Source organism: Taudactylus pleione, unplaced genomic scaffold (genome assembly GCF_031769625.1).
Source record: "Taudactylus pleione unplaced genomic scaffold, aTauple2 ptg000178l, whole genome shotgun sequence".
In the NCBI taxonomy this organism is placed as follows: Eukaryota; Metazoa; Chordata; class Amphibia; order Anura; family Myobatrachidae; genus Taudactylus; species Taudactylus pleione.
This window is the reverse complement of record NW_028284580.1, coordinates 6,190,042-6,306,251: the sequence shown is the minus strand read 5'-3', so window position 1 is coordinate 6,306,251 and position 116,210 is coordinate 6,190,042. Positions and strand designations below refer to the sequence as shown.

At 46.3% G+C, this 116,210-nt stretch overlaps 1 protein-coding gene and 1 long non-coding RNA gene across 3 annotated transcripts; both read right to left on the bottom strand.

Moving 5' to 3' along the window:
* Nucleotides 1-57,378: 57,378 nt before the first annotated feature.
* On the bottom strand, nucleotides 57,379-96,121 carry LOC148520038 (kinesin-like protein KIF19). Of its 2 annotated transcripts, XR_015878880.1 has the most exons (9): nucleotides 95,607-96,121; nucleotides 95,147-95,227; nucleotides 93,222-93,333; nucleotides 92,216-92,303; nucleotides 90,891-91,016; nucleotides 88,316-88,495; nucleotides 78,497-78,734; nucleotides 60,710-60,759; nucleotides 57,379-57,522 (listed from the first exon to the last, which is right to left on the bottom strand). XR_015878880.1 is itself a non-coding variant. In XM_088475800.1 (8 exons), the coding sequence occupies exons 4-8, from the start codon at nucleotides 92,264-92,266 to the stop codon at nucleotides 57,381-57,383; spliced, it is 549 nt and encodes a 182-aa protein (XP_088331926.1). In that variant the 5' UTR covers nucleotides 92,267-92,303; nucleotides 93,222-93,333; nucleotides 95,147-95,227; nucleotides 95,607-96,121; the 3' UTR covers nucleotides 57,379-57,380. The 2 variants fall into 2 exon arrangements, 1 of the variants encoding a protein (XP_088331926.1); XM_088475800.1 differs by lacking the exon at nucleotides 78,497-78,734.
* Nucleotides 96,122-108,284: 12,163 nt separating this feature from the next.
* LOC148520037 (uncharacterized) lies at nucleotides 108,285-115,658 on the bottom strand. Its single transcript, XR_015878879.1, has 3 exons — nucleotides 115,575-115,658; nucleotides 109,535-109,576; nucleotides 108,285-109,443 (listed from the first exon to the last, which is right to left on the bottom strand). It is a non-coding gene; the product is annotated as an uncharacterized LOC148520037 (long non-coding RNA).
* Nucleotides 115,659-116,210: the final 552 nt, after the last annotated feature.

Below are 116,210 nucleotides of genomic sequence, written 5' to 3'. Positions count from 1 at the left end.
TTGTGGTGGGGCAATTGATGGGAAGCATGTGCGCATTGTCCCACAAGCTAATAGTGGCTCGCTCTACTATAATTATAAAGGTTATTTTAGCCTTGTGTTGATGGCCATTGTCAACGCCAACTACGAATTTATTTTTATAGATGTGGGTAAAAATGGCCATGCATCAGATGGTGGATCATTTAAGGACACTGAATTTTACCATCGTATGATCTCTGCAGCCCTCAATTTACCGCCTGTTTCACATTGCAAGCATCAATTGAACTTTGTGTTCGTAGCTGATGCGGCCTTTGCCTTACAGGAGAATGTAATGAAACCCTATCCCCAAAGGGGTTTAACCAAAGAGCGGCGTATCTTTAATTATTGCCTTTCAAGGGCTAGGCGTACTGTGGAAAATTCGTTTGGCATCATGTGCAGCAGGTTTAGAATTTTCTATACACCTATTAATCTGGAAATTACAAACATTGAATGGGTAGTAATGGCCTGCTGTGCTCTACACAACTTGTTACGGCGTAAAGCAACATTGCAAACACACTTACCCACCTCTGTTTTGGAGCGGCCCAAACAAACGGTGAACAATGAACTCTTGCCATCAGTATCCCAATCCCTCAGGTTGCGTCAGGGCGTGCAAAAGCAATAAGGGAGGAATACCTCCATTTCTTCAATGGTGTGGGTGCCGTGGAATGGCAAGATAATTACATCTAATTGTATATTTTACCCATACTTAATATTTTGAAAATGACAATAAAAGTTTTTACAAACACTGACTTTTTGGATACTTATTTGAATTAAATTTACTAAAATGTCATTAGATTATGTACCAAAATGTTCTTAAAGTAGCTTATGCTTTTAGATAAATTCATTTGTAATTATTCTGTTTTTTTAGGAAAATATTACAAAGTGTTTTTTTTTTTTAAAGTGTTTTTTTTTTAGTGTTTTTTTTTTTATAAGATTTTTTGGGGGTTTTCGAACAACATCTGGATATAATATGGGTATAAAGCAATGATTAGGTGGGAAAATTGTGGGCCTGATTCAGATACGGTCGCTCTGAATCAGGGTTTTGTTGTTTTTTTTAAATGGAGTGGCCTCCTGGCCGCTAGCATAGCTGTGGGTGACCACCCACAACTATTGCGAGCGGCCAGGATGATGGTCGCCATGGTCAAGACCATGGTGACCATCCGGCTTGCAACGAGACCCTTGTGGTAGGGTCTCGGCCATCGCAAGCCCCAGAGATCTTTCGGCATTAGCAGAGCCGGAAGTTCACAAGTGATGTCAGTGGGGCCGCCCCCAGACGGAAGGCGTTCCGGCCGGAACGCTTCCATTTGGGCTTCCACCCCCCCGGCCCGCCCACCAAAGGGGCCATGCTGTCACTCAACATCGACAGCACGACCCCTTTGGTGCGAGACCCGGAGCAACGGATTGCCCGTCGCTAGCCAGGTCTCGCGCATGCGCATGACGGAGCCAGCTCCGTGGTGCGCATGCCCAGTGGTCAACCATCGACCCGGTTGCGAGCGCTCAGTGCTTGCGACCGGGTCAGAATCAGGCCCTGAATTCACAAATTATTCAGGTTCAGTATACATAGGATGAATGGTACAAATATTCAATTCACATACATTGGTTAATGAAAATCACACCCACAACCAAACATTTATTCTACATGAATGCACCATCAAGAAAGAAAAACACAAGACCAGAGTTTTGAAGTTTAACATTTTTATAAGTATAAAAAAAAAAAAAAAACTGGACCGGATTCATTGAATATTACCAGGCCAATGAGTGCCTCCTCAGTAGGGACTACTCCAAAAATGAGAAGCTTCAGGCACTGAAATAAGTGTAATATACAGTCGGGAGCTAAACAGTGATGTCAACATAAGTAGGGTGAAGAACAAGAAATAGGGTTCAAAAACAGTGTCCATGGGAGCACAAGAAGTATGCAGAAATCAAAACGTTCGGAAAACAGGTGCAAATGAAGTACATTTGCCAAAGTTAAGGCACTATGTACATGCTCAAATTCAGCCTTGACAAAGAACCAAAGAAAAAGAAGTGTCAAATTTTTGAATCACTTAAAAAAACCGAACATTAAAAAATAACTAATAATTAAAATACACTTCATCATCGGCCTCCAGCGTGGCATGTGCACTCATCCATGATGAGCGCACTTCACTGCTGGATGTGGTGGGAATGGGAACTGGTGTCTGTGGGGCGCCCGACGCATGATAGGTGAGGGGATGTGACGGAGGAGGAATTGGCTGTAGTTGGGATGCGGGTCTATGAGGTGGGATAGGGAAATTGTCAGAAGACAGTGGGTTGGGCTGCGCCATCATATATGACCCTACGTTACTATGCTCGTCCAATTTTCCTTCGTGAGCTAGTAACATAGCGTTATATATAATATGCTTGAAATGATGCAGCTGGTTATGAGCCATGCTGTCCATTTCGTTGCTGATGTGAGCAGCAAAAGCTTGATTTGGACCGGGGGGTGCATGTAATACCTCCTCCGCGTGACTCAAAAATCTGTCACTTCTTGACGGGCCAGAGGATGGAGTCCTGGAAGCCATCCTCCTCTTCTTGGCGGGTGCTGCCACTGCCGGCCTCTCAATTGTAGACTCCATAACCTCTGTGGTCTCGCTGGTTGAAGGGACAGGATTCACATCCAGGACTTCCTCCTTTGGAAAAGTGGCCAAACAAATAATAAAAGTATTAGATATTAACAAAATAAACATACATACAGTGCCTTCCAAGTTGTTTTTATAATTAAAAAAGCACAACATTTGGAGCATCACCATCCTGTCCATCCTAGCAAAAAGACCCGGTCGCAAGCGCTGAGCGCTCGCAACCGGGTCGATGGTGGCCCAGAGCGCATGCACACGATGGTGCTGGCTCCGTCGTGCGCATGCGCGAGACCCGGCTAGCGATGGGCAATCCGTCGCTCCAGGTCTCGCACCAAAGGGGTCGTGCTGTTGATGTTGAGTGACAGCACGCCCCCTTTGGTGGGTGGGCCAAGGGGGTGGCTGCCCAAACGGAGGCGTTCCCATGTGAACGCCTACCGTTTGGGGCCGGCCCCATTGACATCACGAGTTATGTCAGTGGGAGAGATTTCGACCATTTCGACCATCATCATGGCCGCTCACTATAGCGATCCTGATTCAGAGCGAGCACTCTGTCGCAGCGAGCGGCTCTGAATCAGGCCCAATGTCCAATTAAAAAATACAATAGTTTAATGGCATACATGGTCCTGCCCCTCCACATTCTCCATGAGGGTCTCTTCTTCCTCGGGAACCAGCGAAGACCGTGCCCGTGTCTTTGGCTCTTGGTCAAGGACGAATTTGAGCAAGTCAGAGTACCATAACTTCGGCTTTATGACTTCATCTGCACCTGCTCCCGAACGTTTAGATTCTTCATACTTCTTGTGCTCCTTCAGGAACACTGTTCTCAAACCCTGGATCTTGTTCTTCACCCATTCTATGCCAACATCACTGTCGCACTCCCGACTGTATACTAACAATTTCTTCAGTGCCTGAAGCTTGACGTCACGATTGGAGTAGTCCCGATCTGCGTGCTTCCAAAGGCACTCATTGGCCTGGTACATCTCAATGAACCTGGTCACAAACGCTCTGGATTGAGTTCCAGTCATGTCTGCAAGTGAGAAAAAAATAAATGAAAAAAAAAACAGATGCATTACCCCATGCAGCCTTCCCCCCTATGCCCTTTATGCAGCCTCTCCCCTATGCCCTTTATGCAGCCTCTCCCCTATGCCCTTTATGCAGCCTCCCCCCTATGCCCTTTATGCAGCACCCCCATGCCCTTTCTGCAGCACCCCCCCATGCCCTTTATGGAGCACCCCCATGCCTTGTATGTAGCCTCCCCCCCATGCCCTGTATGCAGCCTCCCCCCCTATGCCCTTTATACAGCCTCCCCACCTATGCCCTTTATGCTGCATCCCCATGCCTTGTATGCAGCCTCCCCCCTATGCCCTGTATGCAGCCTCCCCCCTATGCCCTTTATGCAGCACCCCCATGCCCTCTGCAGCACCCCCCCTATGCCCTTTATGCAGCCTCCCCCCCTATGCCCTTTATGCAGCACCCCCATGCCTTGTATGCAGCCTCCCCCCTATGCCCTGTATGCAGCCTCCCCCTATGCCCTTTATGCAGCCCCCCCTATGCCCTTTATGCAGCACCCCCATGCCTTGTATGCAGCCTCCCGCCCTATGCCCTTTATGCAGCCTCCCCACCTATGCCCTTTATGCAGCACCCCCATGCATTTATGCAGCACCCCCCCACCACAGTATGCCCAGACAGCACACCCCCAAGTCCCTCTATGCAGCACCCTCCAAGTGCCACACCCCGCTTGTGTGCCCCCTCTTGTACCCCTTCCCAGTGCCAGTCCCCAGGGAGTGCTACATTGGTGGACAGTGGTTTACAAATAAATACTTACCGAACTTGATTTTCTGATCTGCGTGGTCCTCCAAATGCTGCCTCTTGTCAGACGCTCCGTCAGGGCAGAATAAACAAAATGGTGGTGTGGGAGTGTCAAGGAGTAGTGTCAGGGAGTGGTTCATCGTTTGATCATTCAGTCTGAACGATGTGTAAACGATGTGTAAACAATGTGCAAACGATCTACAAGCGATATAGAAGCGATCAAGTGAAATTGACCTGCATGTTCACTCGATGGAGGAGATGATCACACGATCAGCGGGAGCGCGCATCGTGCATCGTTAGAAACTATTTCTGCACCACTTGCAAACAATTTGTAAACGATTTTTAAACGATTGAACGATAACGATATCGTTATCGTTCAATCGCCTGCTAAAATCGTCTAGTGGATGCCCCCCATCAGGCAGAGTGTGTAGGGGTCAGCGCGAGGCAGATAGCGTGAGCACTGCAGGTGGGAAGGAGAGAGGCTCGCGGCCAAAATAAGGGTCGCGTGCCTCTGTAGCCAGCTGTATAAATAGAGTGGCCGGTGGCTCTTCTGGTCAGTCTGCAGATCCCTCCAGTGCCTGCCCTCCTGTGACACAGGCAGCTAGTGAGCGGCAATTATGCTAGAGAGGGGTACTGCGCTTGGAGAAGGATAGCCAGTGAGCGGCGATGAGCTGCCGGGTGGAAGGGGCAGAGCCGGAGAGGGAGCTGGAGCAGCAGTACTCACCCTGCCATGCTGGTGTCGTTGCGGGAGGTGGTCCCGGCGGTGGAGAGGAGCGGAGGGACTCACACTGGGTGAGGGGAGGTGGCTGGCTGGAGGCCAGTGGTGGAGGTGAGACTGCCGGTGTCATGGAGCAGGCGGCGGCTACAGTCTGACAGGAGGCGGGGCCTGCAGTAGCCGTAAGCAGCAGAGAGGTGCCAGTCATGTTCAAAAGGCAAAGCAGTGGCTAGGATCCAAATTGGACAGGGCAGCAGCAGCGCTGTGCCGGAGTTAGTAGCTGACGCTCTTACACTCAATAGGAAGCCAGAGCCTTTATCTAAGTCCCCAGACACAAGCAAGCTAAACAGCTCGTGTAGACAAGGGTCTGATGGACATAGGAGGTAAAGGGGAATATACTACAGTAGCACTTAAAGGCTACTCAGGTAGCTTATTGTTGCAGTAAAATAAAGGAGAGACACTAGTACTTTATAAAGTATTGCTGCATTTAAGACTTAGGGGTAAATTTACTAAGATGGGAGTTCTATTAAGAAGTGATGTTGCCCATAGCAACCAATCAGATTCTATCTATTATCTTCTAGAAGGTGCTAGATAAATGAGAAGTAGAATCAGATTAGTTGCTATGGGCAACATCACTTTTTAAGTAGAACTCCCATCTTAGTAAATTTACCCCTTACTATTTATAGCGCCCTAGAGAGAGAGAGATGTGGGGGAGCATCTATTCTACAGAGTCAGAGGACACTATTTGTTAAAAGCAGCAGAATTAATCTATACTATGATGGCTTCATACAAATAAATCCAGTGACAGAAATGTTAGACTACATGCCTTAAAGTGTAATCATAACTAGGATTATTATAGTGTGAACAAATAACACAAGAAAAATTGCAACAATTACCACTCTTTTTTTGCAAATGGATATTAAATATCAATCAGAAGTGGAATCAGTTGTATTACCATTAACTCAGGTTATCAGCAGTTTAGCTACAAAGTAATATCTTGCTGTGGTCTAGCAATTTACAGTTCCATATTACATAACTGGGGCCTCCCAAGTAGGCCCACATTTCTATAAGAATACTTGGGTGGAGGCACTGATAACATTATATGTACCACTTATTGGGAGGATATAGGTGGGTACATTAGACTAGTGAAATGGGACTTAGTAACCTGGTGTCCCTTTAGTGTTAAAAGGGGAGCTACACTAATCCTAATTCAGGAGATGTATAGGAACAATTAGATAGGGTAGTATTGATGCTATAGCTTCCCAGTCCACCTAAGTTTTCTTTACATAGTGTTCCTCACTATCTACCCCATCTGTGTTACCCCTGTGTGTCTGCCCCTCCCCTTTAGAATGTAAGCTCTCACGAGCAGGGCACTCTTCCCACATGTGCTTCTCCTTGCCTTACTTATACTATCATTTACTGCTAACTCCCCACAACGGCACCTAACACTTGGCTGCTGACGCCCTGCTTATTTAAGTTGTATGTGTTTATAAACCATATCTTTGTCCTGCATTGTTTGTACTAAAAATAGCCATTAGTCTCCTCTACCAAGAAGTGTAAGGCACCACAGTTCACACAATGCACGTCCATAGGACCCAAAGAGTAGTATTGTGGCAAATATATTGCAAGCTGCATATCAGTTGATCTTGTTATATGTTGTTTAAGATCTTTGAACTGCATGCTCTGGGCGAACTGTAAGGGTTTCACCACATCCCTGTCCTTCGAGGCTGGGCTCTAGGCATGTTTGGCATCAACAATGTGAGGTGAAGTGAATAATGAAATAGCACAGCAGTCAGTGATTGTGGTCTCCGCAAGACGCGCTGATATATGTAGCTGCCAATAACTCAGTTTACAAACTACCCAGCAGGTCACATGTTCCAGGTCACCCAGCAGGTGCACAGGGAGAGTTTAGTAACTGACAGTTTCCAGTCCACCCAGCAGGTCACATGTTCCATGTCATCCAACAGGTGCACAGGGAGAGTTCACCAACTGTCACATTTTCCAGAGCACAATGGTGATGCATTGTAAATGGAGGGCGGAAGTTTTGCCACATAACTCTGAATCAAAGCAACTAGTTCAATGCCAATATTTTTCTGCAAATCTAAGGAACTAGACTTTTAATTTGGTATATGATGTGCCCTGCTAAGACAATGGCATCATAGAAATAAAAGTCGTCCTTCTGCTTTTAATATATAGATGGCTAGTATACTGTCAGTATACTGTCAGGGGACTGTGGTACTTAAACAGCAACCTACCATGTCAGACGCTGCTGTATTCTGTTTAAAGGTATTCATTATCTTCTTGAGAGGGTCCATGATGAAAACCGCCAGTATGTTAGACTCCATGCCCTTGTTGTTGGTAGGGATTGGGTATGAAATACCGACGGCTTAAAAATGGTCGGTTAAAATCCCGACGCTGCAAGCACGACAGCAGAAAATCCTGATGCCGGCTCGGAAATATAGTTAACCCTCCCCTCTCTCCCCCCCTAACCCTAACCCTCCTTTGGCGGTGCCTAACCCTAAGACTATGGGGGAGGTGCCGAACCCTAAGTCCCCCCTTGCTGCCGGGAGGTATGCCGGGCATCAGGATTATGGCGTGGGGCTAATGATAGGCATCGGTATTTAGATAAATACAATGACACATGCGGCGCTCATCCAGACTTCATATTAGCCACTGAATGTGGTTATGCAGCTGTAGAAAATGCTAAGAATCCCAGCACTCAAAGTCTTCAAATAAAGTTATGAGTCCCATACAGTATATTATAGAGTCTCAGTCCCGTACCATAATACTCTAATCTTTTAGGTATTAGTCCAGTATCCTTTGTGTTGATTCAATCTCAGCAGTTAGTACATAAGTCTGTTCCTTTAGATAATTGCTCACATAGGTCCACCCTATACACTCCTCCAGAAATCCACTCCATAACTCAGCACCTTTGGTTATAAGGATAAGGACAGTATCACTCACTTTAAGGACGCTTTATATGCAGAGAGGTGATTGGATTGTACTCACCCATTAACTCCTTCTCTGCTGGTCTCCTCCTTTGTCCGATTCTGCTGTGGAATGGATGGGAGTGTGTGGACCTCTGTATGTGTGTGAGTGTTTAGCCTTATGAGTCAGTTGACATTCACAGTAACTGTAAACTATAAAATTGAATTTATTTGTACACTTGTAAAAGAACTACATACACCTATGGTACAGTATATGCAAATTTACAGTACTGTGTAGTGATCCCCTATGTGTTTCATCCCATTCACTGGACTCTTTCAAGGGTATTAACCGTATTGCTCTTCATGCCCCCTTTAAATTCCTTATTAAACACCCACTCTGGTCTATAGTTCCTGTTACTTTTGGGTGTCGTCTTTTGCGCATGCGCAGTAGGCCAGTGTAGCGCTGTAAGACGGACCTCTACCTCAGGCTTCATCCATTCACCTCTGCGCATGCGTCACTCTCCCTTTCTGGAACACTGGAGTTCCTCGTATTGCATGCTTGTTAATTCAATTACTCTCTTTAGAACTGCAGTTGTACCTAGTAGTATTGTCTCCTATATGTAGGCGGCCATTTTGTCATGGTCTACTTCACATTGGATTATTGAAGGTGATTGTAACAATAATTAAAATTATACTAATTCTCGCTCTTTCTCAAATAGCAACGTAATGGAGTCAGTTCTATAATATCAATCACATCTTGATAATTCAGACATGGAATATGTATATACAGATGATATAATCATAATTCATTATATAAAATACATTTGTATCTTCATTGGGGTCTTAGGGCCTGATTCAGAGCCGCTCGTAAGAGGCCACTCGTTCGTTCCGAGCGATGTTTGCACAACTGCGCATGCATACGGATCGTAATACGCATGCGCGAACCAGTCAGTGCGGCCGAAAATCAGGAGGAGGCGTATGTGGGTGGTAACAGGGGAAGGTGCTTGAAAACGGGGAGTGGAGATCAGAACGCAGGCGTGCTTAAAGGTCAAAATGAGCGTTTTATGGGTGTGCATAATTAATACAGCAGCGTCATTGACCACGTCACTGTGTTATTTTATAGTCAGAACTGCTCACAAGATTGTGGTAGGAAAAACCAACCACAAGAATAGCGAGCAGTTCATACGCTGGTCGATGTACTCGATTAATCTAATAAATAGCTGACATGACGTAGGATGCGAGCGGCCAGGGGGCGTAGTTTCCCAAAAAACGACCGCAAGTTTTGTTCGCTCGTTCAGACATAGAGGCGTGAACAGACCGCAAAGAGCGAACGGTTCATTTCAATAGCCACCCCTTTTTTCTGAACAAGCGAGCGCAAATAGCGTCCGGCTCTGAATCAGGCCCTTAATACATAGAGATTACAATGTGATTAGTCATTCTACAATCTTATGTTTTAATTATCCTATTATCATATATGTACCACATGATAAAAGACAAGGACCCATACTATCCCCATGATCTTAAACTTGATCGTTCTCTTATGGACGTATTACATATATGTATATAGTTATATACCCATCTACATATATAGACGTACGTGCATCAATATTGTACAAACATGTCCATATATGATGGAGAGATCCCCTTATGGATCTATATTCATGCCCCTTGCTTGTAGAGTTTTCATATTAAAAATTCATTTACTCTCATTTTTATCTATCCATGCATTGAAATTTCCTCCTCTCCAATTTGGTGTGAGTTGTTCTATAGCCAAAAATTTAAGACATCTTGGGTCACTATTGTGAACCTCTTTATAGTGATTAGAAACACTGTGTTGTTCGAAGCCTCTTTTGATGTTTCTAATATGCTGTCCTATTCTCATTTTGAGGGGTCGTACTGTTCTGCCTACATACTGTAATTGACAGCCACACTCCAAAGGATAGATCACATTCTTGGAGTCACATGTAAGTTCTTGTTTTATGTGAAATTTCTGTCCTGTTTGATTGGATTGAAACTCTGTGGCTGGTTTTGTAGTGTTTTAACTTGTGTTTCTGAAGTTGGTACATTTCCCACACCACAAGAAACCTTTTCTGTTTTTATTTGTTACAATGCTTTGTATCGACGTTGTACTCTCTTTGAAATGATTTTTCGCAAATGTTTTCTTTATATCTGGGGCTTTTATAAATACCACATCTGGTTTGTCTGGTAGATAATCCTGAAGTTGTTGGTCCATTTTCAGAATATGCCAATGTTTGTGTAGTGAATTTCTAATTTTATTGGCTGCCCCCGTGTATTCGGTTATAAAATATACCTTGTTCTGTTTGTTTGGTTCTTCTGACTCTTTTTGCCTGTATTCTAATAGCTACTTCCTATCATTTTCTTTTCCTCTCTGGAAAGCCTCTTCTACTCTGCCTGCATCATATCATTTTCTTTGAATTTCTGTTTAAGTACTTCTCTTTGTTCTACATAATACTTAATTTCTGAACAATTTTGTCTCAGTCTGGTAAATTGGTATTTAGATCCCTATCTTTAGTCCCATGCCAGGCTTTCAGTGTCAGGATTCTGGCGGTCGGCATCCTGACTACATCCTGTTGGTAGAGCTAGTGGAAGGAATCCATATACAGTATCAGCAGTGAAATTGTGACATATACATAGCAGGCTCCATTGTCATGCCAAGTATTAACTGCATAGCCAATTCCGGTGACTAGTATACACAGACCAGACCATTTTGGTTATTTGTATACAGTGCAGAGCCTTATTCGGGTTGCAAGTATAAATACAGAGTCATTTCTAGGGACCAGTAAACAAAATAGCTTATTTGCTGCCAAATATACAAAATAAACATCCAGATATTGCACATGCTCTCAGCAATGATAGCCATTGTAATGCCAATACACAAGAATTTAGGATAAACCTATAGAACAGAGCTAATACTGTTTGCATCATTAGTAACCCCTGTTTCTCATACAGCATCCAGTAATAGCTCTGCAGAGCTGAAAACCACCCAGGTAAGGTACAGCAGAATAACAACTTTGATTCCAGAACAGGCAAAGGTCAGGTCTGGGGCCGGCAAATGTAGTAACTGTCCAGGCAGAGGTCAGGGCAGACAGCTAACAATGTTGTATCTCAGACAGTTGGGCTGAACTTGGAATTGCCCCAAAAAGATAGTGTCTGAGTACATTTATTTTTTATTTATTTTTAATAATATAAAATACACTTACAGAAAAAGTGAGAACAAGATGGCTTCCTACCAGAATCCAGTTGAAGAAACGCTTATCAACCAGTTAAGTCGGTGCGCTAATAAAGTTATGGAACTGGTGGGTTTAGGATCTATAAATTCTAGCAAGGCACCTGTTGCTCCAAGTATACTGTTCATGTGTTTGTATGATAACATCTTCTCTATATCTTAATACATAAAAATGAGCGTCCTGACTCAGTGACTCATTAATGCCCAGCCCAAAGATCCTGAACCTAGAAACATGAAATTTGGGGAGTATTTTTCTTCAATGACATAAGCAGGGATTTTTAGAAAAAAATCAACTCCTAAGGGGGTAAAAAGGGGTAAAATGTTTTCTCTCGACCAAGGTGATTGGGTGACAAAGCAACATGGCCCAAGTGTTGCGGTACTATAAGCTCATTGTCAGGGACTAGTGGTGGCTCCAGAGGTGGGGTTGCAGCACAGTCTAATATCCAAATTGAGGAGCCACACCTACTGCCAGTGATATTTGGCAGCAGTTGGGGTGGCAGTTGGTGTGGCTCCCCTATTTTAATACTGGACTGCTCTGCTGGCCCACCTCTGGAGCTGCTACTGCAGTAAGGACATAGGGGCATATTTACTAAGCCTTTGTCCACCTTATCTCCATCCAAGGCTTAGTAAATAGACCACTTAACACTTTGACTAGATTTTTTATTTTTAGAAGATCCACTTGATTTATATTTGGATATTGAAAACTTACCTTAATATGAAGGAAATTAAAATAATAAATATCTAAGGTCTACCCGGGTATAACCGGGCACATCAGCTTGTAATATATGAGTTATACAGTATATATTTATTGTAATAAAGGGAGTGCAGCCATAGACACAAAAACAACTATTGTATGCAAGGAATATGAAAAGAGTGTCTCTAAGGGACAAACTAAGGGTTAAAATCTAACTTATTTATTCACAATACAATGTTCAATAATGTTTACTATATTGATAAAGAGATTTAAAAAAATGCTCATTAATAATGTGAAACAGTTAAATATTTTAAAAACATAGACAAATTGGTGTATTTTAGAACAAAATATTTTGATTAAAAATTGTCAAACTGTGCATCACATTTGTGTCTTATTTATTTTCTCTGTTCATGAACTTATATAGAGATCTTATCTTGTCAAGAGACTGTCTTTATATGAATTTACCCAGTTAGGTGTTAACTCTGTTGGGGTATCTTGTATATATCTCACAATTAGGGGTGTGCACCGGCCACTTTTCGTGTTTTGTGTTTTGGTTTTGGATCTGGATCTTTCTTCGTGTTTTGGATCTGGATTGGTTTTGCCAAAACCACCCTTCCGTGTTTTGGGTTCTGGGTTTTGTGTTTTGGATCTGTATTTTTTTGAAAAAAAGCATAAAAACAGCTAAAATCACAGAATTTGTAGGTTTTTCTGCTCCTATGCTATTATTAACCTCAATAACCTTAATTTCCAATCATTTCCAGTCTATTCTGAATACCTCACACCTCACAATAGGGTTTTTATGTCCAAAAGGTTGCACCGAGGTAGCTGGATGACTATGCTAAGCGACACGAGTGGGCGGCACAAACACGTGACCCATCTAGGCGTGAAACTGCAGTGGCAGACAGGATGGCATTGAAAAACTAGGCCCCAAACTGTACATAATGCAAAGAAAAAAAAGAGGTGCAAGATGGAATTGTCCTTGGGCCCTCCCACCCACCCTTATGTTGTATAAACAGGACATGCACACTTTAACAAACCAATCATTTCAGCGCCAGGGTCTGCCACACAACTGTGGCTGAAATGATTGGTTCGTTTGGGCCCCCACAAAACAAGCTGGCAATTAATCTGTCCCTGCACAAACTGGCTCTACGGAGGCAAGATGTCATCCTCATCCTCCTCATCCACCGATTCCTCACCCTCTTCAGTGTGTACATCCTCATCCTCACAGAGTATTAATTCGTCCCTGCTGGAACCACAGGTCCCTCTGTACGTTCTGGAGGCTGGTCTCCCTGGAAGAGTTGATAATTAATTTTATGAACATCATCTTCTCCACATTTTGTGGAAGCAACCTCCTACGCCTTTTGCTGACAAGGTTCCCGGCTGCACTAAACACTCTTTCGGAGTACACACTGGAGGGGGGGCAACTCAGGTAAAATAGAGCCAGTTTGTACAGGGACCTCCAAATTGCTTCTTTTTCCTGCCAGTACAGGTACGGACTGTCTGACATGCCTACTTGGATGCTGTCACCGATGTAATCCTTTAACAGACAGACGCACGCTTGTCGCTGCTGCTTTGAGGATTCAAGTGCGGCTACAGCCCACACAATTCACAAAGACAGAAAAAAAAAAAGAATATTTTTATTGTTTGTGGAGCACACTTTGAGGGTTACACCACCCTTTAACAGACAGACGCACGCTTGTCGCTGCTGCTTTGAGGATGCAAGTGCGGCTACAGCCCACACAATTCACAAAGACAGAAAAAAAAAAAGAATATTTTTATTGTTTGTGTAGCACACTTTGAGGGTGTCACCACCCTTTAACAGACAGACGCACGCTTGTCGCTGCTGCTTTAAGGATGCAGGTGCGGCTACAGCCCACACATTTCACAAAGACCAAAAAAAAAAGAACAATATTTTAATTGTTTGTGTAGCACACTTTGAGGGTGTCACCACCCTTTAACAGACAGACGCACGCTTGTCGCTGCTGCTTTAAGGATGCAGGTGCGGCTACAGCCCACACAATTCACAAAGACAGAAAAAAGAAGAATATTTTTATTGTTTGTGTAGCACACTTTGAGGGTGTCACCACCCTTTAACAGACAGACGCACGCTTGTCGCTGCTGCTTTGAGGATGCAAGTGCGGCTACATCGCACACAAGTCACAAACACATTAAAAAAATAGTTTTTTATTTTTTGGAGCACTTTGAGAGTTACACCACCCTTTAACAGACAGACGCACGCTTGTCGCTGCTGCTTTAAGGATGCAGGTGTGGCTACAGCCCACACATTTCACAAAGACCGAAAAAAAAAGAACAATATTTTAATTGTTTGTGTAGAACACTTTGAGGGTGTCACCACCCTTTAACAGACAGACGCACGCTTGTCGCTGCTGCTTTAAGGATGCAGGTGCGGCTACAGCCCACACAATTCACACAGACATAAAAAAGAAGAAGAATATTTTTATTGTTTGTGTAGCACACTTTGAGGGTGTCACCACCCTTTCACAGACAGACGCACGCTTGTCGCTGCTGCTTTGAGGATGCAAGTGTGGCTACATCGCACACAAGTCACAAACACATTAAAAAAAAAATTTTGATTTTTTTGGAGCACTTTGAGAGTTACAACACCCTTTAACAGACAGACGCACGCTTGTCGCTGCAGCTTTGAGGATGCAAGTGCGGCTACAGCCCACACAATTCACAAAGACAGAAAAAAAAAGAACAATATTTTAATTGTTTGTGTAGCACACTTTGAGGGTGTCACCACCCTTTAACAGACAGACGCACGCTTGTCGCTGCTGCTTTAAGGATGCAGGTGCGGCTACAGCCCACACATTTCACAAAGACAGAAAAAAAAAGAACAATATTTTAATTGTTTGTGTAGCACACTTTGAGGGTGTCACCACCCTTTAACAGACAGACGCACGCTTGTCGCTGCTGCTTTGAGGATGCAGGTGGAATCTAGACGGGATTTGGAACCGAGGACACACTACCTCCATCAATTGTCTAAATCCCACTGCACTAATGTCGGATACCGGACGCACGTCTAACACCAACATAGCAGTCAAGGCCTCAGTTATACGTTTTGCTTCAGGATGACTGCTGTCGTACTTCATCCTCATCGCTAGGGACTGTTGGAGGGTCAATTGTTTAGTAAAAGTAGTGATGTTCCTACTTCCTCTCTGGGATGATGAACAACTCCCAGCAGCAGCAACAGCACTAGGAGGAAGTGGTTCTTGATCTTTCCCTATTTTATTTTTATCGGAGAAGGTTTGGTCCTCCATTTATGTTATATTGATATATAATATACGTGCGGCTAAAGCGCACACAAACACAGAAAATATTTTTTTATTTTTGCTGGAGAGTAGTGCACTTTGTGGGTTACACCACCCTTTAAGAAATGAGCCAGCCGGCTCTTTACTTATGGGACACAGGCGCACGCTTGGCGCTGCACCTTTGTTGATGCACGTGCAGCCACAGTGCACACAAGTCACAAACACAGAAAATATATATTTTTTTGGTTTGGAGTGTACTTTGGGGGTTACAGAACCCTTTAACGGTCAAGCCAGCTGGCCCTTTACTTATGACACAGGCGCACGCTTGGCACTACTTTGTTGATGCACGTGCGGCTACTGCGCACACAATTCACAAACACAGAAAATAATTTTTTTTTTGGTTTGGACTGGAGTGTACTTTGGGGGTTACAGCACCCTTTAACGGTCAAGCCAGCCGGCCCTTTACTTATGACTCAGGCGCACGCTTGGCACTACTTTGTTGATGCACGTGCGGCTACTGCGCACACAATTCACAAACACAGAAAATAATTTTTTTTTTGGTTTGGACTGGAGTGTACTTTCGGGGGTTACAGCACCCTTAACGGTCAAGCCAGCCGGCCCTTTACTTATGACACAGGCGCACGCTTGGCACTACTTTGTTGATGCACGTGCGGCTACTGCGCACACAATTCACAAACACAGAAAATAATTTTTTTTTTGGTTTGGACTGGAGTGTACTTTCGGGGGTTACAGCACCCTTTAGCGGTCAAGCCAGCCGGCCTTTTACTTATGACACAGGCGCACGCTTGGCACTACTTTGTTGATGCACATGCGGCTACTGCGCACACAATTCACAAACACAGAAAATTATTTTTTTTTTGGTTTGGACTGGAGTGTACTTTGGGGGTTACAGCACCCTTTAACGGTCAAGCCAGCCGGCCCTTTACTTATGACACAGGCGCACGCTTGGCACTACTTTGTTGATGCACGTGCGGCTACTGCGCACACAATTCACAAACACAGAAAATAATTTTTTTTTTGGTTTGGACTGGAGTGTACTTTCGGGGGTTACAGCACCCTTAACGGTCAAGCCAGCCGGCCCTTTACTTATGACACAGGCGCACGCTTGGCACTACTTTGTTGATGCACGTGCGGCTACTGCGCACACAATTCACAAACACAGAAAATAATTTTTTTTTTGGTTTGGACTGGAGTGTACTTTCGGGGGTTACAGCACCCTTAACGGTCAAGCCAGCCGGCCCTTTACTTATGACACAGGCGCACGCTTGGCACTACTTTGTTGATGCACGTGCGGCTACTGCGCACACAATTCACAAACACAGAAAATAATTTTTTTTTTGGTTTGGACTGGAGTGTACTTTCGGGGGTTACAGCACCCTTTAACGGTCAAGCCAGCCGGCCCTTTACTTATGACACAGGCGCACGCTTGGCACTACTTTGTTGATGCACGTGCGGCTACTGCGCACACAATTCACAAACACAGAAAATAATTTTTTTTTTGGTTTGGACTGGAGTGTACTTTCGGGGATTACAGCACCCTTAACGGTCAAGCCAGCCGGCCCTTTACTTATGACACAGGCGCACGCTTGGCACTACTTTGTTGATGCACGTGCGGCTACTGCGCACACAATTCACAAACACAGAAAATATACTATTTTTTTCGCACTTGGGGGGAGCACCCCTGATGGACAGAGCACCCCCTGGACAACACTACAGCACCCCTTTAGGACTGGGACACTGCACAGGACTTTGGAGTGGACACAGCCCCTATGGAGAACTGACTGCACAACACAGTCCAGCCAGCCCCTATGGACTTTGAAGTAGTGGACACAGCCCCTATTAACAACAGCAGCACAGCACAACACAGCCAGCCCCTATGGACTTTGAAGTAGTGGACAACAGCAGCACTACACTACACTACACTACACAGCCCTAACTCCCACCCTCCCTCTTCACTGTCCACAGCCGAGTGAGAAAATGGCGCCGACGCGGGTACCTTATATAGGATCCAAAACCCGCGAGACTCGGAAGGCGGGATGATGACGTTTTGCCTCGATTTCAGATCCGAGTCAGGCGGGAAAAGTCGAGCCTGATTCGGATCGGACTCGGATCGGGGGGGCTCGGGGGGGTTCGGATTTCAGAAATCCGAACCCGCTCACCCCTACTCACAATTGGGTAGATGTACTAAGCCTTGGAGAGAGATAAAGTGGAGAAAGATAAAGGACGGAATTCAAATAGCCCCATTAAGTTAACGGGTGCTAATTGATCGCCGTGAGCTATCCAATTAGCTGAACTTAACATGGATTTATTTTCGGGTCTCATGAGACGCGAACAGAAATCCCCGATAAGTATGCGGTTAACGGGTGATAACACCCAGCTATCGTATACTTCCATGAACTTTTCACGGACTCTATGGGGCTACCTCCTTTTTTCAATTAGACCCAACTTATTAGGTCTAATTGAATTCTCCCCAAAGTACCAACCAATCAGCTCCTAACTTTAATTTTTCAAACACAGCCTGTAAAGTGACAGTTAGGAGCTGATTGGTTTGTACTTTATCTTTCTCCACCTTATCTCTCTCCAAAGCTTAGTACATCTTTTCTGAAGTCTCTTTATAATGTTAAACTGGCATTGGCCAAAAATATTGGATAGTATAATATAAATCTAAGATCCAACAATATATAATATAGAATTGTCAGCACTGTAGATCTCAAACACAGATATTCTGATTATCAGTACTAAGTAATAGTATGTCCTGAATATCCATTTTGATGGCGATACTGATGCATAAAGTTCATCTAGATTATAGTAATTGTAATAATATGATAGAAGTAAAATTTATTGTGAATAAATCAAAGTTATTGTTATCTCTAAGTATGCTACTTAGGGCCGCGAAAAGCCGTTTTCCGCTAAAAAGTATCGCGGATGACGTCATTTCGCCAGGTGGAAACTTTTTGCCGTATTAAATTCCAATTACTTTTCGTGTACGCCAAAATGCAATGCAATGTAGTAGGGGAACAAATTCGCCTATGAATAGGTAGTGAAAAAAAGTGCAGAATTGCGGTTTTGGGGTTGAAATGTCGGGAAACCACTCAGCACCCTTGGGACAGTTCCCAAAGCATAACTGCATCAGAAAAAACTAAACAAAGAGAGGAACACCCCAAAAAATTACTTTGAAAATGGAGGTGAAAAAGTGCAAAGTGGGGGTACAAACTTGTAAACTAGCTAAATAGACTTTTGGGGGGTCTGCAAGTATGAGGGAGGTGTTTTTTGGATTGCAGGTGCTTGCTGAAGGTGCATTTTTTAAAACTTCACTTTAGCAATTTTAAACCATGCTTGCACCCATTTTCATATACCCCAAATTTGACAAGACTAGTTATTTTCAGCCCAAAAACCAGCTTAATGCTATTCTTCACCACTTGTGCAAAGACGCTAATTAGAGGCAATTGACAGCACTTAAGTACCCCAAATAGCTTCAGTAGTGCTATTTGGGGACATCTATATTGATCCCCAATGTTAGTGCATCTTTTGGGGGGTGTCAGGCTGATTTCCCCATTTTTTACAGCACTTTTCGCCTGTTTGATTTTCGCCTGGACGCGTTTTCACATCCTTTGGGATTGAATACGACGAATAGCGGGGGCACACCCGATAAGTTTCCACATCAAAACAAGCGATGTAGGCGAAAAGAATGGCAGGTGAAACCTTTCTGACTTTTTGCGTCTAATTGAATACGGTCCAAAATAATTTTCTCTTCCTTGCTTCCAATAGGGGTTCAGAATCCAGCATAATGAAACCTGGCAGGATAGATCCAGGGCGGTGATAGCAAAATTCTTGAATTTCAGGGTCAAGGAGGCTATTCTACAAACCTATCACAAATCAAATAACACAATTGTCCAGGGTTGAAAGGTAATGATTTTTCAGGAATTCTCTGTACAAGTCTTACGAAAGCATAGGGAGTTTGCATCTTGTGCCTATCCAGCTAAGCGCAGGATAATTTACAATTATCCAACACATATATTTTCTGGAATATAGGAAAGGCAAGGGCATTTGTCGACCAACTTGACAGTCCAGATTAAGAACCATATGGGTAACCACCAGGGACTTGCAGTCAGGGTAGGCAGGGCATACTATTGAGATTCGATATAGAAATGATTATAATAATACAAAGAATATATGTATAACTTATAAACATATTCTTTGTTTATTATAATCACATTTATAGCTAACACCCTGGGACTGCAGGGAGACGAGAGATGAGGCAGCAACAGCTCAGTCTCGCTTCTGTATTGTCAGACTCTGCTTGCAGAACTGGGGGCAGGGCCACACCATGGGCAGTAAGCAGCACAGAAAGAGAGCTAATAGAGGCATAACTCTGAGTATGGGGGGCATGCCGTGAGCACTGATGGACACCATGGATGTGTCATGTGACCAGGAAGTGCACTGCAGTGTGTGGAGATCGGCTCTCAGTCAGCGGCAGCAAAAGCAGACACAGTGATGCAGGTAGGAGAGTGTCATGAGACCAGGAAGTGCACTACAGTGTTTAGAGATCGGAGCTCGGTAGCAAGAGAAGACACAGTGATGCTGGTAGGAGAATCAATGGACACTGAAGCTTAGTGTAGTGAGGGGAGAGTTACAGCGAGTAGGGGGTGAGGCAAGCTCCCAGCACTCAGACCTGTTGTAAAGATACGAGCGTGGAGAAACACAAGGGTCAGGTGGTAATGCAAGGGGCATGAGTCTGGTTGAACCTCTAATGATGATGACATTGGTTATATTCTTTCACAAACAGGCATCTTCTACCATGTGAATAGTGAATACCAACTGAAGACACTGTCTGCCCAGGGAGGATCAGTTTCCTCCATCACAAAAAAAACACCATATAGGTAAAGTGTATTTTATAATGGAATGGAGAGGAATGCTCCCAGTGCGAAGACAAATGGGTGTTATGTTATGCTGACACGCCACTCATGATGTGTGGCCATGCCCAATTTTTTGGCACGTACATTACCACTAAAAAGTATTTTCTACTTGCACCACTACCTATATCTATAGGTTCTGGCAATAATCCAAAATACCAAAACTAATATACAAATTGGTACTGCGCTAATTATAAAATCAATAAATTTGCCGTGGCAGACAAATATAGTAATCAAGACGCAGTTTAACATAAACTAATATTTAATCTGTAAATTCTTTTCATGGCAATTCATAAAATATGTGCACATTTCATATAGAAAAAAATGTTTCAATATAATATAATACAGGTTGAGTCTCCGATATCCAAAATGCTTACGACCAGGGGTATTTTGGATAACGGAATATAATGTATTTTGGAATATTTCCATACCATAATGAAATATCTTGGGAATGGGTCCCCAATATACACACAGAATGCATTTATGTGTTATATGCACCTTATACACACAGCCTGCAGGTAATTGTATACAATATTTTCAATAATTTTGTGGTTCAAGCTAAGTTTGTATACAGAAATTAAATTCATTTATGTTTCGTATACACCTTATACACGAAGCCTGAAGGTAATTTTATACAATATTTTTAATAATTAGTGCCTTAGACAAAGTTTGTGTACATTGAACCATCAAAAATCAAAGGTTTCATTATCTCAATCATGCCAAAATTATTCCGTATTTCGGAATATTTGGATATGGGAGACTCAACCTGTAGTATCTATTTCAAAAATAAGTAAAAAATCTCCTAATATCAGTTAACTGCTGTCACCATGTAGTATAGTATACATATACAGTATATAAATTGTAAGCATAATCAAGCTGTGAATGAAACAGTCGCAATATAGGATATGAAGAAACAAAACCAGAATGGGTTCGATTCCCGGCACCGCCTGGCCGACAAAAGCAAAGTTCCCAGTAGCGGAAGCCCGACAGCACTGGAAATCCCGATCGTTGCTAAGGTAAGTATAAACTAACCTAACCCCCTAACCCTAACCCTCCTTAGGGGTGCCTAACCCTAACCTCCCCACCAAGTGCCTAAGCCTAATCCCCCCACTAAGTGCCTAACCCTAACCCCCCCTTCCCCACTGCCTAAACCTAAGTCCCCCGGGGGGTGCCTAACCCTAAGCCCCCCCCGGGGGAGCCTAACCCTAACCCTCCCTCCCCCTAGCCTAACCCTAACCCTCCCGGGGGGGTGCCTAATCCTAAGTCCCCCCCGGGTGCCCTAAACCTAACCCTCCCCCCCGCGGCTGTCCACTCGCGGCGCCCCGCATCCCTTCGATTAGGATGCTGGGTGCCTGTCTCCCGGCGTCAGGGAAATGACAGGCGTCTAGATACAGACGCCCGGCATTTCACCCTCGCCGGGTTATGACAGTCAGGAAGCCGGCTGTCGGTATTAAGGCAGCCGGTTTCCCGATTGTATATCACAAAACCACAGAGTCCATTTACCAGAAGGCTCTATTTTGGCATATTTCTTCCCAATGATGTTGCAAATTGTGTGCAGTACTCCTGGGACAAATAATCTTAAACGTTCATTGGAGTCCACAATTCCGGAGCAGTAATAGTGTCAGAAAAATAAATGGTTTCACAGATTTAAAAGCATCCAATGCTGAACTATATACTTTTCCCTTTATATGAGTGTGCTTCCATTCACTGCTTACTGTTATTTTGATCATAATATATGGCGACCCCAGTTACTACCCTGTGCTAGTAGGAGATATGGAGACCTCCACCTTTTATATAGTTTCCTGAAATGTTGAGACTCAAATCCCAGGTGAAGAGGATAAAGGTGATGCCACACTTAAAAACACTGTCTACTGATATTGATAAAGCTTTTTGCAAGAAGGTCTCTGGTGCTCAGACCTAAGGGCTCGATTCAGATCCGCTCGCTAAATGCTTTCACACGCGCCTGTCAGCTGCCAAAGTATGCAAATCCGGCGATCACATGGCAAGGCATTAGCACGCCCACTATGTCTTGGCATGTGATCGCGGTGTGTATTTAGACGCCCAACAGCCTGTCTTAAGATGCCCACACGTCATCTCCAGTAAGTGTATGCAACCATTCGTAACATTGAGTACGAATGGTTGACCATACCCTACCACAAGAACTGCGAGTGCTTCACCATGTGACGTGTACTTTGACGCTCAGCCTAAATTATGCACGCCTTTGAAACGGTTTTAAGATGCTCAGACACGCCTGCATTCGCACCACCACTCCCCCATTTCAATCGTCCCACCCCTGTCACCACCCACAAATGGCTTATCCTGTCACTCAACCTAATGAGCCTTGTATACTTAAGGGGAGATTGCTTTGTGATCGCATGGACTGGTTCGCGCATGCGCACTGCGATGCGTATGCATGTGCACATTGCAAACATCGGCTGGCTGCGTGTGAACTCATCCTAGCGAGCGGGTCTGAAGTGTGCCCTAAATTTCATGCTGAGGTATTTTTGGATTGGAGAATATATCTCTGCATTGCATACTAAGATAAAGGGAGGGGGGTGGCTGTGGTATTTCATAAAAACCTACAATACACAATTGAATGAATGGATGCTGACCCAGGGGAATGCGTTCTCCTAATTGCTCTTATCAGTGAAATATCACCTGGTGACAGAGAGAGGGGTAGTACAAGGATAAAACTTGTACTAGGCCCCAAGATTCTGAGGGTTCTTAGCCACTCAGGAGACTGCAAAAGAAAGTTCTATCTTACTCCAGCACAGCACACATTGGCTCTCATTCAGACCCACTCGCGAGCGGCTGTCCGCTCGCAAGTGGGTCGATGGTCCCCACTGCGCATGCGCACGACGGAGGGAGCTCCGTCGTGCGCATGCGCGAAACCCGACGAGCGAAGGACTTTCCTTCGCTCGGAGTGTCTCATCAAAGGGGGCGTGCTGTTGATGGTGACTGACAGCACGCCCCCTTTGGTGGGCGTGCCGGGGGCATGCCTGCCAGACGTAGGCGTTCCCAAGGGAATGCCTACCGTCTGAAGCCAGCCCCACTGACATCACTAGTGATGTCAGTGGGAGTGATTTTGGCTCTGATAGAGCCCAAATCACTCCTGGCCTTGCGGTTGAAAAACCCAACCACAGGCTTTTGCTCGCAGTTTTGATGGTCGCGATGGTCAAGACCATCGCGACCATCATCCTGCACGCTCGTATATGCTGTGGGTGGTGACCCAAAGCTATACAAGCGTCCAGGAGGACGCTCCATATTAATGGAGGTGGGCCCTGATTCAGAGCGAGCGCTCTGGTCAGAGCGTCCGGCTCTGAATCAGGGCCATTATATCATAACGTTGTGCAACTGGGATGGTAGTGTAGATGTATAGAGAAGCAGGCAGAAGAAAACAGAGGAGGTAAGTGTGAGCTGTAGCTGGAGTGACACAGGATTGGATGAGGCTGTAGATGCAGAGACACGGGGGGATTAGGTTGGAGATAGACAGATACAGGGGAATGAGGCTGGAGAGATAAAGGAATGATTTTTTTGGTTGGAGAAACACAGTGAAATTTGCTGAAAAATCTAAGTAAGCATTGGGCTGGGAGACACAGGGTTGGGATGAGGCTGGAGCTGGAGAGACACGGTGATGTAACTAAGAGACATGGGTGGATGAGGTTGAGAGACACGGGGGATGAGGCTGAAAGACACATGAGATAAGGCTGACAAACTCTGGGGATGAGTCTGGGAGACATGGAGGGTTAAGGCTGAGATACACATGGGGCAGGAGACTGTGAGACATGGAGGTGAGGTTGAGAGACAGGGGGTGAGGCTGAGTGACACATGGGGAGGGGAGATGAGGGGAGAGACACAAAAGAGAATAAGCCTCAAAGACACAGGGAAAGGATAAGGCTGAGGGACACATGGAGATTGAGGTTGAGAGAGACAGGGATGAGGCTGAGAGACACAGGAAGGGGATGAGGCTGGAGATAGAGAAACATAAGAGGGGATGAGGTTGGAGAGACATAGGGGTTGGGGCTGGAGAGACACAGCAGGGATGTGCTGGAGAAATACAAAGGTGATGGTGCTGAGAGACATGGGGAATGAGCCTTATAGACTGAAATATGGATGAGCCAATATAGACAGGGTAGGTGAGACTGGAGAGACAAAGGGAGGATAAGTCAAAGCCATGAACCTATCAGGAAGGGTCTGGGGCCCCCCAGAAGTGTACTGGACCTAAGAGTTCTGTTTCAGTCCCTAAGTGAAATATCCTAAATTTTATAATAGATGGGGATTCCAAAATTGTTGATGATCCCCAATGTGACTAATGTAACCACATGGCAGCTCATTCACCTTCTCACTGGAAAAGTGCCCACCTACTTAAAAATAGAGATGAGCAGTTTGGTTTTGTCTTGGATCTTAGCGCCGAGTTCATTTCTGAGAACGAGGTGTGTTTTGGATTACGTATGAATTATAGGTGATCCATATATGTGAGAGACGAGATTTCCACAAAGATGATGTGTGGTCTTGATCTCAGATCTGAACTTGTCGGATAGGTTCAAGCCAAAACCGAACCACTCATCTCTATTTGAAAATTCTCATATCTAGTCTATCTATCCATGGAGTATCCATAATTCATGGGCTAGGGAGTATAGATTCCAATCCCATGCTCACAGATCCTTCTCTAGAACTATATGTTGACAGCTTATCACCTTTTCTACAGAGTGGTATCTGCTTCAATACATGACATCTTGATCTTGGCCCAATTTCATTAGTTTTACAATACCGTATTCCCTGACCAAAATATTACCATTGACATTTCCCATCTAAATTAATGCAGTTGGAAAATATATGTAGCTTCCTTACTCAGTGATGGCATGAGTATATCGATGACAATTCAGAACACTGGGAAGGTGAGATTTTATTTTGGGAGATCACTAAAGCAGCTCTGTGGGGACATATTGTGTCATATTTAGCTAAACGTAATAAAAACTAAATATGAGACACAAGAAATAGGTAACCTGTAGTTAGGCGCTAATCAATAAAACTATATTCCTAGTAGTAGCAGCCAGCAGTGAGTTGTGTATACTCACTATGGTCTCTCTGGAAGAAAGACTAAATAACTAAAAAACAAAAATGTGGTTGTACTAATTTATCCTTGTAATGGCAGAAATAACCTCAAAACGCCATGAGTATAATAAAGATTTGAAAGATTTTATATATATATATATATATATATCCAACAAAGGTGCGGCACTCACGGTACTTTCAAGAAATTCTAAGACAACGCGTGACAGCAGTCACGCGTTGTCTTAGAATTTCTTGAAAGTACCGTGAGTGCCGTACCTTTGTTGGATATGTGAGTGTTGATTTGTGGGGGCACCTGGCCAAGATTTTTATACAAGTGAGTGCCGGACCGAGGAGAGATTGATATATATATATATATATATATCAAACAAATAAATAAAACACTATGACATATACACAGAATCAACAATAAAGAACAATATAAGAATAACTGACACCACCTATGGATAAGTTAGGATAAGTGGAGAAGTTTGCCCATAGCAACCAATCAGCTTCTACCTATCATTTTATAGAATGCACATGACAAATGATAGCTAGAAGCTGATTGGCCAACTTCTCCACATGTCATCCTTAGGAGATTTGATACATCTGCCCCTTGGACAAATCAGCCCAACTTTAGGTTGATTACAAAAAACAATAATTAATTTAGGTGTGGCAGATAAGAATATTGATAATCTGGGTAAAATGTGAAGCAGAAAACATCATATTGTGTTTATATAAATTTCTGCAATGAGAATGAGTCATTTTAGAGTGACTGAGCTATTCTCAGAATTCCAAAGATACTATGATGAAAACTTGTACCAGACCATACCCGACCCCTCTACGCATAGGCAGAAACTGAAGTGAGTGGTGTAATTCCTACACTCCAGTATAATAAATATTGGGGTCCTGATGGCTACAAAAGTGGAATTTTACTAAATTGTGGTCCTCTTTCTTACCATACTTTACCAAAAACTGTATGTGGACCAACACCATACCCCTAATTCATTGAAGCTCCTTCAATACTTCTACCTAAGCCTAACAAGCCCCTGAACTTGGTATATTCCTATTGTCCAATTGAGCAAGATTTTAGAAATCTGGTTATTGCCAATAGATTGCAACGCATCTTGCCCCTCATCAGTTGGGCTTTACACATAATAGATACTCGATAAAGGCTATGCACATGTCGATAGCAGCAATAATTGCTTCCACACAAAACAAAACTTTGATTGCTGATCCTATTATGCTATTGAGTCTTAGGGGTATATTTACTAAAGTGAGAGTGTGTAGAAGTGGAGATGTTGCCCATAGCAACCATTCAGATTCTAGCTATTATCTTCTAGAAGGTGCTAGATAAATGTTAAGTAGAATCGGATTGGTTGCTATGGGCAACATCTCCACTTCGAAAAACTCTCACTTTAGTACATTTACCCTGTAATGCGGAAAATGTGTTTCTTAAGGTCTCCTGGGACCACTTGAAATGAATATTTGAACAGAACCTTTGATCAAACTTTCTCCCACTTTATTCGCTTACTACACATACAGTACACATTACCAGTCACATCAGTGCTTATTAATAATATCCGTAGTGATTCCATCAACATGACTAGAGGGACACAGCTGTGTTTCCTGTTCTGGCCACTGTTATTTAACTTGGAACCTTTAACTAGAGTATGTCAATCTAGTTAACCGTGGTTAAGGGTTAAATAACATACTATATTAATAAGTACATATATGAGGTAAATATATATGTATTGCAGTCACGGTTTTTGAAGTAAAATGTATGTGTGTGTCATGTATTTACAATCGAGTATTGTAGTTCATGATATGTATATACAGTATATATATATATACATTTAATGTATTTGCATATAAATTTATGTGGTACTTTTTTTCTCTGTGGTGAGGTTGTGCACAGTGTATGAGATGCATGCACATGCACAGGAGAAGAAGGGGGCGGAGTGATATGGCTGGGAGTGGTTGGGTTCCTGTCAGGAAAAGTGGGGCAGGGACAGAGAGACATATAAAAGGAGCTGCCAGCAGAGTGGGAGTCAGTCTGCTGTTCCCTCCCTCCAGTGCCTGCCCTCCTGTGACCTGGGCAGCCAGTGAGCAGCGATGAGCTGCTGGGCGCATGGGGGCAGAGCTGGAGATTGAGCCCAGCCGGAGCTGGGGAAGCAGGAGGGACGGCGGTACTCACTGCGTCTTGCTGGAGATGCCGGAGAGGCGGCGTTGCGGGAGGTAGTCCCGGCAGCGGGGAGGAGCAGAGGGACCCGCATTGATCGGGGTGTTCCCTGTGAGAGGAGGCAGCTGGTTCAGACTGGAGGCCAACGGTCGCAGTGAGACTGCCGGCGTCGTGGAGCAGGAGCCGGCTACAGTTTGCCAGGAGGTGGAGCTGAGAGAAGGCAGTGTAGCGCTGAGAGAAGGCAGTGTAGCGCTGAGAGAAGACAGTGTAGCGCTGAGAAAAGGCAGTGTAGCGCTGAGAGAAGGCAGTGTAGAGCTGAGAGAAGGCAGTGTAGCGCTGAGAGAAGACAGTGTAGCGCTGAGAGAAGGCAGTGTAGCGCTGAGAGAAGACAGTATAGCGCTGAGAGAAGACAGTGTAGCGCTGAGAGAAGGCAGTGTAGCGCTGAGAGAAGCCAGTGTAGCGCTGAGAGAAGACAGTGTAGCGCTGAGAAAAGGCAGTGTAGCGCTGAGAGAAGGCAGTGTAGAGCTGAGAGAAGGCAGTGTAGCGCTGAGAGAAGACAGTGTAGCGCTGAGAGAAGGCAGTGTAGCGCTGAGAGAAGACAGTGTAGCGCTGAGAGAAGACAGTGTAGTGCTGAGAGAAGGCAGTGTAGCGCTGAGAGAAGCCAGTGTAGCGCTGAGAGAAGGCAGTGTAGAGCTGAGAGAAGGCAGTGTAGAGCTGAGAGAAGGCAGTGTAGCGTTGAGAGAAGGCAGTGTAGAGCTGAGAGAAGGCAGTGTAGCGTTGAGAGAAGGCAGTGTAGCGCTGAGAGAAGGCAGTGTAGCGCTGAGAGAAGGCAGTGTAGCGCTGAGAGAAGCCAGTGTAGCGCTGAGAGAAGGCAGTGAAGCGCTGAGAGAAGGCAGTGTAGCGCTGAGAGAAGGCAGTGTAGCGCTGAGAGAAGGCAGTGTAGCGCTGAGAGAAGGCAGTGTAGCGCTGAGAGAAGACAGTGTAGCGCTGAGAGAAGGCAGTGTAGCGCTGAGAGAAGCCAGTGTAGCGCTGAGAGAAGCCAGTGTAGCGCTGAGAGAAGGCAGTGTAGAGCTGAGAGAAGGCAGTGTAGAGCTGAGAGAAGGCAGTGTAGCGTTGAAAGAAGGCAGTGTAGCGCTGAGAGAAGCCAGTGTAGCGCTAAGAGAAGGCAGTGTAGCGCTGAGAGAAGGCAGTGTAGCGCTGAGAGAAGGCAGTGTAGCGCTGAGAGAAGGCAGTGTAGCGCTGAGAGAAGGCAGTGTAGCGCTGAGAGAAGGCAGTGTAGCGCTGAGAGAAGGCAGTGTAGCGTTGACAGAAGCCAGTGTAGCGCTGAGAGAAGGCAGTGTAGCGCTGAGAGAAGGCAGTGTAGCGCTGAGAGAAGGCAGTGTAGCGCTGAGAGAAGGCAGTGTAGCGCTGAGAGAAGGCAGTGTAGCGCTGAGAGAAGGCAGTGTAGCGCTGAGAGAAGCCAGTGTAGCGCTGAGAGAAGGCAGTGTAGAGCTGAGAGAAGGCAGTGTAGAGCTGAGAGAAGGCAGTGTAGCGTTGAAAGAAGGCAGTGTAGCGCTGAGAGAAGCCAGTGTAGCGCTAAGAGAAGGCAGTGTAGCGCTGAGAGAAGGCAGTGTAGCGCTGAGAGAAGGCAGTGTAGCGCTGAGAGAAGGCAGTGTAGCGCTGAGAGAAGGCAGTGTAGCGCTGAAAAGAAGGCAGTGCAGGGCTGAGAGAAGGCAGTGTAGCGCTGAGAGAAGGCAGTGTAGCGCTGAGAGAAGGCAGTGTAGCACTGAGAGAAGGCAGTGTAGCGCTGAGGTGCCTGTAAGCTGATGTAATCACCAGCGCGGAGGTGACAGTGAGTAGTTATACCTGGCACCCACACAGAGGATAGCAGCACCAATACAGGGGATATTATAAATCCATCTTTATTATTATAGATATAGTTCCCTGCATAAATTGGGACAGGAGTACACAACTGGGAGGAGCAGATAGAGCTATATGTATAGGGGTTGCCTAGCAACAATTGACTCTTACTGGAAGGAATAATATTTACCGGAAGGGGAACATACAGCAGTAGGGCTTCCTGGTAACAGTTATGTCCCCCGGGAAGTAGCCAGAAGTGAAGAGAGAGACGGCGATCACAAGCTCCCTGCTATGCATAGTCAGGGGATCAATGGTCAGCAAGTTCAAGCTGAGCTTCTAGTGACATGCAGGTGGGTAACAGCAGTAGCGCTGTACCCATAGTGTGTAATATTACAATTCATTAACTACTGTATATACTGGTGCTCTGGTTTTACAATACCCTACGGGAGATGGTTATTTAAGTTGTGAGATTCATTATCCTCCAAGGCATCCGCATAGTTATTACAGGACCTGGACTTTGATGTCAATACAGAGCATCCTTTAATAGTTTGGAGACTTACCCGGAGACTATTTAAATGCTTATAGTGGAAGTTCCGCTGTAGAGCTTTATAGGAGTACTGAACATTTAACAGAGACAAATTTTAACTCATGAACTAAGCTGGACATTCCATAGGTTTAAGTCATTTTCTTGCTAGAGCAAGTAAGCTTAGAGTATTTGATGCATTATTTATAGAAGAAACACAAGCATTGTATTCTTTGTGCTTACCTATTGTAATGTTCAAATGTACCACATGTGACTATTGTTGCCATTTATTCTTATAAAGGAAACTTATAACAGTTTATTATTGTGTAATATTTACCTGGCAACAGAAGCTTACGGAAGTTCCAGTTCAGAAATCTTCTGCAGAGAGAAAGGAAGAAGGTGGTGAATGTAAGTAGACCCACATAGACCATAAGTACTTGGGTGGAGGCACTGACAATGGGGATGAACATCACTTAGAGAAATGTTAAAGGTTTGTACATTAGGAGTAACAAAGGTGTTAGTAACCTGGTGACCCTTTAGTGGTAGAAGGGGGGCTTACACCAGCTTGGCCTTTTCAGGCTTCAGTAAAGCCAGACACCAGGCTACAATTAGCCTGGCATCTGGCTTTACAGTACATCAGGAAAATATGTAATAATGATTTCATTTAATTAATACCTTAAGAATGATACTAAGCCAAATTGGCACGACTGCACAAAATTAACTCGGGCTACGTTCTCATTGACAATATCTAGCGTTACAAAACCCCCAAAATATCCAAAATTGTGATTAAAACTTCCATACAAGAAATGTCCAATTGGAATAACCTCCCCCTATTATATTTGGGTAGGGCTAACTTGATATAAATTATTTGTTCCCTAAACTATTGTATCCGATGCAGCTCCTGCTGATTTTACTTACCGATAGGGATGAGGGATTGCTCTGACCAGGAGTTCAGATGGTTTATACGGCAGACCAAAAGATCATGCATAGCTCCAGAAAATTATGTCTGAGGCTGCTAGAAATGTTCCCAACTTAAAGCTTTATGTTTTCTAGTATTTTTTGGTACATTAGGGATTGGCTGGACCATACTGAGAAATATGGAAATAACCCTGCTGAATAATACTTTACCCCTTACATACTGTATATACCTGATACCTTTGTTAATGTCAACCTTGGTTGCATATTCCAAATGTTGTCTTAAAAAATGGGGTGGTCTTGTATCCTTTCAACAGATGGGCTTATACAGGTTTCACCAATTTCTGACAGTTTGTAGACACCAATGGAAAGGGGAAGACCTAGAGCACTATTTATATACAAGAAGTGATAGTATTAACCAACAAACAGTTTAAGAATGAAGTGGGAAGAATTACCTAAAATTAGTTGACGGTTGTTGGTGGTGCTCCCATGGAGTAATGTAACAAATACATCAGCAAAAATGTTTTTATTTCTGCAAGGGAACAGAAAAAAAAACAGAAGAGAAACTTCTTAGAGGGGCACACTTGTAAAATATCAATGATAAAATATAACTTCAGCGCACCGTCAGTGGCTCACACCCTGCAGTAGAAGCGCTCTCCTCATCCTTCTGTAGTAGCCATCCTGCCAAAAGCAGAAGAGAGCTGTCAGTACTGACTCTACACTATCCACTTCCTCACACACATCATGTCCCGGTGAGATTATGGCATGTTCTGTTTGATTTTTGAATTACTGTTTTGAAAACTGCTGCACAACACTTAACATGCTGTTCCTATAAATATGAATACAGCTCTTATCTTACAAATTGTATTTATACTATGCAAGTGTGTACCCTTGTCAGGAGAGGAATTACTGTGGGTAGCAGAACATTGCAGTGCCTTGTGTATTCCTTCTGACCAATCTCTGTTGATATCTCTAATGCTGGGTACACACTGGCAGATATATTGGACAATGAATGATCGGCCAATATATCTTGTGTGCATCGGCCAGTCGGTATCAGCGACATGTCTGCGGACAATGTTGTTCCCAGGCATATCTCGTCGGCTGTGCTGCACAGCCAATGGCAGATATGTCTGCAGATATATTGTGGCATCATGCTGTGTGTATGGTAGGTCTACAGACCACCCGTACATTTGCAGCAGAAGCTGCAGGGAGCGAGGCGTGCGGCCAGAATACAGATGATGGTTGATCAGTGTGGATGAACAACCATCATCTGCAAATATATCTGGAGATCACTCTATCTGTCTGTAAGGTGTGTACCCGTCTTAAGATATGTTGTCACTTTGAAATTTATTTTGAAATATTTACCTATATTTGTTTCGGTAGAGATATACTTTGATGGTGTAATCCTCGTATATATATATATATATATATATATATATATATATATATTCCATAGGCAAAACAACCCACCATTTTGGGAGTGACAGCAATCTCACTCTCTTAGAGTGCTGAATCTGCAGTTATGGTGACATACCATATTTGTATTGTGCAAGGAACACGTCCATTAAGGCATCAGCCTTAATGATCGGAATTTCATTGCTTTTTTGAGTTTGAGTGGCAGAAATTCAGATGGTTTTGTGAAAATACAGATCATGTCTAAGAAGCCTTAATGGGACATGTGAAACTGTAAGGTTTTTTCGTCTATGGAATTTTATTGCTTTTTTTTAAATGTACTATCAGGTTTTGGAGGAGCAAACCAAGCCACCTGCAGGGGAGAAGGGCAACAAAATTTTACACTAGCACAGGTGAAGAAGGAGCCAGCAAACAGGAGGTGTTTTGGGGGTGCAGAGTGAGAGGCGGGCTGCAGGTGTGCAGGGCAGCGGGGGTGCAGTGGCAGCAGTGGGACAGTGTACAGAGGCATCAGCGGGCAACAGAGGGGCTGGGCATGCATCTGAGAAAATATAATCAATAAGACACAGATGCATGGACATATCAATGAGATCCATCTATGCATCTATGTTAAAAATTAGATATGTGTAAAATAAAAATAATAATGAGGTCCCCCTCTCCAGGGCACCCAAGGCCTGGGCTGAAAGCCCGGGGCTATCCCCGGCAAACCTGGGCGGTAGGGACCGGGTTGATCTTGTAAGCGTGGTGTTATATATTTTTCTTTGCAGGTGAACCACAAGCCTCCCCTACATGCTGGTACTTGGAGAACCACAAGTGCCAGCATGCAGGGCATTAGGGCCCACTGGCACCTGTAGTCCACTTGTAAAGAAAATATTAAAATAAACAGAATACACTATAATATTGTAATAGGCTATTTTACTGCATCTTCGTCTGGGGGGTGGTGATCTTTAAGTTCTTTTCCATGGTTGTCACCACCCCAGGGCTTCAGCATCTTCGGCTGGCAGGCACAAACCCGCCAGGGCTTAGCTGTCTTCACCTGGTGGGCACCAACCCACCAAAGCTTAGGCGTCTTCGCCTGGTGGGCGCCAACCCTCTAAGGATTCTGGTATCTTCGTCTGGCAGGCGCCAACCCGCCAGGGCTTCTGGCATCTTTGCCTGCGGGGTGGCAGTCAATTAGCTCTTTTGCGAAGCTGCCACCTCCCCAGGGCTTCTAGTGTCATCTTAACTTAGTGGGCGGCAGCCTTTGAGCTCTTTTGCATGGCTGCCGCCCACTAGGATTTCCTGCATCTTCTTTCTTCAGGAGCTCTTCACTGCTCCTTCCCAGCCGTACTGTAATGCTGCTGCCTCGCACTGAGAGCTGTGATTGGCTCTCAGCGGCCATCTTTGAATTTTAAAAATGTGCTCTGCTGCCAAACTCTGCAGAATGGCTTTACAGGGACTGGATTCTCTTGGATCAAGGCCCGCCGTCAATGCCCGCACCACCGCTGGTTCCCTCCACCACCGCCAGGTTCTGCCTGCACCGCCACTGATGCCCGCACTGCCACCATCTGCACCTCTGCCGCTGATGCCTGCACCTCCCAGTCTGGCTAACTCCCAAACCGTAGCCTGGTTCCGCTGCCAGCTACCGTTGCCGGGTCCCATTGCCGCTACTGCCCACAAAGGACAGCTATGTTGGTTTACCCAGGTGAAGCCACAGTACACCCCCCTTCTGAAGGCACCTACTGAGGCTGTGCAATAAGTTGAAGCTCCCTATCTATATAATGGGGCATATGTGAGGTAATGGTTTAAAAACTGAACCCCAAAAGGCCCTACCCTGGAACAAGAGCTAACACAAACCCCAAGTCTAAACTGTGTACCTTGCCTTATGCCTTCCCAAAAATCCCCCATAGACTATAGCAGAAAAGTGGTCCTAATTGAGAGTGGGCAAAATAGCTGGCAGTTGGAAATTTAGATTACTTCCAAATCCTATTTTTTTTTGCCCTGAAATTTGGCATGCAGCACCAAGTGACAGTTCTACCCATCCATGCCAAATTTCAGCTCTGTACCTCAATAGCATGCCCCTCCCCCCCATCAGGAATTCTCTATGGGAGAATTCAGTTTTCTTCAATTCAGCCTTAATATAAGGGCACAACCGTGCCCTTTTAATATACAGAATCCATTCTGGCGGCACTTGGAAATAATCACATTTACAACAGTGAGTTACCAACGATTCAATGCTCTATTTGGCCATGCATTTTCGTCAGTGTGCAGGTGCACTTGTAAGTCTGATCATTTCCTAGTGCCGCCAGCATGGATTCTAAATAGGAGGCTTCACTGGATGTGTAATCATTTGGAGGGCACCGGATGTCTTTTTTTGCAAATTGCATCATTTAGAGGAGTGCCGCTTTTGACTTATTGTGTGTGTGTGTGTGTATATATATATATATATATACACACAATGTCCAAGGGTGGCACTCCCAATAGCCAGTACTCAAAGATTCAGGTGCCCTCCAATTAGAGACAACAGCAGTTTCCTTTAACATGCGAGCATCTGTATTAATTTGTGACTGGCTTAATGCATCTTTTTCAGTGTGTTTAATCTATGTATATATGATACCTATTTCCTCCAATCAATTGGTTTATTATGTGTAGCTAGACTGAAGCTTTTGTACCTACTGTGCTTACTTTAAGTGTCTGTGTACATATGTCATATGTGTATTTTTTGTGTTTTTATACTTGTAAAGGTTTATGGCTGTGCGTTGCCCAGGTAATGGGGACGCGTGCTGCGGGCGGCTCCCCCCCTCCCAGCGCTGATGCGGCTGTTGCAGACGCTGATGTGATGGTCAGATGGTTAGATGTCATCGCGGGGCGACCTATTCCCGGACAGCACGATCTGTCACGGTCAGGGTATTTCAGCATGGCGCTAGGCGGGTGTTACCTGTGAGGTCGTTGTGGCGCGGGCTGTCTGGTGGCGGAGCTGGTGTCTGGCGGGGGGCTTTGGCTGCGCGCGTTGTTGTGCGGCCCTGTTGTCACTCTGCGCTGGTGAGGCCTGGCGGCATCTCCGTTCCGTTTGGCATGGGCGTCGCCATCTTGCCTTCTGGCCATGTGATGAGGCTGGCTAATCCTGGTGAGTCACATGTTCCCTCCAGCCAGTAACAGCACGGCATGGGGTATTTAGGAAGAGTCAGTGCCTTCCTTCTTTGCCAGTGCAACGTGTATCTCAGCTTAGCTGAGAGGGAGTTCTCTGTGCTTTCCTGTTCCTGTAAATTCGCTGTCTGCCTGTCAGCTCCTAGTTCCCACTGGACTACCCCGCTACCTCCATCACCCTTGCCCATACCTGAGTGCCTGAGCCTGCTGACATCCTGCGCTTCAGTTCACTATCTGCAAACCTGGCTTGATTATTTTCAGTTCACTATCTGCAAACCTGGCTTGATTATTTTCAGTTTCACTACCTGCATACCTGGACAGCTCTAATTGTTTCTACCTGGACATTAACCCTTTTGCTCCCACCACAGAACTCTTGTGCACATTTATATTTTCCTGGACTTTTATTTACTGCCACATTATATGTCTACTCAAGCACTTATTAAAAATCCTAGTTTTATTTTCAAATCTGCTTCTGTGATCGCTCCTGCTACCACCCCGGGTCCACAAGCAACCCAGAACATAACAGTTTGCACTGGCCCATGGAGCCGGCCATGGATCAGGAGTCAGGAGTGGATTTGTTCAGGTGCATTTCTGGTCGTTTAGAAAATCTGGAAAACATGCAGCATCAGATGGCTAAATTTCTGCAAGAGATGTCCAAGCGACAGGATAGTTTGCAAACTTCCTTTTCTACCCCTGAAGTACCAGCATCTACATCCGCATCAGCGTCTGGGAATACAGGAGGCAGATCATCTCCCTGCTTACGTCTTCCTTTACCAAATAAATTTGACGGCAATCCTAAACTCTGCCGAGGTTTCCTAAATCAGTGTGACATACATTTTACCCTGCAGCCTGACAACTTTCTAACTGCAAGAACTAAAGTGGCTTATATAGTCTCTCTGTTATCCGGCCAGGCCTTGGAATGGGCTTCCCCACTCTGGGAGCGCTCAGATTCGCTGCTGGATAATTACGCAGGCTTTGTGTCATCCTTCAGGAGGATTTTCGATGAACCTGGGCGTACTGTATCAGCATCATCAAACATCATGACACTGAGACAAAGGGTCCATCCTGTCAGTCAATATGCCGTGCAATTTCAAATTTTAGCATCAGAGCTCAAATGGAATGAGGAAGCCCTCACCTCGACCTTCTGGCATGGGTTGTCAGACCGACTAAAGGATGATCTAGTCACTCGAGAGCTTCCTACTAATCTGAACGACATGATTTCGTTGTGTATCAAAGTTGACCTACGCTTCAGGGAACGTCAGGCTGAAAAAAACAGAACTGACCGGCAAAGGTCATTTACCCCCTCCATTTCTACCCTTCCCATTCCTTCCCCTACTGAAGAGGAGCCTATGCAGGTGAATCATACACACCTCTCTAAAGAAGAACGTCAGAGAAGAATGCAAAAGAACCTCTGTCTGTGCTGCGGAGAGTCTAGTCACCTGCTGATCTCCTGCCCCGTAAACCGGGAAATGCCAAATCCTAACTGACCCTGGAGACATCAAGTTAGGAGTTATGAACCCGTCTCCAAAAATTAAAGATTTCACGATTACCCTAGCCTTGGATCTTAAACCCAAACCTGTCTTTGCTACTGCTCTACTCGACTCGGGAGCAGCCGGAAATTTCATAACGTCTAGTTTCATAGATAAATTTCAGATTCCTTGTTTGTCTCTCAACCATGCCATCTCTCTGACCTCTATAGACGGACGCCCTCTAACTAACGGGATAGTCACCAAAGAGACTCAACCAGTATTGGTCCGAATTGGGGCACTTCATTCTGAGTCCTTAAAATTCCTGGTGATATCAGAGGCCTCTCAAGAAATTGTTCTTGGTCTACCCTGGTTACGTCAACATAATCCCAGGATTGATTGGAGTTCTATGCATATTCTGTCATGGGGTATGGATTGTCAGAAATCCTGTCTTCCAAAAATTCGACCTGTGAGAAAGACAGTTCCATTAGTTTCTTCTGCCATTCCCAAGGAATATCAGATGTTCGCCGACGTTTTCTCTGAACAACAAGCAAATATCTTACCCCCTCATAGGGAATGGGACTGTCCAATTGAATTGATACCTGATAAGATACCACCTCGTGGTCGTACCTATCCGCTGTCCTTGCCTGAGACTCAAGCCATGACCGAATACATCCGGGACAACCTGGCAAAGGGGTTCATTCGCCCCTCTACTTCACCTGCCGGAGCTGGGTTTTTCTTCGTTGGAAAGAAGGATGGTGGTCTAAGACCATGTATCGATTATCGAGGCCTTAATGACATTACTGTAAAGAATCGATACCCTCTTCCCCTGATTACTGAGTTGTTTGATAGGGTCAAGGGCTCTGTCATTTTTTCGAAATTAGATCTAAGAGGGGCTTACAACCTCATTCGTATCCGAGCTGGCGATGAATGGAAGACCGCTTTTAATACCAGAGATGGACATTTTGAGTATTTAGTAATGCCTTTTGGATTGTGTAATGCCCCTGCTGTCTTTCAAAGTTTCGTTAATGAGATTTTCCGGGATCTGTTATATGTTTCGGTTGTTGTCTATCTGGATGACATACTGATTTTTTCACCCTCTGTGGCTAAACATCAAGAACATGTTAAAGAAGTTTTGACCCGTTTGAGAGAAAACCACCTTTACTGCAAACTGGAGAAGTACGTCTTTGGAGTGCCCAGTGTACCTTTTCTCGGCTATGTAATATCTGGCTCCAGTTTAGAAATGGACCCCAAGAAGGTACAGGCAATTCTGGATTGGACCCGACCTCAGACACTGAAGGCCATCCAGAGATTGTTGGGCTTCGCAAATTATTATAGACGCTTCATTAAGGGATTTTCTACACTGCTGGCTCCCATTACAGCCTTGACCCGCAAAGGTGCTAATCCTGCCCAATGGTCACCTGAGGCAGAGTCTGCCTTTCATCTTCTAAAACAGGCCTTTATCTCAGCACCAGTTCTTCGACAACCCGATCTGGACAGGCCTTTTTTGTTGGAAGTAGACGCATCATCTGAAGCTGTGGGAGCAGTCTTGTCTCAACGTTATGAGGACAACCGAGTCCATCCGTGTGGGTTCTTTTCTAAAAAATTCTCTCCTGCCGAAAGGAACTACGCCATAGGTGAGCAAGAACTATTAGCTGTAAAGTTGGCGTTGAAGGAATGGAGATATTTCCTAGAAGGCGCCAAGTTTCCATTTACAGTATTTACGGACCATAGAAATCTCCTATTTCTCAAAAACCTCCAATGTGTGAGTCCTCTTTTGGCCCACTGGGCAATATTCTTTGCCAGGTTTCAGTTCACCCTGACCTTCCGGTCTGGAGCACTTAATCAGAAGGCTGATGCCCTATCGAGATCTCTCCTCTGTGATGATCAATCTGAAAATCAAAGCAATACCCCTGTCTTGGAATCAAGAGTTTTTGCCACATTACAACTTCAGCCTCCTACGGGAAGATCATTTGTGGCCCCGGAATTAAGGAAGCAGCTTCTCACCTGGGCACATTCCTCTCGCTTCGCAGGGCACTCAGACACTCGGAAGACCTTGGAGTTCCTGAAAAGACACTATTGGTGGCCTTCTATGAAGGCAGATATAATGGAGTTTATCTCTTCCTGCTCCTCCTGTGCCCAGCATAAATCATCACAACAAGCTCCAGCTGGGGAATTGCTTCCATTACCTACTCCATCACGTCCATGGACGCATCTCTCCATGGATTTCATCACAGACCTGCCAGTCTCTCAAGGTTTCAACACTATCTGGGTTGTAATAGACCGATTTTCTAAGATGGTCCACTATATACCGTTGAAGAAGTTACCTTCTGCCCCTGACCTGGCACAGTTGTTTGTCCAACACATATTTCGTCTACATGGCCTTCCTGCTGAAATTGTCTCTGACCGTGGTGTGCAGTTTACTGCAAAATTCTGGAGGGCTTTGTGTTCTGTTCTTCAAGTGAAGTTAAAGTTTTCCACGGCCTACCATCCGCAAAGCAACGGCTCCACCGAGAGAGTTAATCAAGATCTAGAGACTTTCTTAAGAATTTTTATGTCATCTTCCCAGGACAATTGGGCTGCCTTGCTGCCGTGGGCTGAGTTTGCACATAATGCTTCCTACCACTCGTCAACTAACCAAACGCCATTTCAGGTTGTATATGGCCTTCATCCTCGTGTTCCCGAATTCCGAAGCCTGCCTGTTTTCGATGTTCCAGCCGTGGAGGACACGGTGCGGAATTTTGCTGCCATCTGGACTCAAGTACGGTCTGATTTGTTGAAGGCATCCTCTCGCTATAAGACCCAGGCCGATAAGAAGCGTAGAATAGTTCCACGCATGCAAGTAGGAAACCAGGTCTAGTTGTCTACTCGGAACCTTCGTCTAAGAATTCCGTCGATGAAATTCGCACCCCGCTTCATCGGTCCCTTCACCATAACAGAAGTCATTAATCCAGTGGCCTACCGTTTACAGTTACCCCCATACCTAAAAATTCCCAATTCCTTCCATGTTTCCTTATTAAAGCCCCTAGTCCTGAATAAGTTCCATAATGCTCTACCTGCTTCTCCTCGAGTCCAGACGGAGAGAGGAGTTGAGTTTGAAGTCGCCCAGATCTTGGACTCTCGTCTGCGCAGAGGTCATCTTCAGTATTTGTTGGACTGGAAAGGTTACGGTCCAGAGGAACATTGCTGGACCGATGCTCGTGATGTCCACGCTCCCACGCTCATCAGGAGATTCCACTCTGCCCATCCGGAGAAGCCTGGTGAGTGTCCTGAGGCCACCCCAAAAGGGGGGGGTACTGTCACGGCCAGGGTATTTCAGCATGGCGCTAGGCGGGTGTTACCTGTGAGGTCGTTGTGGCGCGGGCTGTCTGGTGGCGGAGCTGATGTCTGGCGGGGGGCTTTGGCTGCGCGCGTTGTTGTGCAGCCCTGTTGTCACTCTGTGCTGGTGAGGCCTGGCGGCGTCTCCGTTCCATTTGGCATGGGCGCCGCCATCTTGCCCTCTGGCCATGGGATGAGGCTGGCCAATCCTGGTGAGTCACATGTTCCCTCCGGCCAGTAACAGCACGGCATGGGGTATTTAGGAAGGGTCAGTGCCTTCCTTCTTTGCCAGTGCAACGTGTATCTCAGCTTAGCTGAGAGGGAGTTCTTTGTGCTTTCCTGTTCCTGTAAATTCGCTGTCTGCCAGTCTGCCTGTCAGCTCCTAGTTCCCACTGGACTACCCTGCTACCTCCATCACCCTTGCCTATACCTGAGTGCCTGAGCCTGCTGACATCCTGCGCTTCAGTTCACTATCTGCAAACCTGGCTTGATTATTTTCAGTTCACTACCTGCAAACCTGGCTTGATTATTTTCAGTTTCACTACCTGCATACCTGGACAGCTCTAATTGTTTCTACCTGGACATTAACCCTTTTGCTCCCACCACAGAACTCTTGTGCACATTTATATTTTCCTGGACTTTTATTTACTGCCACATTATATGTCTACTTAAGCACTTATTAAAAATCCTAGTTTTATTTTCAAATCTGCTTCTGTGATCGCTCCTGCTACCACCCCGGGTCCACAAGCAACCCAGAACATAACACGATCTTCATGCAGTGGTATGTGAGTATAAATTTGTGTTCAGTGTATGTATATCTTTTGACCTTGATGATGGGGCAATAAATGTTTCCGAAACGTTGGAGACTCATTCACACACCTGTGCAGTGTATTTCATTTAATCGCCTGACTGGATAGATTATATATATATATATATATATATATATATATATATATTAGGGATGTGCAGGCTCGGTTTCACTCGGATTTACTCGGTTCTTATCGCCACTTTACCGCAAATTCGGATTTATTATATTGGCTACCCAAAACACATGATAGGCGATAGCCAATAAAATGCCGTTTAAAGATCCGAGTAAATCCGAGTAAAACCGAACCCGCTCACCCCTAATATATATATATATATATATATATATATATATATATATTCTGCACACAATTAATGGTTTATATTTATATATATATATATATTTATTTATTTATTTTTTTACAGTTATATATGATGCCTTGCCGGATGCATGACTCCAGAGACTATTAATCTTCAAGGTACTTACCCATTATTTGAGAGAATCAGATCTGGAGCCAATTTGTTTTCATCATTTATTAGCCAAGGATTATTACACTTGACTATAATTATTTAGTTTGTTTTTTAGTAATTAATGAGATCCACACCACCTATCTATGTATTATGTGTGTCTCAGTAAATCGATTTTAAATTGCTACAGAATAAAGGTTATATTTTATCATTGATATTTTACAAGTGTGCCCTTCTAAGGAGTTTCTCTTCTGTTTTTTTCTTCTCCTTTGCAGAAATAAACACATTTGAGTTTGTAGACACCGCCAACTGTAGTTCCTTGAATTCTGGTTAAGTTCTAAATGTAGAAATACTAAGTTTGCTATTACGTTAAAACCTATGAGCTACCCCATTTTCTCCTCCTTGGACCGATGACTCTCTCATATCTCTATTATCCCTTATTAGAGGCACTGCTTATAAAGCTCATTTTTTATACCCTGACCTGCTGGTCATAAACTGTGGTCCTGATACAATGGCGTCATGAGGTGGGTGACAGGAGCCGGGTGCTGCAGTCTGACATTCTCCTAGAAGAGCAGCCGACAGTGCTGACAGCCCAGTCTCTGGGGGCAGCTAGCATATCTGGCGATGCTGGTCTGCCCCCGGACTGAAGTCATCAGGATTTCCTGTGAGGCCACGCCTCTTTATTTTAGACCACAACCCCTTTTTGGTGCAGTGCGCCTTCGGCACGCAGGAATAGTCATAGTGCGCACCGGGTGTCACCAGACCCGGTGACATGCTAAATGGGGGGGGCTGACGTCCCTGGCCTAACCTCAATGGAGATCTTGTTTAATTATTATGATATTACTATGTATATTTTACAGTTGTCTCACTTGCATGAAGTACATTTTCAACTTCTCAATGGGGCCTATATTTCACAAAACCATTGGAGACACATTGTGGAGGGAGAGACTGGTCAATGCTTTTATCACAACTTCTGGAGTTGCAGAAAAATTGTTTGTTTTTGGGACAAGGTGCTGATGTTTATTGACAGTCTTTTCTCTTTATGTTTGACCAAGGACCCGGTTGCACTTCTCTTCTATAATTTTGATCATTAAAACCTTGGCACACATAAAAAGAACATCATACCACTAATTACGTTTATCACTGCAGCATCACAAAAAGTTGTCTTGTCAAACTGCAGTAAAACGCTCCTTTTTATAGTTATTGTACTTTGATAGGAAATCTACACTTCCAGATGTGGAGTACAGAACTGAGCGGTTTTATAACAAATGGGGCCTTTTTATTTCTAAGTTGGACCCTGTTGTTCAGTCTCATATTTCCAAAATATTTGAATCTACGACATGGTACTTATATTGCCAATTGAGCAATCCTTCTTGAAGGCATATATTTTGACTTTATGATATTAGTACTTTTCATCACTTTGAGAATATGTTGTACCTGAAATAGTGTTTGTAACAAGTGAAATAGGAGACAGCACAATCATGATCACATTAGGGGGTAAATGTACTAAAGGTCTGTTTCAATCGATTTTTATCAATTTTAATTGATTTCAAAACGATCTAAATCGATATGTCTGGGGCTAAATCATACATTTACGAACACTTAAAAAAAAAAAAAGTTAGTAAATGTATGATTTAGTCCCAGAAACACAACATCGATTTAGATTGTAATCAATTTCAATTTGATTGAAATCAATCAATAAAAATAGTTTTCAAATCGACCTTTAGTAAATTTACCCCCAGGAGTCTATTCTCCTTGGGTTAGTACCTCGCATCCCATCTCCCCCTTCCTTATCCCTCCTTTACTCTCTCTTCCTCTCCCTCCTCTAATTGTTGTTTTTTTTTCTTTTAAAGGATTATGACACATATATATTTTCTCATTACAATTAGTGTTTGGTATACAGAATATATATAACCTCTTATTGAACAATTGTTTTATATTTGTTATTTATTTCCATTTGTGAGCTATTTTCTTTTTTATTTTCTTGTTCTTGTGTACCCATTGCATTATGTTTTTATGTGCGAGTTTATGCATATTTACGGAGACACAAGTTGTTTTAGTGCTTGTTATTTAGTATGGCGCATTATTATTCTATCCCTGTATTATGGCTCTGTTCATCTATTGTATTTGCAATGTGCTTTGAATGATTGCTTGTACTTCGATATTTGTAAAATTAATAAAAATTTGTTTTTGTTTTTTTTAAAGAAAACAAATGATGGGCTATTGAAATCATTGCCATATAAACTCTGGGAGTTAAACACTTCCACAAGGTGCAGCACAATCTATAACACAATATGTAACTCATCCTTTCATTTCCTTATTTATCTACAGGAAATACTTTAACGCCCTTTACATACACCAAGTCAGTAGATACATATAATACATGACTGTAAAAAAAAATCAATAATGTTATTTTAAAGGTGATCCTGTTAGTTACATGACAAAATCTACTCTTTGTACATTGGACCTGATTCAGAGATGTACACGAACCCAATGGTTAGCGCACATCTCCAATTGTTAGAGAACTGCACATGCGCAGCCCCATCTGCGATTCTGCTCGCAGTGCCTCCCTGTCAATCAGGCTGTGGCGTTTCGGAGGCCGGAGTGGGGGCATATCTGGGCAGCATTCCCCGAAATGGGAGGCTGTCGTCCCTGTTTCCGGGAGGGACATTGCCAGTGTCTGCGTCGATGGATGCAGATTTCCTGTCCTCTCAAACTGCCAGGACCCGGTCAGGCTGCGGTAAGCTATAGCTTCCACAGCCTGGCCGGGTCCTGGCAGGCTGCAATATTGGTCACAGTGCTGGGATCACAGATGCAGCAAGGAGGTATCTGTTTCCTACAGACACTTCCTGCTGCATTTGCATTTTAGATGGATGAACTGCACAGTCTCTTGTGTGCAGCTCTGCAAATCCATCCATCTCTTAATCAGGCCCATAGTGCAGAGGAGTATAGAGGACAATGAGAGCTCACAAGTTACAAACCAGATGGTTTGTGTACAACTCTGATGTTTATTGATCGGCGCATGCGCAGGATATGTATTGCGCATGTGCCTATCACTGACTGCGAGATCGGTCGCAGTGCCCCCAAGCCACAGCATGATTGACATTCTGTGGCTGTTTGGACTTGGGTGCAGCGTCTTGGTCTATTTGAATAAAACGGGGGCGTGTTGATCTAATTTTGTAGGCGTGCCAAGGCCAGGGTCTGCATCATCTGATGCAAATTTTCTGGCACAAGCTAAGCATGAGTGAGCTTGGGCTCACTCAGATGGCCGATGGCTGCGACCAATGGTTATCTGATGCTGCGTCTTTGGACATAGCGCTCGGATCTGCGATGATGGCAGGAGGCGTCTTTTGTCCTTAGATGCCGCCTGCGATATTAGCATTTTAGCTGTACATTATTGCACCGGTACAAACCATCCTGGATTGATCCATTCGTATCAGACCACGTTATCAGGGAATGGGGTGTTTCTGGGTGGTAACTGGGTGATGACCATGCAATCGCACTGAACTCTTCAGTCTCATGGGAGTTACAGTATATGGTAAAGTCATGTTGGCTGAGTTACTTGCTGGGTGCGAACAGAGATGGAATGTCTGTAACAGACGGATCTTTTGCATTCAGGATGGGGCTGTCCAGCAATCACCTAATAATTTGCACTAGGCCAGGTATCTTTTAAAAAGTGTCCGGATTATAGACAGGGCAGAATGGGTGGTCACCCAGGCACACCCACACATTGAGGTCCCTTACACTCCTGCAAACATTTCCCCGACCCAGCCCACTCTGCACACTCCCTGGCTTTCTGCTAGCGGCATAGCAATGTACCACATCACATCCGCGGTACTGCTGGGAGTTGATTTCCAGCAGTGCCACGGACATAATGTAATATGCTGCAACGTTGCCTGTCAGTGGAGAGTCCGGATTCTGAGACAAGGTAAGGGGCACCTGGGGCAGCATGGAGCATCTCCCTCTGGCGGAGCAGGGCCTAAATGATGGCAGCCCTGGTCCGCCTCCTGTGCTTGTGTGAGGGACTGTCAGCAGTGGTGCTCACGTAGCCGGCTCATCACAGACAGCGGGTAGAGAGGACAGGCCTGGGCCCAGGCTGTGCAGTAGGCACAGTAGCAGCTGTGGGGGTGTCATCAATTTTATAGGTGAGGGCCCCACAAACCATAATCTAGCCCTGTCAAAAGTTGACTCGTTCTACAAGTACATACGCTAAGGCACTGTGCCAGTGAGTACTGTACATCTCTGTTTCAGTTTCTTAAAATAATAGGTAAAGCAGCTTAAACAGTAACGCAAATCCTTTTTTTGGTTGGTGGAAGGAGCGATTCAGCTCTAGGATTGCACAGACATTGCTCTTATGCTTGCAAGTGAATTCATCTTTTTGTGCATGAATGCTGGGGCCAATTATGTCACTATCCAAACTCAGAAATGCTAAAAATGTAGACCAAAAAGCACACTGCTGGTTTAACTCCAGCCCTTTGTGAAACAAATGCATGAAAAGGACAAAATAAAATGTGATTGTCTATACAAACCCTCCAATGCAGGAGATGACAGCATTTCCAGAATAATTTAGTGAGAATATCCATTATAAGAAATAAGCTCAAACTGCAAAGACGAGAAGAAAGTAAGTTCCTCCCTGCCAACAAGGTCCGTATAGCCAACAGGGTGCTTCCAGCCAACTACCAGCAAACAAAAAGCCCAATATTGCATATCAGGAGGATTAAAGCCTTGTTTACAGTGTGGTAGACTTGGGGTGTGCATCGCCCACTTTTCGTGTTTTGGTTTTGGATCTGGATCTTTCTTTCTGTTTTGGATAAACCAATCATTTCAGCGCCAGGGTCTGCCACACAACTGTGGCTGAAATGATTGGTTCATTTGAGCCCCCACAAAACAAGCTGGCAATTAATCTGTCCCTGCACAAACTGGCTCTACAGAAGCAAGTTGTCGTCCTCATCCACCGATTCCTCTCCCTCTTCAGTGTTGTTTTCATCCTCACAGAGTATTAATTCGTCCCCGCTGGAATCCACCACCACAGGTCCCTCTCACTGGTGGGGGGCAACTTAGGTAAAATAGAGCCAGTTTGTACAAGGACCTCCAAATTGCCTCTTTTTCCTGCCAGGACAGGTACAGACTGTCTGACATGCCTACTTGGATGCTGTCACCGATGTAATCCTCCACCATTCTGTCAATGGTGACAGTATCATATGCAGTGACAGTAGATATGTCAGAGATTGTTGGTAGGTCTTTCAGTCTGGACCAGATGTCCAAACTTGGTCGTGTCTGCCCTGCATCACCGCCAGCGGGTTGCTTAGGATACCTAAGTTGTTTCTTGGCAGCCCCAGTTGCGGGAGAAAATGAAGAAGGGGCTTCAGCTGACAGTGTTTTCACCAGCAGGTCTTTGCACCTCTGCAGGCTAGTGTTAGCTGGAAAGAGAGACACCACATAGGCTTTAAACCTAGGATCGAGCACAGTGGCCAAAATGTAGTGGTCTGATTTCAACAGATTGACCACCCTCGAATCCTGGCAAAGCGAATGAAGGGCTTCATCCACAAGTCCCACATACTGAGTGGAATCGCTCCGTCTTAGCTCCTCCTTCACTTTCTCCAGCTGCTTCTGCAAAAGCCTGATGAGGGGAATGACCTGACTCAAGCTGGCAGTGTCTGAACTGACTTCACGTGTGGAAAGTTCAAAGGGCTGGAGAACCTTGCACAACACGGAAATCATTCTCCACTGCGCTTGAGTCAGGTACATACCCCCTCCTTTGCCTATGTCATAGGTTGATGTATAGGCCTGAATGGCCTTTTGCTGCTCCTCCATCCTCTGAAGCATATAGAGGGTTGAGTTCCACCGCGTTACAACCTCTTGCTTCAAGTGATGGCAGGGCAGATTCAAGAGTGTTTGCTGGCGCTCCAGTCTTCAGCACGCAGTAGCTGAATGGCAAAAGTGGCCCGAAATTTTTTGGGCCACCGAAAGAGTCTTCTGCATGGCCCTGTCATTTTTTTTAAAATTCTGCACCACCAAATTTATTGTGTGAGCAAAACATGAGATGTGCTGGAATTTGCCCAAATGTAATGCCCGCACAATATTGGTGGTGTTGTCAGATATCACAAATCCCCAGGAGAGTCTAAGTGTGGTAAGCAATTGGGCAATGATTTCCCTCAGTTTGTCTAAGAGGTTGTTGGCGGTGTGCCTCTTACTGAAACTGGTGATACACAGCGTAGCCTGCCTTGGAACAAGCTGACGTTTCTGAGATGCTGCTACTGGTGACGCTGCTGTTGTTGCTGCGTAAGGCGATACATCTACCCAGTGGGCTGTCACAGTCATATAGTCCTTAGTCTGCCCTGTTCCACTTGTACACATATCCGTGGTTAAATGGACATTGGGTACAACCGCATTTTTTAGGACACTGAGGACACTTTGTCTGACGTCGCTGTACATTCTCGGTATCGCCTGCCTAGTGAAGTGGAATCTAGATGGGATTTGGTACCAGGGACACACTACCTCCATCAATTGTCTAAATCCCACTGCACTAATGGCGGATTCCAGATGCACATCTTAAGGTGCCCACACACATACCGATGTGCTCACGATCCGATTTCTTGTCCAATTTCCTCATGAACTTCCACGGGAGCTCCCTTGCCGTTGTGATCACGATTTTGGAAAAAAGACACCCAATCTGTTTTATGATCTCACCATCTATCGGATCGTACGCATCGTGAGATTGGCCATAACAAATCGTGAGTTAAAAAAACAAAAAAACAGGCTCTTGACTATTGGTGGGAAATTTAAATAGCCATACCAATGGGAGGGGCTATCTAGTGAGTATAAAAAGCAGGCATCCTTTAAAATCTGTGTACATTCTGCTCTGCTACTAGATGAGGCTAGGTGTATTCCTGCTGAATCCTGTACATTGCTACTGTGCTCTTTGTATTTGGCTTGCCTTTTACAAAGTTTATTCTACCTGCAAGTGTGTGCTACCTACCTGCATTCTATCCTGTTCCTGAATTCTGTACTGATCCATCCCTATCGGTATAGAGTGTCGGTCGCTGAAGCCTGTGTCCGAGAGATTAGGAAGAGGGCCCAGCGAAGAAGGACGAGAGCATGCTGGACCAAGGAGTGGCTTCTACAAAGGGATACCTGCTCTCACATGTCCCTGCTGATGGAGATCAAGGAGAACAACCCGGATGACTATCGGAACTACCTGTGCATGGATAACGCCACCTTCCAGGAATTGCTGCATCTGGCAACCCCCCACACCCAGAGACAGGACACAAGGTGTAAAGAAATTTATTTTTTTTTTTTTTTGCTCAACAAAGCACAAAATAGCCTTCATTTAGTACAATGTGCACTGACCTGCAGGCAACTGAAAGTGTGCAGTAAACTGTGTGCAATATCCTTTTTTTATAACAATTTTACAAAAGAACATTATCACCAAATTTTATGAATCCCAATAGTTAGCCGGCTGTATGTGATAGGGTGGGTAAGACGCCAGTTTGAACAGGCCAATACACACATGGCACAAGTACACATTGTGACCCCGGCTTCCAGCAATGTGTACTTGTGCCATGTGCGTAGGGACCTTGTCCAAATGGCGTCATCACCACCCTATCCCATGCAGCAAGCACCGATGGGAATTCATAAAATTTGGTGATATTAAAAGCGACAAAATTTACATCTCTGTATATTGGGGAGACTCATCCGCTGCATCCAGCAGAGCATTATACAAGGTTGTGCTGGTGCTTGGGGTGCTTGGTGGGGGAGTAATATCTAACTGGGCAGGGGGGGGTGGACATACCTATTTGGGGCAGGGGAAAATAGCATTGGGTCTCCTATGTATGTAGAATTGGAGACATTTTTGCTCATACAGCGACTCAACAGGTTGTAGTTTAACCTGAGAACATTTCTTTGGATATCTGTATCCATAGTTCTCAATGTGCTGTTCACATGAGCTGTGAAATCATCTATTGCATCTGGGGGTTTCTGCAGCAGCCGTTCTGCATTTTGGAAAAAATTGTCCTCTCGTTCTGTAAGGTTTTCCTTTCTCCCCTGTTTTTTTTTTCTTTTTTTGCGGTTGTTGTGAAGTAGATGAGGGTCCAGGTGGAAGTGGAGTTTCCACTTGTGTGGTATTCTCCGGCTCACTGTCACCACCGAGCAGACTGAGGTCCGGTGTGGATGCTAAATCAGGGTCTTGGCTGGGAGTCAATATAGGAAAAAAAGAAAAAAAAAATTATTATAGTCATGTTTTAACCCCTTTTTTACTATTTTTACAGTTTCTTAACACCGTGGACCAGCATCGCGGAAGATTTTGAACAACGTTGGAATTTCCCTAACTGCGGAGGAGCCATCGATGGGAAACACATCCGCATCAACCCACCTGCCAACACCGGATCATATTACTACAACTACAAAGGATTCTTCAGCATCGTTCTCATGGCAGTGGTGAATGCCAACTACGAATTTCTGTTTGTAGATGTCGGCAAGAATGGCCATGCTTTGCATGGTGGGTTCTTCAAAAAGACGGCTTTCTACCAGAGACTCGCCACCAAAACCCTCAACTTGCCCTCACTGGACCAGACAAAGCACGGCCTAAATTACGTTTTCGTCGCAGACGAGGCTTTTGCATTACATGAACATGTGATGAAGCCATTTGCGCAGAGGGGCCTGACCAGAGAGAAGAGGATCTACAACTACCATCTATCCTGGGCTCGGCGAATTGTGGAAAATGCGTTTGGAATAATGAGCAACCGCTTCCGCATTTCCCACACCACCATCAATCTACGTGTGGAGAAGATAGACTGGGTCGTGATGGCATGCTGTGTGCTGCACGACTTTCTGCGAAGAAAATCTACTCAACGAGGACCAGTCCCAGCTAGACCAGAAGATGTAGGACCCCTGGAGGACATTGAACATTTGACATCTGTGTCTGCACCACCAATTACAACAACATCCAAGAAGTGAGGGAGGAGTACATGACCTATTTTAATGGACCAGGTGCTGTACCATTGCAGGAGGACTGCCTGTGAACTACTGACTAAATTGGCCATTTGGGATTTAACAACAAAAACATTAAGGATTTTGGTTTAAACTGTGTCACTACTTACCAAGACTTCTGCAATCTCCTCTTCTCCCTCACGCTCAGTCATCAAGATGATAGATTCCCTTTGATCACTGATGAATGACATCATATGGTTGTACCACATCGCAGGAATATATATTTCATCTGTGCCCGCTTCTGATTTTTTGGAGTCATCCATCTTCTTTTTTTCTTTGATGTACACTGTCCTGAGATTTTTAATCTTTTGCCTTACAGTTTTCAGGTCTGCATCAGCAATTTACTTTTTCGTATACTCCAAAAGTACCTCTAGTGCAGGCCAACTTGTGCGACTTGTTGTGGTACTTCCGAGAACTGATCTTCCACAGACATTCTTTCGAGTGCAGGATTTCAAGGAATCCTGTAACTAATTCACGTTCACTATCCATGGACATTATCTATGAAGAAGAGAAAAAAGGACATTTAAATATTTGTGTATATAGTTTTGTTAAATTTAATGTTGTTATAGTTAACATTTTTGATGTTTTAATATTTTCTTTTTTACAGGTTTTTAAAGGTTTGTTATGGTATTGTAAGCATGTTTTCTTTTACAGGAATGTCATGTGTTAATTTCTTGGTAATATAATGTTTTTCTTTGTTTGACAGAATGGGTCTTCCACCTTTGGGCCTGTCGCTGTTGTAGAACTACAGATCCCAGAATGCCCTAAAAACAGTTTTAACATGCTGTTATTTCCCAAGGGTGGGTGGCAGGTCATCCTGGGATCTGTAGTTCCACAACAGCTGGAGACTGAAAGGTAGAAGACCCCAGCTGTAAATAATGTGTGTTTTTAAATGTAATGTATGGTGATAATTTTGTTAAATACGTGTTTATTTATTTATTTTTTTGTTATATTACTTAAAATGTATTTTTATTTTATCTGTATTGAATTGATTTCTAAACATGTTTATTATTAATATAATATATTATTTCAATATGAATAATTTTCCTGGAATGTATTTGTTAATCTTGATTAAATATTTTTGTCTATTAATTTAAAAAAAAATTGATTGGTTTTTTAATTAATTATTAGGTGGCCCCATGACGTGGTTAGGTAGGGGGCACACATTGGTGGGCAGTAGGAGCTTAATGTATGACCCAGCCACCGCCCGCCTCAATACGGCGGGTGGTGGCTGCCTCATGCATTTATTACCAGGGGGCACACATTGGTGGCCAGTGGGAGCTTAAATGCATGACCCAGCCACCACCCACCTCAATACGGTGGGCGGTGGCTGGGTTATGCATTTATTACCTGGGGACACACATTGGTGGGCAGTGGGAGCTTAATGCATGACCCAGCCACTGCCCGCCTCAATACGGCGGGCGGTGTCTGGGTCATGCATTTAATACCTGGGGGCACACATTGGTGGGCAGTGGGGGAGCACATATTGGTGGTCAGTGTGGTTGCATTTAAACTATACAAATACTCACCAAACTTCCAACAAAACAAGACTTCCAGTGTGCAGGCTTCCAAAGTGCGTCTATCATCCTTCATACACGATGCTGCACAAGATGGCGATGGGACGTGCACAGGAAGCTGTCAATCAAATTCCGCGTTGTGCGATGAATCGTATGATTCGTCGTGAGGGGGAAAAACCCTCACGATCGGCTTCCGTCGTGTTCCAGGTTGGCTAATCTGCCCTACAGCACAGATCAGAGGATGCGAGGCATCGGCATCGTGCTCGTGAGTATTAACTCACGATTTGTACTTTTATTACCCGATTTGTTGTCACGATTCGTCGAAATCGGCCAAATTGGATGAAAAGTCGGTATGTGTGTGGGCACCTTAACACCAACATAGCTGTAAAGGCCTCACTAATCCACTTTGCAACAGGATTACTACTGTCGTACTTCATCCTCCTTGCAAAGGACTGTTGGACGGTCAATTGCTTAGTAAAACAAGTAGTGGTGTTCCAACTTCTTCTCTGGGATGATGAACGACTCCCAGCAGCAACAGCAGCAGCAGCAGCAGTAGGCGTAGCAATGCAGGATCCTCCAGAGGAATCCCTGATAGGAGAGGAGTCAGTTATGCCAGTGTCATGGCCCTGCAGGACTAATTCCGATCTTGATTGAGGAGGAAATTGAGGAGAAGGGAGTTGCTGGTGTGGTTTGCAGGTGCTTGGATACAACAGGACAAAGGGATTTAGGTGTCACTGGACTGCTTACGGTCTTAGCCACAGTTTCTGAACTTGACAGTGACATTTTATGAACGCGCTGCTGGTGACGTATAAGGGAGGATGTTCCTAGGTGGTTAAGGTCCTTACCCCTACTTATTACACCTTTAAATAAGCTACATATGGCAAGACAGTTGTTGTCCGGATTTGGAAAGAAATAATTCCAGACCAAAGAGGTGGATTTTTTGGTCTTCTTCCCAGGCATGACGATGGGCTTTTTCATCCCACGGACAACAACTGTCTCCTCCTGTGCCTGATTTAAACAAACCACATCACCATCAGAATCCTCCTCGTCAACTTCCTCCTCAGCGCCAGCTACACCAATATCCTCATCCTGTTGTACTTCAAAAGTGACATCTTCAATTTGAATATCAGCAACTGGACTGCGGGTGCTCCTTCCAGCACTTGCAGAGGGCGTGCCAATGGTGAAAGGAGCCACCTCTTCCCGTCCAGTGTTGGGAAGGTTAGGCATCGCAACCGCCGACACACTTGGACTCTCCTTGGAGATTTGTGATATCTTCTTAGAATGCACAGTTTTTTGCTGTGCTTTTGCCAGCTTAACTATTTTCACTTTTGTAGCAGGAGGAGGAGGACGTCATGTGAAGCTGAACCACTAGTCATGAACATAGGCCAAGGCCTTAGCCGTTCCTTGCCACTCCGTGTCATAAATGGCATATTGGCAAGTTTACATTTCTCCTCAGATGATTTAAATTTATTTTTTTGGATCATTTTACTGAACTTTGGCTTTTTGGATTTTATATGCCCTCTACTATGACATTGGGCATCAGCCTTGGCAGACGACGTTGATGGCTTTTCATCGTTTATGTCATGACTAGTGGCAGCAGCTTCAGCACTAGGAGGAAGTGGTTCTTGATCTTTCTCTATTTTATCCTCCAAATTTTTGTCCTCCATTATTTTTATGGAGTGCATTATTTTTATGGAGTGAATAACCCCTGTAAAAATTATTTGGATAAATTAAATCACCCCTTTTTATTTGGAGACTGGAGTGAATACACAACACACCACACAGGGCAGCCCCTGTAAAAATATTTAGATGAATTAAATCACCCCTTTTTATTTGGAGTGAATATACGCAGGGCACAGGGCAGCATACCCCTATACCACACAGGGCAGCCCTGTAAAAATTATTTGGATGAATTAAATAACCCCTGTAAAAATTATTTGAATCAATTAAATCACCCCTTTTTATTTGGAGACTGGAGTGAATACACAGCACACCACACAGGGCAGCCCCTGTAAAAATTATTTGGATGAAATAAATAACCCCTGTAAAAATTATTTGGATTAATTAAATCACCCCTTTTTGTTTGGAGTGAATATACACAGGGCACAGTGCAGCGTACCCCTACCCCACACTATTTAAATGAATTAAATAACCCCTGTAAAAATTATTTGGGTGAATTAAATCACCCCTTTTTATTTTGAGACTGGAGTGAATACACAGCACAGGGCACTGTAGCCCTACACCACACAGGGCAGCCCCTGTAAAAATTGTTTGAATTGAATATACAGCACAGGACAGCACCACTGGACTGATACAGCAGAGCAGGTCACCCCCAGACTGATACAGCAGCACAGCACCACTGGACTGGACTGATACAGCAGAGCAGGTCACCCCGAGACTCATACAGAAACACAGCACCACTGGACTGGACTGATACAGCAGAGCATGTACCCCCAGACTGATACAGCAGAGCAAGTCACCATGCCACACCACTTTCCCACAGACACTAGAGAGACACGTCCTTCACTACCCTTTCCAGGGCTGGAGTGAAGATGGCGGGGGGGGGAGGCGCGAAATGTGCAAAGTCCGGGTCTCGCGAGAATCCGACACCAGGATGATGACGTTTTGCCTTGTTCCGGGTACCGAGTCTGGCGGGAAAACCGGAGCCGGACTCGGTTCCCGGCTCGGATTGGGGGGGTTCGGATTTTCACCCACTCATCCCTAGTATATACATATATCAATGACAGCCACCTACCAGAGAGAGCATTTCATGTCACATAACATGTCACACGCCACAGGGTATTTAAGGCCTGATTCAGAGTTGTACACTAAGCCGATGTTTTCCCAGTTGAGCGATTATCATTAAACCGCGCACGCTTCTGATTCACACTGCGCATGCGTCAAGGACCATTACTGTAGTGTGACTGACAGTCGGTAACACCCCCCTCAATCAGCAGTGTTTGACAAACAGCAGCACCTCCCTTCCTGCGTGGCTGCAGAGCAGCCATTAACCTCCATGGAAGCAGGAGCCGCTGCTCCTGGAAGCAAGCCGCAGCTACTGCAGTGTCCAGCCGACGGCACCCCACCTCCTCCTTCCAGCTGTTGCTGTGTCCCGATCATTGTGGCCAGTACAGAAGGGATACCTGGCACACTATAACAGTGTGGGGGCTGTCAAAGTCAAATAATTGGTTATGATTATTATCTGACGATATAGTTGTCTATAGTCGGATGACTTGTTACGAGGATGCTACTTTGCGTCGCGCAATCCAATGCGCACAAATGCGAATCCATCACACCCATACACAGATGCACATATGCGAATGCATACATGTAAAAGGGTTCCCACACCATATAGTTAATAACCAGTGCTATTAAAGGTTTTGTTAACTAATAAATTACGATGTAATATGTACTTAAAAGAGATCTAAGGTTCAGAATACAGTGGACATGTCATGTTTGGTATCATACTAAATCCCTGTTTATTTGCAGACATCCGTTTCTATCGGCAAAGGATTTGCATCTTGCGTTCGCTAGTTATAGATTATAGGGAGTTATTGGTTAGAATGCTATTACTTGTATGCAGTGTCTGTAGCCAGTATTAACCAGTTGTTCGTCAGGAAGCTACACAAAGAGACCGTTGGAGGACTGAGCCATGCCCCTAATGACACCGTATGAACTAACCAATGACCAGATTATCCAGAAGCAAGAACCAATGGAAACCTGTTAATTAGTCTCTTTGTTAACTCAGAAACCTGTAAGGTATATAAGCTGTGTCCCGATCCCAGTGTAAGGAACATCTTCTATGCGATGCAGGCTTCTGGATTGATGACTGTATACTGGGACCAGTGTGCAAGCGTAAGTATCGGCTGAACTATTTTCATTGCTTTTTACTCTAGTTGTTAAATCTTACATCGTGTTACTTTTTGCATAAATAACTTTTTGTGCTTTGGAACCACACGATTGGACTGGAAAGCAATTCTTGCAGCGCTAAATAGCGACTAGCGACTGTTAGGATTTAATAAGGCAGTGCCATGGCAGGATGACTTTAATAAATAAAAAAATAATGCCAACATTACTGTTGAACATTCTGCATTGTGCGTGTCTTGTGTTTCCACTTACCAAATCAATGTTTCAACTTTCTCCCACATGTTCCTTCTCATCTTTGTGTGGTTTCCCCCAGGTGCCTTGTTTCCTTCCACAGGTTGGGTACACGATCCCAGCACATGCAATGCCAACATTCAGAATCCTGGCGCTGTAATCCTGACAGTGGAAATCCTGATGTATGCAGGTAAGTATCCTAACCCTAACTCACCTTTCTTGTAGCTTAACTCTAACTTTTCCAAAGTCAAACCCCAACCCTCCCCCCACCGCAGCCTAACCCCAACCCTTTCCCCCGCAGCCTAACCCCAACCCTTTCCCCCGCAGCCTAACCCCAACTCTACCCCCCCACAGCCTAACCCCAACTCTACCCCCCCGCAGCCTAACCCCAACTCTACCCCCCTGCAGCCTATACCTTACCCTCCCCTTAGTACATAACCATAACCCTAACCCCTAAACCTAACCCTAACCCCTAACCCTAACCCCTAAACCTAACCCTGATTCTGACTCCTGTCGGGAATTCAGGTGCCGGGATTCTGAGCAGTGGCAATGTGTGCTCCTGGATGTTGACTACATTCCCCCGCACAGTCTAAAAACTCAGGGCCGGATTACAGCTTGTGGCGGGCAACTAAGCCAGGGCAACTAAGTTGTGGGGGCCCCTACCAATAAAATTACCCTCAGAGGCAGGAAAGGAGAGTGAGAGAAAGCATGAGAGAGAGTGGAAAAGATAGAGAGAGGGAGGAGGAGAGGGAGAGAAGGTGGGAGAGAGAGGGAGGGGGAGAGAGACAGAGGGAGAGAGCACGAGCACACACGCACTGACACTAGTAGTGTCACACTACCTGTTTTTGTTTTAGGCTTCAGTTCCAGCATCAGGTTTCTCATGGGGGCGGGCATGTCACGGCATTAAGCCCAGCCCCCCCCATACACCCGCAAATCACAGCAATGTGCCAGCGAGGGGGCGGGGCTTTGATAGGCAGCCACGGACCTGCCACTCAATGTAGAAGCAGAGACAAAGCTTTCTTTGTCAGTCTCAACTCAAGTAACAAGCCAAAACGAGCCGAAGATCCAGAGTGGCACGGTTCAGGGCAATGCTTGGTACAGTGTGGGGGCCCGCAATGTGCGGGGGGGCCCTGGGTGACTGCCCCGTCTGCCCTGCCTATAATCCATCCCTGCAAAAACCTACTATATATTAGTGTGTTTGTGGGGTGGGAAATTAAGACCGTACCATCCCCAGGGCTTAAGCACGTCTTGCTGTGCTGTAAGGGAAAGGCAGCTTGCTAAAGGTGAACTCCTCAAGTTGTAAAGGTCTTATCTCTCTACTTCTACTGCCCTAATATAAACCTTATGTTATCTAAGAATAATGTTACAAAAGGAATACAATAAAATAAGCATATAATAAAATTCAGTTATGAAATGTAGTGAATTGAAACCACTAAAATCACCAATGATGTTTATTTAATTGGTAAGATGTTAATTTGATAAGTGGCCGATGGTGTTATTGGACAATGCAACAAGGTGACGGCCTCGGCCCAAGCAGATCTTTTCATCACCTTCTATGGGCACATTCCAGATGGATGACAGAACGTGCGCTACAACAAGCTGTAGTCTTGATCTAAAGGGAATTAAAAGAGCGTTTCACATCATCAATTCATAGGAAGAATTAAACATTTCTGTTTTAACAGTAGTGAGAATACTCTAAGTATAACAGCAATGAAAGAGAAATTGTAACCAGAATACAATTCCCCAAAGAATCTAATGAAAAATGTATAATGACAAAGTGTAAGCAATGATAGTGTCAGTCATGTACAAAAAGTAATTTGTATCCCTTTTACTTTGTAATCCAATGGGATTGTGTTATACAGTATATGGAATCCACAAGAAAATATCTTTAATTTGTAATTTAATGGGATCTTCTTAAAGATTTAAAATGTATTTGCCTTAAAAATTATCTACAGGAAAATCTTTTTAATTGGTAGTCACATTATTTTGTATTGGTACCCTTCTAATGTGTAATCCGCAAGAAATAAACAAAACAGTGGAAGGCACTAACAGTTCCGCTCAGACTTTCTCTGCAGAATAACTATGAGCTGGGTACTCAACCAATTACAAGTGGTTTCCTATACTAGCTGTTGTGATTGGTGGACTGTGAGGGGAGTCATAGGGATTCTTTGCTATAACCAAACATCAGTACAGATTAAATGAATCTCTGCTGACATGGGGAAAAAAATAATAATTAGCAATGCTATGAGGCTCCATTCCTGTCAATTCATTTCAGTTTCCTATTGATTTCAATAGAGTTTCTATGTGTAGCACACAACTCCATTGACAGGAATGGGAAAAATACAGCACAATGTTGGTATAACCAATAGCATATACAGATGCAGGGTCAAAGGATATCTACCCAGCCTCTTGTCTTATTGTCCCACCCCACCTCCACTGATGAACCTGAATAAAGTGTAGATGATAAATTAATAACCCATCTTTGAAGCCTGTTTAATGCACAAACTTTTAATTTGGATATCTACTATAAACGAGCTATCAGATTATGGGACTGTTTTATACAACACATACCTAATTGAGTATCTGATTTATATGATGGCCAGTATACTAAGCAGACCCCAAGCTGGTGGCTACCAGATTGGGGTCTGCTTAGTATACTGGCCACCAGATTGGGGTCTGCTTAGTATACTGGTCACCAGATTGGGGTCTGTTTAGTATACTGGTCACCAGATTGGGGTCTTCTTAGTATACTGGTCACCAGATTGGGGTCTGCTTAGTATGCTGGCCACCAGATTGGGGTCTGCTTAGTATGCTGGCCACCAGATTGGGGTCTGCTTAGTATGCTGGCCACCAGATTGGGGTCTGCTTAGTATGCTGGCCACCAGATTGGGGTCTGCTTAGTATGCTGACCACCAGATTGGGGTCTGCTTAGTATGCTGACCACCAGATTGGGGTCTGCTTAGTATACTGGTCACCAGATTGGGGTCTGCTTAGTATACTGGCCACCAGATTGGGGTCTGCTTAGTATACTGGCCACCAGATTGGGGTCTGCTTAGTATACTGGCCACCAGATTGGGGTCTGCTTAGTATACTGGCCACCAGATTGGGGTCTGCTTAATATACTGGCCACCAGATTGGGGTCTGCTTAGCATAAAGGCCAACAGATTGGGGTCTGCTTAGTATACTGACCACCAGATTGGGGTCTGCTTATTATATAGGCCACCAGATTGGGGTCTGCTTAGTATACTGTAATTGCATTGCACATCCTAATATATTTACAGTTGTGGATAACTTAATATCAGCAATATATATGTGACTGAGAATTTTTAAATGAAGGGGTCCTGCATAGTACTGACCAGAATGGACTCTTTTTAGTATAGTAGCCAAAAGGATGGAGGGCCCTGCTAGTGAGAGCTTACATTCAAAAGGGAAAAGATTGAAGTAGTGGCACAAGGGGGTGACATGAAGAGGGTAAGGATTTGGGGAGGATGTGGGAAGGGTAATTACTCTCATATCCTCAAGGGCAATATTAATGAAATAGAAATAAAAGAGCATATTTTACTACAAGGATAGCTTCATTCTAAATCATTATAATGCATGACTAGATGATTATGTTCACATTTCTTAGTTTTATATATGTAGCTTATCTAATGGACCTCTCCACTGCTGAACACAATATATGTAAAACTGACAATTATTTTTATTTCATTTACAACTATAATGGACTATGGCCCTCATTCAGAGCCGGACGCTCTGAGCAGAGCGCACGCTCTGAATGAGGGCCGTCCTCCATAAAAATGGAGCGTCCTCCTGGACGCTCGTATAGCTGTGGGTCACCACCCACAGCACATACAAGCGTGCAGGATGATGGTCGCGATGGTCTTGACCATCGCGACCATCGCCAGTGCGACCAGAAGCCTGTGGTCGGGGTTTTCGACCACAAGCCCTGGAGTGATTTTGGCTCTATCAGAGCCAAAATCACTCCCACTGACATCACTAGTGATGTCAGTGGGGCCGGCTTCTGACGGTAGGCGTTCCCTTGGGAACGCCTCCGTCTGGCAGCAACGCCCCCGGCACGCCCACCAAAGAGGGCGTGCTGTCAATCAACATCGACAGCACGCCCCCTTTGATCAGACACAACGAGCGAAGGAAAGTCCTTCGCTCGTCGCGTCTGGCGCATGCGCACGACGGAGCTCCCTCCGTCGTGCGCATGCACAGTGCACACCATCGACCCACTTGCGAGCGGACAGCCGCTTGCGGGGGGGTCTGAATGAGGCCCTATGTTCCTGCCAGGTCATTTCCATTACAAGAAACTTATTTTTCCTTACACCAAATTGTGTATAAATTATGATACACAAGGAGTAATATGAGATGCAAATGTCAGTGTATTAAGAAATATATTGGTATGACAAAGAGATGTATAAATAGGATATAGTTTAAATCCCGACAGTCGGGATGCCAGGACTTAGAATCCTGGTGCCGGCATACCTATGGTAAGTAGTGGGGTTAGGGTTAGGCACTAGGGGGGTTAGGGGTTAGACACTAGGGGGGAGGGTTAGGGATAGGCACTTGGGGGAGGGTTAGGGTTAGACAGTAGGTAGTGAGTTTAATGTGCAGGGAGGGTGGGTTAGGGGTAGGGTTAGGATACTTATCAACAGGTGTCAGTATCCTAACCCTGCCCGGATGCCGGTGTCGGGATTCTGACTGCCGGATCCTGAGTGCCGGCTTGTATATGGGTTGTATAAATGCTAGGTCATAAGGAAAGTGAAAGTAGACACAATTACACTGAGAGCACTTACGGTATTGCCAGATGTTTCCTTGGCATAGAGATCACGGGGGCTGCAAACCCCTAAAAGAGAAAACAGACACCATAGTACCTAAATGACTCCATGAGAACATTATACAACTTAATGAGGTTGATTCACTTCATTGGGACATTGTCCTCCTCATTTTATACTCATCAGTTATTCTATATTATTATACAGAAACATAAATATATTACAGTGACATTTAAGTAAAATGTAATATGCTCTATGATAGTTACTGAGATGCAAAGATTAGTATATTAATGGAATCCATAACTAGATATTATGGCAGAGCTGTAAATAGACATTGTGGTGCCCTGTGTGAGAAGGAGCATTGGTGCCCCCCCACCATGTCATCATTTGATAGAACTGTGCTGTTAGTTTGCATCACTGGAGGGGCCATGGCAAATGATACTGTACCAGTCTGGTCCTTAGGCTCTTGGCTGTTAATGTTGTTTGTCCCCATTTTGTGTGTTTAATAGCTGGAAGGTATGTACATAGGGCCTGATTCAGCTTGGATCGCAGTTGCTAATACACCTGCAATTGGCCGATTGTTGCGTTCTGCACATGCGTATGCATCACAGTGAGTGATCGCAGAGGTTATGCAGACCGTCGCAAAGTGATTGACAGGAAGCGCTGTTTGTGGGTGGTGATGGGGGGGTGGTCAGGTGTGCCAGCATGTTCGCACGCTGTCTCAGGGGCGTGCATAATTAGTCACTGCAAAGCCATACGCAGCCTGAGATCTCAGCATGTGTGGCTGTCAGCAATTTCTGGGTAAGGTCAGGGCTTGTGCATGTGTGTGTATGGGTATGATGATACTCGATTGTACCGATGGTTTCGCTATTCTGCTGAGTATTATGGATGTGCGTATGGTAAAGTGGGCGTCCTTATGTAGTGCTGAGTTTGCATTGCGATCGCGGTGGATTTGCTTGTTATCGCAGTAGAACTGAGTGTGTACGCAGTATTGGGATCTGTAGTGAATCAGGCCCATAGATGGAAGAACACAGTTGAACACAATATATTATTCTCTGTAGGACACCATTCCCTAATAGTAGAGGCTGGCAGTAGTGTCCTTACATTAGATTACTGACATGAAATCTGTAGTAAAGATCAAAGAAATAAGGATTAAGGACCTCATTCAGAGGCGGTCGGAGGATGCAAGCGGTCGCTCAGAAACTGGGCGGCCGCTTGCATCCTGACCGCCCGCCTCTGTTGCGGTCGATAGGCTGTGGGTTAACACCCACAGCTCTAACGACCGCTCCGGTGATGGTCGCAATGGTCAGAGACCATCGCGACCATCGGGGCTTACGACGAGACTCTAGGGTAGGGTCTCCCTTGTTGTAAGCCCCGGAGAGCTTCTGGCTGTGTCTGAGCCGGAAGCTCTCCACTTACATCACTAGTGATGTCAGTGGGGCCTCCCCCAAATGGTAGGCGTTCCCATGGGAACGCCTCCGTTTGGGCTGCCACCCCCCCCGGCCCGCCTTCCAAACGGGGCGAGCTGCCAATCAACATCGACAGCTCGCCCCATTTGGATCGAGACCCGCTACGACCGGCACTGTCGGTCGTAGCGGGTCTCACTCATGCGCACGACGGCGCCGTCGTGTGCATGCTCTGTGGGGGGCCATCGACCCGGTCCGAGCGCATCGCGCTAACGACCGGGTCTGAATGACCCCCTAAGTCCTAGGCGCTAGAAGGGATCACTATAAAATATAATAATCAAATAAATCAAATAAAAACCACAAAAAAATCTCTAGACTAATTGATTGTTTGATTACTTGTCAATGTGTTGAGGGATTATAGTGAGATGCAGTTATACCAATGGTAGAAAACCAATATACAAAGCAAACAAGGAAACTAATAACCGCGCTCTAATGTGAGCAAATCAAATCTAATGTGGTCAAATCAATGTGAAAAGTGGTACAGGTTGAGTCTCCCATATCCAAAATGCTTGGGACCAGGGTTATTTTGGATAACGGAATATTCCGTATTTTGGAATATTTGCATTTAATAATGAAATATATTAGGAATGGGACCCAAATATACACACAGAATGCATTTATGTGTTATATACACCTTATACACACAGCCTGCATGTAATTTTATACAATATTTTCAATAATTTTGTGGCTCAAACAAAGTTTGTATACAAACATGAAATTCATTTATGTTTCATATACACCTTATACACACAGTCTGTAGGTCATTTTATACATTATTTTTAATAATTTGTGCCTTAGATAAAGTTTGTGTACATTGAACTATCAAAAATCAAAGGTTTCATTATCTGTCATGCCCAAAAAATTCCGTATTTCAGAATATTTGGATATGGGAAATTCAACCTGTATAATTATAGATGAATTTAATACAAATATAAATAAAAATAAACATATGAAAAAGTACACATATTAATACAATTTAAAAAGTAAATACTAAAATGAAATAAAATGACATCCCAGGACTGGGTGAGTGACATTACAAAGCTACAACAAAGCTACAACAAATATGTTGAGCACACACAGACATAATAGCAAAAGCATTACTGAACGAGACATTTACAAGGTGGATACTGGCAATTAATAATCTTTTACTGAGGATTGCTACTATATAACAGCATGTGGTGAACTACTTTACAAAAACAACCCATCTGCCGGACGTGGCTAATTGATTATGATAATCCTAGACTTGTGCATTTTAATGCTTATAAATGTTTAGCAACCAGCTGATATTATATAATTGGATGTGATTATTATCATTATATCATTTTATTTCATTTTGGTATTTAGTTTTAAATTGTATTAATATGTGTACTTTTTAATACGTTTATTTTTATTTATATTTGTATTAAATTCATCTATAATTATACCAATTTTCACACGGTGCTGCTGATTTGACCACATTAGAGCAAGGTTATTAGTTTCCTTGTTTGCTTTGTATGAAATCTGTTGTGTAGCTGAAATATATCCCCATGATGTAAAGTAATATAGCATAATATATGTGGTTCCAGTGAGTCCATGAAACTGCTGCATACATACTTTACATTTTTTACATTAGCTTTTACTATAGTTAAAATGGTTTAACTGTCAGTATGAGGACACTTAGATATGATATTTACCTGCTGTGACTGTGCCCTGGAGTCCAGTGTGTCAAAGTGACACTCACACTGGGCCCTACTATGTAGGATCAGGGCTGCCATTAGAAATGATGGGGCCCAGGACTGACAAAGTAGGTAGGCAGCCCCCCCCCCCCCCCGGAAGGGGAGTATGGTAGAGGTGGGCGGAGCTACACCGGGGGGTGGTACACCAATTGTTTAAAAAGCCAGTTTAAAAAACTGTAATGCAATGTTGAGTTCTGATTTATGGGTTTTGAGGCACATGACAGGGATGGCTGGCAGGACTAGGAGGGGGACATGGCAGGGGTGGCTGGCAGGACTAGGAGGGGAACATGGTAGGGGTGGCTGGAAGGACTAGAAGGGGAATATGGCAGGGGTGGCTGGCAGTACCAGGAGGGAGACATGGCAGGGGTGGCTGGCAGTACTAGGAGGGAGACATGGCAGGGGAGGCTGGTAGGACTAGGAGGGGGACATGACAGGGGTGGCTGGAAGGACTAGAAGGGGACATGGCAGGGGTGGCTGGAAGGACTAGGAGGGGGACATGACAGGGGTGGCTGACAGGACTAGGAGGGGACATGGCAGGGGTGGCTGGAAGGACTAGAAGGAGAACATGGCAGGGGTGGCTGGAAGGACTAGAAGGAGAACATGGCAGGGGTGGCTGGCAGGACTAGGAGGGGACATGGCAGGGGTGGCTGGCAGGACTAGGAGGGGACATGGCAGGGGTGGCTGGCAGGACTAGGAGGGGACATGGCAGGGGTGGCTGGCAGGACTAGGAGGGGACATGGCAGGGGTGGCTGGCAGGACTAGGAGGGGGACATGGCAGGGGTGGCTGGCAGGACTAGGAGGGGGACATGACAGGGATGGCTGGCAGGACTAGGAGGGGGACATGGCAGGGGTGGCTGGCAGGACTAGGAGGGGTCGCTGGCAGGACTAGGAGGGGGACATGGTAGGGGTGGCTGGCAGGACTAGGAGGGGGACATGGCAGGGGTGGCTGGCAGGACTAGGAGGGAGACATGGCAGGGGTGGCTGGCAGGACTAGGAGAGAGACATGGCAGGGGTGGCTGGCAGGACTAGGAGGGGGACATGACAGGGGTGGCTGGCAGGACTAGGAGGGGGACATGGCAGGGGTGGCTGGCAGGACTAGGAGGGGGACATGATAGGGGTGGCTGGCAGGACTAGGAGGGGGACATGGCAGGGGTGGCTGGCAGGACTAGGAGGGGGACATGGCAGGGGTGGCTGGCAGGACTAGGAGCAGGATATGGCAGGGGTGGCTGGCAGGACTAGGAGGAGCACATGGCAGGGGTGGCTGGCAGGACTAGGAGGAGCACATGGCAGGGGTGGCTGGCAGGACTAGGAGGGGGACATGGCAGGGGTGGCTGGCAGGACTAGGAGGGGGACATGGCAGGGGTGGCTGGCAGGACTAGGAGGGGAACATGGCAGAGGTGGCTGGCAGGACTAGGAGGGGGATATGGCAGTGGTGGCTGGCAGGACTAGGAGGGGGACATGGCAGGGGTGGCTGGCAGGACTAGGAGGGGGACATGGCAGGGGTGGCTGGCAGGACTAGGAGGGGAACATGGCAGAGGTGGCTGGCAGGACTAGGAGGGGGATATGGCAGTGGTGGCTGGCAGGACTAGGAGGGGGACATAACAGGGATGGCTGGCTGGACTAGGAGGGGGACATGGCAGGGGTGGCTGGCAGGACTAGGAGGGGGACATGGCAGGGGTGGCTGGCAGGACTAGGAGGGGGACATGGCAGGGGTGGCTGGCAGGACTAGGAGGGGGACATGGCAGGGGTGGCTGGCAGGACTAGGAGGGGGACATGGCAGGCTGACTGGACTAGTGGGGGAAGCACAGTGCAGAGAAGTCTGGTTGGACTTGTAGGGGGTGGGGGGGGCAGGACAGGGAAGGCTGGCAGGATTAGGAGGGAGACAGGGCAGGCTGGCTGGACTAAGGGGGGAAGTACTGGGCAGGGATGAATGGCTGGAATGGGGTGGACAGGGCAGGGACGGCTGGCTGGACTGGGGGGGCACAGGACTAAGTCAGGGATTACTGGTAGTGTACCTGTTTAATTTCTTCAGCTGCACGCCAGTGCCACTAGAATCGCAGCTGACTGCATTTGAAGAGAGAGAGCAGAGAGAGAGGGGGCCTGGGTGGCTCTGGCAGTAGTGCTGTACCGGCGGCGGTATTTTCTAATATGATGCTGGCCGTGAGCCAATCATAGCTCGCGGACCGGCAACCCTCTCTTTCAGCTCTCTCTGGGCTCGGGACTCAAGGCCCGGCAATTCCCCCGATGGCGGCCCTGTGTGTGCCTGTAGCGGTGCTGTGTGTGTGAAGTGTGGTGGTGTGGTGTGGGGAGGTGCGGTGCTTTGTGGGGAGGTTCAGGTGCTGTGAGGGGAGGAAGTGAGGGTATGGAAATATTAGGGGGGCTCAGGTTTTGGGCCTGCCTGAGTAAAGCCTCATAATATCTGCATTCCCCCGCTTCAAAATTTCCACTGTGACCACTGTATGTATGTATATATATATATATTAGGGGTGAGCGGATTCGGTTCTACTCGGTTCCGTTCGGTTTTAAAAACCGAATCTTATTGGCTATCCAAAACTCGTGACAGCTGATACCCGATAAGATTCGGTTTTTAAATCCGAACGGAACCGAGCAGAACCGAATCCGCTCACCCCTAATATATATATATATATATATACATATATATACACACACACACACAGGATATATATCTCCTATATATATTACACTAACAGAGGCATGCATAATGCACACACTAGCACATACATACACCCTAACACAGTATACTTAGATTTACACTTTTTGATGCAGCTGATGCTGCAGGTAGATGATGGGGGCAGGCACCTTGCACAATTAAGCCCCGCCTGGGGTATTTCGGGCCGCAGGGGGGGTTTATTGCTGGTGTCACTGACTCCGTCCTCCCCTTGCCAGAGCAGAAGTGCTGTATGACAGTGACTCCCCCCACAATGGGCGGTTCAAAAGAAACATGGCCAACAACAGTGCAGCTGTATCTGACTGATGACTGGGGCTAGCCATTCTGATTGTGTGTTACAATATAAACACAATTGAAGTAACTTCAAAGCACTGCACTGCCCGTGCCGCTGAGCAGTGAGCAGAGCATCGTGAAGCATATCTGCTCAGCTGCGCATCCTGACGACCGGTCCTGCCCATCTGGTCCCGGCCCCTGGCATTGACGCGCCTATGCGTGTTGCTGGACAGGGGATGTAAGAGCTGCGGCGGGTCCTAGTGCTCGCCGGCTCAATCTAATCTGACGGAGGCTGCTGCTGCTCTCCTTAAACTAAAAAATGCCACAAACTACAGACTCAGTAGGAGCGGGCCCCCCTCTTTCTGCCAGGTGTCTGGGCCCGGGAATGCAGGCCCGACAGTCCCCCCCTGATGGCGGCCCTGTGTAGGATACTGGCACCAGACCTGTCACGCTGCCTGCTGCTGCCGCCGTGTCCTGCACTCCCATGTTCAGTTTCTCATGGAACTGTGGGAGCTGAGGAGAGACATCATGACATCCCTCCCATCCCTGCAGACGGGTCAGGGGGCGGAGCAACCTGAGAGCGACGGGCAGGGCTGCAGCTATAGTAATGTAGCCAGGTGCAGTGCTACTAATACATAGCAGTGGGCGTCCAGTGGCATATAGAGATTGCGTCAGGCAGCCGGTTCCTCCCCTAGGGCATGTTGTACTCTGTGCAGAGGCAGCGGCCGCAACACCCTAGTTACGACCCTGTATTATGGTAGATGAGCATTTAACTATAACTAGCTAAAAATATGTCATAATAATCTATTTTTATCTATAAATGCCACTATTTTTCATTATGTGACATTTTTTGCCATAATTCCCATTGTTACATGTTGTTCATGCAATATCAGCACAAAGTACGTACGTGCATCTCATAAGAACAATGGGCCTGATTCAGAGCCGGACGCTATTTGCGGACGCTCGTTCATAAAAAGGGGCTGGCTATTTAAATTGAGCGCTCGCTCTTTGCGGTCTGTTGACGCCTCTATGTCTGAATGAGCGAACGAAACATGCGCTCGCTATTTTGTAAAAAATGCCCCCTGGCAGCTCGCATCATACGTCATCTCTGCTATTTATTAGATTAATCGAGTACATCGAACGGCGTATGAACTGCTCGCAGTGCTTGTGGTAGCATTTTCCTACCGCAATCATGCGAGCAGTTCAGGCTAAAAGACAACCAAGTGACGTGGTCGATGACGCTGCTTTGTTAATTATGCACGCCTGGGTTCGGATCTCCACTCCCTGTTTTCAAGCACCTTCCCCTGTTACCACACACAAACGCCTCATCCTGTCACTCAAATTAGCAGGCACTCGCTATTTTGCGAGCACACGATTTCTTACCGCACTGACTGGTTCGTGCATGCGTACTACAACCCATACGCATGCGCAGATGTGCGAACATCGCTTGGAGCGAACGAGCGGCCGCTTATGAGCGGCTCTGAATCAGGCCCAATGTCCCTGGAACTGAGCCTGTTGTCCTTCTAGTACGGTCCTCTGGAAAAGAATGCAGAAATAACAAGAGATATGGTAAGAACTTACCTTTGTTATCTCTGTTTCTACGAAGTCCATAGGGTCCACAGGGTTGACCTTGGGGTATAGCTGGATCTGGATCCACGGGCACCATGCAGTTAAAGTTTTAGCTGCTCCCAGGATGCTCTTGGGTCCATCCTCCTCTATACCCCGCCCCCGAGCCACAGGCACCTCAGTTGGTAAGCAGCCCAGGCCGGAGGAGGAGACTAAACAGAGAGAAGGAAGCCTGGAACACACAAGAAAACCATACTCACAGAAAAGGGAGACGGAAAACCGGTGACCAGCAACACAGCCCATTTCGAAGCCAGGTGCGTCAGGGCGGGCGCCCTGTGGACCCTATGGACTTCGTAGAAACAGAGATAACAAAGGTAAGTTCTTACCATATCTCTTGTTTTCTACTTCAGGGTCCATAGGGGGTCCACAGGGTTGACCTTGGGGATGTCCCAAAGCAGTTCAACTAAGGGCGGGGACGCTCCTGTGCTGAAAGGAGTACCCGGCGCCCAAAGGATGCATCCTGAAAGGCGAAGGTGTCAAACGCATAAAACCTCAAAAACGTCTGAATCAAAGACCACGTGGCCGCCTTACACAGCTGAACAGCAGAGGCGCCCCATCTAGCAGCCCAAGAGGGACCCACAGAATGAGTGGAATGAGACTTAACAGAGGCTGGCACAGGTAAACCCTCCTGTGCATAAGCCTCATAAACAACGGAACGAAGCCAACGGGCTAACGTTTGCTTGTTGGCAGGCCAACCCCTCTTGTGAAAACCGAAGAGGACAAACAATGAATCCGACTTCCTAACCGAAGCAGTCCGGTCCACATAGATTCTAAGCACCCGGACTACATCTAAGGAAGCCTCACCAGCTGAAAGATCAGGTGACTGAAACGCTGGCACAACAAGTTCCTGATTGATGTGGAACTTCGAGACCACTTTAGGCAAAAACTCAGGACGAGTGCAGAGCACCGCTCTGTCCTGGTGAAAAATCAGAAAAGGAGGTCGACAGGAAAGCGCCCCCAATGCGCCCTCCTGGCAGAAGCAATCGCCAGGAGAAAAATGCTCTTAAACGTCAGCCACTTGAGTTCCACTGACTCAAGAGGGTCAAAAGGAGGACCCTGCAGGACCCGTAGCACCACCGCCAAGTCCCAAGGAGCCACCGGAGGCACGAAGGGAGGCTGGATCCTGAGAACACCTTGGAAAAAGGTGTGAACATCTGGCAGTGCAGCAATCCGTCGTTGGAACCACACGGACAAAGCGGACACATGAACCTTCAGAGAGGCAAGGCGTAAGCCAAGGTCCAAACCTGATTGAAGAAATTCCAAGATCCTAGAAACTCAGAACACCTGAGGGTCATAGCTTCTGGACTCACACCACTGAAAGTAAGTGTGCCACACCCTGTGGTAAATCCGTGCGGAAGCAGGCTTGCGTGCCCTGAGCATGGTACCAATAACCGAACTGGAGAAGCCCCAAGACCACAAGACGGCTGTCTCAAGAGCCACGCTGTCAAAGACAGCCGACCCAGATCTGGGTAAAAGCAGGGCCCTTGAGACAATAGGTCCCGACGCTGAGGAAGAAGGTAAGGAGCGTCGATGGAGAGGCTCCCCAGATCGGAGTGCCAAGGACATCCGGGCCACGCCGGAGCTACCAGCACGAGCGTGCCGCCGTCCTGCTTGAATTTCCGCAGAACCCGAGGAAGTAGGGATATCGGAAGAAACAGATACGCCAGGTGAAACGTCCATTTTACCGACAGCGCGTCCACCAGACATGCACCTGCGTCTCTTGTCCTTGACCCATAAACGGGCAACTTGTGATTGTGACAGGAGGCCATCAAGTCCAGCTCCGGCAGCCCCCATCTGTCCACGAGTAGCTGAAACACCTCTGGCTGAAGCGACCATTCCCCGGGTTGCACGTCGTGACGGCTGAGGAAGTCCGCCTCCCAATTCAGGACTCCGGGGATGAAGACCGCCGAGATCGCTGGAACGTGGCACTCCGCCCAAGCAAGGATGCGAGACACCTCCGACATCGCTGCCCGACTGCGAGTCCCTCCTTGGTGGTTGATATACGCTACCGTGGTGGCGTTGTCAGACTGCACCTGAACCGCCCTTCCGTGAAGAGCGGGGCCGGACGACTGCAGGGCCCTGTATACTGCCCGCAGTTCCAGGATGTTGATGGGGAGAAGTGCTTCTTCCGCAGACCAACGACCCTGAAGCGACAAAGAGCCGGTCACTGCCCCCCAACCTCGGAGACTGGCATCCGTCATGAGCAGGACCCAGTCCGGGATCCAAAAGGGGCGCCCCTCGACCAGATGAGCTGTCTGAAGCCACCAAGCCAAAGACTGCCGAACCTCCGGGGACAACACCAGCATCTGAGAGCGGATCCGGTGAGGTAACCCGTTCAATTCCGATAGAATCAGCCCCTGCAGGGGCCGTGAATGGAACTGGGCAAATTCCACCATGTCGAATGTCGACACCATGGACCCCAGAATTCTCATAGCCGAATGGACCGACAGGCGGCAACTGCTCAGGCAACTGTGTATCCGCAGCTGTAGGGAGGAGAACTTCTCCGTAGTCGGGAAGATCCTTTGCTGACGAGAATCCAGCAGGGCTCCCAAATGAACCATCCACTGTGATGGAATCAGGGAGGACTTTCTCCAATTTATCAACCACCCGTGTGCTTGCAGGCAAGCGATCGTCAGGTGGAGATGTTGAAGCAGTACCTCCGGGGAGCTTGCCAGCAACAGGAGGTCATCCAGATACGGCAGCAGCCGTACATTCTGGTTCTGAAGATGTGCGGCCATGACAGCCATAATCTTCGTGAATACCCTCGGCGCCGTGGAGAGGCCAAAGGTTAGCGCTCTGAACTGATAATGCTGCTGAAGGACAGTGAACCTCAGATACCGCTGGTGCGAAGGTGCTATCGGAACATGGAGGTAGGCGTCCTGGATATCCAGGGACACCATGTAATCCCCCGGTTCCATCGCCAGAATGATGGAACATAACGTTTCCATCCTGAATTTGGGAACTCTGAGGAATTTGTTCAGAGACTTCAAATTGAGGATAGGGCGATGAGAACCATTGGGTTTCTGCACCAGAAACAGAGACGAATAGTACCCCGTCCCTCGTTGTGATTGAGGAACGGGAACAATGACCCCTGCTTTCAGCAAGGACTCTATAGCCTCCTGAATCTGTAACGCCTTGGTCTTGTCCTGAGAAGGACATGCAGAAAAACTGGTGGGGCGGTCTGTGCCGAAAAGACAGGGCATACCCCTGGGAGACCACTTCTCGAACCCAGGCATCCGTGGTGGTATTGTGCCGGCACTGGGCAAATAGAAGAAGTCGGCCTCCCACTCTGAGGTCCCCCAGAGGGAGGCCCATCCCATCAGGCTGCAGGTTTATCTTCCTGCTTGGAAGAAGGGCACCGAGCACTACAGGCTTGCTTCTTGGGTTTAGAGGCGGTCTTAGTCGCTGACTGTCTCGGGAAGGACTGACCTTTTGCCTTACCCTGAACCCGAAAGGAACGAAAAGCCGAGCTTCGGACCTTGGCAGGTGTTGCCGCTGAAGGGAGGAAAGCCGACTTGGATTTTGAATCAAGAGTCTGCTCTCCAGGACCTCAGCCACAAGGATCGGCGGGCAGACACTGCTGCAGCCGATACTCAAGAAGTCAGCAGACCACTGCCACTGCCCCTGAGAGGGAGTAAATGGACTTTAAGCAAGTCTCAACTTTCCTGTCCGTGGGATCCTTCAGCGAGGATATAGACGGTAATGGCAATGTAGCGCTCCGTATTAAACGGGTGACGTGAGAATCCACCGCCGGTGGAGTTTCCCATTTTTTACAGTGTGCCTCAGGAAAGGGGTAATTAGAAGCCAACCGCTTCTGAGGAAGGAATCTCTTACTGGGCGCCTGCCAAGCCACCACCATATGATCCGTCAACTGATCAGACAGGGGAAACACCGTTTTTTAAAACTAGGATACTTCGACTAAGGAGCTGGTGCCTCATCCTCTATTAGGAGAATGGCTCGCATCGCCCTAACCAGTGCTCGCACATTAATGGATGACTTGGTATCCACCTCCTGGACCGATGTGTCAGAGTCAGTGTCATCAGGAACCTCCCCATCATCTGAGGATTCCTCTGTCCGATACATGTGCCGCCTGCGCCATTAGTGTGCGTTTTGACGCCCTAGAAGGCATGTCAGTCTGCAACATTGACTGAAAAGCCGAAGACGCCGCCAAATTTTGCACGGAGTTGGAGAGCACATCCACCCAGGGTGGAGGAGCCGCCATAGGGGCCTGGAAGGGCACCACAGAGTGCTGCATCACAGGGGAAGCCTGTATATACATAGGTAACCCCGCATATGGACCAACAGTATGAGACCCGGGAGGGCTCCGCAATAATTGCGGGACACCCGGGGAAAGGGGGACGGTCGGCTGGGGCAACGCCCTAGTAGGAACAGCAGTCGGGACCGACAGACGGTCCGCAATAGACACCAGCACCTGAGAAAACATCGCCCACGGTGGTTCCTGCGTCATAGGAGGTTTTGATGGACCAGGAGCCACCTGGCACCGTCTACACAGGCCATCCTGTGACAAATCCTCCCTATCCACTCCTGCAGAATAGCGTCCACAGAAGACCAACACCAGAGCCACGGAGTGCTCAATCTCCTCATCCGACATGACAAAATATATTATATATATATTAGGGGTGAGCGGGTTCGGATTTCTGAAATCCGAACCCCCCCGAGCCCCCCTGATCCGAATCAGGCTCGACTTTTCCCGCCTGACTCGGATCTGAAATCGAGGCAAAACGTCATCATCCCGCCTTCCGAGTCTCGCGGGTTTTGGATCCTATATAAGGTACCCACGTCGGCGCCATTTTCTCACACGGCTGTGGACAGTGAAGAGGGAGGGTGGGAGTTAGGGCTGTGTAGTGTAGTGTAGTGCTGCTGTTGTCCACTACTTCAAAGTCCATAGGGGCTGGCTGTGTTGTGCTGTGCTGCTGTTGTTAATAGGGGCTGTGTCCACTACTTCAAAGTCCATAGGGGCTGGCTGGACTGTGTTGTGCAGTCAGTTCTCCATAGGGGCTGTGTCCACTCCAAAGTCCTGTGCAGTGTCCCAGTCCTAAAGAGGTGCTGTAGTGTTGTCCAGGGGGTGCTCTGTCCATCAGGGGTGCTCCCCCCAAGTGCTAAAAAAATAATATATTTTCTGTGTTTGTGAATTGTGTGCGCAGTAGCCGCACGTGCATCAACAAAGTAGTGCCAAGCGTGCGCCTGTGTCATAAGTAAAGGGTCGGCTGGCTTGACCGTTAAGGGTGCTGTAACCCCCGAAAGTACACTCCAGTCCAAACCAAAAAAAAATTTATTTTCTGTGTTTGTGAATTGTGTGCGCAGTAGCCGCACGTGCATCAACAAAGTAGTGCCAAGCGTGCGCCTGTGTCATAAGTAAAGGGCCGGCTGGCTTGACCGTTAAGGGTGCAGTAACCCCCGAAAGTACACTCCAGTCCAAACCAAAAAAAAAATTATTTTCTGTGTTTGTGAATTGTGTGCGCAGTAGCCGCACGTGCATCAACAAAGTAGTGCCAAGCGTGCGCCTGTGTCATAAGTAAAGGGCCGGCTGGCTTGACCGTTAAAGGGTGCTGTAACCCCCAAAGTACACTCCAGTCCAAACCAAAAAAAAATTATTTTCTGTGTTTGTGAATTGTGTGCGCAGTAGCCGCACGTGCATCAACAAAGTAGTGCCAAGTGTGCGCCTGTGTCATAAGTAAAGGGCCGGCTGGCTTGACCGTTAAAGGGTGCTGTAACCCCCGAAAGTACACTCCAGTCCAAACCAAAAAAAAAATTATTTTCTGTGTTTGTGAATTGTGTGCGCAGTAGCCGCACGTGCATCAACAAAGTAGTGCCAAGCGTGCGCCTGTGTCATAAGTAAAGGGCCGGCTGGCTTGACCGTTAAAGGGTTCTGTAACCCCCAAAGTACACTCCAAACCAAAAAAATATATATTTTCTGTGTTTGTGACTTGTGTGCACTGTGGCTGCACGTGCATCAACAAAGGAGCAGCGCCAAGCGTGCGCCTGTGTCCCATAAGTAAAGAGCCGGCTGGCTCATTTCTTAAAGGGTGGTGTAACCCACAAAGTGCACTACTCTCCAGCAAAAATAAAAAAATATTTTCTGTGTTTGTGTGCGCTTTAGCCGCACGTATATATATCAATATAACATAAATGGAGGACCAAACTTTCTCTGATAAAAATAAAATAGGGAAAGATCAAGAACCACTTCCTACTAGTGCTGTTGCTGCTGCTGGGAGTTGTTCATCATCCCAGAGAGGAAGTAGGAACATCACTACTTTTACTAAACAATTGACCCTCCAACAGTCCCTAGCGATGAGGATGAAGTACGACAGCAGTCATCCTGAAGCAAAACGTATAACTGAGGCCTTGACTGCTATGTTGGTGTTAGACGTGCGTCCGGTATCCGACATTAGTGCAGTGGGATTTAGACAATTGATGGAGGTAGTGTGTCCTCGGTTCCAAATCCCGTCTAGATTCCACCTGCATCCTCAAAGCAGCAGCGACAAGCGTGCGTCTGTCTGTTAAAGGGTGGTGACACCCTCAAAGTGTGCTACACAAACAATAAAAATATTCTTCTTCTTTTTTCTGTCTTTGTGAATTGTGTGGGCTGTAGCCGCACCTGCATCCTTAAAGCAGCAGCGACAAGCGTGCGTCTGTCTGTTAAAGGGTGGTGACACCCTCAAAGTGTGCTACACAAACAATAAAAATATTCTTCTTTTTTCTGTCTTTGTGAATTGTGTGGGCTGTAGCCGCACCTGCATCCTTAAAGCAGCAGCGACAAGCGTGCGTCTGTCTGTTAAAGGGTGGTGACACCCTCAAAGTGTCCTACACAAACAATTAAAATATTGTTCTTCTTTTATCTGTCTATGTGAATTGTGTGGGCTGTAGCCGCACCTGCATCCTTAAAGCAGCAGCGACAAGCGTGCGTCTGTCTGTTAAAGGGTGGTGACACCCTCAAAGTGTTCTACACAAACAATTAAAATATTGTTCTTTTTTTTCGGTCTTTGTGAAATGTGTGGGCTGTAGCCGGACCTGCATCCTTAAAGCAGCAGCGACAAGCGTGCGTCTGTCTGTTAAAGGGTGGTGTAACTCTCAAAGTGCTCCAAAAAATAAAAAACTATTTTTTTTATGTGTTTGTGAATTGTGTGGGCTGTAGCCGCACTTGCATCCTCAAAGCAGCAGCGACAAGCGTGCGTCTGTCTGTTAGAGGGTGGTGACACCCTCAAAGTGTGCTCCACAAACAATAAAAATATTCTTTTTTTTTCTGTCTTTGTGAATTGTGTGGGCTGTAGCCGCACTTGCATCCTCAAAGCAGCAGCGACAAGCGTGCGTCTGTCTGTTAAAGGGTGGTGACACCCTCAAAGTGTGCTCCACAAACAATAAAAATATTCTTTTTTTTTCTGTCTTTGTGAATTGTGTGGGCTGTAGCCGCACTTGAATCCTCAAAGCAGCAGCGACAAGCGTGCGTCTGTCTGTTAAAGGATTACATCGGTGACAGCATCCAAGTAGGCATGTCAGACAGTCCGTACCTGTACTGGCAGGAAAAAGAAGCAATTTGGAGGTCCCTGTACAAACTGTCTCTATTTTACCTGAGTTGCCCCCCCCTCCAGTGTGTACTCCGAAAGAGTGTTTAGTGCAGCCGGGAACCTTGTTAGCGAAAGGCGTAGGAGGTTGCTTCCACAAAATGTGGAGAAGATGATGTTCATAAAATGAATGATCAACTCTTCCAGGGAGACCAGCCTCCAGAACGTACAGAGGGACCTGTGGTTCCAGCAGGGACGAATTAATACTCTGTGAGGATGAGGATGTACATAACACTGAAGAGGGTGAGGAATCTGTGGATGAGGAGGATGAGGACGACTTCTTGCCTCCGTAGAGCCAGTTTGTGCAGGGACAGATTAATTGCCAGCTTGTTTTGTGGGGGCCCAAACGAACCAATCATTTCAGCCACAGTTGTGTGGCAGACCCTGGCGCTGAAATGATTGGTTTGTTAAAGTGTGCATGTCCTGTTTATACAACATAAGGGTGGGTGGGAGGGCCCAAGGACAATTCCATCTTGCACCTCTTTTTTTTCTTTGCATTATGTACAGTTTGGGGCCTAGTTTTTCAATGCCATCCTGTCTGCCACTGCAGTTTCACGCCTAGATGGGTCACGTGTTTGTGCCGCCCACTCGTGTCGCTTAGCATAGTCATCCAGCTACCTCGGTGCAACCTTTTGGACATAAAAACACTATTGTGAGGTGTGAAGTATTCAGAATAGACTGGAAATGAGTGGAAATTAAGGTTATTGAGGTTAATAATAGCATAGGAGCAGAAAAACCTACAAATTCTGTGATTTTAGCTGTTTTTATGCTTTTTTAAAAAAAAATACAGATCCAAAACACAAAACCCAGAACCCAAAACACGGAAGGGTGGTTTTGGCAAAACCAATCCAGATCCAAAACACGAAGAAAGATCCAGATCCAAAACCAAAACACAAAACACGAAAAGTGGCCGGTGCACACCCCTAATATATATATATATATATATGGCAACCGAGCAGAATCAAACGCACTCACCAGTGTGCTGAACAACAGCCCACAATATGGTACTGTGTAGCACACAACTGTATGTGACGGACCTCACAAATACGTGATTTATATAGGTGAGGTCTGTATAAACGCCCCTCCCCCACACACACCTGTAGGACTTGTAGGAGAAGTAAAGGGATAGGTATAGGCTGACAGTAAGTAGAAAAAAGTCACAGACAGGCATCACTAGCAAAAGTCACATACCATGCAGAGAAAATATACTCACTGCACCTTTCCACTACAATTAACCTGCCCAGATTCAGCGTCTGGGAGGGCTATAGTGCTGTGTACACTGTCCTTGATCGGGGGAGAGGTACACAGGGGGACCGGTCCGTGTGCTCCCTGAGAGTATCTGCGCTGCCACAGAGAAAATGGCCCCCAGAGGAGGAGTGGCCGAGTAACTGCAGCTCAGCGACGCCAGACTACGAGCTGAAAGGCGCGCTGAGCTGAGGGGAAGAGCCGCTAAACGGGGAAGGCTTCCTCCCCTGGCTAGTCATTAATCCCCGGGTTGCCGGCATCCCGCTTGCCGCGTATTATACCCTGGTGGTCTAGTGGTCTCACGGGGTATTCCTCCGACGGAGGGGGAGCCCGCCGCCACTGCTAGCAGCCCCCGGTCTGTCCCCTAGAACCGGGGGCAAAGGACTGCATTTAATAGTAAGACCCGCGAGCTGCCGCTAATCAGCGACTCGCGGCTTACCTGTCACTCCCCGGCGTCTCCGGCAGCAGTCCAGGGAGGTCCCCAGAGTCCAGCTAGTACGGACTCTGGCCTCCCGCCGCGATCCCCAGTGCGATACTGGCGTCGCAGCGCCAGCGGGGAGTAAGAGCGGCAGCGTGGGCATCTGTACAGACAGCCCTTCGCTGCCACTCTGAAGAGCCCAGTAAAAATAAAAAAATTAAAGAGGCTCTATAAAAAATTTAAAAGCTTTGGGGGGCTGCTCCTGCAGCCCCTCTGAGCAGGGTGACCCGACTCCGGCCGGGCACCAACTCAAACTGAGGTGCCTGTGGCTCGGGGGCGGAGTATAGAGGAGGATGGACCCAAGAGCACCGTGGGAGCAGCTAAAGCTTTAACTGCGTGGTGCCCGTGGATCCAGATCCAGCTATACCCCAAGGTCAACCCTGTGCACCCCCTATGGACCCTGAAGTAGAAAATACAGTTACTATTGTGTCTGATATATGATTTGCATCAGTTAGTCAATGGATTATAGGAGCTCATTCAGACCTGCTTGCTAGGATGCAAACGCTCGCTGCTGCCTATGGTATGCAGTGTGTATGCATTGTGCGCATACCTTAGTGAAAGTTCACAATGCATTCCCAGCAGAGTGAGTGACAGGAGAAGCCGTTTATAGGTTGTAATAGTGGCTGGCCATTAAAAACGGGGGAGTGGGGGTGCAAACACAGGCGTGCCTGAGCATCTCAACGGCATTTTAGAGGTGTGCATAATTAAAAGACAGCATCATAGTACACGTCACCTGGCTTGTTTTTACACTGAATATATACAGTGCTTGTGGCAGGGTATGGTCAACCTCAAGCACTGCAATCGCATCCGATGTTACCCGATGGAACGATGGTTGCATACACTTCCTGGACATGACGTGCACAAGTGGGCATCTTAAAACAGGCTGGTGTGCTGCGAGAGTCTTCATAGGCAGCATCCGCAGGGTTGATGTGTTTGATCATCACCATTCTGTTCATGCCACTCAGTGCTCCCTGTGATAGATAAAGCTCTGGTTATAGGAGAGCTCACTGAGGAATCCTTACACATTGTAACGAGCAGTTTATAGATCTACTACTACTGTTTTATACTATGTTTGTGAGAAACAAATGATTGCACTAATTACTAATATCATGGTTGATTGCAGCCATTGTCTGAGATAACACAAAACAACAATGTTTAGGAACAATATTCCTGATGACTGCGGTTTAGACAGATGCTGTGGCCACATTCCCTGTACACAGGACCTCAGCATTTACAATAAGCTGTGGTTACACCCCCATACACTAGACCACATGGCCCTGTATGATAACTCACATTCATATTCCTTAATGCTTGTATCCCAACAAGATATCTAAGAAGTGACTAATGCTACTTATACATCATATATGGGTGTATCCAGGGGCGTATTAAGAGATGTCCGTTCATTGACAGCAGCCGGGGAGAAAGGAGGGGGGGGCCCAGATGGGAAGTGAGCATAAGACCCCCGGCCCCTTCCTCTCTCCCCGGCTGCCATCAGCGAACAGACAGCAGCAGTAGGCTCTGGGCAGTAGAGTGTTCCCGGAGTCTACTGCACATGCGTAAGTCATCGAGAAAATGGAGCGAAAGCCAATTTCCTGGTGACTTCCTACTGCACATGGAAAAAATACCAGGAATAAGGCAGCGGCGGCTATTTTCAAGGCATTTTGTGTAGCGCTACTCAGTGGGAGTGGTAAGTATAAAAAAATTTATGGGTGCAGGGTGTCCTGTGCAGGCCCCCCCTTAACCGCACACCCTGTACCCGTTGTAAATATGCCTCGGGGTGTATCTATAATGGGTGCAGGGTATACGGTGCACATGTCCAGTGGTCTCACACCGCACGCCCTGCACCCATGAACTATACGTAATACTCTGCTAATGCTGTAATCACCAATGTAGTCACCGAGAGAATTACACGGGTGCCATATTTCCAAAGTCCTGCATGTGCCCAGTAGAGAAAGTGCAGTGCCAGAGTATAATTAGTGCATGTGCCTGTAAGAGAAGGGGGAGGCCTGCATGGAGACTGCACACAGGGCCCTTCTCTCTTATTACTGTCCCTGACATCAGGTACAGTTGTATGGTCATATGTGTGTACGAAATCTCAGAGTAATAACATATCTTTAGCAGCCAGGTCAATTTGCTGTCCCGATAGTTGATATGGCCGCCTGGTCTCTTGCGTAGCGCCATAATGCAGTTCCTTAGGGGCAGAAGGGAGCGGTTTATATAGCCACTTTCTTTCATGGTTTGGCCAGTGTTCTTATTCTGGCATAGAAATAATATGAGATATGGTAAGAACTTACCTCTTATTCTACGAAGTCCATAGGGTTCCACAGGATGCCTTGGGGTATAGGTGATGATGTCAGGCATTGGGCACCATAGAGTTAAGTTTTCAGCCTCCCAGGATGCACTAGGGTCCCCCCTCCTATACCCCGCCCCCGAGCTAAGGCATCTCAGTTACGTACCAAGCCATAGGCCGGAGGAGGAGAAGGAAGAGAGAGAAAAAAGATCTGGACACACACAAGAATCACATTCTCACCAGAGGGAGATGGAAAAACCGGTGACCAGAGTAAAGCCCATCTGCAACACAGGTGCGACAGGGTGGGAGTCCTGTGGAACCCTATGGACTTCTTAGAAATAGAGATAACAAAGGTAAGTTCTTACCATATCTCATATTTTCTACATCAGGGTCCATAGGGTATCCACAGGATACCTTGGGGATGTCCCAAAGCAGTATCCTTCAAGGGTGGGGATGCTCCTGTCCTGAAAGGAGAATCCGCCACCCGAAGGAAGCATCCTGAGAGGCAAAGGTGTCAAACGCGTGATACCTCACAAAGGTATGGACAGAGGACCACGTGGCAGCCTTGCAGATCTGGACTGCAGAGGCACCACGTCGAGCTGCCCACGAAGGACCTACAGACCTAGTGGAATGAGCCCTCACAGAGGATGGAACCGGAAGGCCTTCATGAAGATAAGCTTCTGAAATTGCCATACGAATCCACCTCCCAAAGTTTGCTTTGAAGCAGGCCAATCCTTTTTAAGAAAGCCATAGAGGACGAACAAGGCGTCCGACTTCCTAAACGAAGAAGTGCGGTCAACATAAATCCTTAAGGCCCGCACAACGTCCAAAGTGGCCTCACCCACTGAAAGATCAGGTGAGTTAAAAGCCAGCACAACGATTTCCTCGTTGATATGGAAACGTGAAACATCTCTGGGAAGAAATTCAGGAGTGCGCAGCAGTGCCCTGTTCCTATGAAAAAACAGGAAAGGGGGCTACAGGAGAGAGCCCCTAAGTCAGAAACACGTCTGGCCAAAGCAATGGCCAGAAGGAAAATTGTTTTAGCTGTCAGCCATTTAAGGTCCACTGAGCCCAGTGGTTCAAACGGCGGTACCTGGAGAGCCCTCAGGATCACAGCTAAATCCCAAGGTGCCACCGGTGAAACAAAAGGCGGCTGAATTCGAAGAACACCTTGCATAAAGGTGCACACATCAGGGATTGCAGCAATCCTACGATGGAACCAGACTGACAGGGCAGACACCTGCACCTTCAGAGAAGCAAGGCGAAGCCCATGGCCTAGTCCCGCCTGTAGGAAAGCTAACACTCTAGACTGACGGAACTCCCGAGGGGCGTAACCTCTCGGTCAACACCACTGGAAGAACGTATGCCATACACGATGGTATATCCTTGCAGAAGATGATTTCTGAGCTCTTAGCATAGTTTGTACTACAGAGCTGCAAAACCCCCTGGACCTTAACATGGCCGTCTCAACAGCCACGCTGTCAAAAACAGCCGAGTCAGGTCTGGGTGAAGACAAGGACCCTGTGACAGCAGGTCCAGTCGTAGCGGCAACCGCAGAGGAATGTCCACGGACAGACTCTGAAGGTTTGAGAACCAGTGCCGCCTGGGCCACACGGGAGCTATCAACAGGGGCGTCCCTCCTTCCTGTTTGAATTTCCGGATTACCCGTGGAAGAAGGGAAAATGGAGGAAAGAGATAAGCAAACCGGAACGTCCACTGGACGGACAGAGCATCCACCAGAGACGCCTTTTCGTCTCTTGTTCGAGACCCGTACACCGGCAACTTGTTGTTGTGCCGTGACGCCATGAGGTCTATCTCTGGAAGACCCCACCTGTCCACCAGAAGTTGAAAGACATCCTGGTGCAGAGACCACTCCCCCAGATGAACGTCCTGGCGACTGAGAAAGTCCGCCTCCCAGTTGAGGACTCCCGGGATGAATACTGCTGATATGGCTCGGAGATTGCGCTCTGCCCAAACCAGGATGCGGGATACCTCTACGAGTGCCGCCCGACTTCGGGTTCCTCCTTGCCGATTTATGTAGGCCACGGTGGTGGCGTTGTCCGACTGGACCTGCACGGGGTGACCTTGGAGAACCCGATGTGCCTGCTGGAGAGCATTGAAAACTGCGCGGAGTTCCAAGATGTTTATTGGAAGCTCCTGTTCTGCCTGAGTCCACCTGCCCTGGAACAAGTGTGGACCCGTGACCGCTCCCCAGCCCCGAAGACTGGCGTCCATTGTTAACAGGACCCAGTTCGCCACCCAAAACGGACGACCCTTGTTGAGATAGGTTGTCTGCAACCACCAGGCTAGGGACAGATGAACCTCCGGAGTGAGCACCATCGTCTGGGACTTTGAGGCAGTCCATTCTATTTGGACAGGATCAATTGCTGCAGAGGTCTGGAGTGAAACTGGGCATATTCCACCATGTCGAATACTGACACCATGGAGCCCAGTAACCTCATCGCCGAGTGCAGAGACACTCGGCGACTCTGCAGACAACTGCGCACCTTCAACTGTAAGGCAGAGATCTTTTCCCCCGTCACAAAGATCCTCTGTTGTCTGGAGTCCAATAAGGCTCCGAGGTGCAGAATCCTCTGAGACGGGATCAGGGTGGACTTTTGCCAGTTTATTAACCAGCTGTGACGTTGCAGTACTGCAATCGTCAGGTCCAAGTGGCGTAGAAGGAGCTGTGGAGATCCTGCTACCAACAGAAGGTCATCTAGGTACGGCAACATGCGGACTCCCTGCAGCCGCAGGTAAGCCGCCATGACCTTGGTGAACACTCGTGGTGCTGTCGCCAGGCCAAAAGGTAACGCCCGAAACTGGAAGTGATCCTTGCGGATTGCAAACCTGAGGAAATGTTGATGGCGTAAAAGAATAGGGACATGCAGGTAAGCGTCCTGTATGTCCAATGACACCATGTAATCCCCAGGTTCCAGCGCCAGAATGATGGACCGTAGGGTCTCCATCCAATAACGCGGCATCCACAAGGACTTGTTGAGGGCCTTGAGGTTGAGAATCGGACGGTATGACCCATTGGGTTTCTGCACCAAAAATAGATTGGAATAGAAACCCTGGCCCCTCTGGGAGAATGGAACAGGCACTATAACTCCAGCCTGGAGCATAGTGTGCAAAACCTTCCACAGTTCCACGGCTTTATTCCGGTCTAATGGAAGGCCCGTGGTGAAGAATCTGGATGGGGGCCTGTGCCGAAAGGAGAGGGCATACCCGTGAGAAACCACCACGTGAACCCAATTGTCTGTCATGGTTATCGACCAACACTGGGCAAACTGTAGCAGGCAGCCTCCCAGTTTAGGATCCCCCAAAGGGAGGCCTGGACCGTCAGGCTGCAGGTTTGTCATCTGACTTAGGGGCCGGACGTCTGGTACTCCAGGCCTGTTTCCGGGGCTTGGACGATTTTTTGGGGCCAGCCTGTCGGGGAAAAGACTGTGCTTTAGGCCTACCCTGGGCCCTGTAAGGCCGAAAGGACGACGTATCCAAACTGGAAGGGACCGCAGCAGACGGGAGACATGCAGATTTGGCTGCCGCCAGCGTGGCTATAATTTTGTCCAGATCCGGACCAAATAGGACTTCTCCATTAAAACGCAAAGCTTCCAAGCCCTTTTTGGAATCAGCGTCCGCCTTCCAAGACCGCAATCATAAGGTGCGACGAGCAGCAACAGCTACCGAAGAAATCCGAGATGTTAGGGTACTGATATCCAAGGCCGCTTCATTGATGTAAGTGGCCGAATCCCGGATATTGCCTACCAACTCGGCCTGTTCAGCCGAACAGTCGGAATCCAAAGACGCCTCCAAACTATCAGCCCAGCGCTCCATAGCTCTGGCTACCCAACATACGGCCATAGCCGGTCTGGATGCCCCCCCCCCCCATGAGGGAATAAATGGACTTTAGGTAGATCTCCACCTTGCGGTCTGTAGCATCCTTCAAGGAGGACATGGAGGGCATGGGCAATGTGGCACTTCGGACTAGGCGTGTCACATGAGAATCCACCTGTGGAGGGGATTCCCACTTAGAAAAATAATTGTCCGCAAACGGATAAGCCACCGCTAAGCGCCTCTGAAGCAGATACAGTTTACCAGGGTGTTTCCATGCCTCCTCTAAATGGTCTACTAACTGACCCGAAAGAGCAAGCACTGTGGCGTCACCCTTAATATCCTTAAAAAAGGCATATTTGGACTTGGACACCGGAGGATCGTCATCCTCAATAACTAAAGCTGTGCAGACTGCCCGAATAAGGCCAGGAATATAAACCTTGGACTTAGCGTCCGACTCTTTAGTACGGAGAGGTTCTTGGTCAGATAGATACAGAATCTCACCATCATTGGACGTCCCGTCGTCATCCTCATAAGGAGCAGACAGAGACGCCACAGGCCGCTTATGTGGCCGCAACACAGACTCCCCTAACACGTCCGACAAATGCTGTACCAAATTTGTCAGTGAATTAACCCACGCAGGCTCCTGTGAAACCTGGGGAGGGGAAATAAGGAAACTGTGGGGTACCATCAGTTGTCTCGGGAACCCCTGCATGGGTGACGACACCACTGACAGCTGGGACAATCCCATCTGGGAAAACGCTGGTGGCGGAGCTAACTGGACCACTAGGGTTGTATGTGCTTTAGCGAAACAAGCCCAGGGAGGTTCCTGTACCGGAGCCGTGACAGTAATTGGCCGCGCCAATAAATAACCCTGCCGACATAGCGCTATTGGTACATTGCACTTAGTACACATAAGCTGGAGAGGAAATTCACTCTCAGACATGATGGTAAGTATGTGACCCCCTCACTGATACTCGTTAGTATAGTGGGAGAACCACCCTGCAATCACCGCACTGCAAGGGCTTTAGCAGAAGAAGAGCAGGGCCAGTAAAATGGCTGACAGTAGAAAGTGAAAGTACAGGCAGCAGACGCTAGTAGAAGTCACATACAATGCAGAAGAAATTAATTCCTGCACTATCAGCACTGTTCCTCAACTACGCAGACACAGAGCCTGGTAGAACACAGTGCTGCATACACAGACCTGTAGTCAATGGAGGAGAGGTATGCCGGGGGACCCAGACCGTGATGCCACCGATCAGCAGCTTCCACCATGCTTCTGCAAAGATGGCCACCGAGGAACAGAGAGGAGGCCGGCCTGGGGGAGGAGCGCTGCCACAGGCCAATCAGCAGCGCAGAGAGGGCTGTGTGCAGCGGGGGAGGCGCCGGCTGTGTACAGGGAAGGCGCGCTCCCCTGGTATGCAATTAACCCCTGGGATGCCGCAGCGCTACCGCTCAGCTGCGGTCCGCTGTCCGAGGGGGGTAGTGGAAGCACAGGTTAGTTACCTGGCTCCATGCTGCAGCCAGTTCCCAGGGAGCCCCCTGCCTTGGGACTTTGGACCATGTGTTCAGCAGGGACCAACCGCGGGACCCTGCTGCTTACCTGCTGCCCCCTTGAATCCGGCCATGGTCCGAAACATCTGGGGTCACCGCTAGCCGTGACCCCAGATGCTTACCAGCAGGGGCGGATTGCCATTACTTTTTGCGGGAAGAATCCCGGTGGGCCGATTGGTTGTGGGGCCGCTTTTCAATAGTGGCCCCGCCCCCCGACTCGCGTCACCCGGCCCCTGTACAATGTGTGCTTTACAGTGTGCCTGCGCAGCTGAGCTTCTCTCGCGAGAAGAGAGGCCAGCCTATTAAAGCTCCACCCACCCAGCTTGCCCGTCGTCGGCGATGGCGTCATCGAGGGATGAGGAGTGAGGAAGTGGAGCGGGTCCGCGGGTGAGTGACAGACAACTGCCGAAGCCCAGGCTGCCTATACGGTAATGTGCAGGGCTGGCAAATGTGTGTCCAGCAGTAAGCACTGAGCACATACCTTTGGGCCGAAGGTATGTGCTCAGTGCTTACTGCTGGACACACATTTGCCAGCCCTGCACATTACCGTATAGGCAGCCTGGTCGGTGTTAGTTGCGGGGGCTCAGGGGGGATTACCTTCTGAGACACATTGAAGAGATCAGTGCTTTCAGACAGGGGGCTTGGTGTGGGCGGAGCAGTGCTCGATGCTGTGGCCACGCCCACATCACGCCCCCAGTATGGAACCACTGATCTCTTCAACGTGTTGCAGCCAGCTCAGCAGATGATTCCTGCCTCCCCCCCCCCCCCCGCGTCTAGGTGACATCTATGGTGAGGTCTGGGGGGGTCATCTGTGTACAGAGGGTAGTTGAACTGTGTTAGTGGGGGGAATCTATGTATGGTTAAGCGCTGTGTGTGTGTGTGTGTGTGAGGGGGGGGAGCTGAGGGAGGGGAGTACAGATCTGTATGTGGGGGGTCTGAGTAAGTGGGGAGAGTGTGGGACTATGCTGTGAGGAGCTGTGATATGGGGGCCTGTGCTATGAGGGACTGTGATGAGGGGGGCTGTGCTGTGACAGGCTGTAATGACGGGTTTTGCTCTGAGGGGGGATGTCATATGAGGGAGACTCTGCTGTGAGCGGGCTGTGCTGTTAGAGGGTCTGTGCTATGCGGGCGACTGTGCTGTGAGGGGCTGTGTTGAGGGGGGTTGTGTTGTGAGGAAGGCTATGTTGTGAGGGGCTGTCATATGAGGGAGATTGTGCTGAGGGGGGCTGTGGTGTGGAGGACTGTGTTATGAGGGGGCTGTGATGGGGAGGGCTGTGCTGTGAGGGGCTATGAAGGGAGAGGGTTTTGCTGTGCTGCGGGAGGATGCTGTGATGTGGGGAGGGGGTTGACACTGGGAGCACAGAGGAGATGGTTCTGGGGGCAAAGAGTAGCTGCAGCTGGACAGTGGGATGTATTGGAGAGTCCCAGGAGGATGGTATTGGAGAATGACAGGGGAATGATGCTGGTGAGATACAGGGGGATGGTACTGGTGAGAACCTCTGTTGCATGTTGATTTATTCCTACGCTAACAGGCGGCTTCCGGACCATGTTATCTCCTGCATGAATAGTGGAAACTGACTGAGGACACTGCCTGTCCAGGGAGGATCAATTTATCCAGAGTTGCAAAGAAATCATATAGGTAAGAAAATACTTATTCACATGCTGTGTTTATTCTCTGGTGAGAGGGACTGGGGGCATATCCATCAGCTCCCAGAGCAGTGGGCATGTCCACAGTATGATGAAAACAAGGAGACCAGCTTGCGGGCATAGCATTTCACACAAGGCCACACCCCTTGCCACAAAGCCACGTCCCTTGCCGCAAAGCCACACCCACTTTTGGGCCGGCGTGTGCGCATAGGGACTCTTTCTTGTTTTTTTCCAGGGCCACTTTCATTTCCCAATCCACCCCTGCTTACCAGCATCTCCCGGATCAGTACCGGCGTTCTGGTACCGGCGGGGTGTAGGGGAGACAGCATGGACGTCAGTAATGACTATCCATGCTGTACTTCCAGATGTGCAGCCACAGCTGCCTCAAAGAAAACTTCAGGGGCTATCCTTAGCCCCCCTCTAAGCAGGTGCTCCGACTCCGAGCCGGGCACCAACGAAACTGAGGTGCCTTGGCTCGGGGGTGGGGTATAGGAGGGGGACCCTAGTGCATCCTGGGAGGCTGAAAACTTAACTCTATGGTGCCCGATGCCTGACATCATCACCTATACCTCAAGGTATCCTGTGGATACCCTATGGACCCTGATGTAGAAAGAAAAGATAATGAAAACACATCTGGCTTCAGTCACAGTGTGGATGTGGTACAAACAAAGTTTTGTATGATAAAACGAATTACACAATTTACTTCAATTGTGTCCTAAGACAGTTAATCCCATTCACCTTAGTTTTAGTTAGTGATATTGGCTTTTCTTATTGCATGTAATTTAACCCAAGCTATTAAAAAAAAATTTATTCCATTACTAGTATCATTATTTGATACTAGTTTATGTTATTAATTAAAAAATTACTTTAGTCAAAAATGTAAATAATTTGATAAGAATAAGGTCTCAGTGGGTGGGGGGGTCACTGACATAAATGTATGTAACCAAGGGGGTGGTGGCTAGTAACAGATTGGGAATCACTGCTGTAAGGGGAGAAAGACCATGCTTAGGGAGTACTCAGTGGCATCACAAGGGGGGTGCGGGATGTGTGGACCGCACCCGGGTGTCACCCACCGAGGGGGTGACACCAAAGTGCAGACTCCCCCTGATGACTAGTGGTGAAGCATGAACACTGCAGAAGGATGGCAAACTCTTACGACAGTTACCTCTTTGGCATTGCAGGGGAAATACAAAGAAATGATAATAAGATGTAAAATACAAGTGATACCTGGAATGCTCGCTCTGATCCCGCCAGGTCTACCATGTACAGCCGGCTCGTGCACACTCCATCCTTGCTCATCTGCTTCACGGTGACTTGTACAACAGCATGGGAGCGGGATGAGTTCTTATTGGCAGCTGTGGCTGCCTTACAGCGGCGCTTATTCCCTTTATTCAGTAATGCGATGGCCTGAAAAACAAAGTAATAAAGATGTACCAACACTCTTGTGGTTACACAAAACAACTCATAAAGTTACACTTGCCCATGTGTTATAGCTACAGCAGGGTCACTACACCAGCGACCACATAGTCATGGGCTCTGTTTATTCATTCACTAATTCATTAATAGGTTCTTTACAGACAGCAACCTGTTTGTATTAGTTACTTATATAACCTATTGTCATTTGTATCCCCCTTGTTCAGTGCTGCAGTACCCTTGTGGTGCCTTAAATAAAAGATGATAATAATAATAATTAGGGGTGTGCACCGGCCACTTTTCGTGTTTTGTGTTTTGGTTTTGGATCTGGATCTTTCTTCGTGTTTTGGATCTGGATTGGTTTTGCCAAAACCACCCTTCCGTGTTTTGGGTTCTGGGTTTTGTGTTTTGGATCTGTATTTTTTTTAAAAAAAGCATAAAAACAGCTAAAATCACAGAATTTGTAGGTTTTTCTGCTCCTATGCTATTATTAACCTCAATAACCTTAATTTCCACTCATTTCCAGTCTATTCTGAATACCTCACACCTCACAATAGTGTTTTTATGTCCAAAAGGTTGCACCGAGGTAGCTGGATGACTATGCTAAGCGACACGAGTGGGCGGCACAAACACGTGACCCATCTAGGCGTGAAACTGCAGTGGCAGACAGGATGGCATTGAAAAACTAGGCCCCAAACTGTACATAATGCAAAGAAAAAAAAGAGGTGCAAGATGGAATTGTCCTTGGGCCCTCCCACCCACCCTTATGTTGTATAAACAGGACATGCACACTTTAACAAACCAATCATTTCAGCGCCAGGGTCTGCCACACAACTGTGGCTGAAATGATTGGTTCGTTTGGGCCCCCACAAAACAAGCTGGCAATTTATCTGTCCCTGCACAAACTGGCTCTACGGAGGCAAGATGTCATCCTCATCCTCCTCATCCACCGATTCCTCACCCTCTTCAGTGTGTACATCCTCATCCTCACAGAGTATTAATTCGTCCCTGCTGGAACCACAGGTCCCTCTGTACGTTCTGGAGGCTGGTCTCCCTGGAAGAGTTGATCATTCATTTTATGAACATCATCTTCTCCACATTTTGTGGAAGCAACCTCCTACGCCTTTCGCTGACAAGGTTCCCGGCTGCACTAAACACTCTTTCGGAGTACACACTGGAGGGGGGGCAACTCAGGTAAAATAGAGCCAGTTTGTACAGGGACCTCCAAATTGCTTCTTTTTCCTGCCAGTACAGGTACGGACTGTCTGACATGCCTACTTGGATGCTGTCACCGATGTAATCCTTTAACAGACAGACGCACGCTTGTCGCTGCTGCTTTGAGGATTCAAGTGCGGCTACAGCCCACACAATTCACAAAGACAGAAAAAAAAAAAGAATATTTTTATTGTTTGTGGAGCACACTTTGAGGGTTACACCACCCTTTAACAGACAGACGCACGCTTGTCGCTGCTGCTTTGAGGATGCAAGTGCGGCTACATCGCACACAAGTCACAAACACATTAAAAAAATAGTTTTTTTATTTTTTGGAGCACTTTGAGAGTTACACCACCCTTTAACAGACAGACGCACGCTTGTCGCTGCTGCTTTAAGGATGCAGGTGCGGCTACAGCCCACACATTTCACAAAGACCGAAAAAAAAAGAACAATATTTTAATTGTTTGTGTAGCACACTGAGGGTGTCACCACCCTTTAACAGACAGACGCACGCTTGTCGCTGCTGCTTTAAGGATGCAGGTGCGGCTACAGCCCACACAATTCACAAACACAGAAAATATATTATTTTTTTAGCACTTGGGGGGAGCACCCCTGATGGACAGAGCACCCCCTGGACAACACTACAGCACCCCTTTAGGACTGGGACACTGCACAGGACTTTGGAGTGGACACAGCCCCTATGGAGAACTGACTGCACAACACAGTCCAGCCAGCCCCTATGGACTTTGAAGTAGTGGACACAGCCCCTATTAACAACAGCAGCACAGCACAACACAGCCAGCCCCTATGGACTTTGAAGTAGTGGACAACAGCAGCACTACACTACACTACACAGCCCTAACTCCCACCCTCCCTCTTCACTGTCCACAGCCGAGTGAGAAAATGGCGCCGACGCGGGTACCTTATATAGGATCCAAAACCCGCGAGACTCGGAAGGCGGGATGATGACGTTTTGCCTCGATTTCAGATCCGAGTCAGACGGGAAAAGTCGAGCCTGATTCGGATCGGACTCGGATCGGGGGGGCTCGGGGGGGTTCGGATTTCAGAAATCCGAACCCGCTCACCCCTAATAATAATAATAATAATATAGACAGGGATGATAGTGGTGAAGCATGGACGCTGCACAAGGGTAGCACAGACTAATGATAGTCACCTCTTCAGGACTGCTGGGGAAGAACTCTGCAATCCCTTCTATCTTGGTGTTGCCATAGGGATCCTCTCTAAGGTTCAAACATCCAGAGGACGGTCTTAGCAGATCCCGAACGGTTTCATTGTAGACCTGAAAATGTAATGAAAGAATATTCACACTCTGCAATACAAGCACAAGTGGGCGTGCTGTCACTCAACATCGACAGCACGCCCCTTTGGTACGAGACCCGGAGCTACGGTTTGCCCGTCGCTATCCGGGTCTCACGCATGCGCACCACGGAGCCGGCTCCGTCGTGCGCATGCGCACTGGGCCACCATCGACTCGCTTGTGAGCACATAGCGTTTGCGAGTGGGTCTGAATCAGGCCCATAATTGAAGATGCTATGTAAAATTCTAATATATACACATTTGGGGTCTTTTTATTAAACACAAAACAACACTGTGACATAGTTATGTGATCCAATACAATTTTACCAGTACAGATATAGTGTAATATATTGTTAGACTATAGACCAAATCTATAACAATATTTTGGTAAATGAGATTTACCTTCTAACTACCACACTTGTCACCATTCTCATGCTATTACCATGCCCCAAATAAACAGTTATACTTAAGAACTATGACTTGTGCTCTTATTGGATGTTTTCAATTTAAATGTTCATCTATTATTCTGTATCTGTCATCACTAACTGAGGTTTCAGTGCTCAGACCCAGCATGTGTCATGTACCAATGATCAAATTCTAAGCGCTAATATAGATTATTAAACCACAAACCACATAAATTATAAGTTAATAAATAACCATCTATATGAGTGAATATTCTAATTAGAGCAGCAGATACAGACAGTGTGCCTGTGGTAGCACACTAAATTACACCTGGCGACCAGGTGTACCAAAGTATAAACAGTAAACAGTATTAAAATTAACAAAATTTAATTTAATTAATTTAAATTAAATTAAATTAAATTGATTAACTATTGTATGTGATTGTATTATGTTTGTTGCTATTTTGACCGGTCAAATTATTTATTTATTATATTAAATTGTTTATATTTTTCATATTCTTGTCTTGGTGGTGATCTGCTTGTATCAATTCTCCTAATTATTCATTAGCGCAGATATTCCAGTTTACTGTTTGTACCATGTGCCTGCCTCACTTTCTGGAACCACTTGGATAATTGCACAGCCCGTAAGGAAACTACTAGCTCACTATTATTAACAGTACAGATGGTCACATGTTTTACCACCACTCATTTCACCAGATCATTACTTTTACACATACAATATAAACAATTAGACTTATGTATTTAATAACATTAATATTACCTGTAGGGCCGTACGCAAATATAGCAGCACTGTACCCCGAGATGATATCATCCACTACGTTCTTCATTGTGGACTGATAGGCATGCTCCTGAAATGAGACACAATTATTAATGCTACATAAGCATTCATGCAAAAAAAAATTAAAAGTATGCCCTATACTGAATAAGGACAAATGTCAACTGTACAAGCATTACTGGCTGATGAGACATTCACATATGATGATAAATTCTTCTCATGCACTATTTTACTCCCTTACATGTATAATGGGTGTAGGGTATGTGGCGCACGTGGGCACCTGAGTCCAGGGGGACCCACACCATACTGAATACACTCATTGTATATACTTACCATGCAGCTGCCTCAAAATAAATCTACATTGTGGCACCAGTTTCCCAGAGATATACAGTATGCCTGCACACTAGGCTCTGGCACAGTACCAGAGACTACACCTCGCGTACAATGGTTTCGGGGGGGACCCGTTCAGAGACTGCACATAGGAACCCTCCTCTCATAAGATGTCCCTGAGTCATACTTGCCTACTTTTGAAAAAGGATTTCAGGGAGATTTTGAAAGCCACAATTATGAGCGCGTCTTACAGTGGGCGTGTACTGATAAATCTGAGAGGCGTGTCCTAAACCTGACTTACATCCAAATGTAAACCAGCCCAAAAGCAGTTAGTAAGATCTGTTTGTTGATGAAAACACACTAATACTTTTCAGAAATTCATAGGGATCATTGTGCCTTTTAATAACCAATGCAAGGAAATGACACTAATGATCCCATTTGAATGTATATATATCTCTGTTTTTTAATATAACAGCTTCATAATGGAGGTAAGGATGAAATGAGGGAGATTGGTAGACTCTTCAGGGAGACAGGGAGATTGCTACTATTTCAGGGAGTCTCCCTGACAATGAGGGAGAGTTGGCAAGTATGCCCTGAGTACTGAATTATATATACTATTAACTTTTATTATTCATTGTAAATATTTCAGGATTACAATCACCTGGGTAGCTGTTTGACTAAACACCTCATTAAAGGTGAATGTCCTCTCCCTGGTCCTGCAGCAACGCAGGACGTCATCCAGGAGCCTCACCAGGGTCCTGCAGTAGTACTGTCTGTAAGGAAAGAGAAGACACATGTTCACTATATGTCACCAGGTCCTACAAGCACCTCTGCGGCTGGAGAAGATCTTACAGTAAGTCCGGTTTATATTAATGGATAAAAGCATACTCACATATTATAATAACTTAGGATTGTATCTCAAGTGATTTGCTACCTATTGTGGAACTACAATTCTCAGCATAACCTCCTTATTGGAGGGAATTGCCATATGTTACTGTCCATAAAATATGTGCATGACATCTTTTCCCCTACTGAACCGAGAGCCCTGGATTGGGCAGATAGGGTGAGATGGAAGATGTTGTCCGGCCTCTCTGCAGTGTAAACATAGACACATCTTCTCCTCACACTAACTTCAGAGGATATAGCAATATCTGGTGCAGCCTAGAGGGGGTGTGACCACACAGACCAATAGGAAGCTACAAGCAGAGAGCTCACCACACTTCCTACTGGTCTGTTGGTCACACCCCTGTCTAACAAACATAGGGCCTGATTCAGACTTGGAAATAGAGTGAGACATCTCTCTCAACTGATCATCTTGGTGAAACCATGCTGCACTGCAGGTGGGGCAGATTTAAAATGTGCAGAGAGATTTAGATTTGGGAGGAGTGTTTCCAAACTGACATCTAAATTGTAGAGTAATAATAAAGCTGTGCAGTATTTGTGGGCTACATGTAAAATCAGCCAGTATTTAGCCTACATGCAAAAAAATTTATGTATTTACACCCCTTGCATTGTAACATGGTTTGTTCAGGTTCACAGTTGAGAGATATCGTTCTCTGGCCCTGATTCAGAGCCGGATGCTCTGACAGAGCGCTCGCTCTGAATCAGGGCCGTCCTTCCTGATTTTTAGAGCGGCCTCCTGGCCCCTCGTATAGCTGTGGGTGACCACCCACAGCTATAGCGAGCGGCCAGGAAGATGGTCGCGATGGTCAAGACCATCGTGACCATCGGGCTTGCAATGAGACCCTTGTGGTAGGGTCTCGTTGCCGCAAGCCCAAGAGTGCTTTCAGCTTAAACAGAGCCGAAAGCACTCCCACTGACATCACTTGTGATGTCAGTGGGGCCGGCCCTAGACGGTAGGCGTTCCCATGGGAACGCCTCCATCTGGGCAGCCACGCCCCCGGCCCACCCACCAAAGGGGGCGTGCTGTCACTCAACATCGACAGCACGCCCCCTTTGGTACGACACCCGGAGCGACGGTTTGCCCGTCACTATCCGGGTCTCGGGCATGCGCACGACGGAGCCGGCTCCGTCATGCACATGCGCACTGGGCCAACATTGACCCGCTTGCGAGCGCTCAGCGCTCGTGAGCGGGTCTAAATCAGGCCCTCTATTCCCAACTCTGAATCAGGCCCATATTCAGCTGGTTACTAAGAGGGAGGAGCAGCTTAGGAGCCCTGCAATGGTGTTTTGCAGCAGGTCCAGCATTTGCATAGTCCAGCAATGGTCCATGATTTCCCCACAGAGAGGTAACACAGAGAGGTAACACCTGGCACTATGTATGCAGCAGGTCATTACTCTGATTTGCTTTTGGGTATATGGGGACTGTGGATAGTGTTCCACCTAGATAGTCAAAGCAAAACATTTTCTTTTTATCATGTTTATAAACTCAGATATAAGATATAAATATATATATGTATATCGTGAAAAATCATATAAATAAATGTGCTATATAAAGTAAAATTTAAACAACAAATAAATGTAAGAATAATGTATTGGTAAGAAAACAACTGTATAATTAATTGTGTTTAATGTTAAACTAATTCAGTTGTTTAAACTAAAATAATGTTATTAGCATTTTCTTACCTGTGGCCTGAGCTGGTGTATAATGCATCGGGCGTTGCTCTTGGCCTCTGTCCTATTAATTGGACGGATGCGCAGAGCGACCTGAGAAATAATGAAACAGACATAAGAACAATGCAGGATTTTTAATGCCAAGGTTATCTCCCTATAGTGGCAAAAACACTAATATAAAGCAAACCAAACAGTGATATAGATGCACTTCCCCTGGTATAACAGCATTTCACAATATTTTTGCTTTTATTTTAAATAATTTGAAATCAGAACATTAACATACATATTAGAAAGCCTGGAGAGCTACTAAGCAAAACACATTAATATTCAATAGCAAATAATATAAATACAGAGTTTTAAAAACTAATGTATCTAAATCTACCCTGAACTTATATGAAATCATATGATAGTGACCTATTACCATTACCCATCAGTAATAAAGTGAGTCCATGGCTCTATAAGAGATACTTACAGTCATTTGATGGTCCTTAGGATGGTTATTTTCCACCTTCTTCATCGTAATATCATTTTATCCACTCAGAAATGAGAAGAGAAATATCTGTACTGTCACTAGTCCAGCAATATCAGATATGACACAGGAAACATCCAGCTGCCTTATTATACCCATCACACCTCCAATAGTGACATCATCATCTGCCACTATGACATCACTAGGTGCCCTGGCAGGGGGAGACTGCCATGTATCTTAGGCAGGGCACTGGGAGTTAATAATAAATACAATGTGATAACTATATGTCAGTAAATCAAAACACATAATTGTGATGAACAGAAATGTAATCATTACACACAGCAGTGATGGGTATTATCTGTGCACTGTGTGTGTCTGTGATACATTCAGGCCCACACTATGTATCTGTGGAAACATACAATGGGCCAGATGTACTAAGCTCTGAAAAGTGATAAAGTGGAGAGTGATAAACCACCAGCCAATCACCTCCCAACTGTCATTTTTGCAAGCACAGCCTGTAACATGACAGTTGGGAGGTGAGTGGCTGTTCGTTTCTTGCTCTCCAGTTTATCACTTTTCAGAGCTTAGTACATCTCCCCCAGAGTGAGGCTCATGTAGTGTTGGATGTACAGCTACTGTGTTGAGTTAGATACGTAATTTCATACTGCATCTACATACTATAAAATGTGCATATACGTCCGTATTCAAATTTTGGCACCTCTTATGCATACTTGCCTACTTTTGAAAATGCATTTCAGGGAAATTGTGAAAGTAGCACCTATAAGCACATGGTAAAGTGGGTGTGTACTGCTACATCTGAGAGGCGTGTCATAAAATTGATTACTTTTCAGAAAGTGCACAGGGATCATTGTGCCTTTTAACCAGGGCCGGATTAATAATGGGGCAGGTGGAGCTACAGCTCCAGGCCTCCCATCGAAAATAGGCCCACAGAAAACACTGCGGTGCAGACAGGAAAAATAATGTTTTTCCTGTCACCACCACCAACAGCCCAGTTCAATCACCGCCCGGCCGCCCGTTACCACCTAACAGCTCATTGATAAATAACACCCTCTCCTCTCGGCTGGTCAGTTGGCCCAAAGCTCCGTCCACTTCCGTCCCGCCGAAACCCCAAGTAATATGAAGCTCCGCCCCCTATACCATCCTAGTCCTACTCCAAAGCTGTGTATGGCAGGCTGAGGCTCCTAACTACTGAAGGGAAACAGCCAAGCATGTCATGATCACACAGGTCCTGAGTATATGTGTGTGTGTATATATATATATATATATAAAAATTCTAAATAGATTATCTATCTTTATATATAGGTGTTAAGGTGGGAACAGGAGAACAGGAGCATAGATATATGTATATATATATATATATATATATATAATCAATCCATAGCCTGCACTCACATCATATCTATTAAATTCAGCTTGCGGGGTGCAATCCTCAAACCACAGAAATGGTCACGATATATATCCAATTGTTTCTTCCATGCATAGGAAATAACAGAGGGCACTCACCAGAAGTACAAAATTCATGCTTTTTAATTCATCAGCCAGGGATAAACATCATGCAGAGCAGCTTGTTTCCGGTCTCCGCAGCTGCTCTGCATGATGTATATCCCTGGCTTCTAGGGTGAGTTGCGTTATGTGTGATTATTCTGGGTTTAAGTGGAGATTGATTTTTACATTTATGTACTTGATCTGGTGATGTGATAGTATGCACTATGATGTTATGCACTATGGTTTTGATGTCTTGAAGAAGGTCCTCCGGGACTGAAACGTCGACAACTCCTTTGCTAGTGATGAATTAAAAAGCATGAATTTTGTACTTCTGGTGAGTGCCCTCTGTTATTTCCTATGCATGGAAGAAACAATTGGATATATATATATATATATATATATATATATATATTAGGGGTGAGCGGGTTCGGATTTCTGAAATCCGAACCCCCCCGAGCCCCCCGATCCGAGTCCGATCCGAATCAAGCTCGACTTTTCCCGCCTGACTCGGATCTGAAATCGAGGCAAAACGTCATCATCCCGCCTTCCGAGTCTCGCGGGTTTTGGATCCTATATAAGGTACCCACGTCGGCGCCATTTTCTCACTCGGCTGTGGACAGTGAAGAAGGAGGGTGGGAGTTAGGGCTGTGTAGTGTAGTGTAGTGCTGCTGTTGTCCACTACTTCAAAGTCCATAGGGGCTGGCTGTGTTGTGCTGTGCTGCTGTTGTTAATAGGGGCTGTGTCCACTACTTCAAAGTCCATAGGGGCTGGCTGGACTGTGTTGTGCAGTCAGTTCTCCATAGGGGCTGTGTCCACTCCAAAGTCCTGTGCAGTGTCCCAGTCCTAAAGGAGTGCTGCAGTGTTGTCCAGGGGGTGCTCTGTCCATCAGGGGTGCTCCCCCCAAGTGCTAAAAAAATAATATATTTTCTGTGTTTGTGAATTGTGTGCGCAGTAGCCGCACGTGCATCAACAAAGTAGTGCCAAGCGTGCGCCTGTGTCATAAGTAAAGGGCCGGCTGGCTTGACCGTTAAGGGTGCTGTAACCCCCGAAAGTACACTCCAGTCCAAACCAAAAAAAAAATTATTTTCTGTGTTTGTGAATTGTGTGCGCAGTAGCCGCACGTGCATCAACAAAGTAGTGCCAAGCGTGCGCCTGTGTCATAAGTAAAGGGCCGGCTGGCTTGACCGTTAAGGGTGCTGTAACCCCCGAAAGTACACTTCAGTCCAAACCAAAAAAAAAATTATTTTCTGTGTTTGTGAATTGTGTGCGCAGTAGCCGCACGTGCATCAACAAAGTAGTGCCAAGCGTGCACCTGTGTCATAAGTAAAGGGCCGGCTGGCTTGACCGTTAAGGGTGCTGTAACCCCCGAAAGTACACTCCAGTCCAAACCAAAAAAAAAAATATTTTCTGTGTTTGAGAATTGTGTGCGCAGTAGCCGCACGTGCATCAACAAAGTAGTGCCAAGCGTGCGCCTGTGTCATAAGTAAAGGGCCGGCTGGCTTGACCGTTAAAGGGTGCTGTAACCCCCGAAAGTACACTCCAGTCCAAACCAAAAAAAAATTATTTTCTGTGTTTGTGAATTGTGTGCGCAGTAGCCGCACGTGCATCAACAAAGTAGTGCCAAGCGTGCGCCTGTGTCATAAGTAAAGGGCCGGCTGGCTTGACAGTTAAAGGGTGCTGTAACCCCCGAAAGTACACTCCAGTCCAAACCAAAAAAAAATTATTTTCTGTGTTTGTGAATTGTGTGCGCAGTAGCCGCACGTGCATCAACAAAGTAGTGCCAAGCGTGCGCCTGTGTCATAAGTAAAGGGCCAGCTGGCTTGACCGTTAAAGGGTGCTGTAACCCCCGAAAGTACACTCCAGTCCAAACCAAAAAAAAATTATTTTCTGTGTTTGTGAATTGTGTGCGCAGTAGCCGCACGTGCATCAACAAAGTAGTGCCAAGCGTGCGCCTTTGTCATAAGTAAAGGGCCGGCTGGCTTGACCGTTAAAGGGTGCTGTAACCCACAAAGTACACTCCAGTCCAAACCAAAAAAAAAAATATTTTCTGTGTTTAGCCGCACGTATATATCAAATCGATATAACATAAATGGAGGACCAAACTTTCTCCGATAAAAATAAAATAGAGAAAGATCAAGAACCACTTCCTCCTAGTGCTGAAGCTGCTGCCACTAGTCATGACATAGACGATAACATGCCATCAACGTCGTCTGCCAAGGCCGATGCCCAATGTCATAGTAGAGGGCACATACAATCCCAAATGGCAAAGTTCAGGAAAATGACCTTGAAAAAGACATTTAAATCAGCTGAAGAGAAACGTAAACTTGCCAATATGCCATTTACGACACGGAGTGGCAAGGAACGGCTAAGGTCGATCCCTAGTATGTTCATGACTAGTGGTTCAGCTTCACATGACGATGGAAGCCCTCCTCCCACTAAAAAAATCAAAAGAGTTAAGCTGGCAAAAGCACAGCGAAGAACTGTGCTTTCTAAGAAGATATCACAAATCCCCAAGGAGAGTCCAAGTGTGGTGGTGGTTGCGATGCCTGACCTTCCCAGCACTGGACGGGAAGAGGTGGCTCTTTCCACCATTTGCACGCCCCCTGCAAGTGCTGAAAGGAGCACCCACAGTCCACTTGCTGATATGCACTGTTGAAGTACAACAGGATGAGGATACTGGTGTAGCTGGCGCTGAGGAGGAAGTTGGCGAGGAGGATTCTGATGGTGATGTGGTTTGTTTAAATCAGGCTCCGGGGGAGACAGTTGTTGTCCGTGGGATGAAAAAGCCCATCACGGTCATGCCTGGGCAGAAGACCAAACATTCCACCTCTTTGGTCTGGCAATATTTCTATCCAAATCCGGACAACAACTGTCTTGCCATATGTACCATATGTAAAGGTGAAATAAGTAGGGGTAGGGACGTCAACCACCTAGGAACATCCTCCCTTATACGGCACCTGCAGCGCGTTCATAAAAAGTTACTGTCAAGTTCAGAAACTTTGGCTAAGACCGTAAGCAGTCCAGGGACACCTAAATCCCGTTGTATCCAAGCGCCTGCAAACCACACCGTCAACTCCCTCCTCGTCAATTTCCTCCTTAGTCAGGATCGGAAGTAGTCCTGCAGGCCATGTCACTGGCATGACTGACTCTCCTATCCGGGATTCCTCTGGAGGATCCTGCATTGCTACGCCTACTGCTGCCGCTGCTGCTGTTGCTGCTGCTGGGAGTCGTTCATCATCCCAGAGAGGAAGTAGGACCACTACTTTTACTAAACAATTGACCCTCCAACAGTCCTTAGCGAGGAGGATGAAGTACGACAGCAGTCATCCTGAAGCAAAACGTATAACTGAGGCCTTGACTGCTATGTTGGTGTTAGACGTGCGTCCGGTATCCGCCATTAGTGCAGTGGGATTTAGACAATTGATGGAGGTAGTGTGTCCCCGGTTCCAAATCCCGTCTAGATTCCACTTCACTAGGCAGGCGATACCGAGACTGTACAGAAACGTCAGAAAAAGTGTCCTCAGTGTCCTGAAAAATGCCGTTGTACACAATGTCCACTTAACCACGGACATGTGGACAAGTGGAACAGGGCAGACTAAGGACTATATGACTGTGACAGCCCACTGGGTAGATGTATCACCTTACGCAGCAACAGCAGCAGCGTCACCAGTAGCAGCATCTCAGAAATGCCAGCTCGTTACAAGGCAGGCTACGCTGTGTATCACCGGTTTCAGTAAGAGGCACACCGCCGACAACCTCTTAGAGAAACTGAGGGAAATCATCGCCCAGTGGCTTACCCCACTTAGACTCTCCTGGGGATTTGTGATATCTGACAACGCCACCAATATTGTGCGGGCATTACATCTGGGCAAATTCCAGCACGTCCCATGTTTTGCTCACACAATAAACTTGGTGGTGCAGAATTTTCTGAAAAGCGACAGGGGCGTGCAGGAGACGCTTTGGGTGGCCCGAAAAATTTCTGGCCACTTTCGCCATTCAGCGACTGCGTGCCGAAGACTGGAGCGCCAGCAAACACTCTTGAACCTGCCCCGCCATCACCTGAAGCAAGAGGTTGTGACGCGGTGGAACTCAACCCTCTATATGCTTCAGAGGATGGAGGAGCAGCAAAAGGCCATACAAGCCTATACATCCACCTATGACATAGGCAAAGGAGGGGGTATGCACCTGACTCAAGCGCAGTGGAGAATGATTTCCGTGTTGTGCAAGGTTCTCCAGCCCTTCGAACTTGCCACACGTGAAGTCAGTTCAGACACTGCCAGCTTGAGTCAGGTCATTCCCCTCATCAGGCTTTTGCAGAAGCAGCTGGAGAAAGTGAAGGAGGAGCTAAGACGGAGCGATTCCGCTCGGCATGTGGGACTTGTGGATGAAGCCCTTCATTCGCTTTGCCAGGATTCCAGGGTGGTCAATCTGTTGAAATCAGACCACTACGTTTTGGCCACCGTGCTCGATCCTAGGTTTAAAGCCTATGTGGTGTCTCTCTTTCCGGCCGACACAAGCCTGCAGAGGTGCAAAGACCTGCTGGTGAACACACTGTCAGCTGAAGCGGAACGTGACACGTCAACGGCTCCTTCTTCATTTTCTCCTGCAACTGGGGCTGCCAGGAAAAAACTTAGGTATCCTAAGCAACCCGCTGGCGGTGATGCAGGGCAGGCAGGACCAAGTTTGGACATCTGGTCCGGACTGAAGGACCTGGCAACAATTTCTGACATGTCTACTGTCACTGCATATGATACTGTCACCATTGACAGAATGGTGGAGGATTACATCGGTGACAGCATCCAAGTAGGCATGGCAGACAGTCCATACCTGTACTGGCAGGAAAAAGAGGCAATTTGGAGGCCCCTGTACAAACTGGCTCTATTTTACCTGAGTTGCCCCCCCTCCAGTGTGTACTCCGAAAGAGTGTTTAGTGCAGCCGGGAACCTTGTCAGCGAAAGGCGTAGGAGGTTGCTTCCACAGAATGTGGAGAAGATGATGTTCATCAAAATGAATTATCAGCTCTTCCAGGGAGACCAGCCTCCAGAAGGTACAGAGGGACCTGTGGTGGTGGATTCAAGTGGGGACGAGTTAATACTTTGTGAGGATGAGGATGTACACACTGAAGAGGGTGAGGAATCGGTGGATGAGGAGGATGAGGATGACATCTTGCCTCCATAGAGCCAGTTTGTGCAGGGACACATTAATTGCCAGCTTGTTTTGTGGGGGCCCAAACAAACCAATCATTTCAGCCACAGTTGTGTGGCAGACCCTGGCGCTGAAATGATTGCTTTGTTAAAGTGTGCATGTCCTGTTTATACAACATAAGGGTGGGTGGGAGGGCCCAAGGACAATTCCATCTTGCACCTCTTTTTTTTCTTTGCATTATGTACAGTTTGGGGCCTAGTTTTTCAAACTGCCATCCTGTCTGCCACTGCAGTTTCACGCCTAGATGGGTCACGTGTTTGTGCCGCCCACTCGTGTCGCTTAGCATAGTCATCCAGCTACCTCGGTGCAACGTTTTGGACATAAAAACACTATTGTGAGGTGTGAGGTGTTCAGAATAGACTGGAAATGAGTGGAAATTAAGGTTATTGAGGGTAATAATAGCATAGGAGCAGAAAAACCTACAAATTCTGTGATTTTAGCTGTTTTTATGCTTTTTTTAAAAAAAATACAGATCCAAAACACAAAACCCAGAACCCAAAACACGGAAGGGTGGTTTTGGCAAAACCAATCCAGATCCAAAACACGAAGAAAGATCCAGATCCAAAACCAAAACACAAAACACGAAAAGTGGCCGGTGCACACCCCTAATATATATATATATATATATATGTGTGTATATATACATACATTATATATATAATGTAATATGTGTGTATGTATAAATATATACACATATATGTAAGTGTGTGTGTGAAGCGGGTGTGGTGTGATATATCAACATGATGAACGTATCATTCCTGCTGGCCCAGCAGTCTCTAACCTGCTCTTGACAGCTGCAGCTGTCTTCCCCCTGCAGTATAATGCTGGGTACACACTAGGGATGTGCGCCGACCCCCGTATTTTGTTTTTGTTTTCAGTTTTGGATCTATATCTCCTTCGTGTTTTGGATCTGGATCTGGTTTTGCAAAACCACCCTTGTGTGTTTTGGTTTTTGATCTGGATCTTTTTTCAAAAAATGATATAAACAGGTAAAACCACATAATTTGGGCATGTTTTTGTTCCTACAGTATTATTAACTGCCATGCCTTCAGCATAGGGTTTGTTATGTTACACTTATTCACATTATCAGCCCCACCTAGTGGTCAGGACAGCAGCAGTTTAAATCTGATCTATGTTGTCCTTCTTAACATTCCATAGCAGTCTAGCAATGCATTCTGGGCTAAAGGAGCTGTAAGCAGCCATTTTCCTTTTCACATGGTCCCAGACAGGCACCATTACATATGCTCAACCTGGTACAGCCTCCGATGGTGAGTTCTAAACTTCAACTGTGCCATCATAATGGTAGATCTGCTTACTCAGTAATGCATGTTAGCTGTACTATGTGACATTGCAGCCTGTACTTTGCATACTGTATGTTTCATGTTGTTTGCATATCCCATGTTATGTATATGTTTGCCTTGCATTCCCATGTATATATAGTAATCGCTTTTTATTGTTTGTTTACATCACTTGCCATTACTTGTCATCATATCACTTGTCATATCATCACTTATCATTAATTATCATTTCCACGCAAGTTCCTCTATCGAATAATAAACTCAGTTCTTCAGATCACATCTGACTGGGTAATTGGAAGATAGAGTATTGGTTATGCTGGCTGCTCCAAATTTGTCAGACACTTAGTGCGGGGCAGTACATTAACCTTAATAACATTTATTTCCAGTCATTTGCAGTAAATTTTGACCACCTCACAATATTGATTTTATACTTTTTATTTTTTTGTCCAGAACTTTAGGCCCGAAGCCCTGACCAAGGCAGCAGTGATTGACAACACAGGCAGCACTAGGTTGCTGCTGTCTGATAATAAGTGTGGCTAACGCACACGAACACACAGAAAAAAAAAATACACTTTTTATTTTTTGGGGCCAGAAGTTTGGGCCCAGAGCCCTGACCAAGGCAGCAGCGATTGAGGACACAGGCAGCACTAGGTTGCTGTCTGAATAAGTGCGGCTAATGCACACGCACAAAAAAATACACTTATTATATAGATTTTTTTTTTGCCCACAACTTGGGGCTCGGAGCACCCTTGACCGAGGCAGCAGCGATTGACGACACAGGCAGCATGCTACCAGCCCAGATGGACACAGCAGACAGCAGCAGCTCAAATGGACACAGCAGACAGCACCAGCCCATATGGACACAGCACCAGCCCATATGGACACAGCAGACAGCACCAGCCCAGATGGACACAGCAGACAGCACCAGCCCAGATGGACACAGCAGACAGCACCAGCCCATATGGATACAGCAGACAGCACCAGCCCTAATGGACACAGCAGACAGCACCAGCCCAGATGGACACAGCAGACAGCACCAGCCCAGATGGACACAGCAGACAGCACCAGCCCAGATGGACACAGCAGACAGCACCAGCCCAGATGGACACAGCAGACAGCACCAGCCCAGATGGACACAGCAGACAGCACCAGCCCAGATGGACACAGCAGACAGCACCAGCCCAGATGGAGACAGCAGACAGCACCAGCCCAGATGGAGACAGCAGACAGCACCAGCCCAGATGGACACAGCAGACAGCACCAGCCCAGATGGAGACAGCAGACAGCACCAGCCCAGATGGACACAGCAGACAGCACCAGCCCAGATGGACACAGCAGACAGCACCAGCCCAGATGGACACAGCAGACAGCAGCACCCCAGATGGACACAGCAGACAGCAGCACCCCAGATGGACACAGCAGACAGCACCAGCTCAGATGGACACAGCAGACAGCACCAGCCCTACACTACCCAACTTCCCTTATCACTCTCCACAGCCGGAGTGAAATGGCGCCGACGCGGGCTCCTCCTTATAAAGCAGATACAAAAGCTCGCGAGCCGCGAGTTTGTCTCTGAGGTTATGCCCTGGTTTGAGACAAACCGACGGATTGGTATGATTCGGCTACTATATCGCACCGTGTATAGGCATGATATCGGACAAACCGCGGTCCCGTGGGTTGTACATTGCATCCCAAGATCTTCTTGCAGGATCAGTTGATCTGGGGATGCGATGTGTGATCACATGCATTGCTATACAGGTGAGGGAGGGGGAACTGGCATATCTGGCGGTCGGCCACCCGATCGCACCGTGTATGTGGACCGCCCTATATGTCAGATGTCAGATCCCCTGTCGCCTTGCATGGTGCCATCGCACCATGTATGGGCGCCTTTAGGTCCTGGAGAAGAGGCAGGAGGAAGGGAAAGAAAGGGAGCGTGTTCTCATAGTTATGAATTAGAGATGAGCAGGTTCGGTTCCCTGAGAACCGAACCCACCCGAACTACGGGGATCCGAGGCAGATACGTGTCGGCTCGGTTTTTCCCGCCTGACTCGAATCTGAAAACGAGGGAAAATGTCATCATACAGCTGTCGGATTCTCACGAGTTTTGTATTCTATAAAGGCCCCGCGATTTGCCGCCATTTTTCATTCCGGCTGTGGAGAGTGAAGACAGAGGGAGCTAGGAGATGTGCTGTTGTTAATACTTAATACTTGTTATTGTTAATTGCACGCTGATGCTGTGCATAGGGGCTGGCTACTGTTGTCCATAAGGGCTGGCTGTTGTCTATAGAGGGGCTGGCTGGCTGTTCTCATGCCCATAGGGGCTGGCTGGCAGTCGTTGTACAACAGCCAGCTCCTATGGACAGGACTTGTCCTGTCCATAGGGGCTGGCTGGCTGTAGTGCTGTGTTGTCCAGGGGGTGCTCTTCACCTACCACCAGTGTAAAAAAAAAAAAAAAAAATTAATTAGTGTTGGGCACACTTGTCATCAGTGCAGGGGTACTGTGCTGCTGTCTGTTAAGGGGCTGCTGTCTCTTTTCAGGGGTTCACCCCAGTGTTAAAAAAAATAAAAAAAATTTGTGTGGCGTGTTAGCCACACCTGTCATCAACATAGGTGTGCAGGGGTGCTGTGCTGCTGTCTGGCCCAAAAATAAAAAAAACTATTTTTTTTGTGTCCATGTTAGCTACACCTGGCTGTCACTGTCATCGGTGTAGCTGCACAGGGGTGCTGTGCTGCTGTCTGTCAAGGGCTGCTGCCCACAAAATAAATAAACCATTTTTTTGTGTGCGTGCTAGCCACACCTGTCATCGGCGTAGGTGTGCAGGGGTGCTGTGCTCCTGTCTGTCAAGGGGCTGCAGCCCAAAATAATAAACATAAAACCAACAATTTTTTTTCTGTGTGGTTGTGTGCGTAATGAGTATGGAGGACAGTCACATGACCGGATAGCAGGATCCACATACCAGTCTTGTAGCTGCCGGCAGCTGTCATGATGACGATGCAAGGCCGTCAATGTCATCTATGAAGGCCGATATACCAGGGCTTAAGTCAGGACAAAAAATCAGGCTAAAAAAAAAATCAACTTTTACCCTGTTAGCTTTAGAAAAACAAAAAATTGGCAATATGCCATTCACTACACAAAGTGGCAAGGAAAGGATAATGCCTTGGCCTAGTTTATTTATGACTAGTGGTTCTAGTGATAATTTAAGCCCCTCTGCTTGTAGGAGAGTTACAAAAAAATGTAAATTGTTAAGATGAATAAGACACCGGAACCAACTATGTGCTCTGAAATCCCAGAGGAGCATCCAAGTGTGTCCACGGTTGCCATGTTTGAGCCTGACCTTTCTAATACTGTACTTGAAGAGGATCCTCCTTCCACCATTTGTGTGCCTTCTGATGTAGAAATCGAGGATACTTCTGTGGAATTGCACGAGGAGGTTGAGGAGGATATTTATGTAGTTGGCGATAACAACAAGGATGATGAGGATGTTGATGATGATGAGGATGTTGATGGCGAAGGATGTTTGTGTAAAAACTGTAAATCAGGCAACAGTTGTTGCCCATGGTGTGAAAAATCCCATTGTTGCCATGTCTGGGCAAATGACCAAAAAATCCACTTCTCATGTGTGGAATTATTTCCACCCAAATCCGGACAACCTTTGCCAAGGTTGTCCGGATTTGGCAATGTAACCATTGCCAAGTAACAGTGAGTAGAGGTAAGGACCTTAACCATCTTGGAACCTCCTCCCTGTTATGTCACTTGCAGCGCATTCATCAAATTGGAAAGGGTATTTCAAATTCTAAAACTTTGGGGTAAAAAAACTGAACAACAATCAGTCCAGTGTCACCTAGCTGCTCCATTCTATCTGGATCCAATCGCCTGCAACCTCCACCACCAACATCTGCATTTTCATCAACATCTTCATTCATGATTGGAAGTAGTCCTGCATCCAATTTAATAAGCAGGACTGACTCCTCTCCTATCCGTGATTCCTCAGAAGGATCCTTGAGTGCTACACCTGTTACTGCTGCTGGGGGTGGATCTTCATCCCAGAAAGGGACCAAGAAGACTACTACTAGTAGTAATTTAAAAAAAACAATTGACTATTAAACAGTCCTTTGATAGAGGAAGTATGTATAACAGCTGTCACCCAGTTTTACAGCGGATCACTGATGCCATGACGGCTGTGCTAGTATTAGATGGTGAAATATTAAAAAATGAGGCTGATAGTGTGGAGGAAGTGCAAAAGGAGGATGAGGGGGAAATTTGTGTCCTATCTGACGCTAATGTGAATGTTGATGATGAGGATGAGGATGTGGTTTGTGTAAATCAGCCACCAGTGGCAGCAGTTCTTGCTAATGATAAAAAGAAAGCCAGAAAAGCCACATCTTGGGTGTGGAATAATTTTATTCTAAACTCTGATAACAGTTGTGAAGGCATCTGTTCCATTTGTAAAAAAAAAGTTAGCAGAGGAAGGGACGTTAACCATCTAGGCATCTCCCTGTTTCGTTATTGCAGCGAGTTCATGCAATTTGTTTAACAAAATTATAATTTGTAAATTAATAACAAGCAGTCCAGTATCAGCTACCAGCAGTTTGGACCAACAGATGCAATTTCCGGGAAATAGTCGGGAAGCCGATGGACAGAATCCCGACCGCCGGCTTCCCGACTGTATAATCCCAGCAAGGGATAAATGACAGGTGTCGAAATCCCGACGCTTGTCATTTTCCCTACGCCGTGAGACTCACACCTGGCTTACCGATCGAAGGTAAGCCGGGCAATGGGCATGGTCAGACGCGGGGGGGAGGTTAGGTTTAGGGTTCCCGGGGGGAATTAGGGTTAGGCACCCGTCCAGGAGGTTAGGTTTAGGCTAGGGGAAGGAGGGGTTAGGGTTAGGCACCCCCAGGGGGAGGTTAGGGTTAGGAACCCCCCCGGGGGACTTAGGTTTAGGCAGCGGGGAAGGGGGGGTTAGGTTTAGGCACTTAGAGGTGGGATTAGGGTTAGGCACTAGGGGGGGGGGGGGGTTAGGGTTAGGCACCTCTAAGTGAGGGTTAGTGTTAGGGGGTAGAATAGGTTAGTAAGTACTTACCTGGGAACGATCGGGATTTTCATCCTTGTTGGGCTGCCGCAGTCGGGATTTCAATCCGCAATCTCCAATACCCTTATCATCAACCTCCTCCTTAATAATTGAAGGTAATCCTGTTTTGTGGGTGCCCAAACAAACCAAGGAGTTCAGCCACGAAAGTGTCAGCCCTAATGGCTAAAGTGCTTGGTTTGTTAAACTGTGTATGTCCTTTTTAATATCCCACATAAGAGTGGGTGGGAGGGACAATTCCATCTTGCACCTCTTTACTTTATATTTGGCACAATTTGGGGCATTGCCGACTGACATTATAGTTTATTAAACTGCCATCCTGTCTGCCACTGCTGTGTGGCAATGTTTCATAGATGTCCTATATTTTTTTAAACTGCTGTGCATTTGTGCTGCTGCTCTGTTGCTTACTTTAGCCAGCCAGCTCGCTGCAGCCTTTGGCGTGTATTGGTGAAAGATAGTGAAATCAGTATTGTGAGCTGTGAGGTGATTAAAAATGCCTAGAAATGCCTGAAAATAATTGTTATTCAGGTTAATAATACTGTAGGAACAAAAACAGGCCCAAATTATGTGGTTATAGCTGTTTATATAATTTTTTTTGAAAAAATACAGATCCAAAACCAAAACCGAAAAACAAAACACCAAGAAAAAAAATCCAAAATCAGATTCAGATCCAAAACCAGGGGAGATCTTGATCCAAAACCAAAACACGGGGGGTCGGTGCACATCTCTATGGTAGACACACTGATGAGGAAGAGCAGAAACATAACATCAGCTTCATATCTGGCCATTTAGCAACAAGTAACCAAGAAGTAAATGCAGTGGTCCCACTTACCCATTCTGTAGAGGAAGTGAAGTAAAGAAGGCAAGACACAGGCTGAAAGACAAAAGTAGAGATAAGTAGAGATATTTCAAAAGCAGAAATATGTCAGTCATTCAGATATGGGAAAAGAGTGATGGCCCCCGTACACCAGAGATGGATTGCCGCATTCCTGCAATCTAAATATGATAGTGATTTGCAAATCTGTGAAATTTAACATGGAGAATTTCACGATCCTCCAATGGATCGCAAAACATTGATGGTAGCTGGTCGTCATTTCCGACCGGCGGTTCTGCGTTTTCAATTCCATTGCAGGATTGCGCAAACCATCATTAGGGGTATGGGCCCCTTAAGAGAAAGCAAGTAGCTGTACACCTGCACAAACCATAGTCCTAACACTTCGGAGTTCCTTAACGAGGAGGGGTACTGTTAGGAGCCGCAGCAGTGGCTCACGGATCCGTTGGGTTCTGATGATTGCTAAGCAACAGGGACACCGCGCCATACCAACCGCAATTCGCAATGTTCCTGATGGTTGCTACCCAACCGGGACTCTGCAGCTACACTGTCTGTTGGTCCTGGCTGTTACTAATAGCTGGAATGCTTTCTCATACCTGCAGCTATTCAGCTGCAGTGTAAATAACTGTGTACCCACCTTAAGGGACATGTCTCTGTATGCACAACTTTTCAGCTGCAGTGTAATTAATTGTAAGGGACCTGTCTCAGTTGGTGCAGCTACTCAGCTGCAGTGTAATGAATTGCAAGGGGTCTGTCTCTGTTCTATGGTTCTGATTGGCTTCCTGAATAGTTACAGCACAGTCAACGCTTTGGTGCATTGCCAGTTATAGCTTTTGTCCTGCCAGAAGTCACCTGCCCTGCTGCAGTAGTCTAGTAGATTTCTGCTAGTTTTTGACAGCCATTATCAATATATTTATTGGTGATATTGCAAATGTTATTGAAGAGAAAGTATGCCTTTTTGCAGATGACAACAGGGTAGACACACCAGGAGAGGAAATTATGGAAATGATGGATGCTCTATGTAGACTAGAGGAATGGTCAAGACTGTGGCAACTACAGTTTAATGCTAAAAAATGCAAAATCATGCACTTGGGTCTTGAACCCAAAGTCTAAATGTAGTATCATTTGTACTCTAATGGAAACTTCAGAGGAGGAAAGGGATCTAGGAGTCACTATTTCAGGTGACTTAAAGGAAGGTAAGCAATGTAACAAAGCAATGAGAAAGGCAAGTCAGATGCTTGGTTGCATAGGGAGAAGAATCAATAGCAAAAGAAAGAAGTATTAATGCCACGGTATAGATCATTGGTATGGCCTCATCAAGAATACTGTGTTCAGTTCTGGAGGCCATATCTCCTGAAGGATATAAATACGTTAGCTACTGTATAAAGAAGAGCAACTAAAATGGTGCATGGCCTACATCACAAAACTAACCCGGAAAGTCTAAAAGATCTTAATATGTATAGTTCTGAGGAGTAAAGGGAAAGGGGGACTTGATAAAAACTTTCAAATATATCAAGGGTTTTAACAAGGTGCCTGGAGGGAAACATTCTTAAAAGAAAGACAAGTATTAGAACACAAGGACAGCCCTACATGGCTTCTCAGGGCTGCAGTGAATGCAGTCCCAGAAGCAGGTCTCACGCGAATGCGCAGCGCCACCGCGCTCTTGTGCCGGTCCCATCTCCTGCTAGATCTATAGCGCAAAACCTAACCCTCCCCCTAGTGCCTAAACCTAACCTCCCCCCCGCAGTCTAAACCTAATCCTTCCCCCCCTAGTGCCTAGCCCTCCCCCTAGTGACTAACCCTAACCCCTAACCCTCCCCATAACCCTCCAATTTACAATCAGGATGCTGGCGGTCGGGATCAAGGGTGTAACTAGGCCCCATAGCAAAAGTTTGTAATGGCCCCTATATACCACTCAATGGTGAAATATTAATAAAACACATGTAACTTTGACAAAGAAAATGGGCCTCCTCACCTCCTGGCCCTATAGCAGCTGCACCCCTTGCACCTATGGTGGTTATGACTGATATCGAGTTTCCGGGACCTGCATTCTGAGTGCCAGCATCCCAACAGCCGGGATTATCAGTACTTCCCGATAAAACTTAGATTCTGCACATGGAGCAGTGTAGCAGCAATGCTACAATGATGCAATTAGAACCAAAGACATGATACAGACAACATGGACTGTGTGACTGAATATATTAGTCACGTAATACTCATGATGTTACCTCCTTGTGAAGAAGGCATGGGTACTCCCAGGCAGGGCTGGATTAAGGGACACATGGGCCTGGGGCTGATAATGTTTAAGGGTCTATACTGGGAAGGGGAGGAGCTGTGATCAGCGCTGTCTGGGTGTGGCCATAGTCACGTGGGTATGGAGGGCTATCGGTGGTTTTCCATCGATGTTCACCATCAATGGTGCTATCAGTGCTAACCATTGATGGTACACAACCACCTATGGTGAACCATAGATGGTTGCATCATTCAATGGCCACCGCTGCCGGGTGCACAGTGGGCTAATCAAAAACGGGGACAGGGCTAAGCTCTATGTTGGGAGCAGAAGAAAAAAAACCATCAGGTTCCACTTTGCAATTGATGGCGGAAAACAATTCGCTCTCTGCCATCAATGGCAAAACCATCGGTACTAAACCATCAATGTTTGTTAACTATCGATGGACGATGGCCATCCCTACATGTGGGTGTGTGCACTCCCTACATGATCAACCCCAATAGCTCCATAAATGAATAAAAAAATATAAGAAAAAAAAATTGTTGAGAAAACTAGAAACACAATTTTAATACTTATGACTAGCTCTTGTTCGCAGCTTCGCCAACAATGAAATCGCTTCTGCCAACATTTTTTTATTTGATATGTTCTGCTGTAGCTGTAAGGGTCCTGTTGTGGGAGAGGCCTACGTGACCAGCAGCACTAGACACATTGGTGGCAGCAGCGCTTTCACCAACCAAACCAATGTCCTTGTGTGCCCTGTGCACAAACTGCTATGTAGCCTATCTTATTCAAGTGACTACAGACCCAAAGCACCATGAAGGTTATTTCTAGTTATGATGCAGTTTTCATGAAAATCGGTTCTGTAGTTTTTGCACCAACTTGGAACAAACGGACACAAAATCCTTATTATATTAGTGTAAATGATGGGCCTATTTTTATGTGAGGCCTGGAGCTATAGCTCCATCTGCCCCATTTTCCATTGTTAATCTGGCCCTGCTCCCAGAAAAATTGTCAACTAGGTTACAGATGAGGAGCAATGCATGATATAGCTGGACATTTATGGATTGGTAACATTTATGGTTCCAACAGATTGGCTAATTTTGCATGGTGATACAAGGGCTAGATCTGTAGCTTCCACAGCTCCTTATGCTGGGCATACACTGCCAGATAAAATGTCTGTCAGACCGACAGACATTTTATCTGGCCGGCTGCCAGCCGCAGATGTTGCTGGCATACACTGTGAGAGAAATCTCACAGTGTATAGCCTGACATCCGCGCTCCGCCCCCGGGGGAGGAGACATTTCCCTGTTCCTTCCGTAGGAAGGAACACAGGAAATGTCTGTCTGTCGGCTGCGCTGGGCATACACTGGCCGATGCGGCCGACAGTTTCCCGGGAAATATCGCATGGGACGGGCATGCTGGACAATCCAGCATGCCCGACTGAGCAATATTTAACCCTCGGTCGCCCCCCCCACGCTACAATTATCGCGGCGATCCGCCGATATCGGGCGGATCGTCCCGATAATTGCAGCGTGTATGGCCAGCATAAGATGTGGAAAACTAGAAATATTATAAAATTGTTGTAGGGTTTAAGATTCATAGCCTTCAATGTAGCTAAAACCTAATAAATGAAAATAAATAAACAAATATAAATTGTTTGGTCTTTAATGACACATAAGGGAAGAAGTTGCTCAGCTGGTTATTCGCTATTAACATTCCATTTCTGCCCTAAGTTACAGAGTTCGTGTAATTGTGATAGCAAATGTAATTAGCAGAGCATTACGTGATAAGTAGGAATGTACAATGGTATAATACGTTTCAGATTTTCTTTAAGAGGGTTATAAATAATGTAATGTACTTGTACAGTAGCAAAACAATTGGCTCCTCTTATGCCTGGAGACATTGCTTCTATGAATATGTTGAAATGGCATGATCTGTGTTTACCCTCATTATATAATAAATTATTTTGGTTCTTTGTATGCACTTAGGTCAATATTATCACTACTAGTTATTTTAAAAATGATAATAGGGCAGAGATACTGCATTCATCTCACTACCTGGCATCTATATCCCCTGTATGCTTTATCACCCTGTAGCACACCCACAGTTTGTTTTATATGGTAAATAAACAGTATTTACAAGATATTTTGCATTTGTTTATAACCGCACCAGTACTAACAGAGATAGAGGGCCTGATTTATCACGGATCGCTATTGCGATCGCAGCTGCGATTACGCATGCAGTCCCACTGCAAAAATATGCTAATGATTGCAATCGTAATTCCTTCGCAGCCTAACATAAGGACGCCCACTGCCCCTTAATCACATCTGTAATACATTGCAAGTCTACAAAACCATCGGTAACATCGAGTACCATCGGAACCTCACGCACAATTACAACAGGTCTGACCTTGGTCAGAATTTGCTAACCTCATCGCATGCTGTGAAAGCTCAAATTACGTTTGCCATCGCAGTGACTAATCTATGCATGTCCCTGTAACGCCGTTCAAACGCACTGGCGCCCCTGCGTTTCACCAACCACCTTCCAAACGCTCACTTCCTGTCAATCACTCTGCGATGGGTCTGCATGGACACTGTGATCACAGTCCAATCGCAGTGTAGCCTTCGCTCACTCGCACTGTAATGCATTCACATTCGCAGTATGCAACAATTGTCCATGTGCGTGCGTAATAGCAGTTGCGATCTGTAATGAATCAGGCCTGGAGCCAGTACTGTGCTAATACCATACTTGTGACCTTTTCCTCCTGTGCTCCAGAAGATCAAGGGAGATTGAAGAAGGAGGGTTGGGATTTGGCACCACAAATCGTCCCTCCCTACGATTTGGGGCATTATGATACAGGGGGCAGGGCCATGATGATGCGATTCACAGCATATCACATCATCGGAAGTGGGCGGCTTGCAGGAGGGTGTCTACTGTCATGGAAGACAGACAGAACTCACAAATTTGGGAGTTTCTCAGAAATTTTGGGAGAGTAGACAATCATTACTAATGCTTGCCCAGGTGTATGGTAGTAAGGGAAAACTGTGCTTCCTCTTTACAGCTTCTTGCACAACAGGTCTTGATTTAAATTTGCCCCCATGATCGCTTCCTATTCACCCCAACACATACTTGCTGAATCCCGGAGAAGTCAACCAGGTCAGCTCAGTGGGGAGGGGGTTTGGGGTTGTGGAAAGTGTGCGGGCTGGTGGACATAGATACATATGTAATTGCATCTACAGTATGTGGCCCCACCCCCACTACGCAACTTCTACCCCCAATACTACTTTGCTCACTAAGTGGGCTGCTGTGGGTGGATGGCAGCTGGCTCTGGGAGACTTGTCCACACTTCCAGGTGGCCAGGAGTACCACACAATTTTCAGGACCCTTCTGGTCTTTCCGTGAGAGTAGGCAAGTCTGCCCCCACACCACCTCACCACGGAGCACAATGGTCTGAACATCACATGTATTAAATGAATATATTTTACTGATAATTAAAAATATTACATAGCTTTTATTCTATAGTGTTCAGCAAAACAAATTGGTAAAGTTGATGCTGGACACTTGTAATTCTGCAGCCCCAGGTCCGGATTGTTGCATTCTGTTCACAGACTTGGCCCTGGAAGACGATATTATGAGTAATTTGGGCCATATGGTTTTCAATAAATGTTGCCTTGCAATTATTCAGCCCACACTTATACCACTCCTTAACAGGGGCGCCGATAGGGTGTGAGAGCGGGTACTAATTACCCAGCCCGGGCTTGTTGGAGTAGCGTGGCGAGGGCCTTATTCCCCCCCAGTAGCACTTCTTACCTGTCAGTCGCACCAGTCTCTCTCCCCAGTCCAGTACACGCTGCTGTGTGCTGGGCTGCGGAGATCCAGAAAGTTCATACTGACCAGCAGCATTCTGTTTCTGCCTGCATGGTAAGCTGGGCGTATCATGCAGCACTGATCACTCCCCTCCCCTTGATTTGCCCCTGGCTGAGAGGCGTGCGGCGCCTCCCTGTGCAGCGTGCCCTACAGAGTGTTTTTTCATATCATGTTGTGGTAGTGAGCGTGGCCACATCTCCACAATTTAGCCTCTTATCACAGTGAGATATCACATGTTCTACATTATTTATCCCTATTTAATGTTATGATAGTAAATATATTTGCATCACCTGTAAATTACACTATGACACTAACAAGGAACCAGGTCAACAATGTCCCTAACATATTTGTAAGGTAGAAAATGCAGCTCAACTGGTTGTGTCAGTCTTGTTGAAGGACTACAGTGAGGAAGACTCTTCTCTCTTTGCTTGCAGAAACACAGGTGACCCAAGCAAATATTATAAATATTATAAACCTGCATCTGACAATGGCTGCTAACAGGAGAGTCAGCATCCAGAAACATCTAACAAGAGGGAGGTAAGAACAAGAGAACAAAAATATTTATATAGTCATATAATA

Coding starts and splice junctions, on each gene's coding strand:
- LOC148520038 (XM_088475800.1), bottom strand. CDS start 92,266: ATGATATCATCTCGGGGTACAGTGCTGCTATATTTGCGTACGGCCCTA. Junction 88,496..90,890: donor TCCCCAGCAGTCCTGAAGAG/GTGACTATCATT, acceptor TTTGTTTTTCAG/GCCATCGCATTACTGAATAA. Junction 60,760..88,315: donor GATCAGAGCGAGCATTCCAG/GTATCACTTGTA, acceptor TTTCTCTTTTAG/GGGTTTGCAGCCCCCGTGAT.